Genomic DNA, 121,573 nt, shown 5'->3' on the forward strand with positions numbered 1-121,573 from the left:
GCAAGTTTAATAGTATAGCCAGCTACTAGCTCCAATTCATTTATAGCCAATCTAATAGCTCATTCATATAATACTTACATACTGCCCTATTAATACATGGTCCCACCTATCATATACACACTGCGTCTTGGAGTCTATATTACAGCTGGCTATAAATCTGCAGCCCACTACCCTTCACTCTTCTTATTTATCTTCTTAAAATATATTTGCAGCTGGCTTATAAGCTGCTATTTACCTGCTCTTAGGATAACCGATGGAGCTAGAGACAAGTGGCGGCGACCGCATGCCGTGGATAATCCACGGGCCATTGGCCGTTTCGTTGCAATGATGCTGCCTCGTTGCCGAGAGGAGGAGACAGATAGACCGGCTCGCGTCGCGGCTGTTTTGTGTGGTGGTAGTCGTCGGTGGTGGGGTCGGCGGGTCTCGCTCGCTTCCGAAACAACCCACTTGGCGTGGCCGGGCGTGGCCGGCCGCCCCATGTTTCTGAGCCTCCAAGGTAGGACTCGATCGATCGATCTCACGGGAACCAAACTGACCGGATGACATGGCACGCCATCTCGCTAAATATCTTGACGGACTAACAACGCTCGCCGTTGGATGCATGGTAGTAGCAAACTAGTTAGCTGCTACCAGCCATCTTTTATTCTTTTTGGTTGTTATCGGCATAATTTTTTTTAATGTCTAGTAATATCAAAAATAGGCTAAATGCATTGTTGCAAAAAAAGTATTACTGATATTTGTAACAAATTAAATGCATTCGTATATTTGTCAATTTTATCTTAAAAATGGTATGGTCCAAAATGACATCAACTGAACAGGTTGTTGGCCAAAATTTAAATTTTAAGTTTTAATTTTGTAATTGATTTTTAAGTTTTTTTTGTTACAGGTTATTTTTTATAATGATTTTTCAAATTAATATATTATTTATAAATTGTTTTTCGAATCTCTAATAAGTATTACGGCTTATTTTTTTTGAAAGGACAGTATTACGGCTTATTAACAAAGCGAAATGACTTGCCACAAAGTTGCAAGCAACAATATCGCAATATTCGTGGGGCACTAGCTACAGTACAGTAGTTATAAATGGACAGATGGGGGGTCGAGTTCACGTGGCGCGGCATGGCGCGGCATAAACCTGTCTACGAATTTGATGACCTTCTTGTTGTTGCTGCTAGAGAAGTCATGCATCTAGGATAGTACTGGATGCAGAGATATTTTGAAACTGTGTGCGCCTCTGCTTTTCGTCGCTGGGGTCGCCGATTCGGGCGGTGGATCGATGACTGGTTGACGGTTGGGTGCTGTAGCTATAACTTGGGAGGGCAAAATGGTGGATTAATTGGATGGCTAGTTTTTCTCCTTGTGGATGGGGGCTGGACCGCTGGAACGCTGGATGGATGGACCAAACATATGGCCAAGCACGCGCGCGTGCGACACGCTCGACGACGGCCGCACGATCCGCTAGTGGCCGCGGTCCGCGATGGTGGCGCACGGACCGCCCGTGCAAATCGCCGGGAAATATCTTCGCGAGCAGAGAGATATTTTCGCCTTGATCTCGATTACGCACCCCGATCTTTTTTATGGTCGATCTCCAGGCTGTCTCTCAGTCTCTCGCGTGTTAATTTGGAGTGAGTACGTGTAAAGCCATTTTTTTCCGCGCTATGGCCAGGCTCGCAGCGGACGTCCACATCCACAGCCTCGATCGCGATTCGCGCAGCATGGGTTGTGTTTGGTTGGTTTTGCAAGGGTGGCATGTGCCGTGCTAGAATCGGACATTCCGCAATGAGACCGACGAGAGGGAGATCGCTCGATCGATCGATCAGTGAAAGGTGCTTTAGCTAGCATAGCAAGCGATAGCTAAGCAGGCACAGTGGTTGCCCGACCGGTTCGGCGAGATACTACTGTACAAGTGGATGATCGATCGAGCAGCTCGCGGGCGAGACGAAGCTCGCGGGCGAGACGAACGACAAGTGAAGCGGCCGTGGCCACTAGCTGTAGCTTTTACTAGCTCGTTCTCTTCGTGATCTCTTTGGGTGGATCGATTGAAACGTGGGGACGGAGGAAGGTCCCCATCGTTTTCTCTAATATAGCATTGCTAAATTTTGTTTTTTTAGACTTAATTTTAGTTTTTTTATCGAGATTTATTTTTTAATAATGGTATACAAGTCGCTAGGTACGTATATATAAAAATCTACCTACAAAATTATTATTATTATTACTAATACGTTGAATGACGTATGTGATGAGGACGGAGAATGCTGTGTTGTTGGAGGAAGTGTGGTGTGGTTGCTCCACGCGTGCACCGGGCGTTCTCCTTTCTCCGGTGATACGTATACACCCAACTAGGAGGCAAAAATATCTTTGCTAGGTCTGCGTGGCTGCAGTTGACAAGTCCTAGATTTTTTCGAAATATCTTCTCGATCGGTCTACAGTTCTGTGGGTGGGGACAGCTTCCTAGATATCCGGCAGAGCACTACTACTATTATCCTACCTGATGCAACCATCTGGCTGCTGGCCACATATACTCGGGTGTACATGCGTGTGGTTATGGATCGATATAATCATTTCAGGATCACTCATCAGTTAAGGTTAGTGGTGTGTTGCCGCGGGCTATTAGAATTTAGAACTTAGAACTTATAAACACTTCAATGAATGACTGTCACAGTTCGATGATGTGACTATATATGGCCGTGTTCCTCCCTCATTAAGATGTAGATTATACCTTAGATTTTGTCACCATGTTTTTTAACTGCTAAACAACGTGCTTGGTACGAAAAACTTTCTATACAAAAGTTATATAATATAAAATAATTTTTAAGTATGTAATAATTAAAACTTGATATTTTTACTAGTTAATAATTAAAACTCGAGTAATCATGCGTTAATGGTTTTATCGTTTTACGTGTGCACTTAAACTTCATTCTTATTGCACACCACTTATATATGAAATCTCATTTTTAATAATTAATATTGACTGAATTACAACTATATAAAAATAGAAAATATGTGCCGCTCTAGCTGATTTTCTTATGTGATCAATCATAAAATTCAGATATAAGATACCATATGATGTCTTGAAAAAGATATTACGAACTCTCACCTGTACGCTATCTCCTGAACAAACATAAATTCTGTTCAAATGTGTGTTTTGAGACTATTTGAAGCCAGCAGCATCACTCCATGTTCTCTCTTCCTACTCTCCATACTTGGGAAGTTGGGTTGAAGTGTGAGGCCGGGAAGAATTCAAGACATCATGGTCCACAGCCCATATGAATGGCCCGAGACAACAAGTAGCCTACTAACTATTAGGCTCCACTTTGGGCCAAGCCCATGTTTTGTTGGGCCGGAGCCTACACCAGTACACCACCATCTTCCTCGTTCGGTTCCCATCTCCCAGTTCGAGCCCACGCCATCACGGCCGCGCCGATGCTCCCGTCGCCACCGGCGCCGCCGCCGATCTCGCCGGCGCGGCTGCACAAGCTCGTGACCTCCCAGCCGGACCCGCTCCTCGCGCTCGAGCTCGTCACCGTCACCGCGCCGACCACCGCGCCCCACCCGTCGACGCTCCACGCGCTCGCGCTCCGCCTCTCCCGCCGCCGCGAACACCTCCCCCACGCGCTCGCGCTCCTGCGCCGCCTCCCGTCGCCGCCCTCCCCGCGGATCCTCCTCCCGCTGCTCCTCTCCGCGCTCCGCCTCCGCCGGCAGCCTCACCTCTTCCTCTCCACCTTCAACTCCCTCTTCGTCTCCGGCTCCAGCCCGTTGCCGCTCCACCCCGAGCTTCTCCTCCGCCTCCTCTCCGTTCTCTCTTCCACCGCTTCCTACTTCCCGTGCGCGCTGCACCTCCTCCGCGACGTCTCCACCCGCCTTCCCCTCCCCGAGCCGCTCGTCCTCGCCTCGCACAACCTGCTCATCGAAGCCGCCGCCCGCTCCGGCCACCTCGCCGTGTCAATCTCCCTCTTCCATCGCCTCCGCTCCCTCCATGTGTCTCCCAACGCCGAGACATACCGCATCCTGACCCAGTCACTATGCCGCAGGGGCCAGGTCCGCACTGCAGCCAACCTGCTCGACGAAATGCTCCACAGGGGCATCCCTGCTGACCCACTGGCATACACCACCGTGCTGAACGCGCTCTGCCGTAAGAAGCAGCTTCGAGAGGCTTACCGCTTGCTGTGCCTCATGCGAGGCCGTGAGGTCTCACCTGACATTGTACATTACAACACGGTCATCGTCGGAATGTGCCGTGAGGGACGGCCACTGGATGCCTGCAAGGTGTTCAGAGATATGAGGGAGAGTGGGTGCGCGCCAAATGCGGTGGCATATACTGCGGTGGTCAATAGGTTGTGTGTGAGTGGATTATATGACAAGGCAGAGGCATACCTTGATGATATGTTGGGCAAAGGGTTACTACCACATTTCTCTGTGTTCCATTCAGTGATTAAGGGATGCTGTGCAGTTGGGAAGGTCAATGAGGCTGCAGGGATGATGACTCGAATGCTTGATCTTGGAATGGTTCCACATGCTGAGACCTGGAGTTCAGTGATCAGGAGTGTTTGTAGTGATGAGGATAATGTCGAGGTGGTTTTGTTGCAAGTGATGAAAGGAATAAAGCACCTCTCAAACATAAATTCAAGGAGTACTTGGACATGATATCATGTGGCATGGATGCAAGGAACACCTATTTTATGGTGTGTTGTAACAATCAGTTTTGAAAGGAAACAGTAGATGATGTGCAAAATGTGGACCACAACCATTTTTCTCATCGTATGCAGCTAATTTGATATTTGAGTTTATTTGTTTATATGCAGGTTAGGAGATATTGTCTGACTTCAACTAAGGTATGCTATCCTATTGCAAGAAAAAAAAAGTTATCGCCCTTAATTAATGTGATTCATATGATTGTTTTGGTAGTACATTTTGAAGGTTGATTCTGAATTTCTGATGCTTGTTAGTTAAAGACCATACTTTGTTCTACTCTGAATCCAGTTGATCATTTATACTTTTTCTTATGCCTCTTCAATTGTGTGCATTCGCAGATCTTATAATCTGCCAAAGCCCAAAGATTTTGGTTCACCTTGGTTCATGTTTTCTGGATTTTGTTAGACCCCAGTTCTGTGTACTTTGTGGAAACTATAATGTTTTGGCAGCAGGAGCTGACTCAGCTGAGTGAAGGATCAGCAATTCAGCATGGAGATCATCTCACGGCAAATATGGGAAGCTCACTGGACGTTGGCTGAATTCCAACTGCTGTTGTCAAGGTGCATCTGATCTTCTCACGACAAGCATACACTATACATATCGTTGCAGGTGCAGACAAAGGTTTTACGACTATTTGATTTCCTGATACAACGCGGCAAAGCTGCTGGGATCTGGATGGTTCACTCGCACGGCTTGCTACATTTTTGTGCACCCACTGACCTCGTCGTACTTGCCGTGCCCGGTGGTATCCTCTCCCTGTGACTGCATAGGTAGTGCGGTACTGCCTCAGAGAGTTTTGTGTGCTGAAGTAGAGAAATTTTTGTAATTCTATTTTCACTGGGTGATGTACCTTTCAAGAATTCAAAATTACCAGCGATTACCGGTAACAGTGGCCATGCTATGTACTATGAGTCTATCTTGTATAGACTTAGAACAAGCCCCCCTTCATTCAGGAGATAAAAAAATGATGGATTCTTGAGATTTTAGATTTAAAAAATGATTATGTACACGTATTGGAAATGCAAACGTGTAATCGTATTGTACTGATTATGTAATGCCATACGGTGTCCATTGACATTTGCTTATTCACTCTGGACTACTCGTTTCGTGCTGAATCATTTGCGCCTAATTGATTAGGCCATGTCTAAATTTTGATACAAATTCCTGCTAATTTCAGAAGAGAAAAAAAAAGTGGTCATGAATAGGGTTTACCAAACCGAAGTGGTCATGAATAGGGTTTACCAAACCGTTTTCAGTGGGTTACTATCCTCGCTCGATTTGACGGTTATCACAGTAACTACCGTGGTTTAAAACTGAAATATTTACCGCACGTGATAGCCGGGCGATAACCGTGCGGTTTGTATGCGTTTCCTCCTGCGGCTCTGTTTCGTTGCGGGGGAGCCCCACCGGCCCACGGCGCGGGATCACCGCCGCCACAGAAACCTCCATAGAGATCTCCGAGCAGCCGTCCTCCGCCACAACTTTCGCCATGGTGGCGCCCTAGCCCCGCGCTTCTTATCCCGCCCCACCTATGGCTGCTGCTGCTGCCGCTGCCGCCGCCACACTCCTCCCATGGCTCTCCTCGCGCTCCGCCTCGGCCACCACCACCACCACCTCGGCCTCTCCGCCCCGCGCGACCCCCGCCTCCTCCTCCGCCGGAGGCTCGTGGTCGCCAGCTCCGGTGCCGTGAAGGCCCCCGCGGCCGCGGCGGTCGTGTGGTTCAAGCATGACCTCCGCGTCGACGACCACCCGGGCCTCGCCGCCGCGGTGGCTGCCGAGCCGCGCCGGCCCGTCCTGCCGCTCTACGTCTTCGACCGCCGCATCCTCGACGGTACGCTGCTACTACTGCGCTTGCTAGCCCCTTGCAGCAAATGTCTCACTGAGCCACTGGTTTTGGAATGCCCGGGGGCTGTGGGAAGTGTGTGCGATGTGTTCGACACAATGTCTTACGGATCGCGCGGTGGTTTGATCGGACGCTTGCACTTTGGTGTTTACTGTGTACTGTCTCTCGCGTGCCCGGTAACCTGGCTACGTTTTTTTTTTTTGCTACGTTTGTGCAAAATCTAGTGACTTTGATGCCAGGATTCGTGGTTTTGTAGAAATGTGCAGTAAACCGAAGTCGTAGGTTTTTTGGCTGCCGAATCAAAGTGTAAGCTGTGGATTGGTTGTAGTGCGGGATGATACTTTCTGGTTCTGCTAATTCAGAAATTCCCTAGCATAAAAGTGAAACATATGGTTTGCCTTAAAATAGACGCTAGTAAATGGAGAGAACAACTGCTTTTCAGTCCCAACTTCTTGAGGAGACCTGCACCTCCACTATCTGGTATGTGCCAGATCATGAAGGTTTTGATTGGAATGGACGAGATCAAGGGTGTGTTTTATCAAGTCATGCTGTGGAAATGGGTATCAGAATCTGATGTTAACATTCATATACAAGTAACAGCGTGCAAAGTTATACTGTAATCTGTATTATGCAGTGCAAGAATCCCAAGTAATCACACTGACAGTTGGCATTGACATTAGCCTTTTTATCCTTTGCAGGTTACTCAGACACGATGCTGGAACTGCTACTTTTTGCTTTGGAAGATCTTAAGATGGTTTTGAAGTCTCAGGAGTCTGATCTTCTCATAGGCTTGGGAAATGCTGAAGATGTTGTTCTCAAGCTTGTAAATGAGGTCACTATGCAAGGTTTATGTTGAGAATTGAGCTTAAGAGTTTATGCAAACCTTCACTGCTAGCCATCTAACATATCCAGATCTCCTGATTGCATGCATTGATGGAGCATAACAGGTACAAGCGGGCCTCATTTTCACAGAAGAGGAAGTTGAGTACAGAGTGCGCAATGTTCTGGCCAGTGTTGAATCATCTCTCTCTAATGCATCATTCCTATCGGGAAACCCTCCTGAGATAGTGGTTTGGAGTGCCTCATTGTATGACTACAAGGTAATTTTGTATCTCAGGTTATCATTCCCTATTGCTATCCTCTAGCAACCTAATTATGTTTGGCATGCTAAAATCATTCCACCAGAATCCGAGGGAATTGTCAACATCACACAACCAATTTTTGAAGGAAAAATTACCGATGAACACACCTCTTGCTGCCCCGTCTTTACCTGCTCTGAACATAGAGATAGAGACAGGTGTATTTCAGTTCTCTTTTTTTTTTGGTTAGTGATTATATCCTTGATCATTTTTGGTGTGTGCATTATGATACCATGACAATTTCCTGTTCAGGTTCTCTCCCCACACTGGAAGAACTAAAAGGGTTTCTTAAAGAGAGTAGAACGTCAGAGAATAATTGGGTTCCTCTCAAGGGCACATCAGCCAGATCTATTCTTAAAAAGACTCTCAGCCAGATAAATGTCAAAACCGGTGTTGCATCAAGTGGCAGCGATGGAGGAGAGGATACCACTGCATATTATGCTATGTCAGGGAGGAAGATCCAAAATTCAATGTTCACATCAGAAAGCTCAACAGAAGTTAGAGGTGGAACGGAAATCACTTTGGATGCTTTAGCTGCATACCTGAAATACCTAGAAGGAACAGGGAAGGCTAGTTGGCAAGAGTACGTCGCACCACTTCTTTTTAAAATCTAATTACATTCAGCACTATTGGTATGTTTGTAACTTTGTATTTGAAAATGTTGCCTAGCTCATAAGGTAAATGCAGTCTATGATGTCATATCAGTCATCAATGATTTTTCTGATAACAGGCTTTGTTTAAATTTCATATCCAGGTTGCATGATAAAGTACGGTTAACTGAAACTAGAGATGGTGCCTCGTTTTGCACTTTGTTTGGTCCTGCACTTCAGCTTGGAGTTATATCCAAGAGGAGAGTTTACCATGAAACTATTCAGTATGAGAGAGACCGGAATGCTGGATTTATATCACCATTTGGATACTCAACACCTACAGTGACAGCAGCAGTAGATGCTATCTGTTCAATGGAGGTACTTTTGTAACTGTCCTGTTCTCAAAACCATTCGTCCATACCTTTTCCTCCTCTTTTCGGTGATCTTGTTTTCCTCTAACAATGTCTTTCTGAACATGAAAGTGGTATTGGCTCTTGGCCTTGAAATCCCAAGTATGCATTGAAGGAAATTACCCTGTCAGAATCTGGAGATGGAAAGGTCATCTTATACAGGTACTATTAGTTAACTTCAAGATCCACACTCTCTATCTCTACTGCATCAGAAACCATAACTTATCTATGTAACAGGAATCATGTCAAATGCAAGTAGTCCTAGAATTGGATATAATTACAATCAGCAATGTTAGTCGTTAAAATGAATTGTGATGGCTTGGTCAACCACTAAAAAGGACCAATGTATTATCCTCTGAACTATTCATCTTTGCACTTGGATCCTTCCACCTTCTGGTTGCCGATACAGACCCCTAGATAGGTAAGCATAAAACATTTTCTTCTATCCCATATTAGTATCTCTGAAACTAACTAGGATTTCAGCTGAACCATTTAAAAGTTCCATCCAGCAGGGCAGCAGCTCTTCTTCCAAGCCCATATTTTTTACTGTAGAAAGTTGGAAAATCTTGTGTCCCGGTTCCCATGTTTTTGTTTTATTTGATTGCCAGGCCTTGACAAAGTTCTGCTTTGTATGGACTGTATATCGGTATTAGCGTTGTGTTTCTATATAATTAACACAGTTTTTGTTGTTAGTCTATTGCATGAATGCTATCAAATATCAATATACACAACACCTAATATGCTAGTATAGACCCCTGTTTCTGATGACATCATATTGTTTTTATGATTTTTTTAGTTCTATGTAATGCATCATGTATTCAATGTACTTGTTTTCCGCTTCCTGTATTTCCTGTGCAGCTAAGTTCCTAATTTAATTGTTTTGAAACATGTATTGGCAGTATACCTCTGTTGGTCATGAGGGTCCTTCGGTTCTTCTTGTGCATGGATTTGGAGCTTCCCTACAGCATTTTCGTGATAATATAGGTGCCATTGCTGATCAGGGATGCCAAGTTTGGGCAATTACCCTTCTTGGCTTCGGGAAATCAGAGAAACCAAATATCAACTATTCAGAACTTTTATGGTCGGAATTACTGAGAGACTTCATTGTTGATGTTGTGAAGGAGCCTGTTCATCTTGTTGGTAACTCAATCGGAGGTATATTTTGATTTATAAATCTTTCGACGTTTCTGGGGGTGATGGGCAACACATCGTTTACCCAAAACAACCTTAATTAATTCATTTCTTCATAATATTGTCAGGTTATATCTGTTCTATTACTGCCAGCTTATGGCCTTCTCTTGCAAGGTCTCTGATCCTTTTGAATACAGCTGGTTCAGTTGTGCCAAGTTACTCTTTTATTCCATTAAGTGAAGTAAGGCGACCAGCATTCACTGAAACTGTTCTACATTTGAATTATTTTAGCTAGTACATCTTATCTGAATGATACTCATAGGTCAAAGACTTACTAATATTGCATTAGTAACAGTGGCACTGGTTAGTGGCTATATGCTTGTTATAAAAAAAATGAGTGGAAATATTGTATCTTATTAAATGTCTGAGGCATTGTATTCACATGGGCTCTTTCTCATACATTTTCGTGTTACTTTAGACTTAGGACGATTGAAAATATGCACACTAAAATCTCAGCAGTTCTTTTTGGCTAACCTAGCGCAAGCTCCTCTCTTGTAGAAACTGTTGTATCATTCAAATGCAATGTGCATGTTATTTCTAGTTTGTTGGAATTATTAAAGCATTTAAAACTCTGAATAGTAGCATAGATAAGGCTAACAATTTAATGTTTCAGATACATATCTTTTGTGCTTATATCAACCAGTGTTTGTGGAATGATAATCTGACAGCAGCAAAAATAAATCGTACTATTTAGGATCGAATTTTTAGCACTGGAACTATATTACTTCCGCTACAAATTAACTCAATGCTACTGAATGAAAAATACAAACAGGAAGGACGGACTTCATGGCTTTCCAGTTTGCAGGCACGCCTCCTTCTGCTCTTCTTGAGGTCAAGAGCAGGAGGCATTCTTAAGGAATACTATCCTACAGTACGTGTATGATGTGGTTATTGCTTCCTCAAATATTTAAATAATACATGGTTACTAAGCAATACCGAAAAATTCCTGTGCAGAGAACTGAACGGGTTGACAAGCCACTTGTGGATGAGATAATAAGAGCTGTATCCTCAGATCACAAAGTATATTTATCATAGACTTAACCGTTGATATATGCAGTATAGCCTGCAATTCTTTTTCCTTGACAGACAAATTCAGTCATATGATCCTGGCGCAGCAACCGTTATTGAGAGCATATTCAGTTTCAATCTTTCCATTCCTCTCAACTTTTTATTTGATTCTTTTGGTGGAAAAATCTTAATTGTTCAGGTATTTTCTGATATAAAAAAATGGTGTGGATTCATACCGGTACCTAATTTAGTTACTGCAACATGCGGATAGCTAATACTACCTTCATGTGCTTTTTTTGGGGAAACAAGGGAATGAAAGATCCACTTACAAAATCCAAGTCATTTGTTTCCATGCTTAGGGAGCATTGCAGCAAGGTCCATATTAGAGAGCTAGATGCAGGTGAATCTCTCTCTCTCTCCTGTGCGCAAGTTCTCATTCATGAACGTCTTCAGGGGTTAGGGGTTACTGATGTTAGTTTTTTTCTTCTCATACTGAAATGTGTCAGGTCATGCTCCACATGATGAAGTTCCTGATGAAGTGAACTCCTTGCTGTGCGAATGGATCAAAGAGACTGGCGCTTAGCCAGCAATGGAGTTCCATCCTACTTAGATGTCTGGTAACCTTATCCATTAACTGACTTCTCGATTATACTAACTTGATCGTTGGAAGCATTTTTTTCTAAGAACTTGATCCCAATGTGCCCGTTGACACTTCTGTACTTTTTTTGCTTCATGTCTTAGGTGGCAAAAAGGAGATGAATATTGAACACTGTACAGAATTGTATGTGTAGATTACTTATTTACTCTTAATCTTCATATCATTTTCTGGAATTTCAAAATGAAATGCAATATATGTTGAATGAAAGGAAAAACAGCATCGAGCAGGTTTGATAGCAAGTCGGCACAAGAAGATGAGATGCAATTCGCACTCCTGATGAACTTTCTGGTGGTTCTTAAAGCTGTTTTTGTTTATGGACCTAGCTCAAAATCAACCTTGAACCCTACATTACAAGAGTTGTCTAAATCTAATCATACAAACTTTTGACCCCATCGTGCAAGTAATGTCTAATCGTGCCACATTTGTACTCTCTTGTAGTCTTGTTTTATATGGCTCGACATAGATAGAAGTACAAAATGAACTAATATTTCATGCCAATTGGGTGCATTCTTTCATCTGTTCCAAATTGTTTTTCAAGCCAGTGGCTAACACCCTACTAAACTATTCTCCAGCAAAATGAATTAATATAACTTTCCATCGAAGGAATTTCTTTAGATGTATTCTTGATGGTGAGGCCATGGAATCCTGAGTGCCTCGCTTGGGTTAAATTTTTGGGTGTAGTAGGGGTTCAATAAACGCTGAACTGGAGTGCATGCATTCTGGTGTATGTTCTTCAGTTTTTTTTTTGAGGGTAGTCATGTCAAATTTTCTGGCTAAAAATGATGTGTGGTTTGAGATATTGCCGAGTTCCTTTGAGCTTCTTTCTTTTCCCAATTTGTATACCATAACAAACTCCATAGTTTTCACTGTACTGCCTGTTTGGACTCGTAATGTGCTGTGGAATTGTAGGAACAGTTTAAAACTCGTGGGCTACTAGCTAATATGTTCGGGTATTTTACTTTTATTTTCCCTCTTATAGTATAGCGAATGCAACCGAATCTTTTTTTCAAAAATGTATTTCACTTTTCTTTGAATCAAATCAATCCATCTCTTTTCCTTGTGATCAGATTTCTTGTGCTATTGAAGCCTCTAAATGCACACACAACACACCGTGTCAAACTTAAACGAAATCCTGTTTAGCTACACATACAAAAACATCCTCCTTAGCAATAGCATGGTTTAATCTCATCATCCTGAGTATGCATTACATCAGTGCTGCGTACAAGTTCGATTCAACGCAAGCTGCCAATCACCAGAGCCTTTGGAAAGGCCATGAAACGGCCCTGTCAGTTTGATTAATCGATTAATATGATATTTTAAATAACTTTCATATAGATTTTGAAATAACAATTTAAAAATCGTGCACGCGGAACATGAGGAAGATGTGTTAATACAGGCTGCCGAACTAAGCCTAATATGTAAATTATACCTTAGATTTTGTTACCACATTTTTTTTAACTACTAAACAATGTGCTTTGTACGGAAACTTTCTATATAAAAGTTATAAAATATAAAATAATTTTTAAGTATATAATAATTAAAACTTGATATTTTTACTAGTTAATAATTAAAACTCAAGTAATCATGCGTTAATGGTTTTATCGTTTTACGTGTGTACACCACTTATATATGAAAGCTCATTTTTAATAATTAATATTGAGTGAATTACAACTATATAATAATAGAAAATATGTGCCGCTCTAGCTGATTTTCTTATGTGATCAATCAAATTCAGATACCATATGATGTCTTGAAAAAGATATTACGAACTCTCACCTGTACGCTATCTCCCGAACAAACATAAATTCTGTGTAAAATGGGTGTTTTGAAAGTTGAAACTATTTGAAGCCAGCATCACTATTCACTCCATGTTCTCTCTTCCTACTCTCCATGAGCAAGTTTAATAGTATAGCCAACTGCTAGCTCCAAATCATCTATAGCCAATTTAATAGCTAATTTATACAATAGTTGCTTACTATAGAATTAATGCATGATCCCACCTATCATACACACATTATGTAATAGTTGCTTACTATACAATTAATGCATGATCCCACCTATCATACACACATTATGTAATAGTTGCTTACTATACAATTAATGCATGATCCCACCTATCATACACACATTATGTCTTGGAGGTTGTGCTGCAACTGGCTACAGATATATAGCTCGCTGTTCTTCTCTCTTATCTTTTATCTCTTTAAAATATATTTATAGGTGACTGATAGTCTGCTATTGTACTTGCTCTAATTGGGTAGTTGGGTTGAAGTGCGAGGCCGCAAAGAATTCAAGACATGGTCCAGAGCCCATATGAATGGCCCGAGAGAACAAGTAGCCCTCCTAACTATAAGGCTCCACTTTGGGGCCAAGCCCATGTTTTGTTGGGCCAAAGCCTACGCCAGTACACGATCATCTTCATCGTTCGGTCCCCGTCTCCCAGTTCGAGCCCACGCCATCACGGCCTCGCCGATGCTCCCGTCGCCACCGGCGCCGCCGCCGATCTCGCCGGCGCGGCTGCACAAGCTCGTGACCTCCCAGTCGGACCCGCTCCTCGCGCTCGAGCTAGTCACCGTCACCGCGCCGACCACCGCGCCCCACCCGTCGACGCTCCACGCGCTCGCGCTCCGCCTCTCCCGCCGCCGCGAACACCTCCCCCACGCGCTCGCGCTCCTGCGCCGCCTCCCGTCGCCGCCCTCCCCGCGGATCCTCCTCCCGCTGCTCCTCTCCGCGCTCCGCCTCCGCCGGCAGCCTCACCTCTTCCTCTCCACCTTCAACTCCCTCTTCGTCTCCGGCCCCAGCCCGTTGCCGCTCCACCCCGAGCTTCTCCTCCGCCTCCTCTCCGTTCTCTCCTCCACCGCTTCCTACTTCCCGTGCGCGCTACACCTCCTCCGCGACGTCTCCACCCGCCTTCCCCTCCCCGAGCCGCTCGTCCTCGCCTCGCACAACCTGCTCATCGAAGCCGCCACCCGCTCCGGCCACCTCGCCGTGTCAATCTCCCTCTTCCATCGCCTCCGCTCCCTCCATGTGTCTCCCAACGCCGAGACATACCGCATCCTGACCCAGTCACTCTGCCGCAGGGGCCAGGTCCACACTGCGGCCACCCTGCTCGACGAAATGCTCCACAGGGGCATCCCTGCTGACCCACTGGCATACACCACCGTGCTGAATGCGCTCTGCCGTAAGAAGCAGCTTCGAGAGGCTTACCGCTTGCTGTGCCTCATGCGAGGCCGTGGGGTCTCACCTGACATTGTACATTACAACACGGTCATCGTCGGAGTGTGTCGTGAGGGACGGCCACTGGATGCCTGCAAGGTGTTCGGAGATATGAGGGAGAGTGGGTGCGCGCCAAATGCGGTGACATATACTGCGGTGGTGAATGGGTTGTGTGTGAATGGATTATATGACAAGGCAGAGGCATACCTTGATGATATGTTGGGCAAAGGGTTACTACCACATTTCTCTGTGTTACATTCAGTGATTAAGGGATGCTGTGCAGTTGGGAAGGTTAATGAGGCTGCAGGGATGATGACTCGAATGCTTGATCTTGGGATGGTTCCACATGCTGAGACCTGGAGTTCAGTGATCAGGAGTGTTTGTAGTGATGAGGATAATGTCGAGGTGGTTTTGTTGCAAGTGATGAAAGGAATAAAGCACCGCTCAAACATAAATTCAAGGAGTACCTGGACATGATATCATGTGGCATGGATGCAAGGAACACCTATTTTCTGGTGTGTTGTAACAATCAGTTTTGAAAGAAAACAGTAGATGATGTGCAAAATGTGGACCGCAACCATTTTTCTCATCGTATGCAGCTAATTTGATATTTGAGTTTATTTGTTTATATGCAGGTTAGGAGATATTGTTTGACTTCAACTAAGGTACACTATCCTGTTTCAAGAAAAAAAAAAGCTATTGCCCTTAATTAAGCATGTAGCGCTATTGATATTGAGTTCTAGCACTGTTTTGGTAGTACATTTTGTATGTAGATTCTGAATTTCTGATGCTTGTTAGTTAAAACCATACTCTGTTCTAGTAGTAATTTTCAAATACATTTACTCTGAATCGAGTAGATCATTTACTTTTTCTTATGCCTCTTCAATTGTGCTTTCCTGTAGCTGCAACGGCAGCACCCAGATTCTGCATTCGCAGATCTTATAATCTGCCAAAGCCCAAAGCTTTGATGCCAGGATTCGTGGTTTTGTAGAAATGTGCAGTAAAAACCGAAGTCGTGGTTTTTTCGGCTGCCGAATCAAAGCGTAAGCTGTGGATTGGTTGTAGTGCGGGATGGTACTTTCTGGTTCTGCTGATTCAGAAAAGTGAAACATATGGTTTGCCTTAAAATAGACGCTAGTAAATGGAAAGAACAACTGCCTTTCAGTCCCAACTTCTTGAGGAGACCTGCACCTTTACTTATGTGGTATGTGTCAGATCATGAAGGTTTTAATTGGAAGGGATGAGATCGAGGTGTGTTTTATCAAGTTATGCTGTGGAAATGGGTATTAGAATCTGGTGTTAACATTCATATACAAGTAACATCGTGCGAAATTATACTGTAATCTGTATTATGTAGTGCAAGAATCGCAAGTAATCACACTGGCAGTTGGCTTTAACATTAGCCTTTTTATCCTTTGCAGGTTACTCAGACACGATGCTGGAACTGCTACTTTTTGCTTTGGAAGATCTTAAGATGGTTTTGAAGTCTCAGGAGTCTGATCTTCTCATAGGCTTGGGAAATGCTGAAGATGTTGTTCTCAAGCTTGTAAATGAGGTCACTATGCAAGGTTTATGTTGAGAATTGAGCTTAAGAGTTTATGCAAACCTTCACTGCTAGCCATCTAACATATCCAGATCTCCTGATTGCATGCATTGATGGAGCATAACAGGTACAAGCGGGCCTCATTTTCACAGAAGAGGAAGTTGAGTACAGAGTGCGCAATGTTCTGGCCAGTGTTGAATCATCTCTCTCTAATGCATCATACCTATCGGGAAACCCTCCTGAGATAGTGGTTTGGAGTGCCTCATTGTATGACTACAAGGTAATTTTTTATCTCAGGTTATCATTCCCTATTGCTATCCTCTAGCAACCTAATTATGTTTGGCATGCTAAAATCATTCCACCAGAATCCGAGGGAATTGTCAACATCACACAACCAATTTTTGAAGGAAAAATTACCGATGAACACACCTCTTGCTGCCCCGTCTTTACCTGCTCTGAACATAGAGATAGAGACAGGTGTATTTCAGTTCTCTTTTTTTTTTTGGTTAGTGATTATATCCTTGATCATTTTTGGTGTGTGCATTGTGATACTTGTGGGCTACTAGCTAATATGTTCAGGTATTTTACTTTTCTTTTTTCCTTCTTGTAGTATAGCGAAGGCAACCGAATATATTTTTTTTTTCAAAAATGTATTTCACTTTTCTTTGAATCAAATCAATCCATCTCTTTTCCTTGTGATCAGATTTCTTGTGCTATTGATGCCTCTAAACGCACACACAACACAGTGTCAAACTTAAACGAAATCCTCTTTAGCTACACATACAAAAACATCCTCCTTAGCAATAGCATGGTTTAATCTCATCATCCTGAGTATGCATTACATCAGTGCTGCGTACAAGTTCGATTCAACGCAAGCTGCCAATCACCAGAGCCTTTGGAAAGGCCATGAAACGGCCCTGTCAGTTTGGTCACCTTCTCCCCTCAAAAAGAACTGAAGCATTAGCACTCCATGACAGCAACTGAAGCATTAAGCACACCATGACAGCAATCTGGCCCCCCCTGTTCTGTCTAGAGTGACATCCTTTCATGACAGTCACTCATCATACATGCTGGAGTATGTACTTATCTAGCATCCTTTAGCTTTGATGATGTATGTAGAGCCAACCTTCTGAGTGACTTTGCATGATAACAAAGCAGCATAAGTACTTAGAACCAGCATCAGCCATTGGTATTAGTACCTCTTGCCCATTATTACATTTTGTTATTCTTTATTTGGTGGCCATCTCAAAAATGCTTAAGCAGAGTTCCCATCAGTGAGGCCATAAACAAATTAAAGCTCTGATTAGGATTACCCAACCAACCCACCTTATCTAAGCACAAGCTTTCTTTCACCAGGGCCTTGTCTTTGAGTCTCACCAAACCTGACAGTGACACAAGCAATTAATCCTGGCCTCTGAAATATGTCAAGTTGCAGATGACACCAATTCCTTTTGACAAGTTACTCCTTATCATCCCTTCTTCCTTCCTGCCCCCTAATGATAGGCTAAGGTCCTATGCTCAGTAGATTATGTATTATGGATTACCACACCACGCTTCCCGAACCCCTAATGAACGGTACTATATGTTTTACAAAAACTTTCTTCATCAACAGTTTTAAGAAAACCTTTTCAAATCGACTTATCAACCAATATTTACTTCATTCATTTGCATCCTCAAATAATATGATCATAAACTCAATTTCAGTTTATCATCCATCTTATGCTAAGAACGCCCTTCAAGAGATCGTTTACACAAGAGGAGTGAAAGAACATGTAGTTAGTGATTGCAGTGAGTAGCAATCTAAGACCCTAGCTTCGAATCTTCGTAGGAGCAAATATCATATTGGATTGTTTGAGGGGCTAAATTTTCAATTTAAATAACTGTGTATATTCGGTTGGATTAGAGGCCGAATAAAAATTAACCATCTCTAAAAAAAATATTTACAAAAGAGGTAAAAAGCAAGCTACTAATTACTTGTTGCTATCAAATGGCCACCACTAGGAGTAGTACTAGTGTACTACTAGCCCTGTTGCTTGCTCTCTCTGCAATCCTCCTCGGATTTGTTAATGATTCTGTTCTTTTTTTTCATTTCGCCCTTGTCATGCCGTCTGATCACGTGCTGTGATGGATGTTAACAAGCTATTGCTCCTGGGCCACCAGCTCGATTTTGGCTCTGCTATCTGCTGCATTCTCGCTGTCTCCTTCGTGACGCACTCGATCCCCCTCTCGCCGGCTAGATTTCTTGGGCAGTTGCTACGCTACCGCCTCGCTCGCCGACGTGTGTGCCGGGCAAATCGAAAGGCAAGGATCCCGGCGAGCGCACTCCCGGATCGGATGGTGAGATCTCTCTGGGGCCTTTTTGCAGGGCACACTTGGCATCTGCTTCTTCTGATGCGGATGTTTCTCATGATATTGCGGTAGCTAGATATGCAATTGATAGTGCAGCGATAAGGGGTGTATAGTTTCAACATCAAGGTCCTATATTTAATTCCAACGCGCTCACAATTTCTTCTTTAAAAAAATGTTTGGAGGGACATCTCTTCAAATCTAGTTTTTTTGACGCATACATTTCTCAGGGTAAATATCGGTACCTCTTCTACTCTATCTTCCATAAACTAGCTACTTGCCTGTAAATTCTAACAGGTCAGGCATATATAATGTATGTTTGGCAGAGCTCCAACTTTTAAATTTAGCTTCGGGAGACCAGCTCCACTTTCATTTTGTGAAAGTGCTCCAACTAGCTCTACTCCCATTTTAGGTAGAGTTGAAACTGTTTTACTGTGAGCTGGAGCTGTGCCGAACAGACCCATAACCAGAGAGAAAAAGTTGTTACTTTTCATGTACGGACGCTTAAGCACCTTGAGATAGTAGAGAATGACTTTGTTTTCAAGAAGTAGAGGTATAAACATTTCTAACGTTTAAAATTTACAATTCACCACCAACGCCAACAAAATGGATGGAATCACTTGAAAGCTCACGAGTTACGGAGAGTACTGGACCGATCCACCTATAAAGCGCAGTTCCTCGGCTTCATTAACACGATCATTTAGAAACCTTGCTACCCGCTTTGCCGATACACCCTGGAAAGTAGAAACATTCTTTTCACCTCGTCATATACACAAGGAGAAACTCATGTGAGCAACTCAAGCTGACAACGTGAAAACACAACAATGATGGTCCACTAGTGGTGCTACTGGCCAAGGTATATTAAAAAAAGGGTCCGCGCTCTCATCCTACTAACAGTATAGGAAATATGGAAGGAGAAAAAACATAGAGTGTTTTAACGCAAGGGGCTCTTGGCAATAGCTAATAGGTTGCCAAAATCAAGGAGACTAACATCCTCATCTTTTTGCTAAGGCTTATACTTATCAACTAAAATTTAAAATTTAAATCTTAAATTTGAAGTTGATTTTGGGTTTTTTTATCGAAATTTATTTTTCAGCCTTTGCTTTTTAGATAGTTAAGAACACGTATATAAAGGTTTTATTCACAACTTATTTTTTATTTGCAAATATGCCGTTTGGCTTATTCACCGAATAAGCGAAACGATTGGACTGTATAACCTAGGACCTAGCATGAGCAAAACGACTTCGGAGCTTTTTTTTTTTGAAAGGTTTCGGAGCTTATTCTTTAGCTTTGTTCTACTTTTTTTATAGTTCTCTTTCACACGTATACAACTCTTCTTTTTCTCTTATTATATTTAAAAGTAAATTTCATAAAACTTGAAGTAGTTTAATCAATCTATCACAAAACTACAAATTTTTAATAACATGTATCACAAAACTACAGATTTAACATCATAATTTTTTTATATAAAATTACAGATTTAAGGTATGATATAAAAAAACTACAGATTTAACGTCACTTTTATCACAAAAACTACAACTTCTATAACACCAATAGTGCTAAGATATAAACTCTAAACTAAATCTATAGTTTTGTGATATGATGTTTTAAATCTATAGTTTGTGATAAGTTTGGTGCTAAATCTGTAGTTTTGTGATACATATCTTTAAATATGTAGTTCTACGACAGTTTGATCAAAGTATATGTAGTTTTGTAAAATTTACTCTATATTTAATTAATGAAATTGTCACGATCTAGTACGGTTCGTTCATTTGTTTTTATTTCTAGCATACTACTTCCCAATCCAACCGGCCACTGTTCATGATTATCTATATTTACAGATGTATTGCTAGGCACGATTTTTTTTAATCAAGTAAATTTCTAGTGAATATCACCTTAAGTTTAATTTTAAACTCCTAAAAGTGTATATATCCGTGGATGGAGGAAGTAGATGCCTTCTCCTTGAACAAATTGGAAGTGGTCGTATTACTGCATTCAAAGACATGTGTTGAATGTTCTAAAAAAAGACATGTGTTGAAATGTCATAGGGCAATTGTTGGATGAGTTAGAATATATTTATTTAGCTCGAGTCTGATTTGCTGAACATAATAAATTAATAATTAATAGACTTCTAAGAGTGACTTTAAAAAATAAGGACAGTTGCTCCAAACTAGCCCTAGTTAAGTCAGAAGGGAAGATGGATAAGATGCAGGTAAATGTTCATTTTTGGTATATCCTTTTGGCTTGTTCTGCAGAAGATACAAGCAAGTACATGTCACAGTATTAGTTGGAAATCAACAGGCTGGCTGTTGGATTTGCAGATTAACTTAAAAGAGACTGTCACTTGCGAAGTTGGTATGACTGCAATTGCCGCTCTTCGACCCTCTAAACGGATGATGAGGCAAATGAATGATCCCGCGAATATATCCTCTAACATAAAGAAAAAAAAAACAGATAAAGGCCATAAACAAACTCTGAAAGAAAAGTGTTACAACATTTTATATCTAGCCAGTAATAAATATATAGTACCAAAGCTTACTGGTCCATCCATCCGTATGACTATGTTCTGAACCTTCAAAACATGAAAGAGTCATTTGGTTACAAAATTGACTTTAGTTATGAGTGCAACTTGTCGTACAAAGGTCAATGGTCTTGGTGTGTTCTTATGTGGTCTCTAACTACTACAAAAGAAAATCATCCGCATACTTTTAGGCTGTGTTTAGATCAGAGGTGTAAAGTTTTAGTGTGTCACATCGGATATACGGATACATATTTAAAGTATTAAACATAGACTAATAACAAAACAAATTACAAAATCCTCCTGTAAACTGTGAGACGAATTTATTAAGCCTAATAATCCGTCATTAGCAAATGTTTACTGTAGCACCACATTGTCAGATCATGGAGCAATTAGGTTTAAAAGATTCGTCTCGCAATTTACACGCAATCTGTGTAATTAGTCATTTTTTCGTTTATATTTAATACTCCATGCATTCATGTGTCCAAATATTCGATGTGATTGGGTGAAAAATTTTAACAGGTGATCTAAATAAGGCCTTAGTCTATACTACTGCATTTGAGGTCTCATTTATGTAGAGTATTTATGGAGAGAAGCTTCAGAAATTTTCTAAAAGACTAAACTGTCAAAATAGTACAATACTAGGACTTCTTATATTGCAGTTGTAACTATCGCCATAATTTATTAGAGCTGGCAAGTTTCTACTCTTCGTTCTTAGTTAATTCTCCATCAATTCATTAAGGCAACATCCAAGTTACTGATTAAATCTTACTTTGGATCCTTCTGAAGCATTTCAAATGTCACTGATTGTGAAATTATGCTTAGTGTAATGTTGCCGTAGACCCGTCAAAAAAAAGTTCACAATTATTACTCCCTCCGTATTTTAATATATAACATCATTGATTTTTTATAAGTTTGAATATTCATCTTATTTAAAAAAAATATGTAATTATTATTTATTTCATTATGCCTTGATTTATCGTTAAATGTTCATTACGTATGACTTATTTTTTTTATATTTGCATAAAAATTTTAAATAAAACGAATGGTCAAACATTTGTAAAAAACGAACGGTGTCGTATATTAAAAAAAAGAGGTAGTAACACTAAAGATGATTATTTGGTTGTTACAGTTACAAGCACAATGCTTACGAAAGACATCGACTGATATGCTTCTTTCTTCTGCAGAACATTCTAACAATCATCACTTAAATAATATACTATACTGACGATTTTGCTTATAGAGAAGAATCAGTCACAAGATGATTGGGTTTCAATTTTGTTTCACTGGATCATCAATCAGCTGGGATTAGCAGAAAAGAAACTTGCAGCGAGTTTACACGTTTGTTTCTTGCTAAGAATTGAAGATCACGTACGTATCATCTACTCCAGCTAGCTTGTGTAGACGTCAACTCCAAAGAGAGAGGATTAGAGATTAGAGAAGCTATCTAGTAGCTAATTAACATGGCTTACTTGTCATCATTAGCATTTTTTTTCTTCCATGCAAATTAAGGCTTGCCATTGCCAACTTCAGATGGACAGACGACAGCCATATCTTCAGATTAATTACACGTCGTTTTGCTGCATATGCACGTATTGCATGCCGTGGATCTAATTTTCAGCGAACATTTCTACATTTGTTTCTTTCTTGCAAAAAATGGACATGACGATAGGATATTATATGCAGTAAACTGAAGGATTAGAGGGCCACATGTTGCTGCTGATATTATGTTCATCAGTCATCGTCTCTCATTGATATCTTTCAGCAGTTTCTGAAGACTGAAGTTGCTGCTCAAGGCAAGTCTTGGTCTTGCTTAATTGGAACGTGAAATATCTTGAATTGTTGTGGGTCTATGCATCTTTCTATCATTAAATTTTGTGTCAAAAATCTAGCGAGAATGTTCTACATCACGCTAGTTAAGAAGCTAGCTACCCCTCTATCGTTTGCTTGTTTTGTCAGACAATAGCCAAAATTTAAATTATGAAACTTAATTTTAGATTTGATTTTTAGGTTTTTTTTCATAGTTTATTTTTCAGTATTGGCTTTAGTTTTATGCACAAATTATTTTTTGTTGTATCATTTATTTTTTTTCAATATAAGCCGTAGAGCGAACATAATGTTGTGAGTAATATATTGACGACCAAAGGGAGTAAATATTTATATAGTGGCAAATATACCTTTTGTCTCCTTCGACTCTATAGGGTGTCGATCTCACTGTCGTGCATCTTCTCTATGATCTTTTCAGCTCTCACATCTCCGGTAAAAATCCATAGCACATCTCTCAGAAATTTTGCATATCACATCGAGCCAAATCCTTTTATTTTTAAGTTCAAAAAAAATCCTTTTATTTTTACCTTTTCACTTTGTGTTCTTTGGGTTGCTTGCTTTCCTTTTCGTTTACCCCTTTCACTCCTTTTTCTGGCAAACAAGTTTGTCAAAACTATAGAATAAAAAATGTTGTCTTCATCAACTAGTGCCGTAGTATATATGTAACTTTATTTGTCCAACTCAACTGCACCGTTGAATTAGGGATACCTAGCTACCTACTCAATCGTTAATAACTATCATTAAGAAACAGATAAATAACCATCATGCAAGTGATTAATTAACAGGTTATAATATAACTACTAAAACCTCACCAACTCTTCACAGAGAAATGTTCTAAAAAATAGATTCACTAATTAAGTAAAGTAAGCAACACACGTGCATGCTTTGCACATAAGAATGTACCCTACAATATCTGAACTCATTAGCAGCACATACACCATTGTATATATACACAAACTAGTGAGCTAATATTATTGTACATTACCCACCCACATCTTTTATTGAAAACATGTATAGGTACTACACCAACAAATAGTTCTATCTCTCCAAAAAAAAAACAAAGATCTAAGTATCTCCATTTGAGAAGTAATAACACTTCTAGTTAATGGCACAAACCCCCGAATCAATCTCAAGGGGAAAATACACAACAACATGCACCATCTACGCATACCCTCTCTCAAATGCATCAATCCCAACCGTTGATTGGTTTTCCGAAGAGCAAAGGCCTCGACTTGTGATCACCCTCCGATCTTGGCCGGCCATGCCTAGCTGCTTTCACAATCTTGATGCTTTTATTAATTATACACTTCACTTGATTATCTACACTGATAGCAACACAATTAAGTAAGCTGCTGACATCTTCTAGCTAGAAGTTGGACCCATTTGAGCTGTTGACCATGGAGGCATCGACCACCAAGCTCGAGTCTCCCATCCCAAAATCTTGGTAGTCGAGCAGCCAGTCCGTCGTCATGCCGACGTCCCACGGCAGCGCCGGCGTGGCGCCGGTGGCGGCGATGCTACTGAACTCGTCGACGTCGTTGCTGGCCGTGAAATTGAGCCATGGCTCGTCACCGGTGGGCAGCAGGTCCTCTTCCAGCAGCCACTTCACCAGAGGGTCCTGGTGATGGCTACTGCTGCTGCTGCTACTGCCACCGGCGGTGCTGGCGGTGTTAGTGCTCGACTCCGGCGGGCTGTCGCCACCGGCAGACACGGACATGTCCCTGACGACGGCGTCGTCAAGCTGCCGGCTTTGCTGCCTGGTCGCCTCGCCGGACTTGGACGACTCCGCCGTGACGGTGGACTGCGAGGTGGTGGCCGGGCTCTCCTGCTTCCGGTCGAGGGGCTCGTGCGTCACCGGGTCGATGCCCATCTTGATGAGCTTCTTCTTGATGTGCGTGTTCCAGTGGTTCTTGATCTCGTTGTCCGTCCTGCCCGGTAGCTTGGCAGCAATCTTGGACCATCTGCATAGACACAATTAACATCAACAATAGAAAAGTAGTAGTGATTAAGTTTGTACTAGTAGTAATTCTCACGGAGACATCATGCATACGTGCATGCTTAAGTAAGAATGAAAATTATTTACTGATGGGAATGTTTACGTAGCACACGACTGAAAAAAAAGGAATAATGTCAATTTCGTAACAGTAGTTAATTTGGATGGAGAAACCAGTTGGTGATTTCAGCCGGGTGCGCTATGCATTCACTTTTAATTATATTTCTAAAAGATAGATAGAAATAAAAAAAGCAATTCATCCTTGTCAATCATTTTCGCAGGTACCCCGGCTTGCTGATGAAACATTGAAACCGCATGGAATTACCATTTCTACACCATGGAATAAATGGTGCAGATGCCTGTTCTGTTAATCATTAGAGTTTGAGGGAGACATGGAAGTATGATGACTGACCAAACTTTACTTTCTCCATAATTTACTGCCTAGGAGCATTTCTTATGCAAGTTTTTACATAGCCGTGAAAACATGCCACCACTTTCATAAGCAAATAGAAATATTTTACTGATTTGAAGCGCAACTCTCAATTAACTAGAGATCACAACCCATCTCTATCTCATTTGTTTCTTTAAGCTATCTAAGGAGTAGCCTTTTAATTAAGAGTGACAAAACAACAAAGGGGTTGGTAGTGTACTTTTTAAAAAGCTTTCTTCCATTTTCCAATGAGGCAACTGGACCTAAGAGGATGCTTTCTATTTCTGAATCAACGTGTAGGGTTCTCTTAGCCACAGAAATCAAGCTAGTGGGAGCCAGCGCTCTAGAATGCACATCAAGAAAGTGAAACAAGAAATTTCCAATGTTCTTCTGCGAGACTATTTTCCATGGCTACGAAATTGTATGCCACTTGGACACCATATAACAGCTAAGGATATAGAGTTCAGCGGTTGTGTCTAAGAGCTGTCATAGAAAGGCTTTTATGCTACTCTCTAGTTTACAAGGAGCATATCTAATATGTGTAAACCCATAATTAATTCAGTGTTGACATAAAAAAATCAAAACAATAAATAAGTAACATTAAATTTGGAGAAAGAAAATATTGTGGATCTCATTGTGTAGTACAGTCCTTTTGTTTCTTCTACATTTTTTTTCAAAATATCGGTATCAGTTGGTACGACAGTGATTTGCACAAAAATTAGCTATCTTCTGCCAAAAGTAAAAGTAGGCACTTAATTAATTCTCCATAACAGGGACCACAATTAAGCATGTTCATACTTGGCTAATCTTGTACATCTCCCCTCCATCATTGAGAAACTAATACACGCATGTGTTGTTTGATGTTTCCTCGTACTATGGCAATAGGTCACCAGCATGTCATATGCTTCTCCTACCAGTGTGGTGCTATCTTTTTTAAAAAAAAACTTTACAAATCTGGAAGTAATTATATTATTATTTTTTTGCTCCAAATTAGATTATTTATTAAATTTCCATTTTAGTTGATTGAAGAATTGTGTGCTTAATTTTTCTTAAGAGCATTACATGATGGAATCAAGTGCTGTTCAAACTCCAATAAATAGCTTCTACTATCTAATATATAACTCATCAGATTCTTCTAATAAAGAATCTAAACAATGAATGAATTGCAAGCGGCCAGTCACTTGTATTTTCTTTACAATATTGTTCTTTGGGTTTAAATTAACTGTTGGGCTTACAATATTGTTCTTTGGGTTTAAATTAACAAAAGCAAGCTAGCTAGGTCAACAGTGCGCAACTACAATTATCGTCGTTTTGCACACTTCTAGTTTTTCCTATCAGATAGCTGGCATATAATTAACTTTTGCTATAAAGAAAATGCATACGTGCTAACCTCGTGTTTGGTTTGGATCATACAAAACAAAGATAGATAGAAAATAGTGTGATTCTAGATAAGGTTTTCCATTCTGTCTTCTCCACGTTATATCTATGCATGGCGATCGAAAGTTCTAGATTCTGACTGGCCGGCCTTCACCAGTGTAGAAAGTCTCGTTTCTTAAATGGATTTCTCGTGCAAGTAGGGTTACTATGTGCTACTGCTAAATATTCCAAGCTATGTTTTGTCTCCTTCAAAGCAAGAAACAAGTAATCCACACCTTAGACAGCGACATGAAATGCATGCGAGTTAGAGGCCAGAGTCTACCCTTAATTTGGCTGCTAACCTGTGATGGTTACATTAGGGAGTTTTCTTCCATGGTTTTACCAACCAGTGGACAGTAATTCGTACGTTTGATCCTGTGTGTTGACAAGGAACGTACCTACGCGCTAATCCATGGGATTAATTACTTCATCGTATACTGGGTAAGATACTTTCTTGGCGACGTAGTACACATGGAGACAAGTCTGCTAGCTTGCGTATGACAGCAGTAGTAGTAGTGATGAAGGTTTACGTACCTACGTGACCGTGATGTCACGTACATGTAAGCGCTATATACACTTATTTAATTAGTTCACATGAGTGATTGACGACCTATGAGCTTCATTGTCAAAGTACTGTAATTTGGTGGCTTTGCGACCTCACACATTGATGACAGCCACACATGTCGTCAGTCGTCTTCGTATCAAATAATGGGCATGCAGGTAGCTAACATACAGTACTAGTAGTAGTTCTCTCAATTTCTTGGACCTTATTAAATTACTATACGGTGTTAGTTATTACCGCTATCAAACTGCTAGTACTACTGAGCTTTTTAATGATCTACTCCTATTTGTATAGAGAGTTAATCCAGCTCTATCCACATCAAAATCCTATATGGTTACCCGGCAAAAGAAAATCCTATATGGTTTAAGATGGCACAGTGCATATGCATGAAAAATCTATTAGCGTTTGTATGCATGCATTTGCGTGTGTGGGCTAGACGAGGTAGAGCAAGTAACGTAGGTGTGTGTATATGCATGGAGAAGGGGGTACCTGTTGCCGAGCTTGGCGTGGAGGTCGATGACGAGCTGCTCCTCGGCGTCGGTGAGGAGGCCGCGCTTGAGGTCGGGGCGGAGGTAGTTTGTCCACCGGAGGCGGCAGCTCTTGCCGCAGCGGAGCAGCCCGGCGAGCTTCGGCACGGCGCGCCAGCAGCAATGGCCGTTGGTCAGGATGAAGCTCATCAGCTTCTTGTCCTCCTCCGCCGTCCACGGCCCCCTCTTCACCCCCAGCTTGTCGCAGCACGGCTGCCTCCCCATCCTTTATATATACACACGTACTGCTCCTCCTCCGCTGCCGGTGATCGCCGCCGGGAAAGTCGACCACGGCGAGCTGGAGCCGCTGCTGTTTCGAATAGGCAGAGGCGAGGCAGGTTAAGTTAATTGATTAGCTAGGCGTGCATCAAAGCAAAGGGGGTGGGGGCGTGACAAGTGCCTCGCAACTGCAACCGGAGCGTGCGGGTGGAAGGGCGTATATATAGCTAGGCCCTCCTGCTCCAAGCTCTTTTTAATCTCCGGTGATGGCGACGGCGGCGACGGAGGCAGCTCGCTGACTTAGCTGCGCCCACAAGGCTAAACACCACCACCACTTGCAGTGCTGCACACACACAAAAAAAAGAAGAGATTTTGATACGTGTAGAGGGCTCAAGGAGTAGTTTGCGGCTTGTGTCGCACACCTGCATGCACCCCGCCCGGCCTGGAGACTGTTCCTCGATCGACGCTCTCCTGAGAAAGAAAGAGTAAGAGATCAATATGTCAAGATACATTGGTACAGTCTCAAGCTCTCACGCACTCTTGAGTAAGGGAAAAAGTGACTTTCCAGATGATGCTACAGAGCTTGCACGTTAACTTTGGTGCGTTATCGATGGATGAAAATGATTTTTATGGTAATTATTCAACATAATAAAAAAATAAACTATTGATTAAAAATAGTTCTCTGAAATATTGATGGAAAAAGTTTCTATAAAACTCATACCGTTTAGAAATACTAGTAAACTAAGTAAACATGCTCACAATAATCCATAATCTGTAAGCTACCGAGAATGCCCCTTGAAAGATCGATTAAATTATTATTACACTAATCCTCCTTCCGTAACTTCTTAGAATTTTTTTCTCAAATATAACAACATAGTAAAAGGTGATTTTTATTACTGAACTATCCTTAGTTATATTATCGTCCAACTAATCCAGACCTATAGGCTATACCACCACACAACCTTTACTCCTCCTTTAATAGCTGTGTAAATGGTTAAAACTTATTATATTTTGGGACGGAGATAATATTATTTTATTTTCTTAATTTTGCATCAATCTCAAGGCATGTTGGATGGTAGATCAATCGTTTACCTCTGCTTCAATAAGCTGCTGCATCCGCGCGCTGCAAATTAAGATTTCCTTTTTCAGAGGGTAAGTGTAAACATCAGCAATAACGTACCTCCACCACACAAAAGCTACAGTCCGGTGTCGCTGAAGGCTTTGCCACTTCCGTTCCCCACGGTTGCATGTCTGCCTGCCCGCCCACCTTGCCGTGGTTGCGCCCTTACGCAATGATCCCATCAACCATTCCGTCAGCCACAAAAAACCACGGCCCCGGCAGAACAGGCATGCAAAGTGGTAGATGCAATGCAAGCCTGCAACTCGCAGCGCTCAGCATGCAGCCCAGCCAACCTCCTCGGAGCAAGTGGCATCGTCGTCGACGTCGTAGACGGTCGCCATGAGCAAGCAACCTCGCTCAGCCGTGTGTCCAGATGGCCGGAACGGGTACATGCTTTGTACGACGGCGACCTCTGGCCCGGGAAAGAAGACTCGACGAACCACAGCTGCAGCCAGACGTCTCGTGTCAGCCATACCGATACGATCCGTCAGAGTGTCACCTTCCTCCGGCCTGTAGTTACTGACTGATTGACTTGCTGTAATTAACAGGCAAGACAGCCGGCCAACCGTTGTTCCTGTGTCAGTATCAAGAAACGACGTAAGATAAGGTGCAAAGATAGCCAGACGATCCATGAAATACTGTAAAACTGTAGGGAACTGTTAAATGAATTCTTAGGTGGTTAGGTTTCACTACTTCAGCTATGCTATTCCAGCAAACTGAAGAATGATTGAATGAATATGTAGAGATGGGCCGGTCATCTGCAACAGCTAATGCTACTGAAAAGGCGGGTCACCATTTACAAGTACAGATCTAGTTTCTAAGTGCACTTCAGCACTGCTTGTCAATAATGAGCACTGGAATTCCTTAAGACCAGTTTTATTATTCAACTACATTATTAAGGGCACAAACCAAAAACAAGAAGACAGGGAGCTCATTCATGATCAGGTTCAGTATTTCAGAATCATGAACATGGCGGATACTGGTGCGGTGTGGTTGAAAAATAGTGCTACCAATGCCTGCTAAGTCGGCAGGAGTCTATTTTATGATTATCTTTTACTAGCTTCTACTTACAAATTTACTTGATGCGAAGTTGGAAGGTGCGAAGAACCACGGAGAAACAAGGTGACATATCAGCCATACTTAGCGAACACCTCCATAGAACCTGCATACTGTAGTACTAATTGACATCCTAAAATTGGCAATCCAACCAATGCCAGACATCCATGTGCTTATCTGTCAGTATCAAAAAAAAAATGATGTTAGGTCCCAGAGAGAAACAATACCTGAAAAAAATGAGATCGTACCCAATAATAAGTAGTTTTCAGCTACAATATTCCATCAAGGAATATAAAAGATTGTTCATTACAGAATAATTCGTTAGTCTATAACAAGGTGCAGTAGTTCCACATATTAGAACAATTTTGAGCTGCACCATGTTTGCCCACTGAGATGAACTCCGAGTTTTGTACTCTGAAATTGTTTCCAAACAACATAAACGAGGGTACTAAAACTCACTTCTGCTCAGGAATGACGTCAACAGACAAAAGTAACCATCTGCAGGTATATAACTGATTCTCCGACAAGGTAATGAAATGACCGTTCTCTGTAACAAAAAAAGTAACGTCAAATCAGTGTTCTGCGCTTCAGAAAATTGAAGTGGGAATTAACTCTCAACAAATATTTTGTGCCAAATGTGTCAACTAATGTGGCAGATCATGAGCTAGTCTAAATCATATCTTGGCAAATCCCAGGAATATGTAATCTTGTGTAGGATACGAACCTATTTAGATACTAATGGTAATAAGGTATCTGATGTTGGCAATGAAATGCTGGACTGCTAGAATGCTATTTGCATTGATGGACGTTTTAATAGATTCTTTCAGCTAATAGAACTGATCTGGAGTGAGAAAGAAACAGTGTTATTTTGCCACCATATAATATGGGTTTTGCTGGATTAGCCTGCGTAGACTATACAGTGTATAAATTTGCTTTGTCAAGATCCGTAGTCAATGAATAACAGTGGACCTCTTAGTATGAGAAAGGTACTTGAGCATAGTGAAAATATGAATATACCAAATGTAAATCAAATAGACAGATGAGTGTTTGTGGGAAAAAAATAGAGACATGAGAGTTTCCACTTGTCCAGACTAATGACTAAAATTCAAAATTTCACCCAAGGAACAGAAGAAGCAAACAGAGAGTGGCAGAGTGAGACACCCTTTAATAATATAGAATTATATATAATAAATTAGCAATTTTAACACAAACTAGTGATTCGCAGAGATAATGAAGCACTGGAAATCTGAACGAGATTTTCCATTTTGAATTTAAGATTGACGATCCTACTGCATACTCTTTTGAAGGGTAAAGACAACAAACTTAAGAGCATGAATAACCGGCCAATATCATCATGCATTTTTACATGTGGTGCACAATCAAATTTACAAAAAAGAATAATGAGAAGGAAACATTACTTTCAGTACTGATGGCACTATAAGAATGAGATTCTTCTAGGTGGTAGGTCAATTCCATCCTGTCTTCCAAGACTTACACCACAAGATCTAAGACATAGACAAGCAAGGTGTGCATTTCAAATATGTTTAATTCCTTGCAACCCCACATCTATGTTGATTGCATGAATGAAAGGCAATAATCAATTGATAATACTGTTCTATTTTCAGTGGTCACTTGACAGGAAAAACTGTACTTTAACACAGTTTTTTTTTTTTTTTGAAAAACACCCCGGGGTCTTCCGGCTAGCGTCACAAGATGGTGGGCTAGACGACCTGGGTTCGAAGCTTCACCTCTTCTAATTATTTGACATTATGTCCTTCCCTAATATTCGTGTCTTTTAACATACGTATTTTACTGTTTTATTTTCAGCGGTCATTTGAAAGGAAAAACTGTACTTTAACGAGGTGTCTTCATGTAACTAATTTCCTGAACCATGTTATATAAAAATATGTTCAGTCCTATCTTTTGAATTTCAAACCATATTACGTTCATGCTCTCAATTGTCAGGGGTTTAATCCCTACAACTCTAGAAGGTTCTGCCAGTCAATGTATATGCTCATATGGATAACATAGCAGCAACTACTATCTAGTGCTTATGTACTTACCAACAAGAGTAATAAGATTAAAATACAATATCGAGCAGCTAAGTACAGCAATTTCCTAAAGCTTCAGGTTAATATCGGACCAAACGGATTCAGTTCATGATCAGTTAGAAAAATTCAACAAATATAATTGAAACAGGTCCGACATTTCCAATCAGCTAAATCCACTGAATAACAACCTGGATTATCAACTTTGCAGCTGGAAAACGCGTAATCCAATCTGAGTTTGATTATAGCGTAATGGATTAGGTAGGAAAAGGTCAAGTTTCATCTAGTTCTCCACTCCTAGCTTCTTGCATCTTGAATACAGGTTCCCTCAGTAAGACATCCCTATAAAGGCACAGACTTAGTGACTTATCGCAAGTTCACGTAAAGGCACAGACTGCAGCAATCAACTGGAATATTGAACTGCCAGGAAAATGTAACTTCTAGTGCCTACTAAATTATTCATGAGTATTTTTCTTTGACAGACAGAGTGTATTCTATTGGAACAATTCAATTCATTTGTCTCTGCAGGAATCATACAGAAGTTGGCGCACTACTCCTATGCCTTCATGGGGTTTGATTCTGAAATATGACCATGAATGGTGAGAAGTTATATCCAGAAAGGTTCTAATCTAACTAGGCTAACTCTTTCAAAACAACAAGCTACGATGATGAGACAATGGAATAATTTACCACGAGTTCTAACTACCCCTGCAAGTTGTACGATGATACAGTAGAAATATATATATGTATGTATATATGACCAATTAATTTCACTGCCACAGGATATTGGGATCTAGGAAATCATTGGTAGCTAGCAAGACCGAGTGGATTCATATCTTCCTTTTCAATCAAGCATCGTATGTCATTCCACGACGCTTAGACCATAAGATCTTAAACTAATGTCCAGGATTTTGGGGCCGAGTAAGTTCGATTTCTCAAGCAATGACTACATACCGTGGGTCCAAAATTAGCCAATCGCCGTTATCATCTGAACTTGTTAGTTTGCTTATTAGTAGTTCCTATATGCTGCTACATCACGCCTTTGTTGTTGCCTGTTGGGCGTTCGAACTAAAAGAGGATGATCTAAACCCAGCCAGGTCAGATCTCACTCATAAAACACCCAAAACCTTACTTGGCCCTGTCCTAACCAATAATTTGGCTTAAATGGGACACCACTATGGCTATCATCCATGTCAGTCAAATTGTCAAGTTAATTCTACACGAGCCAATTAATCGGGTTGGTCCAGCTTGCTCCGCCTACAAGAGACCAGACTGCGTCAGGCAGGTTGCAAGCTTGCAACCACAGTAGAGGACGCAACAACACTGACACAATCTGAAAGAAGTCAAGAACAGCAAGGCCAGAGAAGATGTACCTTGGTGAGGAACAGAACTGACCAGCAGCGGATGTCTCCATGACGACGACCTCGCATCAGGGGATTCCCCCGTGGCCACCAGCGAGCGACCTTCCACGCGGCTGCTGCGCCTGAAGGGGGGAACAGCATGGGGATGGACGCGACAGTGAACCCAAAATGCTGCCCCGCGCACGAGCGCCCCCCGATTGCAACCTGTGATTCCAACCGCGAACGTGAGGTGAGATGCATCCTTCCAGATCGCGAAATCGCGAGGCAACGCGAGGGATCGAGTGCGGGGGAAGGGTTCTTCAGGTTACCTCAACCTGTGACCTGTCCCCTCCCCGATGCGTCCCTCCCGGATGAGAATTTTGCTCTCGTCTTGGCGCTGTGATCACCGACCCCGTGGGGGCAAGGGACGCGAGGTGAGTGAGGAGGAAGACGGGAGGGCACTGTTGCTCACGTCTCCACCGTGCCTTCCACGGCGCCGCCGCCACGCGTTTGGTCTGGTCGTCTGGAGGAGAGGCACTGCCGCGAGTCCCCCCGCGTCGGCGGCGCTATGGCACGCCGTAGAAGCGGGAATGGTGAGTGCGGAGGCGAAGGGGCTGTCGCCGGAGCGGCGGCGATGGCTGGAAGGCGAGACGGCGAGCCGGCGAGCGGTGAGACCGGCGGCGGTGGCTCGGTGGCGCTGGCCCATGGGTCCAACTGCAGTTTGTACTTTTGTGGAATCTGGACCGTACGATGGGCAAGGATTCGATGGTCTGGATAAATGATTTGAAATTTGTTTTGTTTGGCTATGCACTCCAAACTAGAGTTACTCATAATTCAAACTTATCTGGAAATACAACTACTTTTCCACTCATCTCTTAATCCTATTTTCTCATCTCAATCAATCACAACAATTCTTATCGTAACTTTAATCTCTTAAATAAAATGAATATAAATAGTTGTACTTTGGGACGGGAAAGTATTTGTCTATAATCAACGCTGACATAAACTCCCTCGAGGCATGTTTGGTTTGTTGTTCTTCTTAGCTATAAAAACAGAGGCAATACCAATGTGTTAAGTTTTCATCTAATTTGGTACCCAAAATTTGGCATGTTTAAAATGTTAGTGAGAAAAACAAATAAGATATATACATAACTAAAACGTTATAACAATGTGCAAAACAACTATTCTTTGCCAAAGTTTTGGTATGTTAGATCTTGTCGTTGCCAAATAATTTGGTAACGTTTGGATTGGCAATGATCCAAACAAGCACATAATACTTGAGTTTAACCCATATCTTCTTTGCGCCTTCATTTTTAAGTTTTGCAAAAGCTGCAATTAATTTGTGTGGTCAATATCTATATCTGGATAATTAAAGTAGGATGAGTTGAGATAGTTCGGTTCAGTTCAATGGATGACCGGCCTTATGTTTAGTTGAACGGATGTGACAAGAGAATTCACGACCGTGCGACACAAATAATGTTGTAAGATCATGTACTATCACCTTCAGCCTAATCCACTAATCATGTTGTACGATCTTGTACTATCAACCAAATGAATGCATGCATCTTTCTATACACCTAAGTAAATGAATTGACATGATAACCTTTGTGATTTGATTTTGTTCTTGACATTTTGAAACGGTAAGAAATAAAATATGTCATATGCTCTTAGTGACAAACTATTATTGTTCCATCAGTGCAAAGTGCAAGCTAAAATGTTCATAATCTGACTATACCCTTTCAACTAGAGAATCATAAATGGATTGTTCCTCGCTCGTATCAATGGTCCGACATTGCTCTTTTGCACAGGAATGTTTTTCTAAACCATAGACTTCATTTCTCGGAGGCAATGGATTAAAATTTAATCTTTGGTCTTGGGGGTCACTGAAAAGAAATAATATAGCTATGTTTAAGGGGGCTTGAGATTATAAAAAGCAGTTGGTGAAAATTTAGAAAAAGTTGTGATTCTCAACTTTTGGCAATCTAGCTTTCCATTCACTATTTAGATTCCACAACTACCAAACCTCAAAAGTTGGGTGAGAAGTTAGATAATTTCAGTCTCAGAGGGTTAAAGATTTGTAGAGAAACTGTAATTGTCAAAGTTCTCCAAAAGCTCAAAATTTGGGTGAAAAGATATATTGTATAGGAGAGGTAGGCCCTGTTTCTTTCAGCTTGATATTATTATAATCCAGATTATTGAGAGTAAGCTGAAATAAACAGACAAATTATTAAAGTAGCTTATTATAATCTGAAGCCCAGCTTATTATAATCTGATAAGCTCATTTAGGTAACAATCTAGCTTATAGTAATCTGGCTTAATAATCTAAATTATAATAATCTTAAGCTGAAAGAAATAGGGCGTTAAAGATTTTGAGAAAAGGGGTAACTGTCATAATCTCTTCAAAGAAGATCAGATATCTATAAAAAAAATCTTGATTTATAACATTCAAACGTTATAGAAATTAGTTGATTTCTAGCCTCTTACTTACTCTTGGGTTACAAGTCGTGAAAATTTATCCATTTAGTATCACTTATTCATCACGTAACAATACTATTTTTCTATTAATAAGAATCACATTGTTCTTTTTTTACCACCGATAAATTTTATTAGAAACCTAGAATGAATAGGGATCAAGTGGATTGAAATACTATGCAGTCGACTGCATCATGCTTTTATCACTGACATATGGGTCCAATGATATCCGAGCACACATATTAGTGATAAAGGCGCGGTACAATTGACTACAGGGGATCCTGGTCTGGATCAAGTCTTTGTGGGACTTACGAGCAATTACAAGCTCAATGCTTACACGTATTCAGATCTTACGGGATCAGGAGAGGAGAATATTTACGATCCACATGAAACGAGAAAAGCTCATTAGCATATGATTAATTAGATATTAATTATTGTAAACATGAAAAATTGATTTATTTAATTCTTTTAAACAACTTCTATATACAAATTTTCTGTAAAAAATTGTAGAAACGTAGTAACGGAAAACAACAAAATTGAATTTTAGATTTGGAGTATAGAACTGAACCTTAGACTTTGACTACACAGTGAGCAACCACTGCAGTCGGGGCCCACCTGATACACTAAAGGCCAAAAAGGTCAAAATTTGACTTTTCCACCCATCGTCTCCAGGCTCCAGCCGTTCAGCGAGAGAGGAGAGGCACCGAAAGAGAGAGAAAAAAATCCCAACCTCCCAAAAGGCCAAAACCATAAGCCACAAATCCCCTCATCGGCTCATCCCCGCCGCCCACCCACCCCCCGGGATCGAGCTCCATCCGCCCAACGATTCCGCCGCGCGCGCCACCGGATTCCGATTTTGTTCTCGCGTTTTTGGCGCTTTTCGATCTCCCCCGAGGCGGTAGCCGCCTAGCCGCCCGCCACCATCACCACGCGCGCGGTCGCGGCGGCAGAGGCGCGGGCAGGTGGGCGGTTGGTGGCGGCTCCACCGCATTCACTTGACCGAAAATGGCGGCCAACAATAATAGCGACCCGATCCTGGACGAGGGAGGGGGAGGGGGCGTGAAGCACGAGGCGGTGGGGGAGGCGGGAGAGGGGAAGGGTGGTGGTGGTGGTGCGGCGGCGACGCAGGCGCCCGCGGCGATGCTGCCCCGATCGGGCTCGCGGCCGCAGCTGGACCTCAGCGGCGCGGCGATCCACGGCAACCTGGAGGACCGCAACCCGACCATCCTGCTGCCTAACCAGTCCGACGACATCTCCCACCTCGCCCTCGACATCGGTGGTACGTACGTTCGTGGCGGAGCTAGCTCACACTCCCCCCGTTTCCGACTGATTTCGGGTTGGCACCTTCCGTTCCTCGTTCGAATCAGCTCAGTAGCATCAAGTCATCTGGCGGAAGTAGTTAGTGTAGAGTGCACGGGAGATAGTTAAGTGCATGGAAGCTTAGAATCAAATGCTTGATGGATTCTCTCTCTAATATCAGTGTGAACAAGCTAGCAGTTGGTCGTAATGCTGTTGTACTTGCATTTGCATGCTGTGTGTGCTCGCTACTAAACGTTATGGACACCTTATGTGTGCTGTTGCTAGTTGATCTCACCAATAACTTTGGATTATTAAGTAAACTCTGGATTTGTGACGTTGGTTTCTGAACTAGTAATGACGAATGTGGTGATTAGTTTTATTGTTCAGAAGCTCCATTTTTGGCTAGCAATCCAAAATGAGAGCTACAATCTCTTATTCTCTTCTTGGTTCCCAAATTTCATGCAAATTTGTTTACTAAGTACTGAACTGTATATTTTCTCTAGGTTCTCTTATAAAACTGGTATATTTTTCTCGGCATGCGGAGCACTCCAGTGAGGACAAGCGTAAGCTATCTACGAAGAGGAGACTTGGGATGTTAAATGGTGGCAGGAGGAGCTATCCTGTTCTTGGAGGGAGGCTCCACTTTGTCAAGTTTGAGACTGGGAAGCTAAATGAATGTTTAGACTTCATTTCTTCCAAACAACTACATCGTGGCGGTATGCAACCATTTCTTTGTATTGTTAAAAATCGAAATCATTTATGTTTTGGGGTTTGGATTGTCCACAAATTTTGTGTACTAATGTTATTTTAATACTGCAAATTGCTTTGGTGGTCATAGATTGATGTTTACCACATTATGAACAGGGATTTGAGAATATGTAGATAGTTGCTAGAGTTACTAATTTACTTTTATCACATGCATTTATATTAGCAATTTCAAGTTGGCCATTATCTTCTGTGTTTGGCTGAATTGTGCCCTGAATATCTTTATTATGATGGCATACTTGAGTTTGTTCATTTCATGTTTTTTCACATTCTTCATTGTCCTGTCCATTCTGGAAGTTTACCAGCTGTCTAATTTGCTAGAGTTTGGCTGAATTTGATACTTAAACTGTGATCATCACATTTTTGTCCACATGGTTTCCTAAGGTTTTGTTAGTCTAGGCCGTTGGCCTGCACTTTCTTAGCATTGAGTAGAACTTTTTTGCTGCAGGGGTTGATTCACCTTCGTGGCGCTCAGGAGCTCAGCCTGACAACATTGTAATCAAGGTGACAAATAATGAGACAGCACCCTTTAGGTTTATGAAAGTTTGTTTGGTCAATGTTTCGATTAATGTTTGTTATTGTTCATTAGCACTTGAATATTTGGATAGCAATCCATTATTCTCAATCTACCTTGTGTTGTTGGTGTAGATGATTTCAACCTATGGTTTTGGTGAATAACAATCATAACGCTGTAGAACAACTTGTAGTAAACCATGACAAGAATACCTTCCTTCCCATTTCCCCAAGATTAGCTCTTGTATAGCACTTGAATATTTGGCTAGCAATCCATTATTCTCAATCCTACCTTGTAGGTGTTGTTGTAGATGGTTTCCACCTATGATTTTGGTGAATAACAGTCATTACACTATAGACCAACCTGTAGTAAACAGACAAGAATGTCTTCCTTCCCATTTCCCAAGATTAACTCTTGTGTCATAATGACTGTATCTCATAGAAGCAAAGTCTTTTTCCCCCACTTATCAGGAACAGACTGCGTACTGATGTTTTCATGTACAAAATACTGACTGAGTTATCATTATCTTGATGGCATTAAAGTTATATATTTTAGTTGACTATGATATTTTGTGGAAAGGCAACAGGTGGTGGAGCATTCAAATATGCTGATCTCTTCAAGGAGAGATTGGGAGTCAGTCTTGAAAAGGAAGATGAAATGGACTGCCTTGTAGCTGGAGCAAATTTTTTGCTGAAGGTTTCTATCTCTGAGTTACCCTACCCTATTTAGGTTGAGACTATTCAGTTTTATATTCTATATGATCTATGTAATGGACTAAGGCAGTAAGTCATATTTCAAATTTATCTGAAGATTGTTCACATTCAAAAAATTAAATTACATTAGTAAGACTTATGTGTTTTCAGTCTATACGCCATGAAGCCTTTACGCACATGGATGGCCAAAAGGAATACGTGCAGATTGACCAGAATGATCTGTTTCCATTCCTTCTTGTTAATGTGGGGTCTGGTGTTAGCATAATCAAGGTACCTTGCAGTTTTTTTTTTTAAATATCTTTTTTGGATTGGACTTCTTTTTTTGGTTTGCTGGATTTTGTTGGTCGTCGTTTTTGAAGGTTGATGGGCATGGAAAGTTTCAACGAGTAAGTGGAACAAATGTTGGTGGTGGTACATACTGGGGTTTGGGGAGGTTAATGACAAAGTGCAAGAGGTATTTCTTCTTCTGCTCATGGACATCATACATTTCTGTTGAGATCTGAGAAGTTTGAGAACTCCTAAAAGTATGATTTTCTTTCAGTTTCGATGAGTTACTAGAGCTGAGCCAGCGTGGAGACAACAGCACAATCGACATGCTTGTTGGAGATATATATGGTGGTCTGGACTACTCCAAGGTAATAGCACCGATGATGGAAACCGTCTTGTTAACATTTCATGTTCCATAAAGTTATCACACAATGTAGACCTATGTTTGAAACTATAAATTGTTAAAATCTGCTAGTCAGACTTGGTACTTGCACAACTCACGATGTGTCAGAAACTTCAGAATAGAGGTCCTTCAAGTGCCCAATTCTTCTTTCTTACTAATTGCTGCGTGCTTCTTCTTTATGGCAGATTGGCCTTTCAGCATCAACAATTGCCTCTAGTTTTGGGAAGACAATTTCAGATGACAAGGAACTGTCAGATTATAGACCAGAGGATATTTCACTCTCTCTGCTGCGGATGATTTCTTATAACATTGGTCAGGTATGACAAATAATGATAACTATTTGATACAAGTGGCCCAATCTTCATCAGAATTTTTCCATAGAGATGCACATTTACCATTTCTTTTATAAATTTGGAAGTTTGAAAAAGTGGTCCAAATATTGTAGCGGTGAGTCTAATTCCACACAAACAACAGTAATCTTATCTGAAAAAGAAAATCAATAGAAGAACATAATTTTTTTACTTGTATTTTGTTATGTTGTGTTCTTTAATGGAAAAAAAAGGTGGTATAGGTGTCAGTAGGGTTGGAAAAAATGAGTCTGGGTAGTAATACTGCCAAAGATGATATTAGATGACAATTCTAAACAATGGGTTTTGGTGTTAAGGGTCTATTATCACTTCCTATGGCTCAAGGTAGTGATTTAGGATAATGTGTGTTGTTACCTATTGTAGGATGTAGGCTAATAGCATAATGTGCTCAAAGCTGGTGTTAATTTGTCTTCCATGTTCCGGGTTGAGTTTATGGTGTACTGATTTTTCAAAAATATATTTAGCCAAAGGATTTACAGGCCCATTGAATTTTATCAGTGGCTGTATCAATTGTGATGTTAATTCTCTCGTTTATTTTACTGCTTTTTCCAACTTTTTTGCCTCTTTCCATTGAAGCTAATTCAATTGTTTTGGTTTGTAGATTTCCTATCTTAACGCACTCCGATATGGACTTAAGAGGATATTTTTTGGTGGATTCTTCATTCGTGGTCATGCCTACACTATGGACACAATTTCTTTCGCTGTAAATTTTTGGTAAAACTTCCATATAGGTTCTTGTTTTTATGTTGCTCGACAGTAGCTTAGCTTATTTTGAAAACAGTTTCCTCCACAAGTTCTGTTCAAGAAACCAACGTATGCTATATATTTGTAAAGGTCAAAAGGAGAGGCAAAAGCCATGTTTCTGCGTCACGAGGGTTTTCTAGGAGCACTTGGTGCATTTATGAGTTATGAGAAGCATGGTCTTGATGACTTGAGAATACATCACTTGGTTGAACGCTTCCCAATGGGTGCTCCATATGTTGGTGGAAAAATTCATGGGCCTCCTCTTGGGGATCTCAATGAGAAGGCAAGTACATCTACTCTTGATCATGGTAACCTTAATGGTTTTGTTGGTCATTGGGGTTTTAGTTGTTTTAGAACAAATTTATTGCTTGAAAGAAGTCCACATTGAAATGGAAACCACACTCATCCAACTAAAATGAACACATGAACTGAAACGCACACTCTTGGACTTCTTTTTCCCCCCTATAAACAGCTGCTGGGATGAGTTGAAATCTTTTCCACCTGTTGTTACTCTTGGCTCGTGGTTAACATTCTCTGGCTCCCTGTTATTCTGTTTGATCTATTCATCATGTATGGCTGCTAGATTAATAATCATGTGGAACTGTACTTCTTCCCAGATATCATGGATGGAGAAGTTTGTGCAGAAGGGTACTCAGATTACAGCACCCGTACCTGTTGGATTTCCTGTGACAACAGGTATGGGAGGTTTTGAGAGGCCTACCGCCAAGGGAGACATTTTGCGGTCAGATGCAAGTGCAGCTCTGAATGTTGGTGTTCTCCATCTTGTACCCACATTGGATGTATTTCCGCTGTTAGAAGATCCAAAGATGTAAGCCACAGTCATCCAGTTCTCTATAACAATTATTGCAATTTTGAAATATAAGGGTACCTGCAGTAAATTCATTATGGAAGCTGGAGGCACACTTTTGGTACTGTAAAAGGTCCAAAAGGTTGGGTGAATAATGGGTAATTTGCCTCAAAAAGCTAAAGAAAGCATCAAAGTCATCACTTCTCAAAACATTTTTAGGCAGAAGTAATTGAGATACTTTAGCATATTATCTAAATATTTGAAATTGCAGTCTCCATTTTTTTTAATATAAAGAGCTGCACTGCACCCCAGCCAAACAGAGGTCTTGATTTGAACTTAAGAATCATCTTGTGTTAGCTCAGGGTTAAGAAATATGAGCTCTTTCACCGAATCACCTAAGCAGCTCTTACTGTATTTACCAATTAAAACAATAGTAGTCTATCTATAGTTCTATACCTTTTTTCTGACATTGTGGATCAACTTATTTAAAGCATTTTTATCCTACATATACATGCCAAAATTGCTTGAGGACAAGTGGTTTTATTGTGCATAAGCTTGCTGATGGTCTGATGGAACAATTGCCATGTGCAGCTCAATTTTAGATCATGCGTAAGTTGTAATATATTATCTGTATTGCAGGTATGAACCAAACACGATTGATCTCGACCTGAATGAGTACAAGTATTATTTCTGCTTCCCCTATTTCTAGATATCTTGTAGGAATTGAATCATTTGATGATATCTGAGATGTACAATGCCAGGTACTGGTTCAAGATTTTGTCAGACCATTTGCCTGACCTTGTGGACAAGGTATGGTGTACTTCTTGCAATAACCTTGTATAACTTACGAGATAAGACACCAGAGTTTTCTTTGACAATATGGCTTAGTGATAATTATTTTTTTCATGCTCCCCTCCCTCCATATGAGTGTGCATGTGTGCTGCTACCTATCTCATCCTGTTCCTAAAACAATGTCCCATTGGGTCCTCATAAGTTATAGCTAAATACAAGCCCCAATAACATGCCACCAGTTTGCAGTATTTTTTTTATTGCTTTTGTTGGTTTACACCTAAGAATGATTATACTCACTCAAATGTTCCCACAAACTCAACATTTCTTATTAAGAAAATTTGGCATTATAACTAGTAACAGGTCAATCAATATTATACGTTATAATTTATTTGTTAGCAATTTATGAATACACAAGTAACTGTTTATGTTGGAATCTCCACCTCAATTCCTCTTGTGAATGTGTGAAAAATGTTCTTTTTTGTACTAATGTGCGCATGTTATTGTTGGTAGGCGGTTGCTAGTGAAGGTGGGACTGATGATGCCAAAAGGAGGGGTGACGCATTCGCACATGCTTTTTCTGCTCATTTGGCAAGGTACGCAGTTGCCATTACATGACATTAGTTAGTACGGAGTATATTTCAGTTTTCTTCATTCAAAATCGAGCATTGATAATCTGTTAGTCTGTAAAGATTGATATTGTAAAACTCATTACACTATGTCACTTAGCTTCCTAACTCTTTTGGTTAAGTTTAGGTTGATGGAGGAGCCTGCTGCTTATGGGAAGTTTGGTTTAGCCAACCTGTTGGAGCTGAGAGAAGAATGCCTGAGAGAATTCCAGTTTGTCGATGCATATGTTAGCATTAAGCAAAGGTTAGTTCCTGTCTTTCTCGCTCTTTATGTGTGTACGTTCATGTGTTCATGTGCTTTTATCTAATCTTACGGTTTTAATTGTGTGTGAAGGGAAAATGAAGCTTCACTGGCTGTTTTACCTGATCTTCTGATGGAACTTGATAGTATGAATGAGGTAGGAGATAGCAGGGCTTGTCATTCAGGCGTCATTCTGCTTAGCTCAGCACCCAACAGAATTGATCTGAATATTTGTTGTTGTGCAACTATGTTTTCAGGAAGCTAGATTGCTTGCACTAATCGAGGGTGTCCTTGCTGCAAACATATTTGATTGGGGCTCTCGAGCTTGTGTGGACCTTTATCACAAGGGAACTATAATAGAAATTTATCGCATGAGCCGCAAGAAGATGCAACGTCCTTGGCGGGCAAGTATTCCAATTCTGACCTTTTAAATGTTATATTTGTACTGCAAGATTTACCCAAAGTTTCAAATTACTTGCAAACTTCTTTTTTATAATTGCTTTGCTGTGTTTATATTTTTGTCTCTTATTTCAGATTGATGACTTTGATATGTTTAAAAAGAGAATGCTTGCTGATAAGAAGGGCCAACCATACAAAAGAGCACTGCTTTTTGTTGATAACTCGGGTGCTGATGTGGTCCTTGGAATGATTCCTTTAGCACGGGAATTATTACGCAATGGAACTGAGGTATAAGTTAAGAAAAACAATAAGCTAAAGACAAGTCGCCCTTTTGTTATCTTTATGCACATTTGTGTTCAAATTATAGGTAACAGACATGATGCTGTTTCAAGAGATTTAATCATGGAAACAGGAAAGTTTGGATATTAACAATGTATTTAATTAACATTCCTGTGTTCCTGCACATCAAAGTACAGTGAATGATAGATTGGGAGATTGTCCTTTATAACCTAGAATTGAGATGACTTATAAATTTTACCGGCCCTGTGAAATATTCCTTCCGTTTATAAACATGTCGTTTTAGACATTGACATGGTTTCCAAGATGCAAAGTTGACCACTAATTTCTATTTTAGTATATTTGTATAACCCAATAAAATTGTAATATTATGAAAGTGGTTTTCGAGACAAATGTACATATCATTTTCACGCATCCAACTATTAAATGTAAAAAAAAAATCACACACCTTTATTATAGTCCATTTTAATATTATTTGAGTTTAATTGTATCAGATCTGATATCCATACAGTTGACTTGAGCTGGTAACAAAATGTTGATTTTGTAGGTGGTTTTGGTTGCAAATTCATTGCCTGCTTTGAATGATGTTACCGCTAATGAGCTTCCAGGAATTGTGGCTGAAGCTGCGAAGGTACAAATGAATATAAATTCTATTTTCTTGTCCATCCTATTGTTATCTTAAGTTCTGTTGTTGCTTGTAATGTACTACAGCATTGTGGTATACTTCGGAAAGCTGCAGAGGCAGGTGGATTGATCTTTGATGCCATGGCTGGCATCCAAGATGATCTGAAAGATGAACCAGTATCAGTTCCCCTTATGGTTGTTGAGAATGGATGTGGCAGTCCGTGTATTGATTTCCGGCAGGTTAGCTCAGAACTTGCTGCTGCAGCGAAAGATGCAGATTTGGTAAGATAGACTGTAGCTCTTTGAACTGAATGCATTTTCTCATGTAAAATAAATTGGAAAGTTATGTGGTTTGATATATCGGTTGTTGTTTTAAATGTTGTGCAGTTAATCTTAGAGGGCATGGGGCGATCTCTGCATACCAACCTCAATGCCCGTTTTAAGTGCGATACTCTGAAGGTACTTGTTTCTGCAAACAGCTGATTTATTGATGCGCACAATTACAAACTTGTCATTCCCTTGGCTAAATACCAGTACAAAGTAACTCTGCTGTAATTATTGTACTGAATATCTTGGAAAAAAATGTTGAATCAACAGTGTGACCAGTATCGGATCTAGAATTATTTTAGAGCCCGGGCAAACTTCACTATAGCTAGTATTTATTACCGAAATTATATCTCAATTTTTCCTAATTACATGGAATTTTAGTGGATTATCCGCTGACGAGCCTGGGCAGCTGCCTGGGGTCGCCAGGTGGTACATCCACCACTGAGTGTGACCATGGTAGGGATGTACTTACGATAGAGACAATTCTCAAATGCAACCATCAGAGGAAAAATACAATAACCTTGAATGAAATATGCACCATTTGGTCAACAGCCACTGCGTTGCTGAATGCTGACACTTTGCTAGCGACCACTGCACTGCCAGAGCCCTGCTTGCACGCCTCAGTCCTCAATCGACCTCCCAGCATGCCAGCACCAATCTCTGCCCAGATTTGGGTAGAGAGTGGTGGTGGTGGAGCAACACCAATGGTGTGGGAGTGGAGGTATAAGAGTAAGAAAGTCCGGAAGTGGACAATATGGGGGAAGGGGAGTGCTTAGTAGGAGGAAAAGGAAAAATATTTTAAAACAGAACTTTTAAGGTCTAACAGCGTAGTTGCTTTTTGAAGTAATGGTTCTGGCATCTATGGGTTGAACCCAACTGGAAATTTATTGCCTTACTTGTCAGTATGTTCGGGATTGATAAGAAGGCTACATTAAATCTTTGAATAATTGAATTGTGGTGTCATACTTAAATCTTGTGTGTTTTTACAAGGTTAACAAAATGACTTTATTTGCAGCTGGCGATGGTCAAGAATCAGAGATTGGCAGAAAAACTTTTCAATGGAAATATATATGACTGCATCTGTAAATTTGAACCTGTTCCTTGAACAATGCGGAAGAATGTGCCGTGGATTTGGTTTGCTCTAGCACAGAAGCAGCTAATAACAGGTACTGTGACACTGTCAGCACATCACTTTATCTTATATGGCACTAAAATTGTTTGCTGAAATGACGACTTCGATTTGTGCAGAACCTAGATAATAATTTGTTCTTACCAGTTTTATCATTTTACTGTAATTTGCAGGTACATCTCACTTAATCTGTAACCAGTGGGGTCATGGTATTAGCAGTGTCACATATCCAAGCAAAAAGCCATAAGAACAAATTTCTTATATAAGAACTAAAAGATCCTCTCAATGTACTAAATGCTCCTTTAGATGGTAAAGAATCAAAGAAGTGTTGTTGACTTGTTGTGAATATTGTTATCAAAACAATTTTTCTGAACATGGAGTAGCGACATAATAAAGGTTTTTAAAGAATTTGTAGAAAGCATACAAGAGGATTCAGCATTTGGAAGAACATGGATTCAATATGCTTGCAAGTTGCATCCTCGAAGTTTGAGAAATAACAATCAACAGATGCAATATTGAAGTTTCATATGTTGAGGAATAACAGAGAGAAACACAAGGGGCAAAAAAAATGTAATGGGGGCAATATATAGCAAGTTGATTCGCAAATCAACACCATTACAAATACAGGCAAGTTCTAAGCAAAGTTGATGTTATAAGCCTTGCTCCCGTCCGCCCTGAAGATGCCGAAGTGCCTCTCGAACTCGGCGCCGGGCTTGCCGTCCTCGTCGTACAGGTCGAACAGGAACACCTCCACGGGCACGCCTGGCCGCCGCGGCGTGCCGGCGCCGCGCGCCACCCGCTCCACGATCTTGGCGTTGTAGGCGGCGGCGTTCTGCGGTGTCGCCGCCGGGTGCCCCGCCGTCGGCCACCCGGTCTCCGTCACCGCGATCGGCACGGCGCCGAACCCCTCCCTGTCGAGCGCGGCCGCCAGCGCGTCCACCGTCGCGTCGAACATGTTGGTGTAGACGAGCGCGCCGTCGCTCACCGCCGGCGCGCCCGCGCCGAACAGCGCGTAGCCGAGCTGCACGTTGACGGGGTCGTTGACGTAGCTGATGAACGGGTAGGTGTTCACCATGAAGGGCGCGCCGGTGTCGGCGAGGAAGCGCAGCATGGGGCGGAGGACGTCGAGGGAGGCGGCGTCGAACGCGCCGGCGGATGGCGGGTACGACGAGGCGAGCACCGACGAGGCGTGCGCGGACGAGACCTTGACCTTGTCGCCGAGGCCGAGGGAGACGAGCGCGGCGTGCAGGTTGTGCATGGCGGGCACCAGGTGCGGCGCGTAGAACTGGTTGTTGTACAGCACCTCGTTGCCGACGGCGAGGTAGCGGACGCGGTCAGCGGGGGCGTGGGCGAGCACGGCGGACTGCAGCCACCGGAGCGCGCCGTCGGGCCCCGCGGCGGAGAGGAAGGTGAGGTTCTCGTTGGGCACGCCGACCATGAGGTCGATCCCGGCGGCGGCGAACGCCGGGAGCACCGCCGGGTCGGGGAGGAAGAGCCGCGCCTTGGTGATCCCGTTCTGCCTCAGCAACGCCGCCGCGGCCGCCGGAGGTGGAAGGTTGCTGCCGACGCGGCCGTGGCAAATGCCGATCTTGCCCGGGTCGCCGGCCACCACCACGGCCGCCGCCGCGAGCAGCGCGGCAGCGAACACGGCGACGTGGCGCCAACACAACGCTGCTCTTGTCGCCATCGGAATTGACGTTGCCAAGGCAAGACGCAAGACTGCGTTATTGTTGCTGTTTTTATTTTTATTTATTTATGGTGCGTTAGATTTGGTTGTCGCTGTCGCTGTTTATATAGATGTTGCTAAGAATAGGAGAGGAGGAGGAGACGTTGAGATTGTTGGTGAGAATCTAAAAGAGAGTGTGGATCTGTTGCTTTATGGTTGCCGAGGCTGGACGACAGGACGGGTAACCGTTGGCATAGCCGTTGGTTTTCGAACAATGTCGTGGTGCATTTGGAGGGAGTATGACCATGAGTATACACGGCCACGGGTGGGTCACACAGCCTTGTTGCTCTAATCATGTCGAATAATCCTTGTGTCGTTCAAGAATCGGTAGAAAAAATCCTTGGGTCATTCGTTAGTAACGTCGCGTCTTGTGAGTGATTAAAGCGAGCGTTTTTGTGCCTGCGTCGCGTTTACTACTGCTGCTACTACTAGGACGTTCCTTTTTCGAGTTTTCATCCCACACGGCAGGACTGGTTGGTCGGTTGGCAGCCGGGACGAGCGACTGCGCGTCGTGCGCCGCGCGAGCACGTTAGCACGCACGCACGCACGCGAACCACGCCTCCCATCCACCCGATCAGGTAGACGCAGGGCATCAGCGCGTGCGCGTCACTGCTCACATGCACTGCAGCATTGTCGCTGGCTTGCTCCTGCTCCCGATCAGCCCACGGCGCACGGGGCCTAGCCCAACCCGTGCAGCTCCTCGGCCAGGCAGAGAGGCCGCGGCCCAGCCAGGCCGATGCGGGTAGTGGACTGGTCCACCGCGGCGTCCGCAGCTTCCTTGCACGACGACCATCTCACGTTGGATTTTTCCACCGGTTTCGCACTTTCGCTCGCGCTCTGCCTCTCTCGTTGAAAACGGTGGCAGCATCATCGTTTTTCACGTTTCCATCTTACTGTATAAAATTCTTAATTTTTCTAATTTCTTTCGGAATTATAGTGCAATCATCACTACCTAGTTAAATTGATAAATATATAAAGAGCTCCGATCGATCCACAATCATTTTCGTAGAAATAATATCGTTTTCATCATTTAAGGCCCCGTTCTTTTCTTGTTTTGCTGTTGCAAGATTATTATTTCCTATCAGCATGCTTCTCAGATTATTAAATGTGGTGTTATTTGAAAAACTTTTTATATAAGAGTTTCTTTAGATAATCTAAATAAATCTATTTTTTTAGTTTGTAATAATTAATACTCAATTAATCATACTCTAATGGCTTGTCTCGTTTTATGGACTACCGAGCACATTTGAACTAAGTCTAAGTCATTAACTTGCAATCAAGGGGTCAAACCTATTGAGAACAGGGAACACTCTACTTCGCATCGGGGAATCCGAGCCGTCCAAAGCCCAGTTATACTATAAACAAAGTCGCATCCACCTCACCAGTGATTCCTGGATTCCTCCTCACTCCACTCAACGCCCATCAACATGGCCTCGGCGCCTCGCTCGCCCTCCAACATATCCTCTTCCTGCTGCTGTTGCTCATCGCCGTGGCAGCATCTTGTTTTTACTTGCATGCTTATAGGGACAGCAAAAATAACCACAAATAAAATATCGAACCGAACTGATCGAGACTGAAACAGCTTCAAACATAGGGTTGTTTTGGTTTGAAGCCCTACAAAAATTTTGGTAATGCCAAATCTTGAGCAAGTTTGGCACTACCAAAATTTTGGTAAAGTTGTGTTATTTCTAACTCTATTGAATTAGTAAGATTTGGCCTTAATCCAAATAGCTAACAAATACTATTCAAAACTACCAAATAATTGGTAGGGTAATAATTGGCTTCAATCCAAACATGCCTATAATCCTAACTCATTCAATTCACCCCTTCTTCCTGGCTTTCCTTCCTCCTCGTCACACCGCATGCCACCCCTCCTTCCTTGTGTGGTTGAACCACGCCACTCCATGCCCCCTTTACTTCAATGGCAATAGGCGCCCACATGTTTCTGGCGGCGACGCTGCCTCCACTCCAATAGCGACGGGCGACAACGGATACCAACTTGGAGCAGAAGCGTCTACATACAATAGGATTGGGGCCTGCAAATCCAACGCCGCCATAAAGACCACTAGCCCAGGTGCCTTCGACGAGCCGGGTCGGTCTGCCGCTCTTATGGATCAACGTGCCATGAATTCTTTTAGTTTTTTTGAATGGGGATAACTAAAGATTTCTATGATTTGTTTGTGATTTTTTAGTGACCAGTGTGATTATTTCCATCTCAGATTTTAGTTATGACCGAAGATCAAACCAAAACGGCCGAAACCGAATAGCTCAGTATTTATTACTCCCTCCATCTACTTTTGATAGTCATATTTCTAAATCTGAAAAATTTATTTTTGATAGGCATATTTCAATCCAACAACCTATTCTCTTAATAACTTTCTTAGATTTAATGCGTGATTATCCATTCTTCCACACATGATTGGCTACATGGGCATTGAGAAATATAAATATTAATAAATTGTTTGTTTACGAGGAATGACTAGTAGCATGTTTAAATGGATGATAAATAGAATTACTTATCATTGGTCTGTGTGCCAAGATGAAGAAATTTTCAAAAACCACCCCTACTCGCGCCCACGGCTTTCACTCGCTCCGTCGGTTAAAAAGTCGTTAGTTAACCTGCAATTATCCCATTGTTTCTTTAGGAGAAGAGATAATGGCGTCGGTACATAATACATATGGATTTTCCGGTTTCAAACCCACCGAAAACAAGGAGCACCCTGCATCGCATCGGGAAATCTGAGCCGTCCAAAATCCCTCCTCCTATAAACAAAACCGCATCCACACCACCGTCCATTCCGGAATTCCTCCCGAGTCCAGTCCACTCCGCGACCGCGCCAACATGGGCCTCGCCCACCGGCGCCTCCTCCTCCTCCTCCTCCACCTGCTGCTGCTCGTCGCCGCGGCGGCGGAGGCGGCCGCCGCCGGAGCAGGGAGGAAGGAGAAGGGTATCGGCGGCGGTGGGGGGCTGCGGTTCCGGGGCGGGAGCGGGACGTTCAAGGTGGTGCAGGTGGCGGACATGCACTACGCGGACGGGCGGCGGACGGGGTGCCTCGACGTGCTCCCCTCCGAGGCCGCCGGCTGCTCCGACCTCAACACCACCGCCTTCCTCTACCGCCTCTTCCGCGACGAGGACCCCGACCTCGTCGTCTTCACCGGTTGGATTCCTCTGCCCCGCCCACCCAATCTCCTCCTCCTCCACCCATTCCTTGTTAGTGCTTCGATTAATTAATTAATTATTCAACTATGAGTAGTTTATTCTGATCAATTTTCGTATATCCCACCTAACTTCTTTGTCGCCTTTTCCTACGAATCTTGGTTAACAAATCCATTTCTGATACCGATTACTCAGCAGTTTGTTTGCCACTCTAGCAAAGTAACCCGCGTGACCCAACGATCTTACGAGTTTTTTTTTTTTGCAGCAGTAATTTTAGGTACGTAATATTGCATGTAACATAGGTTTAATGATTCTCGAACAGTAAATGATTGGTGAACCGGCGAATCCGTTTGCAACTTCTCTGAAAATATTACCCGAGTAGTACTTTTTCTCTGAAAATATTCTCGTAATGGTTTATTGACAGTACAATAAATTCGTATTATATGTGCTAGTGAGGTCATTAGCGAGCTGAATTTGCTGTACACTGGTTCATACCTCCTCTGACATTTTTGCAGAGGAAGTGTAGTTTCTGTGAACTTGATACGTACTCGTACTAGTAGTACTAAAGTACAACAAGAATGTCACGGGTTTCCCTTTCCGAAGTGATAAAGATGTGTGGGCCGGGCCACTGAAGCTCATTCTTGGATTGGATTTCAAGAATTCTCATCTGTAGGGTGGGGGTTGCCATTCCCAATCATGCAGTGAGGTCTAGGTCTAGATTGTTGATTGGTCCATTAGATCACTACCACGATGGGATGAACTGGTCTCGTGATGGCTACATCCATGATACACTTGGACAATTACTGCACACCTCCATCTGATCGAGCTAGCAGCCGTACTCCCTCCATCCTAAAAAAAACTCAATTCCTGAGTTTTCGCGTCTAACATTTGACCGTTCGTCTTATTTGAAAAAAATATGAAAAAATTTAAAAAGATAAATCATGCATAAAGTATTGTTCATGTTTTATCATCTAACAATAATGAAAATAGTAATCATAAAAAAAATTTATATAAGACGGACGATCAAACGTTAGACACGAAAATCGAAGAATTCGGTCTTTTTGGGACAGAGGGAGTAGAGAAGAACAACAGTACAAATGTTGCAGCCCTTGTGATCTGATCAGCTCTTGATCACTGTCCTGTTTTCGTCGCTTTGTTTCACGGGTAACCTTGGTTGATGTTCCAAAGCTGCTACTTTTGCAGCGTTTGGATGCAGCCACTGCTAGCTGTTTTTTTTTTGTCTGTTTTTCCCTTTTTGGGTGCAGACAATACATCAATTTAGTAGCATTTACATAATTACGTTTTTTTCATATAAAAATGGCTTGTTCAGTTACTCGTATTCAGAACGATGATGGCCATAGTTCATATACTTCACTGATTATTGTTACTTTATTTCCCTGTTTTAAAGACTATGTATTGTTTGGTGATGCTATTTGGCAGGTGATAATATCTATGGCTTTGATGCAACCGATGCGGCCAAGTCTATGGATGCAGCAATCGCCCCAGCCATTAACATGAACCTTCCTTGGGCTGCGGTGATCGGAAACCATGACCAAGAAGGTACGCTGTCACGCGAGGGTGTGATGCGTCACCTTGTGGGCATGAAGAACACCCTTTCTCGCTTCAACCCAGAAGGAATAGAAATTGATGGTTACGGAAATTACAATTTGGAAGTTGGTGGGGTTGAAGGAACATTGCTGGCTAACAAATCAGTGCTCAACCTCTATTTTCTTGACAGTGGTGACTATTCTACGGTGCCTTCCATCGGTGGATATGGTTGGATCAAAGCTTCACAGCAATTCTGGTTCCAGCAAACCTCTTCGAATCTCCAGGTGAACTTTAAGTTGCACATTGTACACACACAAAAAAAGAATCACCAGGTGGAATAAGTTGACATAATGACAATGTTGTGAAATGCAGACAAAATACATGAAGGAGGAACCGAAGCAGAAGGCGGCAGCGCCTGGTCTTGTGTACTTCCACATCCCATTGCCAGAGTTCAGCAGCTTCACATCATCCAATTTCACAGGAGTGAAGCAGGAGGGTATCAGCTCGCCATCGATCAACTCTGGGTTCTTCGCCAGCATGGTGGAGGCTGGGGATGTGAAGGCCGCCTTCATAGGGCATGATCATGTGAACGACTTCTGTGGAAAGCTCAATGGCATTCAGCTGTGCTATGCTGGTGGATTTGGGTACCATGCGTATGGGAAGGCCGGGTGGTCGAGGAGAGCGAGGGTGGTGTCCGTGCAGCTTGAGAAGTCGGACGGCGGCGAGTGGCGAGGTGTGAAGTCCATCAAGACATGGAAGAGGCTTGATGATCCACATCTCACCACAATTGACTCAGAAGTCCTCTGGAACAGAGGCTCCAATGGTATGACATTCTCCTGTAGAGTCTGCATGACTGTGAATCCATGATGGTTTTTCCAAGCTAGATAATTATATCTGATTAAAAATGAGTAAATTTTGGTGGATGTGGTCTTTCATAGTAGTGTACCATCATTGTTTGTTAAACTACTTTTTGAACAGGACTACAACAGTTTTTAGACTTCAATGGTATGGCATTCTTCTACATGACTATAAATCTATGATGCTTATTCAAGCTTATGATTATATCTGATTAAAAAATGAGTAATCATAGTGAATTGTAATATTTCATAGTAGTGTACCATCAATTTTTATTGACCTACTTTTCGTTTTCGGCACTACTACAATTAATCTTAAAGAGTTACCAATTGACATTTTGAATATTTGGCAGGAAGGCGCAAGAAGAATCCTGATGGAAAGATGAGATAGTGATATAGATGGGAAGACGGGGATAGTGAAATGTTGCAACGTACTACACGTTATGATGTGCTGTTTGCCAATTTGTTTTACAAAATTTTCGATTTATGTAAATGAACAAAAACATGGTACACGACACGGCATGCACCCTTTTCGCGGTTGTAATTCTCACCGAGAAAACAGTGAATTTTAGTAAAAACAGTTACTGTAGTTTTAGTAAAAATGTCGCAATTTGCCAATGGGATCAAATAAACGGCAGCTGGAATAAAAAGAGAGCCAAACTGGTGGACACAATACACTGAAAACAAAACATTTATTCAACTATAATCTTATTCGTGAGCCAGTGGGACAAGATAGGTCAACGACATTTTGAGGAACAGCCTCGAGGGCTCTTTGATGATTCCTTCTTGTGGTATGATATGACATATTGATTTTTCCCTAAATAGATTACATATACAGCCAAATCAACAACAGATGCGTGTACATCAGACAGTATCCCTCTATAAATATATGCAGTTGGGAACGCAGGCACAAACAGAAGTGCAGAACTCACATCTGTTTTGTATAACTCGTATACAGATTCCGAATGTTGCTCAACCGAGATGGATTGGCAGCAGCGCTGCAAGCCTGCGTTTGGCGTGAGATTCTACCTCGTGGAATAGTTGCTCTTTCATGGAAATCTGAACCTTGTTTTATGGATGAATCTCCAAAATAGGTACATAACCAGCAGGAAAGTATACCAGATCAAACGCCATCTTCAGATTGGTTGATGCTATAGCTTGGAGTGTGGTCTCAGAGGGCATCCACCTTCAAAAGCATGGTCAAGTACTTCCTCGATGCGCTTCACAAGCAGAATCTACAGTAGCAGGTCGAAGTAAAGTCAGCAATAGACATTTTTTAGACAGCTACATTGCACCCAAAAGGGAAAACTCTATTTACTGGTCATCTACGATTCAAAACATACGTCTACTATATGGTATCGGAAATTTCTTCCAATGCTACTTTATCTATGATATATTTTTTAACTCCGAAACAATTTGTGCACCATACATATCAACTATATGCTCAGGGCCTTAGAGCATCTCTGACTGTCGAAATACATAGAGCAAAGCTCTCAATACATACCTCCAAGCCAGAGAGAATGGGTGCTGGAACCTCAGCCAAGTCCTTCATGTTTCTTTCTGGCAATATTACTCTCTTGATGCCATATCTATGTGCTGCAAGTACCTGAATTCCAGAAAAAAACATTTCAAGTTAGTCAAAGAGCAGAGCAGAGAAAATGGTTAAGCTTTCATCCTTCTGAAGTCAATTAAATAACATGTCAGGAACCTATAGGGCAGTACCTTATCCTTAACACCGCCAACTGGCAACACAAGGCCCCTAAGAGTCATCTCTCCCGTCATAGCAGTGTCAGCTCTGACTTTTCGGTGGCTAAATAGTGACACTAATGATGTTACCAATGTCACTCCAGCAGAAGGACCATCCTTTGGCACCGCGCCAGCAGGAAAATGTATGTGAATATCACGACTCTCCAATAAGTTAATATCAGAAGTAGGTGACAGATTAAGGTCAGCAGCTCTTGCTCTCACCTGTCAAAACCAAGGAAATGATGAGTACCACTATGCAAAACTAGGCACCAAAACATTGTGTTTTCTTCTTATGTAATATTGGAGTTTCATTCCAGTAACAATAATTGGAGAAAAATAACTTCAAAGGGCGATATCAGAGAACCAGCAGAAAATAAACAAAGCAGCATGATGCAACCAATGCATAGATAGGTGAAAGTTAAAGAAGATGCTTACCCATGTCAGAGCTAACTGTGCTGACTCCTTAATTACGTCACCAAGTTGCCCTGTCAGATGCAAATCACCCTTACCCACCATCGCTGTAGCCTCGACAAATTGTACCTCCCCACCAAATGAAGTCCAAACAAGCCCAACTGACACTCCTGGGCTCGCCACACGATCTGCAGCTTCGCTATCATCAAATCTTGGAGGCTGTAGCACAAATATAGCATATTACCATAAGTAAGACAAACAAAAAGAAAGAACTCTGTAGCTTCTCATAAGGCTATACTCAATACTCAAATGTTTAATAGCATACCCCAAGCACTTTTTCTAGCATAGCCTCATCAACAATCATGGGTGATGGATTCTCATAAGTATTTGATATGTCCTGGCCCATAGGAATAACTTCCATTTCAACTTCACCACCATCAGCAAGCCTAGAATCCAGTAGAGTTGTAGTAATTGGTTGTATTTCCTTGCCAAGTCTAAGCGCACTATCTTGCTCCGCAACCTTGACTGCAGCTGCACGGGCCAATGCAGCTAGGTTCCGCTCAAGATTACGTACACCAGCTTCTCGCGTGTATCTCTCAATGATGAGTCTGACCATAGCCTGGAGAAATGGCAAGCATGACGAAATACTCAGGAGTCAAGAACTTAACCCAAAAATGTAGCAGTTCATCAAAGTACTGCTGTTAGCAAAATATCGGAATGATGAGATCAACTCTATTATTTAGCAGAGCACAATCAGGCAGTGCCTACTGTTTCATCAAAGGTGCAAAAGCATGGTAAATAGTATGCATCTCCAGCTCTCCACATTCACTAATCTTGCATTGATTCTAGATCAAACTAAACTATTTTTAATCAAACAATATGCCGAATTTCTTTATAGGCAACAAAGGATGCAGCAGAAAACTGCATATCTTACCTCAGGAATCTGAAGATATGTGGAGCTCAAGCCATGCTGTTCCAGTACCCTTGGTATGAGATGTTTCATGGCTATTTTTAGCTTCTCTTCAGGTGTGTAACCTGGTAGCTCAATAACTTCCATCCTATCTAACAGAGGAGGGGGGATGGGTTGCATCCTGTTGGCAGTTGCAACAAATATGACCTTCGACAGGTCAAATGGAACATTCAAATAGCTGGTGAAAACATGTTAAGGAATTCTAAATGTATGATAATATAGATCATATATCAAGTAAAGAAATCTCTTCTCTAAGCATTGTGTAGTGTACGCAAGTTATAGGCAACCCAGAACATAGCATTGCAGATAATGGGGGAAATAAACTGTAACTATCCAACTAAATATGAAAATTGAGCGGTACATGAAAAACACAATAGAAAGATGTCCACAGGTAGTGATCCCCCCCAACTCCATTAAGAAAGTAACCAATTAATCAGAAAATGCTGTTCATTATCTGAATAATTTGAAAGGATACTGATCGTTGAACGTTTTATTCTGCTCAGGGTCAAGAACTTCTAGCAGCGCTGATGCTGGGTCCCCACGTACATCAGAACCAGTTTTGTCAATTTCATCAAGAAGCATCACTGGGTTGCTGACCGATACTCTCTGCATTTTTTTAATGGGCAGAATATGAATATAGCACAAGAGATTTCACTATTAATCCAAGACTTAAGTATATTAGAAACACAAAATGGTTTGTCAGGTGGAAATACGACATTAATAAGCAAAAGTAAAACAAGATTGGTCTGGTCAAAGAAATTGTAAGGTCATAAGTTACTCCTGAAATAAGAAAAACAAGTGATTAAACCTTTAGTCCATCAATGAGACGTCCTGGCATGCTTCCAATGTATGTTCTTCGGTGACCCCTAATATCAGCCTCATCCTTTACACCACCAAGAGAGATTCTTATGAACTTCCTATTTAGTGCCTTTGCTATCGACGATGCTAATGATGTCTTTCCAACACCAGGTGGTCCCACAAAACACAGGACTGGACCTCTGGCATCAGGCTTAAGCTGCCAGTATTAACGTGCACCCATGAGAGAGAAAATACATGATATCATAAGCACATAAATTTATGCATGTGTACCAACCTTACGAACAGCCAAATATTCAATAATCCGTTGCTTAACCTTGGTCAGCCCATAATGATCACGGTCAAGACTCTCCTTTGCAGCTCTAAGGTCAAGCTCCCTCTCCTCACTGACTTTTTGCCAAGGAAGTTCAGCAAGAAGTTCCAAGTAGGTTCGAGAGCTGCTATATCCAGGTTGCTGAGGTTGCATCTTTCTTAGACGCCTGCAAGAAAAAACAACTAGATATAGGAACCGGCGGTACCACATGCCTGTACAATTGTACATTGAGAATGAGATGATAAGTTACCTTAACTCCCTTTGAGCATGCTTCCAAATATTAGCAGGCATTCCAGCATTCTGCATCTTCCTTTCCAATGCCGCTACATCATCCTCATCATCATCATTATCGCCAAGTTCCTCTTTGATAGCCCGCATCTGTGCATTAAAAGGGTTGATATCATATTGGAAACAAAACAATGTGGCACAAAAGAAGCAATGGAAACAAAGCAAATAAACTCCAACAAGATGTGAATCGTAAAAAAAGGGTTGTGCTCATCATGTATACTTTCAAACTTTCAAAAAACATGTAAGTATGATGAAATGTAACTTATACTGACATAATTGTTGAGAGCAAAAACATCAGCAGCCCGAAAATCCTGAATCTTCAAGAACAGAAAATAACATGATGGGCAAACAAACCTGCTGGCGAAGCAAAAACTCTTTCTGAGACTTTGATAGCTGACCCTCAACCTTTTGAGTTATTTTCTCAGCTACAAGAATTGACTGTTCATCACAAGGAAAGGAAATAAGTTAAAAACTACCCAATGTTTAAACCTTTGATGATGAAGTTATTAAAATTAAGGAAAACTAATTCACTAATCATAAATGTCTTCACCTGCAGGTGCCTGTCAACAAGTTCGGTTGCCTTGGAAAGTCTAACTTTTAAGTCAACTGAATCCAGCATTGACAACTGCTCCTCAAAACCTATTTCAAAGCTAGCCACAAAAATATCAGCTAGTCTGTACACAGGAACTGTCTCAAGAAGCACCTTAGTCCTACCAACTGTCTTCTGCTTCTGCAATTAGAAACAACATCATTGCCGTAAGTCATACATAACCTTGAAAGAAAAATGTCATGGATAACAGAAAGATGAGACTGCAGATCTGATAGTCACATTGGGAATATCTATTTAGGGTATAGCGCTCTGTTAAATTTCTTCACCTGTTCAAGAACGGAAATTAGTTCCATTGCAGTAGCTTTGAACTGCCTAGAAAGAGCAATGAGATCTGGGTCCTGCTCTGCGTGCTCCAACTCTAGCAAATTGCACAAACATTAATAATGTAAGTGTTAGAATTTGATATTAGGTGAATTCAAAAGGCACTTAACAAAGAAGGTACAAGAATAAACTAATATACCACCAAACTATCGGCATAACTACAATGGAAAGTGGAAGAAAAGGGTGGAGCTGTACAAAATAACAGCTACAACAGACTTATGACAATGTAGTGCAGGAAAATAGCAACAAAAATAAACTAATATTTTTAACAAACAAGATCTTACCCGTTTTTGTCATATCAAGACGTGAGACACGAGCGACATGATATGAACCTCTTGCACTGAGCTCTTGAACACTGAACCTACATAAACCTTCAAGGACGACAATATATGTAACCCTTCCACTTGGTTTCTCCACACCTCTGGAAAGGTGCAAAGCCCTAGCAGCTACTCCCCTATAGATGGACGGAATGAAAAAGTGTTACACACCTTTTTTTGGAGAAAGGGAGACAGGTAGGAAAACACAACAAAATTGACTAATTTCCAACAGTTCTCAATCAAATAATTGTGTCAAAGAAGAGTTGACCACTATCAACCAATCTTAACCCTCTTGCTTTATCTAAGCCCACTGCAAGTTAATGCAATGTCACACCAACGCATAGTGCGCCCAACAGAAAGAAAATTATTTGCTTCTATCAACTTATCAAGTGTTCATAGAATGTAATAAGAGCATGTGCCCACACTAACACTAGTTTGTTTACCTTTAGTAATCGTATGCTATTGTTTTCCCACTATTCCCGACATATTCAAAGGAATTTCTTCTTTAAATCTTGTTCAGAGATATGACCATATGGAAAAACACATATTAGCAAAGATGGCAATGTTACACACCGGCTGTGCCAGTGAATGGTCTCCTTCCCATTCTTAGTATCCTGCTTCGTTGATTCTCCTGCAGAACCACCAGGCGCCTTGCTCCCACCCTCACCTGAATCGCTGCCTACACCTATATGCGAGCAACAGCAATAACAGTAAGAAACCACCATACAACAATGCCCACAAATGGCTCACAGAACCAAATTAAAAAAAAAACAGCAGCAGCAGCAGCCTTTATCTCACCAGGAGACAGCAATGAGCCAGCAGCTTCGGAGTCATGCACAGGGAGCACCCCGATCAGACCCTTCTCCTCCCGTTGCCAGAGTTCCTGCTCCACAAGCTTCACACTGCAGGAGAAACAAGTACATTGATGAAGTCAAAATCCAAACCAAAAGGCAGAATTTTCCCTTCCCACCAAGTCAACACACACTAGCAAAGCCATCGTACGCATACACAGAGGAAAAATCTCAATACTAATCTGAACCACAAGTAAGTACAACACGCCTAGAAGGTTTGAACACCAAACAGATATAATTAGGAGCTGAATTAGTCAACCATAAAGCAACCAAAGCCGCTCTAAACCACTTTGGATTCAGCGAGTTCATCAAACTGCGCTGGAAACTTTTTAACTGTTCACATCACAGACGAGATCATCCCATCGAGAAAACAACAAGTGACGACTACAATACAAAAAAGCAGAAAAAGAAAAAGAAGAAAAAGCAATTTCTACTTGCTCCACACAAATTCACAAAACCACAGACGAAATCGAAGAAAAAGGCCTCACGAATCATGAGCTAAGCTGACTAAGCCAATACAATAGCATCAAACAAAGCTAAGCTACTGCGATTTTACCAACCACACGCTGATTAAACCTAACTTGGACTAATAATCCATCCACCACCCAAACCCCCGCGCGCCCAATCAGCCCATCGGCCACCACCCAAAATTCCACCCTAGAAAACCCACACAACCCGAGACCGTGAAACCCCCCAATCTCGCGGTGCGCGGAATCCGCTCGAGGGGCGCCGACGACGACGCCGCCCCCACTACTTACCTGCTGGGGTTGGTGCAGCGGATCCGCACGATGGCCCCCGGGAGGAGCACCTTGTTGCGGAACGGCAGTATCGCGAGCCGTCCAGGCAGCTCCACCGCCGCGTCCGCCATGGCCACGCACCTCGCCCACCCCACCGCGCTGGAATCGTACGGAAGTGGAGGGGATTACGGCTCCCGCGCTGGAATTGAAATCGGAGGTTGGAGACGATGACGAAGACGACGAAGGGGATATTTATGGGGTGGAGGTGGAGGAGAGCACACACGAGCCGGAGCCAAACTGAACACAGAGAGAGAGAGAGCGGGGGAAGTCAAGGAAGGTTGCTGCAGGTGGGGCCCGCATGTCAGTGAGTGGTGTGTGGGTGGGTGTGGACGTGGCGCTCTGGTGGGATAAGGGAAAGGGGGGGAAAGGTGGGATGGGATCCGGTGCGGGGGCAAGGAGGAAAGCTGATTCTGATTGGCTGCGGGGTTCGGGTTGTTGTGCCACGCTGGCGGTCAGGGGGTGGGCGGGTTTCGGTGTCCGCTGTTTCGGATTTCGGAGCTCAGGCTGCGGGATGGGGGGATGTCGACCGTCCGAGATGGGATGGCGGACGGTGTGGATGGTGATCTTCCGCGAGTCCATGCTGCCATGCCGGCCGTAAGATCGGGATCCAACGGATGGGAGTGGTTTAGCGAGTCATCTAGGCCCTATCTTGGAGAGTTTTTAGTCACTACAGTTTCTTGAAAAATCTTTAGCTTCCCTGCACCTAGGTTTTGATTTTCGTGAAACCGTTAAATGTCGGTTTGTAAAAACCGGTCGTGATTAGCTGGTTTTCGTACAGCGTTAACCAAAAGTCATCGGTTTTGGAAAATGAAAAGGCAAACCCTACCTACATCGTCACATTTTTACTCAGATCCTAATAAATTGTAATATAAAAATCAGAAGTTGAAAAACTTGTTTATTAGATTCTCATCTATTTACAAGTTACTACTACCTCCGTCTCAAAATAAGTGCAGCCATGAGTTTCCACGCCCAACTTTGATCGTCCGTCTTATTTGAAATTTTTTTATAATTAGTATTTTTGTTGTTATAAGATGATAAAACATGAATAATACTTTACTCGCGACTTATGTTTTTAATTTTTTTCAAAAAATTTTCAAATAAGACGAATGATCAAAATTAGACGTGGAAAACTATAGCTGTACTTATTTTGGGACGGAGGGAGTAGTACATATTCCTCGAAATCTTGAGCTCTAATCTTAGCTTCCAAACAAGACATTATCCAATCCCCATAAAATCATGTGAAAGGAAAAACCATTCCTAATCAGATTTGCACATCGGAATTCATAAAATTTTTTATTAGGGTTCCGAAGGAGTTGACCCCATAAACTTGACCTGTGAGGTGGAGAATTCTTGCAATCTCACGCGTATTAAACTAGTGTTAATTTGGATACGAAGTACTCGTACTTAAGTTAGCAGAGACGCTTATTAATCAATTAAGTCCGTGCAGAAGAAGCAATTCTTCTACTACGATTATATTGCAATTTCTGTTGCTACCAACTGCTATGATATGTTCAATAAAAAAAAAGGAATCAGCCTTCCGCCATTACCGGTATAATGGGTGTGTTTAGTTCACGTCAAAATTAAAAGTTTGGTTGAAATTGAAACGATATAATACAAAAGTTGAAAGTCTGTGTGTAGAAAAATTTTGATGTGATGAAAAAATTAAAAGTTTAAAGAAAAAGTATCAAACTAAACTCGGTCTAAATGAAAGCTCGGATTAGTGGAGCCATGTCGGCAGCCGTTTTTATTTATTCGTCTGTTGGCAAACCTAGATTTGATAACCTAAAATTCTTGCTGAGCTTTTCCCAAAAGCTGAGCTAGGCACGTGGAAATATTAGCATGTGAAATCCATGGCTCATTCTACCGTACATGACGAATTTATGAGGCTTCCAGTCAACTTCAGAGCTTACTCCAATAGTACTATATACTACAGTAGGTAGGCTTGTCCAATAGTACTCTCTTCGTCATAATATAAGGTCTCGTTGAGTTGACGAAAAAAAAATTTTGGATATTACATCGGACGTTTGATTAGATATTGGAAGGGTTTTCGGACACGAATGAAAAAACTAATTTCATAAATCATCTGAAAACCACAAGATGATTTATTAAGTCTAATTAATTCATCATTAGCACATATGAGTTACTGTAGCATTTATGGCTAACTCAAAAGATTTGTCTCACTATTTTCATGCAAACTGTGTAATTAGTTTTTCATTTTATCTATATTTAATGCTCCATGTATTTGTCAAAAATTCGATGTGACGTTTTTGGGAAAAAAAATTTGAAACTAATCAAGGCCTAAGTAGTACTCCCTCCGTCCCAAAATATAAAGGATTTTGGAGGGATATGATTTCTAGTACGCAGGTACTTTGTCCAGATTTACAGTACTAGGAAGTGTCACATCCCTCTAAAAATCCTTATATTATGAGAGAGAGGAAGTATAATTTAGGGTAGTTGTCCATATTCGTAATTTTAGGATATATTGCATCTATACTATTTATATTGGGATGGAGAGAGTACTATTGATCAGTCTAGGATTGATTGCTCACGTAACTGTCTAAGAGTTTGAATTGAAATATAAAATTCAAAGTAATGGAATTACATAATGCACAAGATACTATTTAGCAATGCGATTAAACACCGCGTGAAGCAACTTCAGTTATTACATTCAGGATATGATGTAGACAGGGCAACTAGCATTTCTTTATTTCTCTCATTTAGTGATTATGATTTATGTGTGGGATACTGGGATTCGTGGAAGGAAAGCAGCAACCTCCCAAATATATAGTAGAGTTGCCTCGTAACAAAATGATCAGAGTTTGATACTGGCACCAACAATTTATATATATGCTACAGTAACTAAAGTGATAACTGAGTCATACGGACCCTGACGAATTAATTATACTTCATCGGTCCCAAATTATAGGACGTCCTTTTTTAAAAAAAAATATCAAAATCGATAATTTTTTAATTAATAATTATATTAACCATATAGTATATGCTAAGTACTATACACGTTATATCACTATATTTATATTTAAAGTACTTTGATATGATGTTAATTTTATATTTGTTGGAAGCATAACATAAAATAAATTAACAGCAAAAGTATATTATAGAAGATCATATAAAAAATATAGTGCTTATAATTTGAGATAGCACAAAGCAAAGTCGTTAGATCATACTGTGTTCCCACGTGCAAGGCCGGATAACTAGACTTGGTCACGTTCTTTTAAGTTTTTCCCTAGATTTTTACCGTGGATTACTTGCTCCACATTTTCAAAAAAAAAAGAAGATTTGTTAAAAAAAAATCGTCTTCTGCTCTAGAGTTTAAGTCACTTGTTATAAGCTACTTCCTCCATTTTATATTATAAGACTTTTTTAGCATTGTCCACATTCATATATATGTTAATCAATCTAAATATATATGTGTGAATAGATTCATTACCATCTATATGAATGTGAGCAATGCTAGAAAGTTTTATAACCTGAAACTGAAACAGAGGTAGTATTTCAAAGTTTTTTCTTAAAATATTACAATTAATCGTGTTAATCAGGTAAACAATCAGCCACGATAAAAAGAAGCAACTAGCAGGAGACTTGGGAGTCTACGAGATACTCACAGGTCACCGCCGGCATGTGTCAAACAAACAGTGCACCAGATTGCACGCCGAGGTAAGCAAACGGCAAGGAAATTTGGCGACGGTTCAGACCTGGATTGCATTAAGATACTCGATGTTTAGATGGCAACACATGGGTAACTACCTGTACGTCGAAGGCTTTACCTGACAGGCAGCTCTAAAATATACAGCACGAGCTCCATGGCTCCACGGCAGCATCTCCAAGACCTGAGCCCAAGTCCACGGCTGATGGAGATGCATCCCATTGCTTATCCAGAAACCCTGAAAGAATTCACATATAGTTAAAGATCAGAATGCAAACAAATGCAGATCCAAAAATGATAGATAGATGTGAAGTCATCGTTCTGGATGTCGCCGTCGTCATCACGACGACGGTGTGGGAAATTTCACCCAAATTTCAGGAATGGGATTAAAAAAAATAGACAAGTTTGTTTGAAATGCTGAATATGATGCACGCACGCCGTGGCTGTTTATTCACGTTTCTGAAACGCTGGATCCAAATGGGCAAGTGAAGGCGATGGCTGGCTTCAACCACTTGCCAAATCGGAAAGCGAGGTTCATCAACCAGTACAGCGAAGTGACTAGTAGAGCAACAATTATTTTGATAAAGACGCTGAACAAAAAAAAATCATTTTTGGAGGCATGGCACTAGTGTTCATACTATCTTTGTCTCTAATAGGGGTAGGCCCTTTGATGGTTGATTGGCAGCATTGATCATCTCATCATGGTCTCTTGTCCTGATTCCTGATCAGTTTCTTGCCTTCACGGGCTTAGGGTGTGTTTAGTTGACGTCAAAATTGAAAGTTTGGTCAAAATTGAAAAGTTGTAAGTTTATGTGTGTAGGAAAGTTTTGATGTGATGGAAAAGTTGAAAGTTTGAAGAAAAAATTTGGAACTAAACACGACAGGTAGTTTTGAAACTTTTCCTGCAAACAATAGTCCCTTTATGAGAAGAATCGTTATGAGAAGGTGAAAAATACAGAACTGTAACTGATTTTCTGAAGCAAGAAAATACCAAAAGATTTTTACTATGCATCAAAATGAGAAGGAACTTGTATATGAGTATCTGAGATTGTTAGGCTTTCTAATCTACAATTTGTGAATTAAGTCTAGCTAAATGGTCCTTGCATTCATAAATGATAAAGGATGCATTTATATGTTGTAACAGGAATGAGGCCTTTTGAGTACCTTCAGCATCAAGTTGGAGTAAGTTACCAGCCTATGTGCACTAGGCCATAAGGGTAGTGGCCCTAAGCCTAGGCCCAAATTTCCATCGCAGATTTCACATTTGCATCTGCTACTCGAAATAGAATTTTTTTTTCCCTGAAGTTGTGGACTGAAATTTCAAGGGGTGCGAATCACATAGCAAGATCATCAAAGCAAAAAACTACATCGCCCACGAAATTCGAATCAGGTCGTCTTTGCCAAATCGTCAGTGAACCGTAACACTTGGAAGCACGCTAGTAAGATCACCAGTCCATAACGAATTCACCGGAAGAAACATCATCACCTCGGATTAGAGAATTAGAATAGAACGAGGCGACACGATGTATCGGGTATATTGTGAAATGAGGAAGATCATGTAAGGTTAGAGCAAGGCGACGGAGATGGGAGGCCACACCTTACCGCCGGAGAGGACGGAGGCCGGAGATCCCGGCGGCGGCGCCCCAGATGACCGCCGTCGTCGTCGACGACAGCAGCGACCAGCCGCGGTAGATTGGTAGGCCTCATAGTCTTTCGGCCCACTGATCAACCCTATGAGAAGAGACACAAGTTGGCCCTCTGGTGCATGTGGGCCCAAATCACAGCGGTTACGCTCCGTATCGCGTTCCGGCCCAAGTCAGCTCAGCAGGATTCTTCCTCGGTTTAATGTCCTCGATTTGGAATAAGTTCACTTTGACTCTCTTAACTACTGACAGAATCTTATTCGTCGTGCCCTTCAACCGCAATATCGGATATCTCGACCCCTAATTATTAAAACCGGTACAATTTGACTCCCTTGCTGCATGTTTGGTTGGAGGGAGTTTTTAGGAGGGATTGGGAGTTTAGAGGGATGAGGCTATAGACGGCCATATGGCCCGAGGCCCACGGCCCGGCACGAAGCCCGCAATTTTGGCCCGGCCCAACCACAGCCCGGCCCGACTAGGGTCGTGCCCGTGTCGGCCCGGCCCGACAGCCGGGCCGTGCCTGGGCTGCACCCTCGGCACGGTGGGCCGGCCCGGCACGGCCCGATCAAATAAAAAAATACAGGGATGAAAAATAGACTTATATAATCGTATAAGGCATGGCCCAAGACAATAGGTATACAAAATAGACTTATTATCCAGCCATTTAAACACAGCCCACAGAGTTGAGGGACCAAAAATAGACTTATTTCCAGCCATTTAAACACAGCCACAGAGTTGAGGGACCAAATATAGACTTTTTCTGTGAGGCAGCACAATAGCCCATCATACCTTCGGGCCAGCCCGGCACGGCCCGAGTAGTATTGGGCCGTGCCTGGGCCGTGTATGCCGCCCGTGGGCTGGCACGGCACAGCCCGGTGCGTCGGTCGAGCCATGCCGGCCCGACAAGCCTCGGCCCAGGCACGGCCGGGCTTGGGCCGTGCCGTGCCAGGCGGCCCAGATGGCCATCTATAGATGAGGCTATTAAGTGTTTTGTTTGGTTGGGAGACATGGGAATTTTGGTGGGATGGGGATGGGGAATTGAGCAAGGAACTCCCTCCTTTTCAATACCTGGGTAGGGGTAGGTAATTGGGAGGGAATTCCTCCTTTACTTTTTCTAAGCAAATCTCAGCCATCCGTTTTTATTAATGACCTAATCTCCAACTAAACTCCCTGTCAATTTCCATCACCTCTACCAAACAAGATATTGGGATTAAAAATTAAATTCCCATCCTAATCTCATCATCAATTCCCTCGTGTAAACTCCCAATCCCCTTCCCTCGAGTTACCAAACAAGCCGATGATTTTGGTCTTTTCGAGAGCAGTTTCGCTAATGTGACATCTACGTGATAGTGTTGACCTGATCTGTGGCGTTGACGTGGCGCTTAGATAGCATTAGAATTAAAAACATATATGTGGGCGCCATTCGTCATTCACAAAAAAAATTATGGGACCGTTCATGTGTCTCCCCCTCTCTGTCCTTCCTTCTCTCTTTCTCTTCCTCTCTGGTCTCTACTTTGACACGGGATCTGGAGCGGTAGGGCGAGGGCGGAGCGGCGGCGGCGCCGACCACCTTGGTCCCCAATCCCGACTACTACGGCGCGCTACTCTAGCACCGCCTGATGGGCCCTGTGGTCCTCAAGGTGGCGACCACCGCCGGTAGCGGCATCGGCGTCGGCTGCGGAAGCCACCGATTTGATCAAATCATCCTCACCCACCCCACACAAAGAAGTGAGGGGAGATGGCGCTCGCGGTGTTAACCCGCATTGCTGCGTTGTGGAAGCCGTGGTTCTCGCCGGCGGCTCCCGTTCCACGACTCTCACGGCGGATGGTGGTGCCGTCCCCGGCTCCCGCGGCGTGGATGTTGTCGGCTCCGTCCTCTGCTCCTGCAGTTGCGGCACCTTCTCCACGTACGATTTCCTCGCCGCGCGCTGCCGGGTCCAGCTAAGGCCCCCTCGTCGTTGCTGTCTCCCTCGCTACGCTGTCGATTTTGAAATGTGAGGGTGATCATGGAGGATAGCGGTTCGTGATCGATGATAGAAGAGCGATGGGTGAAGGTGATTAGTGATTCGGAGGAGAGTGTTCGTGATCGACGCATAAACTAGAAGAGCGCGCTGCGTGGGATGGGTGAGGGTGATCACGGAGGATAGCAGGGTTCGTGATCAACGCATAGATTAGTGGTGGGTGAAGGTGATTAGCGATTACGGAGGAGAGCTTTCGTGATCGACGCATAGAACATATAACTAGAAGAGCACGCTGTGTGGTGGATGAGGGTTATCACGGAGGAGAGCGGGATGCGAAAAGCGGTGGGTGATCAAGGAGAAGAGCAGCGGTTAGTGCGAGCAGAAGCTAGACGCGGTGAAGGACCATTATCTTCCTTCTGCTCCTCCTCCTCCTCAATAGAAGTAGAATCGGCAGTAGCTGCGGCCGCCATGGATGCTTCGCTGACCTCCGATATTAGTTACTCCATCCATTTCAAATTGATCTACATATTTCATAGGTACACCAAGACCAAAAAAAGCTAATAACTCTCTCATACTATATTTACTCTAGCAACAAACTCGATGCATGCACCATCCCTACTATTTCCTAGCCAATAGCAAATCAATATATTGCATGTGGGTTATAAATACTTGTGTGCATGGATGCATGTATCAATGCTAATTTACTCCAATGCACAAATAACGAATAGACTTAATGAATGAACAGAAATATGTAGATCATTTAGGAATAATCTTAAAAAAACTATATGTAGATCAATTTGGAATGGAGGGAGTAGTTCGTTAGAGAGAGAGGATCGGAGAAAGAAGGTAGTGGGTAGTCATGGACTCGGCCCAATGACAGTACACTTTTGTTTTTGGCCCATTCAGGCCGTAGGTGTTCTGTCTCGTTGATAACAGCTATGTGGCGTGTCTAGAAATTGGATTTGTGTCTCTTTTTTTTCTTTTCTTTTAACTATTTTTTCTTATGTAAAATTTTCTCAAGACGACCCAGTTTTAGAAAAATATACATTAGTCTCTAGATTTATCTTTCTAGACACGAAGTTAATTAACCTTTGCGGCGCCATCATCCCGTGCAACACCATCTCCTTCCTCCACCTCCACTTGTAACGCCATCGCCTCCTCCCCTTCCTCTACCTCCACGTTGATGCGATGAGAGCGTGGCTGGCAAGTAGGGAATTTGCAAGCGTCAATGACTACGTGTGGGCAGGGAAGAGATGGGAAAGAGGATGTGTGCATGGGAGCTTGCCGAGGGTGTGGCGGAAGCAGCAAGACAAACGTCGACGACGCCGTTGTTGTCGGGACGGAGACTACCAGCGGCGTGGTGGGTGAAGTCACAGGGAGTCGAGGCCGACAGGACAGGGAGATCGACGGGCTAAGGGCCAACCTCTAGGTGGCCGTGCAGACAAAGGAGAAGAGCAGGAAGGCGTCGGACGACCTCACCGCCGCACTCTCCGGCTACGATACTTTAGGGGAGAAGGTAATGCTCATGCGCGTCCAGGCAGTCGAGGACGAGGCCCACGCGGCAGGGCAAGAGAAATGTCAAAATAGAGAGAGAAGAAGAAGTTTGTGTCGCTGACACGTGGGGTCCACCAATTTTTAATCTTATTTTAAAGCTGAAATGCCGTGACATGTGGCTCCCACGTTAACTTAGCCGCCACGTCAGCTAAAACCGGGAACAATATTACCTTGCGACCAAATGTGATCCGGTTTTATAAGTTGAGGGTCGGATCATACCTGCTATGCAGGGGCGAATTTTAAACTCGACGACAAATTGACCGAGTCCCATCATTCTAAGCCCACTAACTCTCCTGAATCTCCCTTGCGGACTTGCGGTTCGAACAGACCAAAGCTTGGGCCCTCGACTTCTAGCTTTCGCAGCCTGCAGTATTGGTAAGCCCTATGGGCTTACAGCCCACGTGTCGGCCCAACTCATGGCTGCTGGTGCCCGTGGGCTTCATGCTGCATCGAGTTCAAAAGAAAGGGGGAAAAAAAGGAAAGGAAATCGTAACACTGCCCTAAGCACGCCTACTTTCAATGAAATCTAATCCCTCCGTCCTATAATATAAGGAATTTTGAGTTTTTGTTTGTATCGTTTGATCACTCGTCTTATTTAATTTTTTTATAAATATAAAAAATAAAAAGTTATGCTTAAAGTACTGTATATAATAAAAAATAAATAATAATTTTAAAAAAATTTAAATAAGACGAGTGGTCAAATGTTGCAAGTAAAAACTCAAAATCCCTTATATTATGGGACGGAGGGAGTAGTTATCTACCAATCAAATCAAATGTATTCTCATACTACTATCCTCATCCTAAATAAGCCTAAAAAATAGAAAGGAAAACAAAAAACAAAAACGCCAAGAATCCACCAACTCGTCTCTGTGTCTCTCTTTCTGTACTTTTCTTTCTTCATTCATGCCGTGATCGATGATAGCAGCAGAGTGCAACCTCACCTCCTCCTCGCCGGCTGCGGCGCGACGTCGACCCTCTTCCCCTTGCCGGAGGCGGCGGCGGCGGCGGCGGGGGGAGGAGGAGGGTCGGGCTGCGACTGGACGGCGCGGCGGAGGACGTCGACGACCTCGGACATGGTGGGGCGCTCCTTGGCGTTCTTGAGGAGGCAGGACTCGGCGAGCTTGGCGATGTCGCGGGCGGCCTTGACGGAGTACTCGCCGCGGAGCCTGGGATCCATGATCATGCGGAAGTTGCGGCTGTCGGGGGCGAACTGGGCGACCCACTCCAGCAGCTTCTGCTCCCCCTGCGGCCGGTGGCGGTCCAGCGTCCGCCGCCCCGTCAGGATCTCGTACAGCACCACCCCGAAGCTCCACACGTCGCTCTTCACCGTCAGGTGCCCCGTCTCTATGTAGTCCGGCGCCGCGTACCCGTGCGTCCCAACCACCTGCCACACATCATCATCATCATCATCATACACCATCTTGAGCTCAGCTATGTATGTATCATATAGTAAGAACATGAAAAAGAAAAATTCAAACCTCTGATCGATTGGACTACGACAAGAAAAATAAACGAAGCAACTAAGACCGATTTATGGATAAGACATGTTTTTAGCGAACCGTTCAAAAGCCAAAATGACATCAAATAGGGTACATGAAGGTAAAAACAAAAAAAAAACAATTTAAAACTAAGCAACTACAAATAGTTTATAGATAAAACCTTTATATATGTGTGTGTTATTAGTGGTTTAAAGCTAAGGCTATTAAGGGGGTGTTTGGATACCCTGACTAAACTTTAGTCCCTGGTACATCGGATGTTTGGACACTAATTTAGAGTATTAAATATAAACTAATTATAAAACTAATTACACGGTGGAGGTTAATTTGCGAGACGAATATATTAAGCCTAATTAGTCCATGATTTGATAATATAGTGCTACAGTAAATATGTGCTAATCATGGATTAATTAGGCTTAAATAGATTTGTCTCGCGAATTAGCCTCTATTTGTGTAATTAGTTTTATAAGTAGTCTATGTTTAATACTCCAAATTAGTGTCCAAATATCCGATGTAACAGGGACTAAAGTTTAGTCAGTGTATCCAAACAACCCCTAAATAGACTATGATGAAAAGACCCAAAATCAACTTTAGAATTATGTTTTAGAATTCAAATTTTTTGTTGTGGCTAATAAGCCAATAAGCAGACAATTATAGCATTGATCCATTTCCTAAGGATAATAACATAGCTCAAAGCTCCTTCGCAATGCAGGAATTTCATGGAAATCTTCTAAAATTCCTATGTTCCAAAGGTCTGGTATGGTATGCCATAGAGCAGTTCTGCGTCAATGCTGACACAAGGTGCAAAATTCAGGGGGAGAAGAGTGATGCATGCGTGGCATGTGTGCATATGTAAGGAAGTGGTGGCAACTTGGTCCATGGCATTGACTTGCTGGATTGCGGTCAAGATTGTCAGGTACACATCAAACAGGTGCACTGGACTGCTTGCCTACTTCAGTCAACGATGCTTTAAAGGCTGTAGTATATAAGTTGCTTTCAGTGCCTGATGGATCAGACAATGCAGTTGCGAGAAGGCTATGGTTTTGTTTGTAATTCTAATAGCAGGTTCAGATGGAGACATACCGCTGTTGAGACGTGAGTGTTTGCTCCTGTTGGTCCCTCCCTTGCTAGCCCGAAGTCCGACAGCTTTGCTCTGAAGTCTTTGTCCAACAAAATGTTAGATGCTTTGAAGTCCCGGTAGATTACCTATCAAAATTGAGCAAATCAGATGAGGATCTTCCCTTTTGTACAAAATGGAAATGTCGTAACCAAAGAAGAAGAAAAGCTGAAGTAACTTTGTATACTAAGCAGCAGTACGCAATTAGCACTGTAAATTATGACGATGACCTGAAAAAATGTGATAGGTTTAGCCTTCCCTAACAGCCTGTATATCTTGATGCTCACCAGCTATAGAGCCTTCTTGCCTAAGTCCTTAATTGTTTTCTAGATTGGAATACTTGGTTCTACAGCTAAACTAGAACATAGAGAGGACAAATCGTATACGTTGGTTGCAACTAGGAGTAGTTAGTACTGATTATGCTTTCAGAAAGTGTCAATGAAATTTGGTGCCTGGAATCTTACAGGAAAGTAATGGAGATGGAGATGGAATTGAACAAACCACTTTTGCCTCTTTTTCATCTAGCTCATCAATTCGTGGTCCTTATTTTCTCATTGACTTTACACTGGAATACTGGATTCACTGCACCTCTATTGCACTACCTCTAGTTACTATGGATGCACGGTCAAAAGAACCTATTAAAACGTTGGTGCTGTCTCTCATCATATATTTTTATTGCCAAACTTTCTCCCACAAAAAACGAAATCACCTATTTGATAAAGATATATCTTTTCAGAGAAGTTGAAAGCATGTGGGCAATGTATGTCTGAAGTATACCTGAACTTGCCCTTCATGCAGGTAAGCTAATCCTTCTGCAGCACCCAAGATTATTTGAAGCCTTCTATTCCATGAGAGAGGAGGATAAGCTCGGACGAATAAGTGATCTTCCAGGCTCTTATTAGGCATATACTCATACACCAATAATCTTTGTGGCCCCCTTTCACCATCAACGGCACAATATCCAAGAAGCTTTACAAGGTTTGGGTGCTCAAGAACCCCAAGGAACTGTACTTCCGCCAACCACTGCTTATGTCCCTGGGAGCAAAATTAAAAGAAACTGCAAAATATTAGGAACAGAAGACAGGATTACTCATTAGAGGGATAGCATAGGAGATCAACCGCATTTGTTTTAGTAGCATTATAGCACAAAGCAAATATAGGAAACCAACAGACCTAATGCTGCCTTACAAGTAGTTTATTCATAACATCACTATAATTAGCGTGCATCCTAAATTCCTAATATACATCAACTGGTCAAGAAAAGACATCATAACTGAGTCAGTAAAATATCATCTAATTCGAGTAGAGAAACTTGGAAAAATCCTTATATTTTTAGCAGACACCACTTAGAGAAAATGAAGCTTATGCTTGGGTATTCTATTAAGTTCAGGACTTGAAATTAATTATTTCCTGTACTCCACTAAACGATATATTCACTACCGGTTTGTCAGTCTTTAGACATCACTTGCATAAATTCAGAATGGATATAGAGTCGCAAAGCACATGGAAATTGAAGTTTCTAGCTGACTTTTGTTCTATATGTTCACGCACCAAAATTTTTCCTCCTAGTGAGTGAATAATAGTCAAATAAGACTAGCAACATGGTTGTGCAGGTTGCCCAGAAACGTAATCTATTCTATCCATTAGTCTTCTTTGATTGAGCAAATTAGCTAACGGAATATTGATTTAGAGTGAAAGGTTGGTTCGCATCATTTTCTAGGAGACATATTTCTACTGTAAGCATTCAGAGAAGACATGGTCTACTATTAATATTGATTGCCATTTGTTTTATGATGACCATGAATGAATATTCAACTTCCAAGTTTGAGGAAGTAAGGTTCCTAGATACTTGAAAAGTTCATTGCCGTTCAAATTCTATCCTGTATTTCCCCTCCATTTTGCTTTATTATGAATAAACAGTTGCCACGTGTGCCCATTGGTCCTATATTTAACCACATCTCCACGCCCAGCACCTCAACTAGTAATAGTTTATGCAGACCAGTAACTTCTATAGTCAACTGACAATGGACTGAAGTAATCCAATGCAATAGATTGACCCCATAAAATATACTATCAAAATTGTAAAATAACAGTAACAGGCAATATCTCATCCTTGAAAGTTCTGCATTTTGATCCTGTCTTCCTGTCAAGATTGTCTACACAGAGAGAGATTTTTAACATACTGATAATAGATAACCAAACCAATTTCAACATTTAGCAAGCCAGGAATATTTCCAATATTCCGGCAAACTAGAAAATGACTTGTGTCCATGGACTTCCTATGGATCAGAACAACATACTTGTCAGTTTATCCAGAGACCAATTCAAGATCAGCTAACACCAAGCACAGAATCCATTAACTTTACTCCCCATAATGAATCTTCCCATAACAGTCGTTAATCTAATCTAGTGGTCACTACTGATGATTTTCATCAAATTTGGCAGAACTACACATTAAAAACAAAAACTCGCTAAGTTGCCTGAAAGCATTCTTCTGCATTCTATGCCAGGATCTTGGCGAAGAGAAGTATCAAGAACAACAAAAATGGCATCATTTGGGATCTCCCTTAAAAAAACACTTCCCTTATCTACCAGCACTAATTTCTGACAATACTGAACATAAGAGAGCAAACCTTAAACTAACAAAACTCATTCCCCAATTCTCCTATTCCCAAATTCCTATTCACCCCTAGTTATCAAACCGGAAATCAATCGCGCAGAATCACAAAGGGGGGAATACTACTCCTGGATCGGAATGGAGGATTCGTTCCCGGGTGACAACTGACAAGACATGATTGATGGTGTCCAAGAAAAGTCAAGAGGAGGGGGTGCAGACTGCAAAGAGAGACAGAGACAGGGGAACGAGAAGGAGGAGGAGAGCACGCAAACAAGCGAGTACCTGGAGACCCCGCTGGTTCAGGCACTTGACGGCGACGGCGAGGCGATCGGCGGCCTTGCCGTCGGCGGGGGAGGAGCGGACGAAGCCCTTGTAGACGCTGCCGAAGCCGCCCTCGCCGAGCTTCTGGGCGCGGCTGAAGCCGTTGGTGGCGGCCTGGAGCTCGTCGTAGTCGAAGTCCCGGAGCTGGCCGTGGCCGCGCTCCTCGTACAGCGACGAGATGCTCCGGTGCGACGACGTCGACCCCGTCGACTTGCTCGCCGGCCTCACCGCCCCGGAGTCGTCCGACCTGCTCGTGCTCACCGCCGACACCGTCGTCGTCGTCGAGCCCCGCCTCCCCGACGATTCCTTGCTCTTGGACGACCTCCGCTTCTTGAACCAACCCAAGCAGCTCATTTCTTGCAGCAAGCAAGCACGCACGCACGCACGCGAACCGTGTGCGGTCCAAAATCCTTTTGTAGGCGAAGAAGAGGAGGCAGAGGCAGTGTGAACTGTGAACCGCGGAAGGTAGCAATAGCAAAGGGAGAATCAGAAAGCTCGCCAAGATTTATTTCGGCAGGCGAGAGAGAGGAGAGGGGAAGAGGGCGCGTACGTGCGGGGGTAGTACTACGTTTGATGAAGCGGCCGCGTCGGCCCGGTTGGCTCTGCCAACTCACCCCTCTCGTTTCTAAAAAAGTTTTATATAAAAATTGTTTTAAAAGATTATATTAATTTATAAATAAATAACAAATATATATTTTTTTAGAATTACACAATACAACGCAGACATTCACAACGCACGCGCACTCACCCCTATGAACACACGCACGCAAACCCTACCCCTATGAGCATCTTCGAAGACTGTGCCGGCAAATTCTGGAAGAGACTGATGAAGTCACCACAGGCGCCTCGCTGTCGACGGGTACGTCACTTACCACTGAATACATAATTAACTATATGTTAATAAATCACTACGGTTTATATAAGGCCAGACCCAGCCCAATACATTAAATATAGTTTCCATAAACTCCACGTTATCAAGAAAGTAAGTATTAGACACTACTTTTTCATACTTCAATTTAATGAAGTACTACTTATTTCATATGATGTCTTGGATATTGTGAAAAAACTATGTCTTGGATATTTCTTTTTTCCTCTCTATTTCCTTGTCATATTATTTTTTTTATTTTAGATGATAGTTTATTTAATGCTTCGTAGGAGTACATTATTCTGGTTATTGCATTGAGGCTGGCCTAAGTGCTGCCGGTGGTGGCCGTTGCACGCGCGGTGCGTGGTAGACTGGTAGTTGATTGATCAGCTGATCGGTTGCTGCTGCTGGGGCGCACCGGGCGCACGCGGACGCGGTGTGGTGTGAGCTCGGCGGGCGGGATGGGGACGGCTCTGTTTGGTGTTGGGTTTTTGTTGTGTGGATTGCCCGCGTCGTCGTACGGGTCTCAACTACGAATCTGAACGCCTCGTCGGCTTCGCCAAATTCGCATGCCTGCGCGTCTCTCTCTGGCTCTGCAGGTGGCCGTGTTCGGTTGCATCACTGTATAGCAGTCGCAGCCCCCTTTTCTAATCATGGAATTTAAATTTACTTTGCATGAGTTGCGTGCGTGATGAAAACAACAGCTGTGGGATGGTGATGCGAGTGTGTAATCGAGAATATTTTTTAGGGAAACGAATATGTTGTTCTAGCCTGTGTTTAGTTCCACGTTAAAATTAAAAGTTTAAAGAAATTGGAACGATGTAACGAAAAAATTAGAAGTTCGTGAGTATAAAAAAGTTTAATGTGACGAAAAGTTTGAAGTTTGAAGAAAAAAGTTAGAATCTAAACATGGCCCTACTTTTTTATGAAAAAACATAGGATAAACGTAGATGTTTATAACATGCACACGTAAAATCTATTTGTATGAATACCTTCAGAAGACTAGGATCAACATATTTTAAAATTCAAGAAGTCACCACATACATCTCACTAGATAAGTACGTCAACTACCACTGAAAGACTAATTAGCCGTAAAGGCGTCGTGTTACGTTTAAGATTTGAACTTGAGTGAGTTGACTTCACCAATTCAATCAGTTGAGCTACGTTTATTTTGCATGTGTTTATAGTATTTGGGTGTACACTTTTTCTCTCTAATATCTTCACCCGCGTGGATTGAATCTTCTCGTCAGATATATACTGATATGGACCACAACAAACTTTATTATCACTATGTTTTACAGAGTTTCATAATCTATTTAGCTCCATCCTTGTATACATCGAAGTTGTCGGCCAGCCCAAATAATTTTGATGATCAATAGCCACAAGCGCGAGAATAATTGTGACGAAAGTCAAGAGGGAACATAGATTATAGTGATATATATTATTCATAGGCTCGTAGCTTAATTCATGTTTTGTTCGACGATTTTTGATATTGTTTACTTGCATATATGCCATGTGTTTGTTACGTTGGGCCCAAACAATACGACACATATATAGACCTAGTCGCGACAGTGTACATGATTCTTCAATTGTTTCTTGGGTAATGGGTTCCATGCATGTTCCAATAGTCCAAGTTGGGTGTTTAAAACTTGGAAGAAAATGTGAAAGAGGTGTTAGGTGAATTCACACTTCAGTGCCCAAGACACCTTCAATGTCAAATACTCTAATCAATGCTGGTCAAGTGACTCATAAAAAAAATTGTTGGTCAAGTGAAAATAATAAAATACAGACAGTCTTAGAATAGTGTGTTTGAGAGGAAGAAAACATATAATATCCCACTATATACATAGGATTTCAATAAAATATCACTCAATGGAATGCATCGTATAAAATACCACTCAATACGTTGCCTACCAGATGAAATATTACTTTGAGGAGTTTTAACCATTTTTATACTCGAAATGCCCTTGGCTGTGGCTATGAAGAGAGAGAGAGAGGGAGAGGGTGAGTCAGGGGAGGACCGGGTGCATGGCGCCGGAGACCTCGCTGAGAGGCGGTGGCAGCGGAAGGAGGACAAGACGGCGGTGGGGATAAGGAGGCGACAACAAGGATGAGACACCACTATGGAGGTGGAGATAGACCCGTCGTCCCGGTCACTTCTACTCGCTGCCCCCCTCCCAAAAAAAAAAGCAAAAATGCAAATGGTGTGTTTTTCATAAAAAAAAATACATATGATTTTTTAAAAAAAGAATTTAAATATTGATCACAAAATCATTCACCTAGGCCGAGTTTAGTTCCAAAATTTTTCTTTAAACTTCTAACTTTTCCATCACATCAAAACTTTCCTACACGGCTACACACATAAACTTCCAACTCTTCCGTCACATCGTTCCAATTTCAACCAAACTTTCAATTTTTACGTGAACTAAACACACCCCTATTCAGCTATAAAAACAAATAGAACAATCCATTTGTGTACTATAATAGTACACCACTGGAACAAGAAAGAGGGCTATTATTGACCCAGTTGTAGAGGGATCACATTGCTCAGCTCTAAACCATACTATTCCAAAGAACTTCTGCAAGACACCCACTTTGAAAAAAAAAAACACCTAAACAAACAAATTGCCCCTTGGAAGGACAGGACTAGTTAGTGCTGTGTGTTGACCTGTGTAAACAAAATCAGATTTTGTGTACCGGCTTTCTAGTGAACTGCGTACAAACGGTGCAGATGAGAGGAGACAACAGCAGCATCATGAAGAGCACTGGAGGAGAAGAGGACGGCGACGCCTCTGATGAAGAGAACCCGTCGTCGTTTCTCCTCCCCGGTCAAACACACGGGCTGCAAGTCTGGAATGATGGAGAACCAAACAACCCGCTCAATCCAACGCTCACGTGTGCGTCTGTTAGGCTGTGGGCCCCGGCTGTCAGGCTGTGGGGCCCCGGTCAACGTCTTGACCGGGACGCGACTGTCGCGCAGTGACGTGCTGCTTGATGAACAACAACACCTGGTCTCTTCACGGTTAGCCCAAGTGTGAACTTAAAAGTACAGCCAATCAGCCATGGTTAGACTTTGGAACACGCAAAATTAACTTGGTTTCTGCGAAAATTGAATTGTCATATGGTCTCTCCGTAATTTTTTTATATATAGATCTTTTTAGATGGAGGAAATACTCACATGGTTTATTCCCTCCGTATTAGAAAGTTGTTTTTTTCTCTAGAACGGAACGAAATGAGTATTCGGGAATCATGTAAAATTTTGTGTTCTGAATAATGGATTAGGTCGTGTTTAGTTCCAAAGTTTTTTTTTCAAACTTCCAACTTTTTCATTACATCAAAATTTTTCTACACACACAAACTTTCAACTTTTCCGTCACATCGTTCTAATTTTAACCAAACTTCTAATTTTGGTGTAAACTAAACACAGCCTTAACCTCGCTGTTCAGAGTTGGGACATTTGAAAGACAATACTGTATAATTCATATGTCAGGGAGCTAACTAAAAGTTCAGAAGAAAGAGCGAGTCTCAAACATTCCTCTACCAGTGTCAAAGCGTACGGAGCTATGCCAGCTTGTCAGCTGCGAGCTCACCATCTCGCCATAGTCGCGTGCCAAAAAAAAAAAAAACAAAAGTGATTGATCACAAGAATCGCATTGCTGCCGGGTACACCACGCTGAGATCATAAATTTACAATCTAATTAAGAATAATTAATGGTATACTACACATTGTCAGGTCAGCCCGGTGAGCTTCAGAATTCGACGATCCATCATTCATCGCATCGTCATCAGGGCTTAGGTTGACGACGCCCCGGTCAATTCATCCACTCCAGCCGTTGTCATCATCATCATCATCTCCTCGTCTTGCTAACCGTCGCGTCCTCATCTTCTTCTTCCTCCTCCGGATTAATCTTCTGTCGCTTCTGCAATTGGTCAGCCTGTCAGCAATGCAGATCAAGAAGTTAATTAGCGAATGTAACTATTACTAAGCAGTGAACTGTGAAGCAATTCAATCCATGAGATGCAAGTCGTATGAACACATCTGAATGCATAGAATGTGTCCGGACAGCCGTGTCAATCGATTGATCTAGACGAACTTGGCTGGAAACAGTTTTGCTGTTGCAGCTGACGCGAAGGACGTTGACTCCCCTTACTGGAATCGCATGCTCATCTGTGTACTACTAGTACTGAGGAGGATTCAGGAAAAGGTAGTAGAAAGAAAGAAAAAAGAGTCAGGACTCGAGACTAGTTCAGTTCAATTTTTCCGTACCCTTTTTCTGAAACAAATCTGCCTTTTGATTTTGAATGACTAATAACATGTAGGTACGTACTTCATATCTAACGGATTTAATATATAACAGTGATCCAGGTTAGAAAACAGTACTGCAGAGAGAACTCATCACCTAAAACACTGCACGGCTGCACCTACCTTCGGTCTTTTCTTGTACCAATGGTTTTGAATATTTTGATCTTTTCAACCACTCAATGTCATGCAGGTTAATTGGCGATTTAATCGCCTTTTCTGCAATTCTTAAATGCGACAAAAGAAACCATCGTCTTGGCCAGAGAATTCAGAGTTTACTAGTTCAAACATGGTATTTCTCTTTCACTGTCTAGTGCATAGTAGTATTTACAAGTAGTATCCAGCTAGCTTTTTACTTTCTTCATTTCTTTACGTGATCGGTTAACTGTCAGCTAGAGAATTTTGGATGGTCCGAAGATTTCTACCGGTATCTGTCAGTGTCCATTTTTGCAGAGCTGTACTACTGAGCCTTCATTCAGGTATTGATCGTTTTCGTTGACGGATCGGATCAACTTCCAGGACAAGCACGGCCATTGCCATTGCATCGATCACTATCGAACAAGGACCATCTATCAAATCCGGTTTCCGCGTTGCACAGATCCAGAGCTGTTCCTCTCGTCGGTTTAAGAATCAACTCCGACGCGCATTTACTATTCCTATACTTAATTAAGGTTGTTGCAGTCATGTCTCAGCTACGTGAAGACCGGGCGTGTCGATCATGGCGTCAATGGTGACCAACTGATGATCAACAGTGACAGAAAATGCAAATCTATTTTCTCCATTTTGAAATATAAGTATTTTTATATTATTCAAAATTTATACTACAATATAAGTGTTTCTGGAATACTGGTTCTAAGGCACTGAATACATATTATGATAGGGAATATAAACAATTTAAAATTTAACCACCATAGTGAGTTTTTTTTTACAAAAAAAGCCTACTGTGGTGACTAAAAAAATCTTTTTACTCTAACCTTTAGTATTTACTTAAATAACTTTAAAATACTTATGTTTTGAATTAACCAATGTCATATACTAATCTAACTATAATATTTATTAAAGTAAAATTTACTCTATTTTAAACTAACCAATGTCATATATCACAGATGGTAAGCATATATGGTGTGAAGTGAAAATATATGCTTATTTCTAGTCTATTATAAAACTTTGGCTAATAAAGATGATCAAAGTAAAATTTACCCTATTTTAAACTAACCAACGTCATATATCAAAGGCGGAGGTAGTACTATTGTACTACTGCAAGGTGTTCTTTTCTTCTGAAGATGAAGATGAAGATTAAGTTTTTTACGCAAAACGAGGTAGTATTAACGTATGATTGATTGAGTTTTAATTATTATAAACTTGAAAAATATATTAATATGGTATTTTAGAGCAACTTTCATATAGAAAATTTTCGCACGAAACGCACCATTTAGCAGTTTGAAACGCATCATATTGTTGTTGGAGAAAAGAACGGGACCAAGTCAAGTTCAGCTAGCGAGCGATGTGGAAATCGGTAGCTGCAAGCGAACGCGAAAGTTCAGAGAATGTGTCGCGCGCGGCGTCAGTGTCACTGTACCTGGCCGGCGCGGCCGCCGCCGCCGCTGCTTCTCGCCGCCTGCAGCTGCGACGAGACGCGGCCGGCGACTTCGGCGAAGCAGGCCCGCCCCAAGGACACGGCGGCCTGGAGGTGCGACGCCGTCGCGTCCTTGGCGCTGGCGCGTAGCTGCAGCAGGCCGCGGTCGATGTCGGCCTCGTGCCTCGCCAGCACCGGCTGCAGGTAGCTCTCGTAGACGTGCTTCGCGCCCTGAAAACGAACAGACATGGAATGGGTCTCTGAATGTTGAGAACGATGTCTCCTTGAGCGTTTCTGAATGTTCGGACTTCAGCTTCAGTTTGAATTCAGATTTAATTTTCTTTTTGCAGTACTTTTATGGTAGGTCTCTACTGTTAGTATTCGATCTTGGGGTGTGTTTAGTTCACGCCAAAATTAGAAGTTTGGTTAAAATTGAAACGATGTGACGGAAAAGTTGGAAGTTTATATGTGTAGGAAAGTTTTAATGTGATAGATCGAAAAGTTGGAAGTTTGAAGAAAAATTTTGGAACTAAACTCGGCCCTACTGTGAAAATAATCTCAACCATTAATTCCTGGGTTCTACTATTAGTAGAAAAAAGAGCACTGCTACAGTGTACTGAAAAAAAACCATACAAACATAATTCTCAACCGTTTGAATTTTTTTACTAGATGAGCACACGTTAATTCTAGAGTTCTATATGATCAGATTTGTAAAACTGTGAGTGTTTATAAGAAAAAAAAGTGATTGTATAGCCTTTTTCCCAGAAAAAATTATGCAACTACAAGTAGTTGAAGTGCTAGTGAAATACCTTAATTTTTGCGGTTGTCGAGTGAGTGTACTACAAGAAACTAAATCTGATAATTGATTATCGGAGCAGACAATTATTCACGAATGGATTAGTAACATTACAAAACCTAGACCATTGCATCAAAGCAAATATAGCACATTTGAGTTAATCAGGTGAGTGCTTACTCGTGTCTTTGGGTACCAGAGGTAGAGCACGAGCGCAAGCTTTGCCTCGCCGTACATGGGCAGCCATGAGACCGTGAAATAGGTGATCGTCTCCAACGTCGTCAGAAACGCGAGGAGAATCCTGAACAGCACAAGCAATTGTTCAGATTCTTCAGAATTCAGGCAGGATGCAGCATGATTTTGCAGGTTTGTTTGTGTAGGGTAATGCTTCATCACCAGTACTGACACCAGAAACGCAACTGATCGATCTGCGGTTTGTTCAGTTCCAGCGTCTTGTAGCAGTCATACGCCGGGTAGGCGTATCCTAAAACCAGCCTGCGTTGCAGAAAGATGCAAAGAGGACATGAATTGGGCTTTTCTGATCTCTTCCACGAACTGTTCAAACGGACTGAATATTTTTTCGAGATTACTCACGTCAGAAGTCTAGTGATAAGTAACACCGCCATCTTCAGTCGTCAGAACAAAAGAAGAACACAACAATCTGCAAAGGGACTTTTCAGAGATTTATCAAGCCCGTGATTAAAGAAGCAAAATTAAACAATGCAATGCAGGATTCAGATTTGCAATTGCAAAAACAAACGAACTTCTGAAGATACTGGGAACGTCGTCAGAATTTAATAGGGCCAAACAATCATAAAGATCGACGAGAAGGAAACCAACCAACAATGAAGTTAATACGGATCGCATTGCGCAATGGAAAATTACCTCCGAGAATTTTTCACCCTGCAATCAAATGGCTTGGATAGATTTGTTGCGAGGGATGAACTGAAACCGAGAAGAGCGCGCGGTTAAAATATGCAGGGATGCGGTTAACATTGGATGGGATACGGAAGATAGCCCAACCGACGCCTCTTTTCGCGCCAGAAAAACGGTTAGAGGAAGCGGCAAAATAGATGGGCCAACAATTCATGGCTGAAGCCACGTTTACTGAAGATTGTTAACTGACCATGGTTAGTGGTGATGCCCTGCCATTTCACTTCTGGACTCCTACCCAAAATAAGCTGCAAATTGTTTGTCAGATCCCAAAATAAGCTGTATATTGTTTTTTTAACTACTCCCAAAAATATAAGACTTACTTTGACGGTCCAAAAATGAGCTTTGACTGTAAATTTCTGTAACACTACTTTTACTTGCAGTAACAAAATCATAGCCATAAGAAAGTAGTCTCGGTCTCTCGGACATGAATCCAATATTACCATTTTGTATGCCAAAATAAATATCTTTGGATTATTCGCTTGTCAAAGCTTAAAATTGGACAGTCAAAATATATCTTATATTTCTGAATAGAGGAGTAGCATTTTTAGTTTCCAGCAAAAACAATTTCCAGGTAGTACAGAGGGAAAGGCAGAGTAGGGCATAGTTTCTGGGGATCCAAGAATGTAAATTTCCAAGAGGTCCTAGGGTCCCAAATGCCAATTAGTTATGACATTTCGACCAACCATGTGGTCACTAACGATGGCCATTATTATACCAGCCTCCCTGATCCAGTGTGTATAATTGTTTTGACTTTATTATTTTCTTTAAAATTTCTTGGTTCTTTGGGACACATTCACAGAAGCCAAAGGCAAAGCATGTCTTCTCGTTACGCTTCGTTGTGGGCCATGTTGCTTTATCACCTGTAACCCTATAAAACCACACGCCAACAATCATGGATTAATAGGCCATGATGAACCATACTGAAAAGATGTCCAATTTATGTATGAACATACTGAACAAACTGGATTAATACTTCCCTCTCCCCATGTGATCTCACATGTTCAGTGCAATGTTCATCTTGGGAGGGATTTTACAGATCATCAATACAAGCTACCAGAGATCATTTTAGAATCAACAAATGGAATCCGTCCTACAAATACAACACTCGTAGTATCAGATAGTACACCAGCAAACCGGATGCAACTACGCAGCAGTATTTGTATAAACAATAGCACTATGGCACAAGAACTACTACTGCTAACCACCCATCACCCAAAAGATGAACAACGAAGAACACCGTGAAGGCGTTTCGCTGATGGCACATTGCCTTTGGTCACGCCAAAAATCTCTCATTGTACATGGCTACATGTATATCCTCCCGGTTGGTCAAAGCCATTGCCCAAACTCTGAGAGAGCTCTAGGTGAACGACTGCGCCACAGAGGAAGTTGTGACCAGACCAGAAAGAAGACCAACGAGGGTGCCGCTGTTGTAAGTGCTTGACTCTGTCTGAACAGCATTGTCCCGAGAGTCGACGAAAGTGTCATTCTGGAACGGCCCGCCCACGAGGGCTCCCATGGCGACGTTTGGGTTTGGGCTCGTAGAATGAAGATACTGGAATCCTTTGCAGCCTGTCTTTGCATCAGCGGGGATCGACGCCCCTCTGTGGTGTACCTGCTGTGGGTAGCTGCTCCCATATCCAACCAGGTAGCTAAGCTTCATTGGGTTGTCTCCCAAGATGTAATTAGCCTGACATGCAACAGAATATATGTTAGAAACTTACTGCACAACACCTTCCTGGTCAGATGCTACCAACACAGCAGAGCAGAAATAGTGTGTAGGTCATGAGTCATGACAACCAAAGTTATCATAGAATGTAGTTAAGCCACAAAGGCAAGCAGTGTGTCACAATGTGCCGATGGCTCGTGACAAAAAAAGGTAGGCATGTAAATACAAGGAATGTTTTATGGTGTTTCTTGTTGAACTTCAACATGGCAAACTGGAATTTCAGTATCTTGCAAGGTTTTCTGTAGTTCACCTGTGATATAGCAAAATTGCGTATATCTGTAGGACTGTAGTACTTTCCACTGCATTGCACTGCTGCTGTTTGCGATGTGAGCATGTAGTCACTGTAAACAACAGCAAGGAATGCTGCATTTGTGGCATGCTGGAGAGAATTCCATCCACTTATCCACACCAATCCCCCTGCACAAAAATCACCATCATATAATTAAATCACAGGCAAACAAAATACAGTTTGCACATATTCTGTCTAACCCCAGAAAATACTATTTAATGTAAAAAAAAAGTGAACAACAAAAGCCTATGCATAAATTCTCCATGTATTGACCCATAATATAAGATCAAACAGTGGAAGAATTTCAACATACCACCAGTCCTACTGGCAGTAGCTGATGGAGAATCTGGTAGGAGCCCACAAATGACGGCTTCAGCAGTGTCTCTGTACATTTTGAGTCCCATGTTTTCAGCATTAGATGTCTGTTTGGATCCAAAGAAATTTAATCTTGACAAGAGCACCTGCACATAATAGACAAAATGCATTGAAAGTTATATTCTTTGGCTGAAGAGTGAACTAACGTTATTAAAGGAAGATAAAAGGCGTAGCTTCATTCCTAGTTCCCGAATAACAAAGTTGCTTCTTAAATGTTCATGCAAAATTGCAAACCTGTGTCCCTGCAAGTTTGTCATCCCAACTGAACCATGTTGGCCTTCCCCAATCAGCAAAAGCTTTTCCATTCTCTACAGTCACATAACTGAGGTATGTTTGGTCTCCTGTAGCATGATAGAGCCAACTCGCTGCCCACAGGAGTTCGTCTTGATAACCAGTAGAATTATAGTAGTTTTGGAGCTTTGGATAGGTGTCACTGGCGAGGCCTTTATAAGTATCAGCAAAAGTAAACAACTTCTGAGCATGTTGAAGAAGTGAATCAGAATATGTAGTGTCTCTGGATTTGAAAACAATTGATGCTGATGCCATAGCTGCTGCTGCCTCAGCAGCAACATCTGATCCAGGAGACTTTGTGTTAATCTGTGTGAGTGGTCTTTTCTCAGACATAGTCTCCGGCCTTTCCCAGCAGTTGTGATCTAGATCAGGATCACCAACCTACAAGGTAACAGTTATACACGTTAGTTGATTAATATCAAGACGTTCAACAAGGTGAGGTTGCTGCATCTATTGTACTGATCTGTTCAAAGAAATATATAATGTGTTCTTTGTTAGATGGACTTAAGGCAATTAACATGAACAATAAACTAGCTTATAAGTTATATCTGATTTCATCATCTTATGTACATTGTATTCTATTCATCAGGTATTGAATGTGCTGTACAACCTACCCAAGTAAGCATGACTAAACATGTCAACGCAAGCATTGAGTGATAAAACTTCCACACATACAGAAATTCAACTCATAAAAACATCTGGCATCCCCTAATCTTCAACTTTCAAAAACACCCATCCCCCTACCATCAAGGGCTAACTCTACATATTAAGAGATGTGTTGAACTTTACTCAATTAAGTATGGGACTACCATCCAAATTTCAAAGGGAAAAAAAAGGACTACCTTGGAACATTGTGGGTATATCATACGGAGAAGTCTATACTGATAGTGTGAAAAGAATGCAACTATAAAGACAAACTGGAAAGGGCATGGACATTGAACTTGCAACAAATGTGTTGATTTAAACCGATTTAAACGTATCAAGCCGAAAACGAAGTACCTCCTAACTATTAGGTGTCCAGATCACGACATCTGACCTGGCTTGCTTCTTACCAACCAAACTTTCCCTCTACTGAAAGTCTGAAATGCCGCCAGGCCGCAATAAACCACAACTAAAGCAAGCATAGATCACTCAAAATTTTTACATAGTATAAAGAATTATGCTACAGCTCTAACCTGAATGTAGAACACATTGTCAGATGGATGCGCATTGACGAGGAAATCAGTGATCCATCGGAGAGCATCAAGCGCAGGGTCCAGCTGCTTCGTGGCGCTCATCTGATCTCCATACTCAAGTATGGACCACGAGAGCACCGTTGCCGTGAAGGCCATCGGGAAACTAAACTTGATATGATCACCAGCATCATACATTCCCTTGGAAAGATCCAGCCCCGCTGGTTTCCCATCATCCAGCGCCGAGTCCCCCCTCCACGGGATCTGGTTGTTCTCCAGCTTCCCCGCTGCACAATACCAACAGAAATTACCAACAATTTAGCAAATAAGTACTTCTTTAGAGCTACTGAAGCTGAAAAGGGTTAGAGATTGTGCTCATTCAGCCTCCAAAACACTGCATCGGTGGCTGGAACAACCAAAACTCCAATATCCATAGCTAAATAAGCTAAATTCACAGTTTGGTTAACAGATTTAAGTGAAATCTGCGAGCACACATTTGCCAACGACATAGTAATCACCACAGAAAGGAACTGCTCTTGCAGAAGAGCGTAAAATTCACACTAAAAAAAAGTCAAAACTATAAGGTCACGGCCACTGAAATCGGTGAGAAATCTACCGACTCGTCAACTTTCCTACTGAGTAACGATTGGTGAAATTCTTCACCACCCAGAAGCAGAAACCATCAGATCACCCGAAACAACCGTATCAACCTCTCCAACTACCACCCCAAATGCGGAGATACTAAACGAACACACACACACACACACACAAGAGCTTCCAAGCTGGGCGCCAAGAAAGAAAAGGGCATTCGCCGCGAAATCCGCCGAATTGCGGAAGAAGCATTGCGGTGGCGAGGTGGTGAGCAGCAGCGAACCAGTGCGTGCGGCGGGGGCAAGAAGAAGAAGTGGAGCGAGTGGTGGTGGTGGTGGCGGTGGCAACTCACCCTTCTGGACCTGGAAGAACTGGAGCGCCACCCCGAGCGCGTCGCCGTACTTGGAGTCGATGGCCCCGGGCGGGCCGGGCACCGGCAGCGGCTTGAGCTTGCGCCCGCTCCCCCCGCCGACCTTCTTCTTCATGATGGCCACCACCGCCGCCGTCGCCACCAGCGACGCCACCAGCGCCACGATCAGCCACCCGCAGCACCCCTTCGTCTTGGACCCCATCGCATTCGCCTCCTGCAACCCACCGGAGACGACGACGCCTCCGCGGCGCTGCTCGGCTCGGCGTCTCGCTCGCTCGCCGCCTCCTCTTCTACTGCAGGGGATGGGCTCGCGTGGGCTTTCGGCTGGGTTGGTGGTGGTGGCGCTCGTCGCGTACTCGCGTGTGGTGCGGCCGCGGGGGGGTTGGTGCACGGTCGGGGTAGGGGTGAGGTGGAAGTCTGGGAGTCGCTGTCGGGTGGGGCCGAGGCGTGGTGGGCCACGGATGGCAGTGAGAGGGGAGGACTCAGCGCGTGGGGGTGTGTGGGTGAGGTGAGGAGTCGAGAGCACCGACAGGACAGGAGATGGACGGGCCGACGCGCGCTGGATGGATGGACGGATCGTTTGTGAGGGTGTGTGTCCGACCTGTATTTAGGTGTGCTGCACCTTAACGTACGTACACGAGTGGTTGTGCACCTTACTGGGATAGGGTATATTTCCGTATATTTTGTTTTGCTAGTGTCTACTGGCAAGAGATCATCTAAACATTTCACGTCAAATTGGCAATTCTGTGGAAGGTGAGATTATATTTTTCGGTACGACAACTAGCTGGCATTTCATGACAGAATGTTCGTGCAATTCTATGGTTGTGTTTAGTTCAGCGCAAAGTTTAGATTTTGATTGAAATTAGAGATGATGTGACTGAAAAGTTTTGTGTGTATGACAGGTTAATGTGATGGAAAAGAACTGAGGTTTGAATTCAAACTTTTGATCTAAACACAGCCTATGTTCATTTTGTGGCAATGGATTGGCAATGAATTATGGGCATGATCCCGATCCCTAAACTCTTAAACGGTACAATATTATAATAAAAGCTTCTATATGTGAATTTCTTATATAAGTATTTTATTTTTTTCCTATTTTACAAATACTTAATTCGTCATTTGTATACTCGTATAATTATCATTTCATGCCCTAGTCGCCAAGAGTATGAGGAGTCGAAGAATTTAACTCTTTATTTGACAAATTTTGTTTAATGTAATATCTAGAGTACACACGTCTGATAGTTGTGACGACGTTGCTTAATGGCGTGACCACTGAGTACGATAAATTGGTACACCTGGTGGTGTAATCATACACGCATGGGCCGTCCAACCCAAATATTGCATGCTAAGCAATGAACTGGCGATAATGATTGATTAAAACGCAGCTGGTGACTACCCAAAGGAATTTCTGGAGTTAGAATTATTTGCGCAATTGGTGTGGATAACGATGTGCATGCGATTTTTGGGTAAGACCAGAGACGATCCCAAAGAATTTGGGGATCTCCAGGTGTCCCGCAGTCGGAATCTTTTGATGACGGAGAGCTCGGCCCCTTTTTAAAGCGTTGATATAAAGCATCATATAACGTTTTACTCAAGCGGATGCCAAAGATAATACTACTAATATTAAGCAAAGGCTAGTGGTAACTAAAGTATTAACAATGTCATAAGCACTGGAGAAAGCATTATTCACCATTTGGCGTTCATGCTGCATAGAGAAGAAAAACAAATTGCTAAAAAACACCAAGGCAAGAAGGGCAGGAATCTCAATCCAAGCACACCTTAGCGTAAGCATCATATTGACGGTCATCTCGACCAGAATACTGGTGATGAGTTAGTTAGTGAGTAGTGACAGCAGTTGAGCACAGCTCACACCAGGAGCTTTGCAAACCATGATTAGTCCATGGCCCATTTGCCTTTGTAACAAATCTGGGGACTTTGCTCATTATCTTGGCACGGTTCTGAAACTGATAATAGATAATCTGGATCCATACACAATTATAGTACATGCAACCACCGTATCTGCTTCTTGTTGGCACTGACGCTGGCGACAAGACCATGAGCACCGTCTTATGATGCAATATTGCCGTGCCCATTTCCCCTGCACAGTGCAAAACAATCATTGCAATAGCAATACAACTTGAACAGAAACAGACTGGGATGTAGTATTCGTTGTTCTTGATGACGCAGATAAAAGGGATCAATAGGACAGTGATAACTGACCTTGTGGCTGTTGCACGCAGAGTGATGCTAGATAAAGAAGACCAAACCAACAATGTTGATAAATGCATTCCGTATTAACAAGAAGGATAGCATGTCAAGCTTGGATCCAGGGCATTATGATTAATCCGTACACATTTATGCATCAGTTGCTCAAATGCTCAGCCACAATCTGCAACCAGAAAACCATAACCCAGCTAAGAACTACTAGTACATGAATAACAATGTGAGAAAATAATCCAAATATTAACAGTCGGCATTCAATTGAGAAGTAGGAAAATAGGAATATTAGCATGTGACATCGTATGGTTGATCTGTAGTAAAACAGTTCATCCGATGGTCAGGTCGAAAGGAAGGGTGTTTTAGCATATTACTATACAAAGTGTAATTAAACTAAAATGCATGATGTAAAATAGAAGCTGAAAGGGTCAGAACTGCATAAGCACCCCCGATAAAAGCATCACCTAGAAATGATATCCTATTACTGGACCAATTGATCTGCAAAAAAATAACTTTTACATATCCACAGTTGTTTGATCTCCAAAATCCTGCAATAAAAAACATTTCAGTTTAGATACAGTACAACAGAGAGATAGATGAGCACAAATATAGGGATATCCAATCGAATGGCTTATTTTCATTGAGTGTGTATATTATAACCTTCTGGAGTCATCAACATCAGAGTAATAGTGTGCAATGCAGTAAAATAACAGCTGCAATGTAAATAAAAGAAAATGTTGCGCCAACACATTTTTTAGGGCTCTGCACAATGCGTTAAAATGTCTGTAAGGTAAACAAAAAACAATGCTGCATTGGTGCCACAGAAATTTATTAACGGATGCAATGGGATCCACCCCCTTCTTTTTCTCCCATCCTAGAGTCAGGATATCACAACAACCAGGATGTGCAGAAGTACATCTTATCTCCCTCGATACACGGATATTAAGAAAGTAGGTCTTTATGTACTCTTCGTTTTCAACAGAAAGAAACATATAAGGTCTTGTGTGAAAATTTAGTCTAACCATACAATGATCTCAGCATGAATGAATGGACACATTTGATTAGTTAACAGCGTACCTGATAATAAGTGTGGAGTAAAGCGTTAGTCATCAAGCCTAACATGCACCTTTTGTTATGCAACCACCAGATGTCAAAATCAAATAAAGAAGCATCACTGCGATAGCTGTATACCGTGCAACATTAACATCCCTTTTGCATTTATTTTGAAGTGTACATTACATGAGCTAGCCTAAGGAGTTGCAGCGTTATGTCCACTCCTGGGAAATATACAGGGTCTACAGCAAATAAGGGCCAGCAATAATTCAAAAACAAAGAACCCCATGCTACTCCAGACAAAAAGGGTCCATCTCCAGTTCCAGAGTATTCTCTTGAGCAGAGGTAGTTCTGCCTCAAGCTTTAGTGATGCGGCATAGATCTCTGGGATGCCTGCACCAGGACTAAATTCAGCTCGTTGTTCAAGAATTATCCTTATTCCCATTACTGGTTCTGAAGCCTCTGTAATGCCCCTCATTTTTAGTCTTATGACCTGAGATTCTGAGGAATAGCCAGACAAAAGAGACACGCTTCGCAGAAAAGTTTCTATGAAGTGCATATGGGCACTCTTAAACTTTAGCATGCATGGTTGACTTGAGGTAGAGATCACTTTGCCGTCTGCTGATAGAAATTCTGCTCTTACCTAAACTCAATGAAAGAAGGGAAATCAGATTGAAAATAGAGACATGCTAAACACGATGTTACTAAAAAAAGGGTATCTAATATGAAAGACCAAAAAGTATGCGTATGAAACATTTATAATATCTCAACTCAAAATAATTAAAGAAAACTTAAACTGGGTATATGCTCCCTTGACACGCTACAGCAGGGAAATTATATGTTCCGTCATGATATTGGACCTTTGAGCTACAGAATGAAAGTTAACATAACTCTCTCATTGATAACCATATTGTCCCGCTACGCAACCTTATGGACAGAAAAGTTTCCTCTATCAATGCCTTATTAGCCATGTTGCTAGTGTAACACATGTCTGCATAAAGCTCACTCAATTACCCAACAATTAGCATTTGCAGCATAACGCAGTGACACCACATGCACCACACCTATCATGCTCAAGATTCATCTGTATGGCAAAGTTTTTTTTGTGTTAGATATCAACATTTTAGAGTAGGTGTCACATGTCCACCAGATTCCTTTGAGACCCATATTATATTAGAAGTAAGATTGTATCTTTTCTAGTGTATAATTTGTTTTGCTATTGGTCTCTCAAAAAAAAATTTCTATTGGCATGTCTTAAATTGATACAGTAATAAGTTGAGGGAAAAAACAGTATAACTATCATGCTTTATAGATGTCCTTTTGTGTTCCTAAAAATATTTAGGTTGTCATAAGAAAACTACGGCTGAGTGAAATAGTGAAAACTCAAAACATAATGTCCCCTGTTGAGAACCGATTCTACAGAACAACACATAAGCCTTTTAATCCTGCTAACTTTTCACTAAACATTTCAAATCTTCAAATTATATAACATCTCAGTGCACAACTGAGTTAACAGTTGGTATCTTCTCATTTGTGAAGTATGCTCAGGGACTATGTCATAAATTTTTACAGTTTAGAATGTTAATATGGGTTTCTAACAACATTTACTCGACACTGCTTCAATCGAATATCATTTTCCCTTTTATCAAAGGAATGACCAATGCAAAATCAATCTGACAAGGACAAACAGCAAAATGTACCTGGAAAACTCCAAGCCTCCGGTTGTAATCCGATTCAGGCAGCGTCAGGAACACCTCGAGCTGCATCCGCTGATTCGGCGGCACCAACCGCTGTACAGGAACAAATGCCACGGGGCTCGGTTTGGTGTAATCAAAATTCAGGGTCTCAGTAACCTGAATGGGCTCCTCCACAACTTTCCCCACCAAGAGCCCTCCTCCGAGGAACGCCATAACCAGAATCGAGCACAGAACAACGCAGACGTACACCGCCCAGAGCGACCCCCACGCCAGCCTCGCCACCATGCGCCCCACCCCTTCCCCGCCGCCGAGACGCGCGGCCGCGGCGCCCGTGGCGTGCCCAGCCACCTCGAGCGCCCACCCCCTCGCTCGCCGCACCAATCCGAGAGGGTCCGTCACGAGGAGGAACCACCATTGCAGCAGCCGAATCGGGAACGTGAGGCAGCTGATGAGCGCGCTGACTTGGAACACCACCGCCTTGATGACGAGCATGGCGAGGGACTCGAGAATGCCCGGCGGCGGAGGCGTCGGCGTCGGTGCCGGTGCCGGTGCCGGATTTAGCTTCGCGTCCCTCGCCTCCACCTCCCCCTCCACCTCCCCCTCCACCGCCGCCTCCGCCGCATCCTCCTCGTCTTCCTCCTCGGGAGGCGGGGGAGGACGGTGTGAGCTTGTCTCCTCGGAGTCGGGCTTGACGGCCTCGTCGACGACGGTGATGGTGGATGAATCAGAGAACGTAGGTGATGCGGCGGTGTCGTCCTCGTGCTGCTTCAGACTCCATCCGCGGCGCGGGCGGCGGCGGCGGAGGGTGGAGGAGGAAGGGGTGTGAGGAGGAGAGGGTGGGGAAGGGAGGGAGTCGAGGGCGTCGAAGAAGGAGTCGTCGGAGTCGAGGGAGGTGGAGGCGGCGGCGGCGGCCGGCTCGTCTGCTTCCATGGCCGGGGAATCGGAGGGATGGTCGTCGTCGGAGCATGGGGAGGAAGAGGATTCCGTGGGAAGGGGAAGAGGAATTGTGAACGGTGGGAGAAGAGAGAGACGATGGGCGGGGTATTTTTCAGTTACACCCTTGTTCTTAGCATCTATTTCTTCAGGTAGTATAACAAGACAGGAATTTTTGGACGAAATTCAACCGCATGGTGCTATCTGTAATTTTCGGGAGGATGGAGGGGGGTTATTCGTGATGATCCATGAATCCTCCCACGTGGCCACGTCCGGTGTTGTGTTTGTTGCCACGCTAACGCAACCCGTACCTTCGCTGGGCCAGCCGTTCCTCGTGTAAGGAGCCCAAGGTGTTGGCCTACTACACAAGGAGCCCGTCCACTCCGTGCTTGTTGCGTTTTGGGCCTGGCCCAATATTGCAAACGACGTTAGCGGGCTTCATCGCCTGGACGCCTTGTGCGATGAAGCCAACTACTCCCTCCGTTTCTTTCACACTGTAAGTTATTCTAGCATTTTCCACATTTATATTGATATTAATGAATGTCTAGATTAATTAACATCAATATAAATATGAGAAATGCTAGAATGACTTATTGTGAAACGGAGGAAGTAGCCAATTGAGGACCGTGGGTTCTTAGGGTGTGTTCATTAAATACAACAAAAATTAACCTATTATGGTTTGGTATAATATTTAAGACATGTTTAGATTGCTACTTTCTTAAAATTTGATAACAGTAAAACCTGGTAAATATAAAAATGATGGTGAAGTGAATAAGCACTTACGGTCCATGATCATGTGCACTTGAAGTGACGTGATATTTTTATTTAATATATGTGGGCTCAACAAAATATGGATCCACATGTTAATAATAAGATTGTGACTTCGAAGTCTGAGGAGCCTAACCACTATTCCGATGGTAGTAATATCTGCTTCAATTAGCTTTGCAGCAATGACTTTCATATGTAACATCTGGTTGGGATGCAAGTAAATAGTCATTTATTATTTTCTTTTACGGGAAAATAGTAGAAGAGGCTCATACTGTAAATATATTAACATGAGAGGTTTAATTACATGAGAGTTTATAGAGGGAGGAGGTATGCCCTATACAAAATTAGCCATTTACTAATTTGCAAATATAAAAGGCATGCCATATACAAGATGAGTTGATGAACATGTTATAGATACTAACTTTTTTCCTTGTGTCATTTAACCGTTTTATGAATATTACGAGCATCGTGATAAAAAGAACACGACACAACTCTAAAGTCTAAACTGCAACAATTCATTAATATGTGAACTTTAGTAATGATGACACTACATAAATAGAAATGCCTGCAAACATCGTTATATGTAGGTTTTTTTTCTCAAAACAAGGTAGAATACAAAATCTATCAAACAATAAAACAGAGACACTACTTACATGTCTTGGAATTTTGTAGTAGTTACGAGAATTCAAACACCACTACAAAGACCGACCAACTCCAGCACCCAGCACTACAAAAGCATATAGACGAGTATTTAGTCAACAAACAATTATTATATCTTCTACACAAGCTAGACAAGACCATAACACAATTTAAATTGTTCGTTTATAACAATATAAATGTTACTCACAATACACACTTCTCGTGTTGTCTATCTTTCCCTACTTAAAAAAAGACAAGCTATTTATCTATGAAAAAAGGCACAAAACTAACACATGGTTAATATGCATTTTGCATGGATATAATTTTTTTTATTTATGTATCTAAATTTAGTATCACCAGAACCGATAGAAAAAACGGAAGACGTGTAGAGAAAATGCTACTAATAAAATTATAGATAAGGTTTCTTTAAGTTGCACCACAAAACGATGGAACATGTGACTGCTAGAAGTAGAGTGCCAAGATTTGTGCAGAATTCTGCCAAGAATTTCCCCCCGTTGGCACGGGCCTCCCATTAATTGCAACCCCCGCACTCCAAAACGGCAAACAGCCGGGCAGCCAGCCAGCCATCCGGATCTATCCCAAAAACAAAACAACGCACACGCGCCCGCACACTATCCGGGCCACCGCATCGAGGGGGAAAAAAACGAGAGAGGAAAAAAAAAAGAAAAAAAACAAGGGGAGAAAAAAACCCTCCCCGTGTTCTCCGATCGGCGGCGAGGCGAGGCGAGGGCGGCGGAGATGAGGGGGGCGAAGCGGCCGCTCGGCGCGGTGATGGCGTGGGTGCGGCGGCAGCCGCCCAAGGTGAAGGCCTTCCTGGCCGTCGTCACCGGCATGGCCGCGCTCGTCTTCATCCGGTTCATCGTCCACGACCACGACAACCTCTTCGTCGCCGCGGAGGCCGCGCACGCGCTCGGCATCGCCGTGCTCATCTACAAGCTCACCAAGGAGAAGACCTGCGCCGGTTCGCCCCCCCCTCTCGGCTCACGTGTACGGTGTTGCCAGTTCCGTCGCGCGCGCGTGCGCGCGCGCGTCGATCCGTCGAGATCGCCGGATCCGCAACCGCGTAGCTCCGGAGTAGGATCTGTTTGTGGATTTTTGTGTTTCGTCTCGTCGACCGTGAAGTCGTTTCTGGGAGAATTGGCGGTTTTGCTAAGGCGAACATCTAGGAGGCGATGGGCTCTGCATGTTCTGAAATTCACTCGATCTGTTTGATTTCTGAGGCTCCTTCCTGTTTTTGTCGGAAAATGTTTCTGACAGTTCACGCTTAGTTGTGATTTTCCGCGAGCAGATTTGTATGGAGCGGGAGATACACGTATCACTGTGATGTTATAGGGTTTTGGGTACGGGAGAAATAGTTAATTGCTGATCTGCAGGTTGTGCCATCTTATGAAGCAGTGATAGTTGATTAATTCATTAGGAGATTTGGCTGCACGATGCTTTCACATGGCTGGGTAATAAGCTATATAGTCCTCTTGCGGAGGATGGTGCAGTTTGTTGAGAATTAACCAAGGAACCCGGTGTATTGTTTACCCTGTCCTGTTTTAGAAACAGAATGTAGGTATAGTCATTTAGAGAAACCAGCTATACCTATTCCTATATTTGTGCAAGGTTTCTGGAACAGAATTTTTACATTCATTTCTGGTTGCAACGGGTTGCAAACCCAGGTACCATTTTGCAATGAGTAGCATATGCCACTGAATGTGTGAATCATTACCGATACATATAAGCATATTTTTTTTTAAATTTCTTTATGATTTCATTCCATGATTATGCCCTCAGTGCTATCTGATCATCCGATTAATCATGATTAATCATCCTGATCGGTCCCCTGACTCCGATCAGGGACATTCATTCGATCAGTTCGATCAGAAATCTGATTGTCCAATTAATCGTTGATCAGGCACGATTAATCGTCCGATCAGAGCACCTATTGATCACTTTTTGAAAACGTCTTAGGGTTTAGTACATGTGAATATGTGCTACTACTGCTGGTTGCTTTATATTGTGATTGCTTTATACTAGGGCAAGTAAGTGACTATCTTGCCATCAATTATTAGTACTATGATTGTTTTATTAGTACTGGTATACATAGTACTGATCAGGTCGATTAATCGAGGCTGATCGACGATTAATCATCCTGATCAGTCCCTTGGCGATCAGGATCGATCAGCGATCAGATAACATTGATGCCCTGTCCTGTCCTGTTTTAGAAACTGGTTGTGGGTAAAGTCATTTAGAGATAGATGTATAGTTTTGTTTTGATTACTGTAAGATTGAGTTGGTTTGTTTGGAGCAATATTTTGTGCTTTGGCTGGAATAGAATAGTACTTCCTCCTTTTCTTTTTGTTTGACGTTGGAGCTCAAAATTGAACTAACCAACATCAAACATTTGGAAATGGAGGGAGTAGTATGTCACCATTCTTTTATTAGAGAAACCAGCTATTTCTATATTTGGGCAAGGTTTCTGGAGCAGAATGTTTCCATTCATTTCTTGGTTGCAATAGGTTGCAACCCAAAGTACTGTTTCATAGTTTTGTTTTGAACAAGAGAAGTGACTAATGAGTTGCATGCCACTGTATGCTCGACGATACAGAGAAGCATATGTTTGTTATAGCTTCTTTATGATTTCATTCCATGATTATGTGATTTATTTTTTCTGTATTAATGCACGGATAACTAAGAATATTAAAAGCTCGGTTATGATCGTATCTCTTGCAGGACTATCCCTCAAGTCTCAGGATTTAACTGCGTTGTTTCTAGCTGTTAGACTATACTGCAGCTTCGTTATGGAGTATGACATCCATACTGTGCTAGATACTGCTACACTTGCAGCTACACTTTTTGTAATCTACATGATCCGGTTCAAATTGAGACCAACTTATATGGTGGACAAGGACAATTTTGCATTGTACTATGTGGTAAGAACCACTGAACTTCTATTACATATAACATACATGTTTAGGTTGATAAGCATAATCTGGCCGGGGTGATGGTCTTACAAAATTATATTGTAGTTTGACAGACTAATACGAAACTTCTCATAAGTTTCTAGATCACCATTTCGTTTTTGCTTTTTCTAGATAATGATAGCTCTATTTCTCAGGATTTCTGATATGTGAGTTATGTGGTGAGTTTACCAAACTAACTGGCACTTTGATTTTGTTGTAGTTATTGGCTCATTAAGTATTTATCTATAAGTAGTTGTTGTTTCGCATTCTGACGACTCAACAAAATACAAACGTTAAGAGGAAGTATCACTCTGGTTGTCTTGTGCCGCATAAACTGCTGAAGACGTGATGTACTTATGTGAAACCTTGTAGATATCAGTCAGTAATGGGTCTGTAGAAGTGTTATCACTTTATTTATTACTCACTGAAAATGCTGAACCCATAATGTGTGCCAAACTGTTTTGCTTGTGAAGTCAGCTGTAATGCTCATAAATCTCTTAGTTAAAATGGATGCTTACTTATCGGGTTCTTTTATTTATTACTTTTTTGAAGGTGGTACCTTGTGCTGTGCTAGCACTGCTTATTCATCCTTCAACATCTCATAACATTGTGAACCGTATCAGCTGGGCATTTTGTGTTTACTTGGAAGCTGTCTCAGTTCTACCACAGCTGCGTTTGATGCAAAACACAAAGGTAAATAGCATGCATTTTCCTTGACTGCAGGGGCGAAGTTTCCTGAACATGTTTTCCATCTTTTGCAGATTGTTGAGCCGTTCACAGCACACTATGTGTTTGCATTGGGAGTTGCAAGGTTTCTTAGCTGTGCACACTGGGTTCTTCAGGTTCGTCTTCTAAACAAACCCCAAGCTTACTTTTATATGTGTTCCCCTGTTTATTGATTTTGTCATTACTTTCTTTGTTTCTTCTGTACCATACCCAGCGCACAGAATCCCAACACTTAATTTACAATAATGTTTTTTTTTTGAGGTTTGGCATTTCTTGTCTGTTTTATGGTAGCCGTTCTACTTTGATAAATGACCTTATTATGTTAGTTTTCTCAACTCATGTACTTTAGAGGTATCATCAATGAACAACCTGGTCATGATGCTTCCTTGTTTACCTTGATTTGTTTTTTCTAGTATAATTGCATCATCTTAAAAGCTCTTTTTTTAATGGTTAAGGACATCTTGGGGAAATTTCTGTACTTGTTCATTCAATAGTTGTTACTCATGGGTTTTCAGAAACAAAAAACTATCCACAATGTTGAATTTGACACTTTATATATGCATGGAATTTATGTTAATTTAAAGACAACAAATTCATCCTGCAGGTATTGGATACTCGTGGTCGATTGTTGACTGCTCTGGGCTATGGCTTGTGGCCATCTATGGTGCTTCTGTCGGAAATCGTGCAGACATTCATCCTTGCTGATTTCTGCTACTACTATGTGAAGAGGTACATTTAGGGTCACTAGTTTAACTATTTAATTTGATTGTGAACTTCATCTAATGCATGTTTGCTGGGTGCAGTTTGGTCGGTGGGCAGCTGGTGCTACGGCTTCCATCTGGGGTGGTGTAAGAACTGTAGAAGGATACAAAGCTTCCAGCTTCACCCATTTTTATGTACTCTGAATAACAGTTATGTTCTAGTGTCCGACCTTCTGTGTCTCTTACCAAGACCGAGACCGGAGCCTTTTTTTTACTTGATATTTTGAGGTATAACTATTAATGACAAGTGCACTAGAGTCTTCTTAAACATAGGTCGTTGAATGACTGTTTATAGTTGCGAATGTGCTGATACTTTGGTTCAATTTAGCTTCTGGGTACATGGTTGTCGTGATTTTACAATGGGAAGTTGGCGTGTGAACTGATGATGGTGTCTTTTGATTATGTTCGTGTTTGCAATGTGGTATTCCAGTCCTGGTAAAATGAGCCATGGTCTTCAGGCCCCATTTTTAATTACAACAATTTTGTAGTAGGAACTATATTGCTTACCGGGCAAAGCTACAGAGCGATTCTTGTGGTACGAATTTTTGTTTGCAGAGAAGTTTCATAAAGATCGCCTAGTCGTGTTACATTGAACATGTGGGGATCGTCAAAGCCGCCCCGTGCTAGTCCACTCAACATATTGTACGCACTGGTTTACTGACTGGTTATGTGCATACGCTACGTTATCTGGTTGAATTTAGGGAGTTTATCAGTTGCCTCATGCTTAGTAGCTTGCATCTCACATCAGTTTCGTGTGCAAATCCTTTTGTTTGTTGACCAAACCAGAATACGGCCGGGCCTGAGAACTAGCGAAAAGAAAAGTTGACGACGACCCTGCTTGTGTCTTGCCAGTTCATTTTGAAAAGCTGACTGGGATTAAGTTTCATCAAACACGCTTGCATTATTTGGTCCCCATTGTTAAAGGTTTACCTTCTTTGCTTCCGCAGGAACGCTCTGTAGCGGTATTCTACAGACAACTTATCAGAAAAGGAGTTATCTATCCAACAAGGCAAAATTTACTATAGGGCACCAAAAAATTACGGTTTTTGCTATGAGACATCCGAAGATCGTGAATCTTTTCGTGGACACTGTAAAAAAGTGGACACTCCTCCTATTATTTTATTATTTCCAGTCAAAATGGAGAGAGAAAGAGTTATGTAAGTACCAAAATGCACCTGCTCTCTCTCTTCTCTTTTCCCCTTTTTCTTCCTCGCGCTTAGTACTGAGCCGAGCAGACGCGTGACGCGCGCAGCCAACGCTGCCGGCTCGAGCCGGGACGGCTCGGCCACGGCGGGGCGGCGGCGCATCGCCGGGGTTCACCGCCGACGGCGACGACGCACGGCGGCATCCCGGCGCACGGCATGGCGATGCACGGTGGCACCGAGCTCTCAGGGAGCTCGGCGGCGGCGCAATGGCGACTGGCCCGGCAGGGATACGGTGGCGCGTGCCTCAAATCGAGGGTGCCGCGGAGGGGTGGTGAATGCCGCCGGACCAGTTGATGGTGATGTCAAAGTCGCCGTCGACGAGCGATAGCGATGATGTTGACGTCCTCGACTTGCAGGACGTGCTCCAGCGATTCGGGTTTCATACCATCTGTATGGTGGCGTTCGGGCACGACCTGCCCTGCCTCGCCGACGGCGGGGTCATGGAGGATGCCAGGTCGGATTTCATGCACTCCTTCGGCGAGGCGCAGAACCTTGTCGTCGGACGCTTCTTTGATCTCATCGAGGTCTCCTGGAAGATCAAGAAGTGGCTCAACGTCGGCACCATACGCCGTCTGAGGAAGGCCATCGCCGACGTCCACACCTTCGCCATGGACATCGTCCGCGCCCGGCGCCAGAGCGCGTCCGTGCAAGACAGAGACGACGTCCTGTCGAGGTTTGTGGCGAGTGACGAGCACAGTGACGAGGTCCTCCGCGACATCGTCCTCAGCTTCCTCATCGTCGGCCGTGACACGACGGCGTCGGGGCTGAGCTGGTTCTTCTGTCTCTTGTCGTCCCGGCCGGACGTCGTGGCGCGCATCGCCGACGAGGTCCGCGCGGTGAGGAAGCCGACCGACACACGCCTCGGCGAGCCGTTTCGGTTCGATGCGCTCTGGGAGATGCACTACCTCCATGCCGCACTCACGGAGTCGATGCGGTTGTACCCGCCGGCGTCAGTCGTGCGCGGCGGACGACACACTCCCCGACGGCACGCTCGTCCGCGCCGGTTGGTCCGTGACGTACAGCGCATACGCCATCGAGCGAGGACTGCTTGGAGTACAGGCCGGAGCGGTGGCTCGGCGAGGACGGCGTGTTCCAGCCGGCGAGCCAGAGAAAGAGAGATGCCGGCGAGCCAGAGAAAGAGAGATTGACAAGTGAGCCCGTGGGCATAATTTTTTCAGTAGAAGATCTTGCCATACTCCTCCTTCATGACATAACCTAAATAACCGTTTTCTTAGCAAACACTTGCTCTGTAATTCTAGATTCTGAATGTCAAGGCCGCCGCACTCCTTTAGCTTGCATGGAACACTCCATTGGTGTTTACCCCTTGCCCCGTACCCACAGGTCCCACATCCATGCGTACCACCATATGTCCCCTTCCCCTCTCCTCTAGTGATGGCAATCAGCGCTTTACCTCTTGCATTTTCGTACTAATTATCGAGGCTTCCATGGCTAAATATTAGGTCAAATAGGCCCAAACCAGTGCATCCTCGAATGCATGTTGGACTTAAGACGAGCAATCATGGAGAAAGTCTAATGGTAAGAGAGGTAAAAAAGAGGTAAGGGTTTGTTAGGTTCAAAATTTTTGGCCTAACAAAATTACCTTGCAACTGTTGGCGCTACCAAGTTTTGGTAGCATAGAATTTCCAATTACTATAGGAAAAAAACTAGTAGCATACCAAACATTTGTCGATATAAAAATTAGCTTCAATCCAAATAATCTCACAGTTTATTTTTTCTTTTACATGAAAAGATGGAAAAAGACCATCATCATCATATAATAGAGTAAGCTAGAGCAGTACTCTCTCTGTCCCCATAGAAAACAACCTAGTACCGATATGACACATCTTAAATTTATAGTACTGCAATGTCATATTTGGTTCTATATTCGTTTTTTATAGGACGGATGGAGTTCAGTTAAACAGGTGGAAGCAGAAAGCGCTCGAGGACAGTTCGTGTTTGCGCCATTAGCATATTGGCCCTCCATCGATGGAACTCATAAAGCAAGATTATCATAGGAATGATCACTATGAAGGCCACGGCCACAAGCACGGCTAACGCTCCATTCAAGTAGTTGTTTTCGCGGAAGAAAAGGCCAGCCACGCATAAGAACAGCACACCGAGGACGAACAAAAACGCCACATAACCGATGTTCCCCTTGGTCGACCCGACGTATTGGTAGGTCGCGTGAACCTCGGCGATGGCCGCCGCGATCCTGTCGACGTCGCCCTCGCCCAGTCGCTGCGACGCCAGCAGCCTCGGCCGCCACTCCGGCGGCATTGCTCCCGCCGCGAACGCCGCGTCGATCTCATCCTTGATGTTGCTAGTGCCGCTGCCGCTGTTGCTCATGGTGATCGATGCCTCTGAACTGAATTGCTGATGAATGGATATGATGGTTTTGCATGTATCAATCGATTGTCTTCTTTCTGCGTCCCTGCGTACTATTCCTTCCTTCCAGGCAGATTTTGTTGCGATACCTCCGCCTAGGGCAAATTTATAACGCGTGCTGCCATATTCAACTCGGAATATTCGTGCAAAAAAAAATCCAACTCGGAATAGTTGTTGCAACTAAAAAAGGTTACAGTACGTACTACCGTGAATCCGAGCCCGATTGCCGTTTACGCAATGGGCCCATCGTTCTCCTTGACTAGTTGCTGAGTCTGAATCGTATCTTTGAACCGCACAATACTCACGACCCCCCCAACTATTAAACGGTGCAATTTAATTTTTAGACGTTTTTGAGGGGTGGTTTTTGCTAACGTGACGTCATGTGAGATCCACATGTCATCATCTGTTTCTCCTTCCCTTCTTCCTCCTCCCTCTCTCTCTCTCTCCCCTTTCCCTCTCTCTTTCTCTCCCCTTTCTCTTCCCCTTAGTCCGTCTACGGGGGGTGGGGAGCAGGGAGCGGGGCTGGAGCGCCGACGGAGGAGGTGTAGGAGATTCCAGGGCGATGATGGCGTGGGCAGTGACGGTACCAGAGCTGGTTGTGGGCACAAAGCCACAAAGGCAGTGGACGAGGTCGATACGCCAGCGGAGGTGGAGCGGGATGGTGGCCACCATGGCAAAGAGGGAGGAAGTTGGCGCATGAGAGGGTGGCAAGGTGATGGCGAAACGGTCTAGTGGCCCGAGGTGACACGGGCAACGGGATCGTGGTAGAGTCAGCAGTTACTCTGTCACGGGGGATCAAACCCAACCCAACTACGTGGATGGATCCAGCGAGTGTCGAGGGTCGAGCTCCCCTGTGATGATTGGCCGACAGCGTGACACCGGCACAGTGTGTGTCGAAGGCTTTCGATGGTGGTGGTAGCGGAGTGTGCAGTAGTTTAGTTCTTGGGAGGGGTGAAAATTTGGGCGAAAGCTCTGCCTTCGGGCTGGCAACAACGACGCATGCGGGTGCCGCTTTCCTTTTGGGGTGTTGCTGCATTTTCTTGTCTCTCCCAATTACTTTCTTCAGGTGAGAACCTTGTCCTGGCTCCCCGGGACAAGCAGCGGAGGCGCTCTTGTTGTCGTTCCCTTCTTAGAGGCATCGTCTTGAAGATCTCCTGTTTCGCTCTTGCAGCGGGTATTGTTGTAGACGCGTAGTGCGGTTGTTTTTTTTTCTTTTTTCCTGACTATAGTCTTCCAGACTATAAACTTGTATTTTTCTCTTGCTATATCAATACTTGAAACTTGTCCTGTCTTATACTGTTCGTTTCGAAAAAGAAAGAGAGTTTTCAATATCGAGGTGAAGGACAGCGTAGCGCAATTTTATCCTCCTCTCCATTTACACACGGTCGAGTACGCGAAGCGAGAGCCAGGCCGTCGCTCCATGCTAGCGTCTGATTGATACCTTCTCCCTCGCTAGCAGGTGTTCGATGGGGAAAAATATTTGGTGGAGACCGGCTGCAAACAGCTCCTGTGCAGCCCCACCCCCCGATGATTGCCATGTGGACTCCCGCAGGATCGGACGTCTCGCTCGTTACGTCTTCCGGTGCAATACAAATAGTATGGATCTGTAGGGTTTCTCTTACTGTCGGAGGTGGAGTTACCGCACTCTGGCGATTAGCATAGTTACCGTATGGTAACCACGGTAACCGTGGCAAACCGTATAGAATTTATCACAAAATTAAATTAGTTTATAAATTTATTTGATGTTAATGGGTTATCACGGTTTTATTTTGTTGTGCCCCGACGGTAGGCGTGATTATTTTTTGTAGGCGTGATTATCGTGTGGGTACCACTGGTTTTGTAAACCTCGGTGTGTATGAGCCTCGCTTGACTCGGCTCACGAGCTCAAATCCATCGCTGATCGGCATCTCTCCTCTGTAGCCGCAGCCGCCGCCTCTCTTGTCAACGTCTACTGTGTCTCGTCCGCCGCTGCAGCCTTTCTCTTCTCTCGTCCGTCATCCGCTTGGCGGCGATGGCGAGCGCGAACACCTCTCGTTGGTTCAGGTTCACACCTTGTTGACAATGGACACCACCCACTATACTGCAGCAGGTCACCACCCATGCTATTGCCAGCGGGAGATTTGCCAGTTCAGAGCTTGAGGATGATGATGCCCATGCTGTACTGTAAACGTCAGTCTTGGCACACTCGCCTTCTTGAGACTGCACGTCATGCCATCCGAAAATGTTAGTGGCACTATCATTGCCATCCGAAAATGTTAGTGGCATTAGATTTTTGGGTGCATGCAAAACGAGATAAACCATTAGCGTATAATTAATTGAGTTTTAATTATTACAAGAATGTGGATTTATTTGGTATTTTAAAGCAACTTCTATATAGAAAGTTTTCGTACTAAATGTGCCTTTTAGTAATTTGAAAAGCGTGCTAACGAAAACCGAGATAGAATTTACATATTTATCAAAAAAGAACATGACCAAGTATGCAGAATTTTTTTTGGGAATATGCAAGAAACACATCTTTGTATTAAGAGAAATAAATGTTATTTATAAACTGAACAAACGAAAACTTGAAGCGGGACGGGATACCTGAGAGGTACAACAAAGGACTTGAAGCTATAATCTCACAAACGATGGTGACGGCCTAGGGACTCCTGAAACTAGAGACCAAGCGCCAGCACTGCCACCCTGGCCAGGCGCCATAACTCTGCTTCTACAGCCATAGCTTTCGCTACTTCCGCCTAGGGCCGCTGCTGGAGATTGAACACCCAACTCTTTATTTCCTTCCAGATCATCCAGGTGACCAGCGTTGCAATAGTATGAAATCCCCATCAGAGATCCTTCGCGACTTTCTTCCTACTTTCCTACTGGTGCAAAGCCACTGATGGAAGGAGGCAGGCCGACTGATTAATCACCCTAAGAACCCACCATCAGAGGTGTCGGGATTCCGGGCAAGCGACCAAGATGTGATCTATTCTCTTCATGCTGGTCGCATAGAACACAGCGGATGGGGTGGGGGAGCCCCCAACGGAGTAGACGATCAGCAATCCATCATCTATTCATCATATTTTCAGTTCATATAGATGCATGAACCCCAAGAGATGTACTTTGAGTGCGGAGCAAATTTGTTTAGAGCCAGAAAGCATAATAATGCCAGCAAAGCACTGCTGTTAAACAAAAGTCTGCCATTTAATTTACCATTTTTTCACATGTGTTGATCTAATTAAAAACTGCGTTAATTCCTTTAACTGAGCATGAAACTCTATTACTGAAATGTGTGCACTGACCAAGTAACCATGAAGAAATGAAATGCTCAATTTAGTAATTGCTATGGGATATGTTTATTCTTATGGCTAAATAAAATATACCAGTCTCCTAAATTTTTAGATGTATCAAATCTACATGATGAAAGGTTAAATCAATATTAGCATTGTTAGAATCTGCAAATGTTCAGACTACGCATCTTCTGAAATGTAGCAGTTAACAACTACTCCCTCCGTCCCAAAAAAAAGACAAACCCTGGGTTTCCGTGTCCAACGTTTGACCGTCCGTCTTATTTGAAAAAATTATGAAAAAAATTAAAAGGATAAGTCACGCATAAAGTATTAATCATGTTTTATCATCTAACAACAATGAAAATACTAATTATAAAAAAATTTCATATAAGACGGACAGTCAAACGTTGGACACGTAGATCCAGGGTTTGTTTTTTTAGGACGGATGGAGTATAATAGTTGGGATGTAGAAGCCCAAATTGAACTAGCTAATCAAATCAATCTTGATCAATCATGTAATCCCGCACAATGCTAGGAAGAAGCAAGCCGTGGAGAAATTGGGAGAAGCTGCCGTTGTGCAGGAAGTCTAAGGTTATATTTAGTAAAGCTCCAACTACTAAACCCAGCTCCACCCTACAGTTTATTTTGTAAGAGAGTTTCACTCAGCTCCATTCCTATTTTAGATAAAACTGACTCTACATATCGTAAGACGAGCAGCTTAATTGCCGCTATTGGGACCGACTGGCCGAGGACCCGCGCGAGGTAATAGGCCCTCAGCGGCAGCAGGTTGGGGTGGCGTATCTCGCAGCTCGATCGCCATGGAGGCATCGATGCCTATCTGCACACCCTGCAACTGGTGAACATATAATTAACCATGCATATATAATACTAGTACATAGCATTTGGCCATTTGCAAATGCAATCAGCAAGAGACAATTAGCTTGATCATTTATGTATGTCTTAATGAAAATGCTTATTGATAATTTGAGTGCAAGAAAGCAGCAGCATTATGATCAAGAGATCTGAGCCTATGAGCCGAGACGGGCTTGGTAGCCGAGTCGCGAGCGAGGCTCATACGTGTCCTATTTGCAATGGGCCTGGAGCCAAAACGAGCGAGACGTACTCCAATGACAAGATTGATTAACTTGAGGTATATTACTTCACAATCATATAGATTTAAATTCGAGTTACAAGTTATATAAAAAGAAGAGATATAACAGTGAATATATTCAATTTAATTTGTTCCTTTTCTTAGACCTGGTAGAAGTGAAATTTAAACTTGCATGTTCATATAGTGATATAATTTTTTTATATTTAAGTAACATGCAATAAATTAACGAGGGAATGTCTCCTTGGATAAATGAAAATACATATGTTACTTGCTGTGATTGGTGACGGCGAATTCAGTTGGATCTCCATCAAACTATCTTGATCTCGTGTTCTATTGAATCGTGTTGTGGGTGCTGGATAGCTAATACGTAGAGATAATGGGTAGTCCCGTAACCCGCATAAAAACCCGCTTGCTAGTTTATTTTCTACATAATAGTATAAAATTTAGAAGAAAAAATAAACTAGAAGTGAGATAAACGGGCTAAAAAAACCCGCTTGCCCGTCCGGCCGCCCCGCATCCCTACTACTAATTACACGCTGGCAATGCTCAGCCTCCTCGAGCTCCAGGCGACGACGCCCCGCGCATAAGCCACCATCCAGGTCCTAAACCTGTTCGATACCGGCCGAATGCAAGCACGTCGATCGGCTCGAAGCCAGGGGCGCAGATCTACAGTAAAAAAGCCGGCGGGTCTGACACCGACGATAAAACCTATAGCGAAACTGTTTATCCATATGCTATAACATCATGATCTAAGTATAGTTAGTATACTATAACACCATTAGATAAGTTCTGACACCAAACAAATCGATTTTACTGCTCGAAGCGGTACCACTAGCGGGTCCAGGACAGCGACAAAGGACATCGATCGCCGCATCGACGACGCCTGCACGCAGGTGAACTGGGGGCGTCAACGTGTTCACCTCCATCTGCCAGGTCGACACATCGCCGATCGACCACGCGGCGCCGCGCCTTGAACGCGAAGAACATCCACGTATACCGTTGCATGGAGGACGTCCCCGCCGGCCCTACTGCTGGTGCCATACCACAAAGAGCGCAGCGCAAGATGGCCAGCTAGCTGAACCGCGAGGTGCTCGAGCGTGCCCCATGGACCATCGGCATCTTTGCCGACCGCGAGGTGCTCGAGGAGCACTTGTTGCGTCAGCCTCGAGCGCCGAGATGGCGGCGAGGATGAAGACAAAGGGAAGGATGTAGCCGAGCCCCACAGCGCGCCGGTACCACCCCGCCCCCCATCCACCACCACCACGGCGGCCCTGACACCCCCCGCGAGCGGCGAGGGCGGTTATGGCTACGGTGCCACCCACACCTTCATCGAGTCGATGACGCCGTTGCTACTCGGGATGTTGATGCTGCACATGCTCGGTGAGATCCGTAGCTGCATCCTCCTCCCCGCCAACGACGGGAGCTCTGACTCCGGTGACAGTGGTGGCCTAGGGTTCTGGCAACAGCGACGGCGGCAAGGCGGTGGCATTGGGTGTGACATGCTAATTGCGCATGTGGTGATATGTCTAAATTGGCAAAATTTGCTACATGACACTCATAGTTTATGGTCTATGCTACAAGACACTCAAAGAACGTGTAAAAACATGTAAATTAGCTGTTGAACACCGAACAAATTATTTTATTTTATCCGGTGCAAATGGAGAGAGAAACTTTAAGAAAAGACAATTTTGTCTATGGGGCATGTTTGTTTTAAACCCATTCAGGTCTAGTTCTAACTGAACCCATACTAGGGGAGTAAAAATGGACCGGGTCAGAGGAGTGAGAATGGTCTGGGTCAGGTTTGCATCGGATCCAATCACCTTACAACCTATGGACACGGGGGCAAATTGGTGCATTCCACACTGTTTCTCTCTACGTTTGTACTAAATATAATAAAATAATGCGTCTAGTGTTCAACAGCTAATCACCATGCATGTTTTTACGGTGACCTATAGCAAATATGTGTTTTTTGGATATACTGCAGCAAAGACCATGAACTTTTAAGTGTCCCGTAGTAAATTTTACCAACTAAATATCACAGCATTAGTTGGCATGCGTATTGCAGAACACCCAGTAGCGGAGCAGCCGCACTATCGACACTGTGCCACACACAGCACGATACCACTTAAAACGAAATCCGCTGCGTCACTGCGTCAATTGCAACTTGTTTCTCTGTATGCCGTCCGTGAATGCACAAGAGGTCAATAGCTCTACCGTCACTCCGTCCGCTGGAACCGGAGAGTGCTGTCAAGTGTTCGATGTAGTTCTTGATCATCACCTCAGTGAGATTCCATCCACGACATGTGCTGGAACGCATTTCATGCTGTCCATACATTCCATATTTTTGTGCCTGGTATTGCTGATGAATGCTGTGCAAACTTTGCCGATCCGCTGGTATCATCTTCTTGCTTTCCGTGGTGACATGCTCCAGTTAGGGATTTATGTTCTCTTCGCAATCGGCTTGATATATGCGTGTCTAGCCAAACAGTCTTCGCGTCATATCGTGTCCCATGATCAAGAGATCAAAATCCCTCAATCCCAGACTGAATCGAGCAAAAATACATATATAATGTCGATGTCGCGTCGTTTCTTCTTAAGCTGCTATATGGCTGGCCGCCATGGCCATAGCTAGGTTGATGCGGCTGTCGTTTCAAACTGCACAGCGCCACAGATCTCAAAGCTTATAGCGATGTAAGTATGCTGTACTCCCTCCGTTTCAAAATATTTGACACCGTTGATTTTTTAGCACATGTTTGACCGTTCGTCTTATTAAAAAAATTGTGAAATATGTAAAACTATATGTGTACATGAAAGTATATTTAACAATGAATCAAATAATATAAAAAGAATAAATAATTACTTAAATTTTTTGAATAAGACGAATGGTCAAACACGTATAAAAAGTCAATGGTGTCAAATATTTTAAAACGGAGCGAGTAAAAGCCAACGAGGACGGGTGGCACCACTGGCACGGTAGCTACGAGGAAGAGGAACAGAAGGAGGATGCAATGGCGCTCCTGGGCAAAGCGGGTCGCCTGCATGTATCAATCCGCCTCTTTGGATTTTGGAAGCGGGTTAGCGGATGTGGGTAGTGGGCTAGTGGGGCGGGCCAACCAAGCGGGTTAGCGGCACAACCCGCCCCACCTTGAACCCGAGGAACCAATGCAAGGCGACCAGAAGAAGGTGGGGACCCACGTCAGCGCAAGAAAGCCCGTCCCCGATGATGTTGGTCGCGATCGCCGTGGAGACGTACGGCGACCGAGCCGGCCGATATCCGTGGCCCGCAACGAGATCAAGGCAGGTGGCGACGCTCGATCGATCACGCGTACGTGACCGTGGTGCACCGGTGCATGTCGTTCCAGATCGATCTGGAACATGTAGAAGAGATGCGCGCGCCTCGATCGGCTCGGAGACGTACCATCCGCACCCTCTACGCTCTGGACGTCGACGTCGACATGAACAAATCATGTCTCGTGCAGGAGGGAGGCTAGCTATACCCCCCATGCATGATATCCCCGCCTGCCGCAAGAACGACCAAGTTAATCTCGCCCGCCCATTTCTAATCAGATGGAGTACGGACAGATTCCGAGAAGAAGATGGCGTGGGCTGCGTGGCGCAGGAGCGTGAGGTAGATGAACTTGCGGAGCACGATGACACAGCGGCGGCCTGGATGACGAGGAGGAACAGCGTGTCGAGGGACACGTTCTGCACGGCGCAATCGGCTTGCTGCCCGAATGCCAACAACATTATATTAATTACTCCATCTAATTAACTAGAAAACTTATTATTGTCCATGCGGTACAACGGTATTTCAATTTACAAAAATAAAAATTAACCTATTATTACCCTCATTTTCTACGCTTAATTTATATATAATATAGTTGTTACTAATATATATATATATATATATATATATTTATATATTGGCCTCACAGTTCTTTTTTCTTTTTTATAAAATGTAGGAGTTGGTGATGAGGTGGTTGACATGTGGACCCTCTAATTTATGTGTTATATATTATTCTCTCTTTTTTTTTAAAAAAAAAGTATAGAGTTGTGGTGGGAGTGTTATTTACCATTAATCACCATCATAACTTTTTTACAGGATTTGTAGAACGGCTCTTAAACCAACTTCTGTTAGGTATTTGGCATGGAGAGAAATGATGAGAGAGCGAGAGCCTAGGGAGCTCGTCAACCTGAGCGCCGGCGGGGCAACCGTCACCGGCGCCCACAGCCCTGCGCCTCTGGTCACTCCGACCAGGCGGCCACCGCACAACCGCGCTCACCTCCCCCAGTCACGCCTTCGCCCCAAGCAAGTCAGGCCTCGCCACTGCTATCCGAGCCCCTTGATTGGGGAACGGATGCCGAGGAGGATGAGGATGACGTCATTGCTCTGGAGCTACACCAACATTCAGCGGAGACATTCAATCCGCAGACCGCCAAAGCACGCAAAGCAGCTTCTCCATCTCCGGCGTCCAAGGCTTTCCATCAGGAAATCAATGCCCGAAGCCAGGAAGAGGAGCTCGACATTACTGCAGAGAGAGGAGAGGGACGGAGCGCCATTACGCCCCCTCCCGAAAAGGCACAAGAGGAAGATGCAGAGAAGAAGGCCAAAGGAAAAGCAACATTAAAGTCGATAATCGTAGCCCCGGCAAGAGCTACAAGCAAGTCTCAAATCGAGGCAGAAGAACAAGATCTTTCATCAAAATGGCAAGCGGTAAAACCAAAGTTTTGGTGGCGGAAGCGCAAAAATCCTTCTTCATCAACCTTCAGGCCGTCTTCAATCGCCCAGCTGCCTCCTTCAATCCACTAAATCTCAGAGAAAAGTTCAAGGAGATCTTGCACGGCAAGTGCTTCCGCTGATTTGTATTATCAAATGTTCCATATTACTAGTTATGATGACAATATAACATGTGAAAGTTAATTTGTCTCTATTTTGTTGTTTAAGGCCACGGCCACTTTTATCCAACAATATGGTTCAATCTTTGGAGGAACCATATCAATATTTCAGGCAGCAATCCCAATAATTTACGGTGCCTTGAAGGGTAGATACTTGCTGACGCTTCAGATCACCAGGCAGCAGCTTGCAGGGATCCCATCCGCTGCTATACTTGTAGACGCAGTGGACACATCTCCTTCCGCTGCCCAAACAAATCAAAGCAACCCATTCACTCCCGCCTCACCTTCCCCAAGCAAGCCCCCTCCATTCAATCCCGACTCATCTTCCCACCACTTCCCAGCAAGAACCAACAGCAACCAACAACGACCCGCCCTGGTTTGGTTTTCCATCGTTTGCACAAACCAGCGGTGACCATGGATCACATACCTGGTCTGCCGAATCAACGGCCGGCAGTCGGCTATGCAATGGTGCCGATGACGGAGCTCATGTAGCACGAGTTGGAGCGCCTTCGCTATCATGGCGCACTCATCTCGGCCGAGGTCGAGGGACAGGAGACATCCCCCAGGGAGGTGGTGCGTGCACTGACCCAGCAGGTTGGGATCCCCATCTCAGACTTGCGAGTCACGCGCCATCACCCCTAAGATTTCTTCGTCTTCTTCGATTTCCCAGAGGGGTAGGCCGCGGCAGCGCGGAGAGGCTTCATCACTCTGGATGGAGGAAGGTTCACCATCACGCCATGGAGCGCCGACAGGCATGTGCACCACCCGAATTGGTGGTTTCGCGTGCGGCTCTGCCTGGAGGGATTGCCGCAGTACGCATGGAACAGGGCAGGATTGGAGGGCGTCATGGGTCCCATCTACCTCTTCGATTGCATCGAGCATGAGTCGGTTCAGCGGCAGAACACGGCCATCTTCTCATGCTGGATGTGGATGCAGAATCCTGATCTCCTGCCATGAACAGTGCTCTCCACCTTCTTCCCGCCGGGAGCTAGGCGTGTCACCTCCGGCATCACACCGCCGCTTCCGGACGAGATCGCGCCGCCGCCGAGGGGGAGGCTGCCGCATGTCATAGTCCATCTGGACGAGATGGAGGACTGGACTCCAGGACCGCCCTGCTCGCCTTCTTCCGGGGTGAGCGGACTGCCCTCCTCGGACTTGTCTGATTTGGGAGGCCCGATACCCACGGTGCGCACCTTCCAGTGGTACCTGGGCTGCGCCGACGGAACCCAGCCTCCTCGGCGACGGGCGGCAGCGAGGCGGGGATGCAGGGCACCGCCGCAGAGAAGAGAAGACCCGGAGGATGATGAGGATGACGACGGGCGGCGGCGCCACGCTGAGGATATTCCACCACGCCGCCGCTCGCTGCGCGATGTCATCATTGGAAGGGGCCAGTCGGTTGAGTCGCGGGCGGCGGAAGGGGCGCGACACCGGAGCCGCACGCCGCATCCTTCCGGCCGCCAGCGAGCGCACGGTGATGGGCGCCAAGGCCGCTCACGGACCAGGCACAACTCCCGATGCTCCTGCCGCTGTAGATCCCGTCGCACGCGCTCCCCAAGCTCCTTGACTCCTCGCGGTCAGGACGGCACGGGCGATGCAGGCGACGCAACAACCAAGGTGGTCGCTGTCAGTGGCCAGGCTGATGGCGACCAGTAGCCAGTCGACGCTCTCGTGAGTCTCCCCGACCCTCTGATCCAGATCCTATGCTCCTCACCTCTCCTCCCCTTCTCAGACGAACAGGGGGACCACGACCCGATGCTGCCGCTCCTGGCAGAGATCGTTCCCAAGTCTTCACGGGAGGCGGAGAACAAGACGAAGAGGACGGGTGGGGAAGAACCGATACTGGGAGAGGATAAGGTGGAGTCGGCAGCTGAGTTGGGCCAGGAGAAGATGGGCCATCTCGGCCCAGATGCGCAGCAGGCCCCCAAGATGGACCTCCTCGCTCAGTCCACTCAAGATGACGAGGCCCAAGCTTCCACAGGAGACCAGCCCACCCTGGTGCAGCAGGCCGATTGCGAGGAGCAACACCAGGCCACGGTCTAGACTCAGCCCATCCACGGAGGAGAAGGTGAACGTGAAAAGGTCGTCTTATCTCCTCTGTTCTCGCAGCTGCAGCCGCCGATCATCCTGCAGGCGCTGCTCGAGCTGGCGCCGCCCGACGCGGCCAAGACGAAGGGGTGCGGACGCAAGGTGGTGCAGATGCCGTCACGGCGGAGCGGCCGTAAGGCGCGCTTCTCGTCGGTGCCGGTGTCTAAGTGCGCAGAAGTGCGCCTCATGGAGGAGATGGGGCTTCTCACCCCGGGTGAACCGGTCGGGGATGCGGCGGTGGAGGCTTATGCAAAGTCCTTCGACACACCGCTTCCGTCGCATGTCATTGCCGGTCTGCGGGTGCTCACACGCCTGGATGGAGTGCACGACATCCCGGTGCCAGGAGAGGAAGGAACCACCACAACGGCGGTGGTCTGAGGCACGCGCTGCCGCGCCCTGAGAGAAGTCGTCAGCTGTCATGATTGTCCGCATCAGTGTTAGAGCTGCAGAAATGGTCTTCCATCATCATCTGCATGTATCCTTTACATTTCTCTGCGGTCTTAAGCTGCTGCTCGCTGTATGGTCGATGCGACTAGCGCTCCCATGCAGCAACGGCCTTAAGCCGGAGCTCCTTAGTCGGTTGATACGAATAGCGCTCCCGGTAGACACCGGCCTTCAGCTGGTTAGTAGCAGAGTAGACAGGCTAGAAGATAGTGAAATTGCTTCTACATGGTCATGTTTGGTTTGTAGTTGTAGGTCATGGAAGAAAATATATAGCCCTCTATCTGCTTATGAACTAATTCATTTGGAAAACACTATGGGATCGATCCTTTTGGAAAAAAATTGTGTGTTATACTTCGCCCAAATGTTACAGCATCTGAGAATTCTCAGTTGGAATGTTCGCGGACTAAATAACCCAGCACGAAGAGAGGCAGTCCTCGAAGCAGCCGAGCTGGCCAGAGCAGGCATCCTGTGCTTGCAAGAAACAAAATTAAGTAGTATAGACCAATGGATCGGGGAAACAGGTTGTCGAACTTCAATTTCCTTCCTGCCAATGGAACTCGTGGAGGAATTGCCATCTTCTGGGATGACACAATTGTTAACATGGCGAATTTCTCCCAAGGAACACACCATCTTTCGGCGATGGCAACGACCATAACTGATAACCTCAGCTTCATCGTCACAGTAGTTTATGGACCCTCAGAAGACTGTGACAAGGAAAATTTCCTCGCTGAATTAGTCGCAGCCAAGCCACCAACAGACACGCCATGGTTGGTCATGGGGGACTTCAACATCTTATACGAGGCTAGGGATAAGAATAACCAGAATTTGAACAGGCGTCTAATGAGGAGCTTCAGGTCAACCTTAAATACTTTGGAGCTAAAAGATATTAGATTGCAAAACAGGCAGTTCACTTGGAGTAATGAGCAGGGAAACCCGATTCTAAGCAAATTAGATAGGATTCTGAGCAATAGTGAGGGAGATATTCTTTTCTCTGGGCATTCCTTGCTAGCATTATCCACATCTTGCTCAGACCACTGCCAGTTGCTGCTAGCACCAATGCAAGAACCAAAGAGGAAACTGAGGTTCCGATTTGAAAATTTCTGGATTAGAGTGTAAGGTTTCCTAGGCGTCGTAACCCAGGCTTGGAACGAGCCTATCCAGGAAGGTCACCCCACTTGGCGGCTAAGTCAAAAGCTCAGAAACACCGAAGCAACCTTGAGGAAATGGAGCAAGCAAAAGTTTGGGCAATCAAAATTACAATTCGCTATGGTACAAGAACTTATCTATAGGCTGGATGTAGCCCTGGAAACAAGAACTCTGACAGCAGAGGAACACCAATTCAGGAAAGACCTCAAGATAAGAATTTTAGGGCTAGCAGCGGTGGAAAAGGCGAGGAAGAAGCAAGCATCTAGGGTAAAATGGCTAAAAGAAGGTGATGCTAACACAAGGTTCTTCCACATAAAGATGAATGCTCGAAGGAGAAAAAAATTCATTCATTGCTTGCAGCAAGATGGAAATACCCTGCACACACATGAGGACAAAGCAGCTCACCTTCATGCCCACTTCAACTCAATCTTAGGGACAAGAAGACAGCGTGGCTGCACATTAAATTGGGAAGCATTAGGACTGAGTACAATACAAGATGATAGCATGGATGAGCCGTTCACAGAGGATGAAATCTGGGAAGCAATTAAAAACTCTCCAAAGGAAAAAGCGCCGGGCCCAGATGGTTTCACTGGAGCTTTCTACAAGAGCTGCTGGCACATAATAAAAAAGGAAATTGTGGACGCTTTTGCAAGCTTTCACAACCTCACAGGAGGGAACTTTGGAAGCATCAACAAGGCCATGATAACACTGCTGCCGAAGAAAGACTTGCCACGCTCGGTGAATGACTTCAGACCCATTAGTCTGATCCACTCTGTGGCGAAGCTTATATCCAAAACTTTGGCAATGAGACTGGCAGCACGGCTTGGTGATTTGGTCTCGCATGCCCAAAGTGCTTTCATCAAGAAGAGATGCATACAAGATAACTTCCTCTATGTGCGCAATATGGTCCGGTCCTTGCACATGCAACGGAAACCATCCCTCTTCTTCAAGTTGGACATAACAAAGGCATTTGATTCAGTATCTTGGGAATACCTTGTCGAAATGCTGCAGTGGAGAGGCTTTAGTCAGCGCTGGAGAAATTGGATTGTGCTTCTCCTATCGACTGCATCATCCAGAATTTTACTCAATGGGATAGCGGGAGAACCAACTACACACAGGCGAGGCCTCCAGCAGGGTGATCCCCTCTCGCCCTACCTCTTCATCCTAGCAATTGACCCGATTCAACGACTACTCAATAAGGCCATGCAAGAGGGGCTTCTATCTCCGTTATCAAACCGAGCAGCGCGGTTCAGAATATCCTTATATGCTGATGATGCAGCGATCTTTATAAACCCGATCAGGAATGATGTCAACAACTTGATTAGCATTCTCAAGTTCTTCGGCGAGGCCATAGGCCTTCAAGTGAATCTGCACAAGAGCTCAGTCGTGTCCATCAAATGCGCAGAGCAGAACCTGTCTGAGGTGTTGGAAAATTTCAATGGACAGCGGGGCAATTTTCCCATAACATATTTGGGATTGCCGCTCACCCCAGGCCGCATCAAGAGAATACACCTGCAACCGGTGATGGACAAGTTGCAATCAAGGTTAGCGGGATGGAAAGGGAAGTTAATCCAGCAATCAGGGCGGAAGACGCTAGTCACGTCTGTTCTCAGCTCCATACCAACCTACTTCCTTACCGCCTTAAAGCCGCCTAAACAGTTCCTCACAGACATGGACAAGATTAGGAAGAAATTCCTCTGGGCCGGCGATCAAGAGATTAGCGGGGGGAAGTGCAAAGTGAATTGGAAAAAAGTATGCTCCCCAATAAAGATGGGAGGACTAGGCGTGTTGGACCTTGATAAATTCGCGAGAGCTTTGAGACTCCGTTGGCTATGGTTTGAGTGGGAGTGCCCTGACAAACCTTGGGTTGGGACAACACCCCCCTGCGATGAGTTAGATGAGCAAATCTTCGCGGCCACAACAAAGGTAACAATCGGTAATGTGCGGAAGGCAAAATTTTGGACATCCAAATGGATTGGACACCAGCCGCTGAAATACCTAGCGCCAACGCTTTTCAACCACTCTAAAGGAAAGCAACGCTTGGTTTAGGATGCGTTAACCAATGACAAATGGATTGAGGATATTAGGCATGAGCTGTCCATGCCACTGATCCGAGAATTCTTCGCAGTGTTCCACCTTATCTGGGATAATGAGACAAACCTGGAGGAAGGAGTTGAAGACACCATCACCTGGAGATGGACAAATACCGGTAAATACAAAGCAAAATCGGCTTATTTAGCCCAATTCGCCGGTAGAGAAGACTCAAAGGCCGCCACTTTGATTTGGAAGACATGGGCGCCATCCAAATGCAAAAACTTTGCATGGCTTGTCCTGCAAAACAGGATATGGACATCCGACCGCTTGCAACTCCGACAATGGCCCAATAACTACTTTTGCCAACTCTGCTACAGGAACTTAGAGACGGCGCAACATTTATTCAAGGATTGTCCATTCACGCGAGAAATTTGGGACAAAATAATGGCTAGAATGAACCACAACCAACCCTTCCCGGTGCACAATCCGGACGAGAGCCTAGTTGACTGGTGGGAATCAAGAACAAAGCAACAAAGCAAATGTCAAAGTAAGGGGATGCAGTCACTGCACATGCTCTTGAGTTGGGAAATCTGGTGCGAGAGGAACAGACGAGTTTTCAAAGATAAAGAACTTCAAATCCCTCAACTAACGGCAAGAATAATGGACGAAATACATACATGGTCGGCATGTGGGGCAAAAAATCTTGCGAGAATAGCGCCTTAACCTCTCATCCTTTGTTGTAATTTTCCTTTTTTTCTGCTCTCCTCCCCCTGTCTTTCCCCCTTGTCACCATTGGTGGCATTTGTACCGTGCTTATCTTCTGAAATATAAAACCAGCTAAGCTGGCTAAGGTTTCAAAAAAATAACTTTTTACAGGAGTACACATAATGCAGCCAGGCGTCGATGAAATTCTTACACGGTGGACGCAATTTCAAAATTTGAAATTTGGAGACAATTGCGTGGAGGGGTCCGGACCCGGCCGGCGTGGAGGGAGAGGCTGTGGGTATAAAAGCTAAACCAGATAGATCTCCCAGTTACAACTCACAACTAGTTCGCCCCTCGCCCCCTCCTCCTCCAGAATGGTTCGACTCAAAATATTCTCATCTCTCTCTGCATCGGCGGCGAGGACGGCGAGGAAGGCGATGCGGTCGGTGGCGGCGGCGGTGGCGGCGTCCTCCTCCTCACCATGGACGGCGGTGGCGTCGCCTTCTACTACACCGGCGTTCTCTACGACATTCGCTTCTTCGTCCCCCTGGATCGCTTCATCGCCTACTCCAGCTCGGGCGTCTCGTCGGATTTTCGGCGGCATGCCGAGGACTGGGCCATCACCCGGCGTCCCGGGAGCACCTTTGCCGTCACCTTCGTCGCTAAGGATGTACGCAGTCATGAATGAGGTACGTTCACGCAAGGGTGATAGATGGACTGATGAGTCGGCCGGGCCGTAGGTGATCGACGGAGTAGAGCGCAGGTGATCGACGGAGTAGGTGCGTGTAGGTGAAGGGGACGGCGTGCGTTACGACATACTTGCGGAAGCGGCGGGCCTAGGCGAAAACTCGGTGAGGACGCGTTGGGCGCTAAGCTAGCTCGGTGACCAGTCCGGCCTCCAGATGCGGAAGGGGGTCGAGAGGAATGGTGATTCGCGTAGGACTCGGGACTAGTCGTGCTTGCTCTGGCCTCCGGATGAGGGTGCTTGTTCTGGCCTCCGGATGAGGGAGGCGATCGATCGAGGAAATGGTGATTCGCGTTGGAATGGGGGACTCGTAGTCGTACATCGTGCTTGTTCCGCACTCCAGATGAGGAAGGGGATCAGAAATGGTGATTCGATAAGGAATGGGGACTCCTCGTGCTTGTGCTAGGTTAGCTGCTCTCCTCTTCGTCCGGCTGATGAGTGGGTACTCCCTAGTCGTAGAACTGCACTGCGTCGTCTTCGTCGCCATGGATGGCGAGAAAAAGCTAGTCACGAGGCAAGAGGAGGAAGGGTTGATGGGCCGGCCGGCCCAATTTGGACATGGCCCAGACTGGAAAACCGAGCGCGGCCTACCACTACGAGCAGGTTGCGGCGGCGGAGGCGAGCGGAGCCGCGGTGGTGCGGATTGAGCGGCGGAGCCGGAGCCGGAGCCGCGGTGGTGCGGATCGAGCGGCGGCGGTGGCCGGCGGGGAGGCGCAACTGGTCGCCGAGGGGAGCATGGCGCTTGACGGTGGAGGTGCGGCCGACGGCAGCGCGGCCAGCAGCCGGGCCACCAGCCCACCAGGTACGTTCGGAGGGGAGGGCGCAGGGCGACGCCTGAGAACGTGTGTGTGGTAGCAGCTACCGTGGCAGTCGGCAGGGCTTTTGTTAGTTTTCTTAGGATTGCTTTTGTTTTCATAGTTATC

General features: G+C 43.6%; 14 protein-coding genes and 2 long non-coding RNA genes across 47 annotated transcripts; 7 read left to right on the forward strand and 9 right to left on the reverse strand.

Moving 5' to 3' along the window:
* Positions 1-3,385: 3,385 nt before the first annotated feature.
* LOC9267240 (pentatricopeptide repeat-containing protein At4g01400, mitochondrial) lies at positions 3,386-5,777 on the forward strand. Its single transcript, XM_066304105.1, has 2 exons — positions 3,386-4,832; positions 5,031-5,777. The coding sequence occupies exon 1, from the start codon at positions 3,424-3,426 to the stop codon at positions 4,642-4,644; it is 1,221 nt and encodes a 406-aa protein (XP_066160202.1). The 5' UTR covers positions 3,386-3,423; the 3' UTR covers positions 4,645-4,832; positions 5,031-5,777.
* Positions 5,778-6,068: 291 nt separating this feature from the next.
* On the forward strand, positions 6,069-11,921 carry LOC4347677 (uncharacterized). 12 transcript variants are annotated; one of them, XR_010734980.1, is made up of 16 exons: positions 6,069-6,523; positions 7,234-7,380; positions 7,483-7,635; positions 7,721-7,832; positions 7,927-8,257; positions 8,429-8,642; positions 8,747-8,836; positions 9,574-9,829; positions 9,934-10,046; positions 10,638-10,736; positions 10,820-10,867; positions 10,962-11,072; positions 11,183-11,273; positions 11,380-11,490; positions 11,615-11,654; positions 11,749-11,921. XR_010734980.1 is itself a non-coding variant. In XM_066304099.1 (15 exons), the coding sequence occupies exons 2-14, from the start codon at positions 7,363-7,365 to the stop codon at positions 11,454-11,456; spliced, it is 1,713 nt and encodes a 570-aa protein (XP_066160196.1). In that variant the 5' UTR covers positions 6,069-6,523; positions 7,234-7,362; the 3' UTR covers positions 11,457-11,490; positions 11,615-11,921. The 12 variants fall into 12 exon arrangements, 6 of the variants coding, with proteins under 6 accessions (XP_066160196.1, XP_066160197.1, XP_015651244.1 ...); XR_001548570.3 differs by having other exon boundaries at positions 7,234-7,367; positions 11,740-11,921; XR_001548571.3 differs by having other exon boundaries at positions 7,234-7,367.
* Positions 11,922-13,977: 2,056 nt separating this feature from the next.
* LOC9271537 (pentatricopeptide repeat-containing protein At4g01400, mitochondrial) lies at positions 13,978-16,992 on the forward strand. 9 transcript variants are annotated; one of them, XM_066304104.1, is made up of 5 exons: positions 13,978-15,412; positions 15,650-15,998; positions 16,169-16,315; positions 16,383-16,570; positions 16,656-16,992. In XM_066304104.1, the coding sequence occupies exon 1, from the start codon at positions 14,004-14,006 to the stop codon at positions 15,222-15,224; it is 1,221 nt and encodes a 406-aa protein (XP_066160201.1). In that variant the 5' UTR covers positions 13,978-14,003; the 3' UTR covers positions 15,225-15,412; positions 15,650-15,998; positions 16,169-16,315; positions 16,383-16,570; positions 16,656-16,992. The 9 variants fall into 9 exon arrangements, with proteins under 9 accessions (XP_066160201.1, XP_066160198.1, XP_015651387.3 ...); XM_066304101.1 differs by having other exon boundaries at positions 16,169-16,302; positions 16,418-16,570; XM_015795901.3 differs by having other exon boundaries at positions 15,650-15,951; positions 16,418-16,570.
* Positions 16,993-23,942: 6,950 nt separating this feature from the next.
* On the reverse strand, positions 23,943-34,441 carry LOC4347679 (MYB-like transcription factor ODO1). 11 transcript variants are annotated; one of them, XM_066304111.1, is made up of 12 exons: positions 34,022-34,441; positions 33,726-33,917; positions 33,307-33,609; positions 32,544-32,694; positions 31,723-31,809; positions 30,764-30,851; positions 30,320-30,481; positions 29,309-29,822; positions 28,551-28,599; positions 28,310-28,471; positions 27,872-28,219; positions 23,943-24,942 (listed from the first exon to the last, which is right to left on the reverse strand). In XM_066304111.1, exons 11-12 carry the CDS (start codon positions 28,132-28,134, stop codon positions 24,348-24,350), a joined length of 858 nt encoding a protein of 285 aa, XP_066160208.1. In that variant the 5' UTR covers positions 28,135-28,219; positions 28,310-28,471; positions 28,551-28,599; positions 29,309-29,822; positions 30,320-30,481; positions 30,764-30,851; positions 31,723-31,809; positions 32,544-32,694; positions 33,307-33,609; positions 33,726-33,917; positions 34,022-34,441; the 3' UTR covers positions 23,943-24,347. The 11 variants fall into 11 exon arrangements, with proteins under 11 accessions (XP_066160208.1, XP_066160203.1, XP_066160207.1 ...); XM_066304106.1 differs by having other exon boundaries at positions 32,890-33,609; XM_066304110.1 differs by adding an exon at positions 31,029-31,145 and having other exon boundaries at positions 32,544-33,609.
* Positions 34,442-36,911: 2,470 nt separating this feature from the next.
* On the forward strand, positions 36,912-46,900 carry LOC4347680 (pantothenate kinase 2-like). Its single transcript, NM_001422920.1, has 23 exons — positions 36,912-37,443; positions 37,967-38,179; positions 38,677-38,732; positions 39,322-39,438; positions 39,606-39,725; positions 39,815-39,909; positions 39,997-40,090; positions 40,311-40,442; positions 41,095-41,207; positions 41,328-41,520; positions 41,855-42,066; positions 42,685-42,726; positions 42,807-42,855; positions 43,348-43,430; positions 43,591-43,707; positions 43,798-43,861; positions 43,962-44,108; positions 44,239-44,391; positions 44,948-45,031; positions 45,112-45,306; positions 45,412-45,483; positions 46,367-46,517; positions 46,654-46,900. Exons 1-22 carry the CDS (start codon positions 37,170-37,172, stop codon positions 46,454-46,456), a joined length of 2,715 nt encoding a protein of 904 aa, NP_001409849.1. The 5' UTR covers positions 36,912-37,169; the 3' UTR covers positions 46,457-46,517; positions 46,654-46,900.
* An 88-nt stretch (positions 46,901-46,988) lies between these two features.
* On the reverse strand, positions 46,989-48,245 carry LOC4347681 (glucan endo-1,3-beta-glucosidase). Its single transcript, XM_015756639.3, has one exon. The coding sequence runs from the start codon at positions 48,165-48,167 to the stop codon at positions 47,115-47,117; it is 1,053 nt and encodes a 350-aa protein (XP_015612125.1). The 5' UTR covers positions 48,168-48,245; the 3' UTR covers positions 46,989-47,114.
* A 2,761-nt stretch (positions 48,246-51,006) lies between these two features.
* LOC4347682 (probable inactive purple acid phosphatase 29) lies at positions 51,007-54,367 on the forward strand. Of its 2 annotated transcripts, none has more exons than XM_015756115.3 (4): positions 51,007-51,364; positions 52,804-53,195; positions 53,284-53,734; positions 54,119-54,367. In XM_015756115.3, exons 1-4 carry the CDS (start codon positions 51,049-51,051, stop codon positions 54,154-54,156), a joined length of 1,197 nt encoding a protein of 398 aa, XP_015611601.1. In that variant the 5' UTR covers positions 51,007-51,048; the 3' UTR covers positions 54,157-54,367. The 2 variants fall into 2 exon arrangements, with proteins under 2 accessions (XP_015611601.1, XP_015611602.1); XM_015756116.3 differs by having other exon boundaries at positions 54,123-54,367.
* A 72-nt stretch (positions 54,368-54,439) lies between these two features.
* On the reverse strand, positions 54,440-61,435 carry LOC4347683 (lon protease homolog 2, peroxisomal-like). Its single transcript, NM_001422921.1, has 17 exons — positions 61,167-61,435; positions 60,356-60,459; positions 60,131-60,242; positions 59,525-59,694; positions 59,186-59,277; positions 58,860-59,039; positions 58,664-58,747; positions 58,272-58,399; positions 57,986-58,187; positions 57,701-57,907; positions 57,368-57,498; positions 56,857-57,070; positions 56,248-56,541; positions 55,947-56,141; positions 55,488-55,733; positions 55,270-55,371; positions 54,440-55,000 (listed from the first exon to the last, which is right to left on the reverse strand). Exons 1-17 carry the CDS (start codon positions 61,274-61,276, stop codon positions 54,917-54,919), a joined length of 2,655 nt encoding a protein of 884 aa, NP_001409850.1. The 5' UTR covers positions 61,277-61,435; the 3' UTR covers positions 54,440-54,916.
* Positions 61,436-64,700: 3,265 nt separating this feature from the next.
* On the reverse strand, positions 64,701-66,576 carry LOC136351777 (uncharacterized). The gene is made up of 3 exons (XR_010734981.1): positions 66,467-66,576; positions 64,991-65,107; positions 64,701-64,918 (listed from the first exon to the last, which is right to left on the reverse strand). It is a non-coding gene; the product is annotated as an uncharacterized lncRNA (long non-coding RNA).
* Positions 66,577-70,685: 4,109 nt separating this feature from the next.
* Positions 70,686-75,964, reverse strand: LOC4347684 (probable serine/threonine-protein kinase PBL19). Its single transcript, XM_015756113.3, has 4 exons — positions 75,540-75,964; positions 73,418-73,675; positions 72,607-72,729; positions 70,686-71,411 (listed from the first exon to the last, which is right to left on the reverse strand). Exons 1-4 carry the CDS (start codon positions 75,930-75,932, stop codon positions 70,965-70,967), a joined length of 1,221 nt encoding a protein of 406 aa, XP_015611599.1. The 5' UTR covers positions 75,933-75,964; the 3' UTR covers positions 70,686-70,964.
* A 4,114-nt stretch (positions 75,965-80,078) lies between these two features.
* Positions 80,079-84,109, reverse strand: LOC107276833 (HVA22-like protein i). Of its 2 annotated transcripts, none has more exons than XM_066304115.1 (6): positions 83,998-84,109; positions 83,707-83,773; positions 83,509-83,607; positions 83,293-83,413; positions 82,323-82,550; positions 80,079-80,363 (listed from the first exon to the last, which is right to left on the reverse strand). In XM_066304115.1, exons 2-6 carry the CDS (start codon positions 83,736-83,738, stop codon positions 80,292-80,294), a joined length of 552 nt encoding a protein of 183 aa, XP_066160212.1. In that variant the 5' UTR covers positions 83,739-83,773; positions 83,998-84,109; the 3' UTR covers positions 80,079-80,291. The 2 variants fall into 2 exon arrangements, with proteins under 2 accessions (XP_066160212.1, XP_025876212.2); XM_026020427.2 differs by having other exon boundaries at positions 80,079-80,378.
* An 850-nt stretch (positions 84,110-84,959) lies between these two features.
* LOC4347685 (endoglucanase 24-like) lies at positions 84,960-89,188 on the reverse strand. Its single transcript, NM_001403932.1, has 6 exons — positions 88,845-89,188; positions 87,905-88,188; positions 86,673-87,110; positions 86,377-86,524; positions 86,025-86,191; positions 84,960-85,735 (listed from the first exon to the last, which is right to left on the reverse strand). Exons 1-6 carry the CDS (start codon positions 89,062-89,064, stop codon positions 85,406-85,408), a joined length of 1,587 nt encoding a protein of 528 aa, NP_001390861.1. The 5' UTR covers positions 89,065-89,188; the 3' UTR covers positions 84,960-85,405.
* Positions 89,189-90,462: 1,274 nt separating this feature from the next.
* On the reverse strand, positions 90,463-91,277 carry LOC136351778 (uncharacterized). The gene is made up of 2 exons (XR_010734982.1): positions 91,083-91,277; positions 90,463-90,960 (listed from the first exon to the last, which is right to left on the reverse strand). It is a non-coding gene; the product is annotated as an uncharacterized lncRNA (long non-coding RNA).
* Positions 91,278-92,267: 990 nt separating this feature from the next.
* LOC4347686 (seipin-2) lies at positions 92,268-94,844 on the reverse strand. Its single transcript, XM_015795828.3, has 2 exons — positions 93,833-94,844; positions 92,268-92,775 (listed from the first exon to the last, which is right to left on the reverse strand). Exons 1-2 carry the CDS (start codon positions 94,757-94,759, stop codon positions 92,329-92,331), a joined length of 1,374 nt encoding a protein of 457 aa, XP_015651314.1. The 5' UTR covers positions 94,760-94,844; the 3' UTR covers positions 92,268-92,328.
* Positions 94,845-96,807: 1,963 nt separating this feature from the next.
* LOC4347687 (uncharacterized) lies at positions 96,808-101,027 on the forward strand. Its single transcript, XM_015756993.3, has 6 exons — positions 96,808-97,151; positions 98,909-99,108; positions 99,691-99,831; positions 99,900-99,980; positions 100,469-100,593; positions 100,668-101,027. Exons 1-6 carry the CDS (start codon positions 96,929-96,931, stop codon positions 100,714-100,716), a joined length of 819 nt encoding a protein of 272 aa, XP_015612479.1. The 5' UTR covers positions 96,808-96,928; the 3' UTR covers positions 100,717-101,027.
* Positions 101,028-102,105: 1,078 nt separating this feature from the next.
* On the forward strand, positions 102,106-103,122 carry LOC107278873 (cytochrome P450 CYP94D108-like). Its single transcript, XM_015755752.1, has 2 exons — positions 102,106-102,786; positions 103,090-103,122. The coding sequence occupies exons 1-2, from the start codon at positions 102,106-102,108 to the stop codon at positions 103,120-103,122; spliced, it is 714 nt and encodes a 237-aa protein (XP_015611238.1).
* Positions 103,123-121,573: the final 18,451 nt, after the last annotated feature.

This window comes from Oryza sativa, chromosome 9 (genome assembly GCF_034140825.1).
Source record: "Oryza sativa Japonica Group chromosome 9, ASM3414082v1".
Classification (NCBI taxonomy): Eukaryota; Viridiplantae; Streptophyta; class Magnoliopsida; order Poales; family Poaceae; genus Oryza; species Oryza sativa.

Coding starts and splice junctions, on each gene's coding strand:
- LOC9267240 (XM_066304105.1), top strand. CDS start 3,424: ATGCTCCCGTCGCCACCGGCGCCGCCGCCGATCTCGCCGGCGCGGCTG.
- LOC4347677 (XM_015795757.3), top strand. CDS start 6,265: ATGGCTCTCCTCGCGCTCCGCCTCGGCCACCACCACCACCACCTCGGC. Junction 10,868..10,961: donor TGGATGAGATAATAAGAGCT/GTATCCTCAGAT, acceptor AGACAAATTCAG/TCATATGATCCTGGCGCAGC. Junction 11,274..11,379: donor TATTAGAGAGCTAGATGCAG/GTGAATCTCTCT, acceptor GAAATGTGTCAG/GTCATGCTCCACATGATGAA.
- LOC9271537 (XM_066304104.1), top strand. CDS start 14,004: ATGCTCCCGTCGCCACCGGCGCCGCCGCCGATCTCGCCGGCGCGGCTG.
- LOC4347679 (XM_066304111.1), bottom strand. CDS start 28,134: ATGGGGAGGCAGCCGTGCTGCGACAAGCTGGGGGTGAAGAGGGGGCCG. Junction 24,943..27,871: donor CACGCCAAGCTCGGCAACAG/GTACCCCCTTCT, acceptor GTGTCTATGCAG/ATGGTCCAAGATTGCTGCCA.
- LOC4347680 (NM_001422920.1), top strand. CDS start 37,170: ATGGCGGCCAACAATAATAGCGACCCGATCCTGGACGAGGGAGGGGGA. Junction 38,733..39,321: donor CTGACAACATTGTAATCAAG/GTGACAAATAAT, acceptor TTTTGTGGAAAG/GCAACAGGTGGTGGAGCATT. Junction 42,856..43,347: donor TGCCTGACCTTGTGGACAAG/GTATGGTGTACT, acceptor TATTGTTGGTAG/GCGGTTGCTAGTGAAGGTGG.
- LOC4347681 (XM_015756639.3), bottom strand. CDS start 48,167: ATGGCGACAAGAGCAGCGTTGTGTTGGCGCCACGTCGCCGTGTTCGCT.
- LOC4347682 (XM_015756115.3), top strand. CDS start 51,049: ATGGGCCTCGCCCACCGGCGCCTCCTCCTCCTCCTCCTCCACCTGCTG. Junction 53,196..53,283: donor AAACCTCTTCGAATCTCCAG/GTGAACTTTAAG, acceptor TGTGAAATGCAG/ACAAAATACATGAAGGAGGA. Junction 53,735..54,118: donor CTGGAACAGAGGCTCCAATG/GTATGACATTCT, acceptor AATATTTGGCAG/GAAGGCGCAAGAAGAATCCT.
- LOC4347683 (NM_001422921.1), bottom strand. CDS start 61,276: ATGGCGGACGCGGCGGTGGAGCTGCCTGGACGGCTCGCGATACTGCCG. Junction 55,734..55,946: donor CACAGTTAGCTCTGACATGG/GTAAGCATCTTC, acceptor TGGTTTTGACAG/GTGAGAGCAAGAGCTGCTGA. Junction 55,001..55,269: donor CCATTCTCTCTGGCTTGGAG/GTATGTATTGAG, acceptor CTGCTACTGTAG/ATTCTGCTTGTGAAGCGCAT.
- LOC4347684 (XM_015756113.3), bottom strand. CDS start 75,932: ATGAGCTGCTTGGGTTGGTTCAAGAAGCGGAGGTCGTCCAAGAGCAAG. Junction 73,676..75,539: donor TGAACCAGCGGGGTCTCCAG/GTACTCGCTTGT, acceptor TTTTGCTCCCAG/GGACATAAGCAGTGGTTGGC. Junction 72,730..73,417: donor TGCATGAAGGGCAAGTTCAG/GTATACTTCAGA, acceptor CAATTTTGATAG/GTAATCTACCGGGACTTCAA.
- LOC107276833 (XM_026020427.2), bottom strand. CDS start 83,738: ATGGCGGTGTTACTTATCACTAGACTTCTGAC. Junction 83,608..83,706: donor CTTATCACTAGACTTCTGAC/GTGAGTAATCTC, acceptor TCTGCAACGCAG/GCTGGTTTTAGGATACGCCT. Junction 80,379..82,322: donor GCGGCGGCCGCGCCGGCCAG/GTACAGTGACAC, acceptor CATTGCTGACAG/GCTGACCAATTGCAGAAGCG.
- LOC4347685 (NM_001403932.1), bottom strand. CDS start 89,064: ATGGGGTCCAAGACGAAGGGGTGCTGCGGGTGGCTGATCGTGGCGCTG. Junction 88,189..88,844: donor GTTCTTCCAGGTCCAGAAGG/GTGAGTTGCCAC, acceptor GGTATTGTGCAG/CGGGGAAGCTGGAGAACAAC. Junction 86,525..86,672: donor ACAAACTTGCAGGGACACAG/GTTTGCAATTTT, acceptor TATTATGTGCAG/GTGCTCTTGTCAAGATTAAA.
- LOC4347686 (XM_015795828.3), bottom strand. CDS start 94,759: ATGGAAGCAGACGAGCCGGCCGCCGCCGCCGCCTCCACCTCCCTCGAC. Junction 92,776..93,832: donor GGAGGCTTGGAGTTTTCCAG/GTACATTTTGCT, acceptor CATTGAGTTTAG/GTAAGAGCAGAATTTCTATC.
- LOC4347687 (XM_015756993.3), top strand. CDS start 96,929: ATGAGGGGGGCGAAGCGGCCGCTCGGCGCGGTGATGGCGTGGGTGCGG. Junction 97,152..98,908: donor CAAGGAGAAGACCTGCGCCG/GTTCGCCCCCCC, acceptor TATCTCTTGCAG/GACTATCCCTCAAGTCTCAG. Junction 100,594..100,667: donor TGCTACTACTATGTGAAGAG/GTACATTTAGGG, acceptor TGCTGGGTGCAG/TTTGGTCGGTGGGCAGCTGG.
- LOC107278873 (XM_015755752.1), top strand. CDS start 102,106: ATGCCGCCGGACCAGTTGATGGTGATGTCAAAGTCGCCGTCGACGAGC. Junction 102,787..103,089: donor TGTACCCGCCGGCGTCAGTC/GTGCGCGGCGGA, acceptor CTGTAATTCTAG/ATTCTGAATGTCAAGGCCGC.